Source organism: Schistocerca gregaria, chromosome 2, assembly GCF_023897955.1.
Source record: "Schistocerca gregaria isolate iqSchGreg1 chromosome 2, iqSchGreg1.2, whole genome shotgun sequence".
Taxonomy (NCBI): Eukaryota; Metazoa; Arthropoda; class Insecta; order Orthoptera; family Acrididae; genus Schistocerca; species Schistocerca gregaria.
The window spans coordinates 1,055,365,933-1,055,510,111 of record NC_064921.1 but is presented as its reverse complement, the minus strand read 5'-3'; the positions used below and the strand labels follow the sequence as shown (position 1 = coordinate 1,055,510,111).

Here is a 144,179-nt window from a genome sequence, read left to right as displayed (position 1 = left end):
ACGCCTTCCGCGCGTCCTTCCCTCCGCTGGCCGCGCCTACCGAGACATCGAGAAACGGTCCGATCGCGCCTGCCACGACACGATCGGTCACGCGCGCCTGCGCCATCAGCCGGCCGGGTGCGCGCACGCCTCTCATCACCCTTACCGTGCTCCACAGTACCGGCGGGGGCTCTGTAGCGGTTATCGACTGCATGAGTCGGCCGCCTCATCTTTGAGAACTGTTGATCTCAGTGTGTTCCGAACTCTGTATTCGAGCCGATGCGTTTCTACCGACATGTTCAAAGTAAAGTTAATTCATTATAAACGAGCGAATATTTAATGTTGGGTTCGATATTACCGTACATAACATCTCGATCCTCACTGGTGTATTACTCTCCATTGATACCATACAATTTTAGCAACAATTATCATTTTGAACAATGCACTACACAGGCTGCATTTCAATTACGCAAACATTTGTGTGTTCACTAGCTGCGTATGACACTTTTGTTTCCTCAGATGCTAACTTGAAAGCACCCAAGATGCTTGGACTTCAGGTATGCAAGACTTATATCACAATCGTTGAGTGCATCCACATTTCTAATGGAAGATAAATTGTTATATATTAAGTATGCAAAGCTTATTTCCACATCTCTCTCCATGAATCACTGCGTTACAGAATTGAATTTGTTTCACCCGATCTCCACACCCCACTTTGATATCAACCGAGTTAAAGTGCATGTGTGATATTTTCTAGAGGTGTGAAAGCTTAAACATGATTTGAACATGTACAATGGAACAGACAAACAAAGGGAAACATAAATTTGAAAGTGGTATAAAAATGACAAGAGGTGTTTTAGTACACCAATACAAAAAGTTAACTTGGACAAAGTTTATCCAATTGTTAAAAAGGAATATGCATTTAAACGTTGAAAGGAAAACGATTGATGAGAAGAAGAGGTCACAGAATACTTCCAAGAAATCCACAGGCTTTTCCATTTTGGGCCACTAAGCTGCCAAAACCATAAGTGCACTTTATCCAATAAATATGCTTTGACAATCCGTAATGTCAGGCTGCAACAAATTTAAGAGGGTTTAGTTACTATGACGACTGTAGAAGCTTTTAACTTTGGCACTGGAATAGTATACAGAATTTATGTGGGAACTACTTACAATTATTCAGCTGATACATGAAATAATATTGAGTGACTATCACCAATGTGTTAGAAGTGGTTTTGAAGAATTGGAACACCTGTTTCAATCAGAAATATTTACGTTTTGCAGAAGATACTCAGTTGTTTCCTACTTGGGTTTGGGACCTGTTATACGCTGGTAATATTAAGAATATTAAGAAGAGATCTACTTATAACCTTTTTCCTTTAATTGAAAAAGTTTCAGCCACTTGACAAATATAAATTTAGGAGAGAAACAGTGTTAACAGAATTGACCAGGTTGAAAAGTGGCGTAAATAACTTTAAATACATTGCCAAAAACTCTACAAGAAATTTCCATTTGATAATCATCAGTAAGGATTCTGAAAACACCATTAGCTTAGAAATGTAAGCAACTTCAAGTAGAATACCGGTACTCCTAAGACATATATAGCTTATTATGTGGATGTTGTATATTGATTTATATTTTGAATCGAAATTGGTAGCAATTTATATTTGTAATAACGTTTATGTTGACTGCATTGACAGCTGCACTTTTTCATTCAAGTTTGCTTATAATGGCTATTGCTTTGTTTTGCATGCAATTTGTATAGTACACTATTTCTAGCCATCCATCCTTATAGAAACGGTAAAAAAGTTGATGTACGAGGTGAAGAGAGACGAAGTGTGAGCTTATTACCCATGCTTTATGTATGTCATCTCTAAGAAGGCAGGCCAAATTATAGAATTTGTATGGGTCAAATCAATTCCGGCATTCTGTACAATGACAATGCATATGAACTAGTGAGAGATGCGATTAACAGTGGAAGGATCTGTGGACATTAAACTCCCATACACAGAATACCTACTAAAAGTAAAACAACAAGCGATTCTCTCCTGGCAGGAAGAATGGAATGAAAGCCAACAAACAAGAGGTAAAAGCTATGCACATACACAGACATTCATACCAAGTTTAAATGCAACTAGTATCTATCACACTAAACTTGTGAAGAAGTTTGATAAACTTCGTAAGAAAAAAGGCAAGTTGCTGAGTGCCCTCGCCTTTTTGCTGAGATGCCGTGATGGAAGAGTAATACCTAAGTTTGCTAGATTTGTGCATTTTATTGATACGAAAACGGCCAACAACATCAAGAAGCGTGCCAGTTTCGCCTTGGTCAAGGAGCGCATTCGCTTCACTCGAAGACAACTGGATCTCATATCCAAGGATTTACTTTTCTTGCACTTGGAGTTATCGTCGCTGCTGTCGGATGCATCTTGGGAATGGGTGGATAGTTCTTCTTGGGCACTATCAGATTGGACGCATAGGAGCGCCGTCAAGAAACAGTCTTCGAAGTTTCAACGGCTTTGTTCTCAACCCATGATATCTGATGACGACACCCGTCGACGGACAGTGATTAACCTCACGAGTAAAGAACTGGACGACGCCACGCTGTCAGTGTTGGAGAAAGACCTGAATTTTGCCCCTACACCGAGGAATGTGCCTATCACCGAATTCATCTGCGCAGTCGAACAAGCAGTGTCCAGCTTTTCGCAGGATCAAGCTGAAGAGATTAGGCAAGAGGTCTCACATATATTGCGGCGGGCGCCGCCTCCACGGAGTAACATCTCCTCTCTCGAAAGGGCAGCCGTCCGGTCCATTAGAGAAGACGAAGATCTGATAGTTCTACCAGCGGACAAAGGCAACGCAACTGTTCTTCTGTCACGTAATGACTATCTGGGAAAGATGGACCTCTTACTTGAAGACTTAGCATACAGAACATTGCAGGGCGACCCGACTGAACGGATAAAACGGAAGACGCTTTCACTGTTGAAGAAGAGTTCTTTACCTGACGACGTTCTCAAAAAACTTCGCCCTGGTGCTGCCGTGCCACCGAGATTATACGGCCTACCCAAGATTCATAAGAAAGGGGTCCCGCTTCGTCCGATCGTGAGTAATTTGGGTGCTCCTACCTACAATCTAGCCAAGTATTTAGCATCTGTTCTTGGCCCTCACGTCGGTAAATGCGAACATCACATTTCCAATTCTATGGTGTTTATTCAGAGATTGAAGTCCTTGTCTCTTAGTCCCTGGGATTTGCATGTGAGCTTTGATGTCGTGTCGCTTTTTACCCGGGTTCCTCTGGAAGAATCCTTGCAATTAATTGGTGAGAAACTGGATGAGGAAACAACCAGGCTTTGTCGCCACGTGTTAACGTCGACGTACTTTTTATTCAATGACAAATATTTTGAACAGACTGACGGAGTGGCTATGGGGAGCCCTTTGTCCCCAATAGTCGCCAATCGTTTTATGGAAGATTTTGAGGACATGGCGCTGAAGACGGCGTCCTTAAAACCAACCTGTTTCTGGAGGTACGTTGACGATACGTTTATGGTGTGGCCTCATGGGAGAGAAGCTCTGGACCGCCTCCTAGATCATTTCAATTCCTTGCATCCTAGCATCAAATTTACCATGGAGGTGGAAAATGATGGAAAGCTTCCGTTTCTGGATGTTCTGGTGTACAGAAAGGATGATGGGACACTGGGACACAGCGTTTATCGAAAGCCTACGCACACGGACCGTTACTTACATGCTTCTAGCTGTCATCCATCGTTCCAGCGTACGGGGGTCCTGCGGACGTTGGCGAGAAGAGCTTATGCCATTTCAGATGGAGAAAGCTTGACACAAGAATTGGACCATCTTAAGATTGTGTTCAAGCAGAATGGCTATACAGATAAACAGATCCGTCGTGCTTTCCAGTTTGGACCTTCGCCTGAACCACCAGAAGATACCTGCAAATCGGTAGCTTTTCTGCCTTTTGCTGGGAGCATTTCCTCGAAGATAGGAAGGATTCTGAAAAGATATCACATCAGAAGTATTTTACGCCCGCCAGCTAAGATTAGAGCGCTCCTTGGCTCTGTTAAGGATGACTTGGGTTTGAGGAAAGACTTGCCACTGTGGAAAGACTTATATTGGTCAGACAATCCGGACCATTCAGGAGCGATGTGTTGAGCATCAGCGGCACACAAGGCTGCTTCAACCTGAGAAGTCTGCAGTGGCGGAACACTGTCTCACCGAGGGACACAGAATACTATATGACGAGACACAAATGGTTGCCCCTGCATCTCGCTATTGGGACTGTATTTTAAAAGAATCCATAGAGATTCGGTTATCTGACAATCTTATTAATAGAGACAAGGGTTTTCTTTTAAGTAAGACTTGGGACCCAGTGTTGTCTGACATTAAAAAACAGCGGTCTGTGGTTCTATCGTCGGAATAACATTTTAATTTATTTTTATTATTTTTTAATTTCTGACAGCGATATCTCGATTTCGCCTCTTTCCATCACTGGCGGCGGGGTATGTCTACTGCTCTAGAGGGCGGTTACGGCACCTTCTCGCGCACGCGTTGTGGGTCTTCTGCGGCCTATATAGAGGCCGCCGCTTGCGCTGGGAAGTCAGTTCTGGCGAGATCGTGCACCAGCACTCTCACCTGAAGATGGCGGCCAGTTGGACCGCGGAAATATTGTGTCTTGAAGACGTTACGATCCGGCTGCATACCCGAGAAGAATATTATCAACACAGAAGACGACAGAAGGTGCGGGGAAATATTGACTGCTGTAATAAAATAATTCAATGTTGTGCAAATTGCTGAAGGAGGGATGGATGTCGAGTGGGGGAAGGCTCAAGTATCCGACCTCAAGGCATAATAAGTAAAATGCACACAATATTTCATTTATGATATGAATAAATGTATTTATTACACAAACGATTCTGCATTACCATGAACAATGCAAGGAAATACCATCTTTGCAAAAACTTAGAAGGTCATGGTCCACAGAAATGGAACTTAAGAGTTAAATGAAAAAAGGACTGTTCCAATTGTGGTATTTTATTTCAAAAGGTGCCAGGACGAAGAAGTAATTATAAAAGAATGAGAGAACATCTAGCAAACAGAGCATTTTACATCGGATTTTTTAATGAAAAAAGGAAGCATTAGAAATGAATTAAAGCTGCCATTCCTTTATATAGTCGAACTGCGGATTAATACATTAATACACATTACGCTATGATAATAAGTTGCAAAGTGACAGTATGTGAAGGATATTGTCAAACAGCAGTGCCAGGCAATGATTCACTGTTATGAAAAACAGAGTTTCATTTCATGTTTCCTTCCCCTCTATGATTACAATAGGAAACCAATGAACTGTACTGTAGAACCAGTCGAAATAAATTAAAAGTACCATCTGTAGAGACGAGAAAAACCAGAGTTTTCACGTTTATTAAGGAGCCGTAGCCTTCTACCAGAACCTGCTCTAATGGTTGGGCAACCCTGACAATTGCCCGGGACGCCAGAATTTAGGAGCACCAATTTGGCCGTGAGTATGAGAAAAATACTGATGTGTTAAATACCGGTATTCAATAACAGAAAAATAGTAATGCACGCAAACATAAAATGCAATGTGTGGATTGCGTCACGTCAATTGTCTACATTTAATGACTCCTCTCACTGTTACTGCGCAGTCAAGAACGCCTACCACTGCCTCTGTTCTATGACCTATTGTTACGTGACTCGTGGTATAGTGAGCGGCAGCTGTACGCCATTCGCGGTAGGGAACGCTCAAAGTGTGAGGTCTACTCGCATTTGCCCAGTTTGTTTAAAAATCAGTATGTCTATAATTAAGTTGGTGTTTAGTGTGATAGATACTAGTTTATTGTCAATCGATTATAACTCGAAACAGTGAAAGCGTTTTGAAATGAAAATAACCGTTTAATTTATCTAAATGGCAGTTTATTGGATAAATGAAATATTGGACCAGTTTTCAATGTGTTCTGTAGGTATAATTATATACAGCACTGTTTTATGAAAATAATTTCTGGATCAACAATAACGTAGCAAAAATGTAATTCACCTAAAAGCAAAGCATTTCAACTGATCGACGGTCGAATCCCGATGGTCTCGTGCCCACTGCAATTGTAATTGATGATGTCGTTACTCGTTGGTTCAACATGTCAACACTTAGTGATGGTTTGCTACAGAGCTCCATGTTCAACAATGTACAATGAACGGTATACTCTGGAATACATGTGGATGAACCAGCCTTGTACTCTTTCGGCAGAGATGCCACAGGTCACCATGTATCCTAATTTACAGAGCAGGCAAGCCTCCGAATCCCACGTTCTGTGAAGAGTCGTGGACGTCCAACAATTTAGCGCCCAGTGGTAATTTCACTGCCCTTTTACCTCTTTGGCCGGCCGCGGTGGTCTCGCGGTTCTAGGCCCGGAGTCCGGAACCGTGCGACTGCTACAGTCGCAGGTTCGAATCCTGCCTTGGGCATGGATGGATGTGTGTGATGTCCTTAGGTTAGTTAAGTTTAAGTAGTTCTAAGTTCTAGGGGACTAATGACCACAGCAGTTGAGTCCCAAAGTGCTCAGAGCCATTTTTCTACCTCTTTCCATAGATGTTCACGACAGTAGCACGTGACATTCGAGCTGCTTCACCGTTTTCGAGATACCAGTCTACAGATTCTGCATAATAATAATCTGTCTTGTGACAAAGTCGCTTATGTCAATGGATTTCCTCATATGCAACGCTTGTCCTCGCTTGGGTGATCCCCTGTCCATGTTAGCTCTGCTTTTGTACTTTTGTTATCGCGTCACGTACCCGCACCGCCACCAGATAGCATCCAATATCGCGGTGGGCAGTGGTCATAATGTTTTCGCTTTTCAGTGTTACCAGTGTATGGAAACTGGCAGTATGTGCACAAGATACATAAGAATGTAGTTTCACAAGCAACGTTTGTAACAAGAACTATTATACTCGAGTAGAAAATGAATGGGAACCCCTAATGTCGAGTAAAGTGTTTATAACAGGGTGTTAGATTATATTTACAGGAAACAAAGCATCAGAAGTGCTCTCTTAACGTATCTTTGAGTCGCAATTACTCATGTAAGAAAAGACAAGTAACACGCTATTGTCAAAAATAGAGACATATAATTAATGCTTCAGATGAAACATGTGGCGAAATAATCCGTAATATGACTTTCAAATGGGATAAGAGATACTTTAGAAAGGATTAGCAAACCAGACAATGTATTGATTCATATTATATTTCTTTCTTTTCTTGTATATAAACTACACTCCTGGAAATGGAAATAAGAACACCGTGAATTCATTGTCCCAGGAAGGGGAAACTTTATTGACACATTCCTGGGGTCAGATACATCACATGATCACACTGACAGAACCACAGGCGCATAGACACAGGCAACAGAGCATGCACAATGTCGGCTCTAGTACAGTTCAGGCTGCTATTCTCCCATGGAGACGATCGTAGAGATGCTGGATGTAGTCCTGTGGAACGGCTTGCCATGCCATTTCCACCTGGCGCCTCAGTTGGACCAGCGTTCGTGCTGGACGTGCAGACCGCGTGAGACGACGCCTCATCCAGTACCAAACATGCTCAATGGGGGACAGATCCGGAGATCTTGCTGGCCAGGGTACTTGAGTTACACCTTCTAGAGCACGTTGGGTGGCACGGGATACATGCGGACGTGCATTGTCCTGTTGGAACAGCAAGTTCCCTTGCCGGTCTAGGAATGGTAGAATGATGGGTTCGATGACGGTTTGGATGTACCGTGCACTATTCAGTGTCCCCTCAACGATCACCAGAGGTGTACGGCCAGTGTAGGAGATCTCTCCCCACACCATGATGCCGGGTGTTGGCCCTGTGTGCCTCGGTCGTATGCAGTCCTAATTGTGGCGCTCACCTGCACGGCGCCAAACACGCATACGACCATCATTGGCACCAAAGCAGAAGCGACTCTCATCGCTGAAGACGACACGTCTCCATTCGTCCCTCCATACACGCCTGTCGCGACACCACTGGAGGTGGGCTGCACGATGTTGGGGCACGAGCGGAAGACGGCCTAACAGTGTGCGGGACCGTAGCCCACCGTCATGGAGACGGTTGCGAATGGTCCTCGCCGATACCCCAGGACCAAGAGTGTCCCTAATTTGCTGGGAAGTGGCGGTGCGGTCCCCTACGGCACTGCGTAGGATCCTACGGTCTTGGCGTGCATCCGTGCGTCGCTGCGGTCCGGTCCCAGGTCGACGGGCACGTGCACCTTCCGCCGACAACTGGCGACAACATCGATGTACTGTGGAGACCTCACGCCCCACGTGTTGAGCAATTCGGCGGTACGCCCACCCGGCCTCCCGCATGCCCACTATACGCATCGCTCAAAGACCGTTAACTGCACATACGGTTCACGTCCACTCTGTCGCGGCATGCTACCAGTGTTAAAGACTGCGATGGAGCTCCGTATGCGACGGCAAACTGGCTCACACTGACGGCGGCGGTGCACAAATACTGCACAGCTAGCGCCATTCGACGGCCAACACCGCGGTTCCTGGTGTGTCCGCTCTGCCGTGCGTGTGATCATTGCTTGTACAGCCCTCTCGCAGTGTCCGGAGCAAGTATGGTGGGTCTGACACACCGGTGTCAATGTGTTCTTTTTTCCATTTCCAGGAGTGTATATGTAAACTGATTGAGCCATAAACCAAAGGGAAATTAACGAGTTGTTTTGTGACAAGGATAATGTTCTGATACACCGTTAAATATCTGTATGACACAGAGTAAGAAACACACTCTTCAATTTATTATTTCACATAACTTCACCCATTTGTTTTGGGACGTGGTAGCGTATGGACCTCCGCTTAGGTCCATCATACCAGCGTTGTTAAAAATGTGTATTTTAACCATTCATTAAAAGTATTATAAAGTGTTATTAGAAAAGGAAAATGTATTCACATGGTTACAAGGTCAAAACCTATCTTTTCATTACGTCACTTGCCGCCAAGATCCTGCATCAAAAGGTTCGGTGCAGAAGAGTAATTCACGTGGTATCTGGAGGAACATTCTTGCATCAATGCTGTCACACTCAAGACTAAACACAATGGAGTTAATGTGAAGGTAATGACTCAGACTTGATAGGCACCTATTGATCTTGGTTTATGTATACTAAAAATATTGTGCTTTGTGTGACATATCGACGATTTCAATGGTTGCCATAATTATTTGGTATCATACACTACTGGAAGCAGCAGTATGTAATGCAAATTATGTTTATTGAGCTTTAATGTAATTATATTAAAGGTCTGTTGATGATGGTATCAGATAAAGTTCACCCAAGATAGTGCTCAGATTCATAAATTACCATCATATTTCTTTTTAACTATTCTTTCCAATCAATTTTTCCAATTATTCAAGCAATTATTAATTAATTTCCATTTCCACATCTCTGTTCAACGGCGACCATTTAAAGGATTGCGCCGAACAAAATATGAACAGGCCTTTCAATTGCTGAGATAAATTTTTTTGAGAGAAACGATTCATATTATTGATAAAAGGAACTAATGAAACTTTCATTGTATTTGTTACATATCCACGAGATTGGGAACGATAAATCCACTGAAGGAGCAAATTAAAATTTAATTCTGACTACATAAGAGATGAGCTGGGAATGCTGACTTCAGTAGTAAAGGTAGGATGCTACTATGCTGTATGCTTATATGGCCACACTGGCGCCGTCTCTCAGGCAGTAGATAATCTCTTTTCCCTCCAACTGATATCCTTTAAAAAAGTGGATTTCTACATAAAAGACGAAATTTGTACAAAGTCATCATTAAGGTGCAAGATAAGTCATCTAAATGCTGCAAGACAGTGTTAGATAATAATCAGGTTCATTAATGAATGTGGAGCTAAACCTACCTTTATTGAAAAGTACCGATACAGACAAAATCTCGTTTTTGAAAAATTTTGTTCATAATTATATTAAAAACTATTCACAATGGACTCAAAGGAAATGGCCACTGTTGAAAATTCATTACAAAATGCAATATCACAAGATGTCGCAAATCCGAGCTTGGCAACAGTTGAAGGTAACGTGCCAACTCCTGAACTGGCTCATGGCAACCTAAACAATGAGGTCGGCGTCCGACTATCAATAAATGATGACAGTGGTAATATAACTAATCATATCACTTTTATGACGCTCGATGAGACAGTTTCTCAGTTCTCACCAGGAAACAATTTTTCAAATAGTGAAACAAGCGCACGACAGCGAAAAGTCCTTTGGTTACTTGCTCAAAACGTCACGTATGCAAGAACAAGTAATCGTAAAAACAATTTAAATACTAATGAGACACACAATTGGACACAACTCATGCAACAAATAACACAGCAGTTTACAAAAAAACAGGAATTTCAGGGAAGTGTAACACAACAACTGAAGGGTATGACACAAAAGTTCACAAAACATCAGGAAAATATAGGACAACAGTTTACACAACAAAATCAGGCATTTAACGATTTCAAGAATGGCATTAGTCAACAGTTCAGTGAGGTGAGCAATACTATATGCACTGAATTATCTGACGAACTATCTGAGAAGTTGACAGAGCCAGGTAAACAACTAAAACAGGAAATAATTAGTGACATATCCCACTATATAAATACGTTAATGGAAAGAATCATCTGCAGACGATAAACAGGAACAACTTGCAGGTGAGCTGCAAAAGCTTAGTGAAGCATATTCCCAAATTCAGTAGAGTCAAGCCCAAGTGGATATCTCAATAAAAAATGTGATGAACAAAGTCAGTGAGCCGCAAGACGTATGCAAAAGCTTACCCACAGAAGTACAAAACTTAAGTCTAAGAGTGGACCAGTTACGTTTAGATTCAAAATCTGCAAAAAAAAAAAAAAAAAAAAAAAAGCTGAAATAAGATATGTGCAGATGTAAAGGAGATAAGCGAAAAAGCTGAAGCCGGGATGCTAAATAAGACCAGCACCGTTGCTGAAAAGGTAATGTCAGAGTGCAATATCTATGTAGATACAGTAGAAGAAGCTCTAAAAGAGAAAGAAGGTCAATTTCTAGCTAAAATCGATTCAGGTTTAAAGGAAGCGAGGAAAGGTTACGAGGCAGTATTGCTAAAACTACTGACATTCCAGAACAACATTTGACAGAAAACTAAACCATACTTTTAGAGAAGTCAGATAATTTCACTGGTTACCCAGAATATGTGGCTAGCCCCTCGAAGGAAAATAGCGAAGATTGCAGAATGCAGCAACGCTTGCCAGCAGCTGTAAATGTCAGCAAGCGCAGTTGCCATGTGCTATCCACAAGAGAATATAAACATGCCTGTCACTGACAGGACGGTGTGTATGTCAACATTACTTGCAGATGAAGGATTACTTAGGCATCGACAATTTCCGGTATTTACCACTGAAGTGAAAAGAACAAACCCCATGGTTTCGAAATGTTTTAACTCATACTTGGACCGAAGCCTAAAAAATTAGATTTGTTGTTGGATACACACAGCTTGACGTTCTGCTATGGGCTACGGCCATGGTGGAACATTGCCAGTAATATGAACAGTTTGAGAGAGCCTTTATGGATAAATATTGGTCTGAGACCATAAAAGAGAGGTTCAGACGTGAAGCATTCAACCCAGCTCCTTTCAATAGCAAACATATAAGCTTAAGGGGCTATTGTGAAAAATATTTGAATGAAACCAGGTACTGGACGAAACTGTTATGTCAAGTAGACGTGCTGAACATTTTGAAGGGCTGTCTACCAGCCCAGATTAGCACTCATTACCATTCTGCAATACGACACCAAATACTTTCTATCTGTTCTGGACTCAATAGACTTGATGTATGAAGAGAGACCAGTACAACCCAAGCCCGTTAACACGTAGACAGTGCCACAGAGATTTACGGACCAACAAGGGAACAACAGATTCGTAGTACAACATGTATGGCAACCTAGCCACACACAAACCTATGGCAATGGCAGTGGTAAAGACAATGGCAATGGCAAAATCCGTAAATTCAAGGGCAGATATAAAAAAATGGGCAAAAATTTAACAAAAACAATTACAATGGGCACGTAGCATATGGCCACCCTGTACAATATGTACAGACACAAGCTACCAGCAATAATCAGCCGATTGATTGGCAAACACAGAACAATATCAGACAGCCAAATAACCCATAGACAGCAAAGTAACACACATATGCCAAATAACGCTCAAAGGCAAAGAGAATTTCAGTCAAGAGCCTCAAAGGATACTAACTGGTATAATCAAACATCAACAGTGCATATAATAGAAGTTACGCCTAACACAGACACTAAAACCACTGTGACACCAGAAAACTTGAACCGGTCATGGTAGAACGGAGTGGAGGCACAAGCTTGAGTGACTCTTGCTCCTTAAGATATGATGGTGGCTGCTTCATACGTCAGCTGTGCAATGTGATTCAGTCAGTAGTAGTAGTGTTTGTAAACGACTTCTCTTGTGGATGAATTGTAGCTCCTTAAGATTCTTCCCATGAGTCTCAGGCCGGAATTTTTCCCTACATACTGTTTTTCCTTAGTAACTCCACTTTTGGTCTCCTAGCACAGTATTTCTGTGTCTAGCAATAAGGCAGTAGAACAGTACTGTACTTTTTCTCATATGTATGCACAATATATTACGTTTATTTACAGCTCGTCTCTGTTCCAGTCTTATAGACTACCGCATAATTTATGACCAGCAGTTGTGTATTGTGATAAGAACCTGCATGCGTTTTGTATGCATACTGTTACTCTGATCCAAAACACCTATTTCAGCAGTAAATTTAGCGGTATATGTGTGTTGAAACCGTACTTGTATTGTAGTTTGAGAGCCGTATTGAATCACTGTGCAGTAAAGTGTTACATACTGCAAATACTCACTCTATTTGCAACATTTTCGATGACTGTGATCATGCACAGGTATCACTGATTGACTGTCAATATATACTGATGGCTTCTGGGAGAAGTATACCCCTACCAAATCCACATCTGCAATCCATATATTACACACATCAAAACAAGTTTCACATCTTCCCTGGTTCTCAGAACTCCTGAAGATAGACGTTGACTGTGGATATTGTATCAGAGACACAGTCCGTTTGACTGTCCAGACATGTCCGTAAATCCGCCCAAAGATGTAAACAACCATGCATGATCAGCGCCTATTAGATGGAGGGCATCCGACAGCTGATCAGTTCCAGTCATTCCGCCAGGAAGGAGGTACATGGCTTGTGTTGTCTGTAATTCAACCATGCCTAGACGGTCAATACCGCGGTTCGATCACGTCCACATTGTTACTTTGTGCAACGAAGGGCTCTCAACAAGGGAAGTGTCCAGGCTTCTCAGAGTGAACCAAAGCAATGTTGTTCGGACATGTCGACGACATGCCTCCTCAGGCCGCGCAAGGGCTACTACTGCATTGGATGACCGCTACCTACGGTTTATGGCCCGGAGGAACCCTGACAGCAACGCCACCATGTTGAATAATGCATTTCGTGCAGCCACGGGACTAATGTTATGACTCAAACTGTGCGCAATAGGCTGCATGATGCGCAACTTCACCCCCGACGTCCATGGCGACGTCAATCTTTGCAACCACGACACTATGCAGTGCGGTACGGATGGGCCCAAAAACATGCCGAATGGACCACTCAGAATTAGCATCACGTTCTCGTTACCAATGAGTGTCGCATATACCTTCAACCAGACAATAGTCGGAGACGGGTTCGGAGGTAACCCGGTCAGGCTGATCACCTTAGACACACTGTCCAGCGAATGCAACAGGCTGGAGGTTCCCTGCTCTTTGGGTTGGCATTATGTGGGGCCGTGGTACTCCGTTGGTGGTCATGGAAGGCGCTGTAATGGCTGTATGATATGTGAATGCCATCCTCCGACCGAAAGTGCAACCACATCGGCGGCATCTTGGCGAGCCATTCGTCTTCATGGACGACAATTCACATCTTGTGAATGACTTCCTTCATGATAGCACCATCGCTCGACTAGAGTGGCAAGCATGTTCTCCAGACATGAACCCTATCAAACATGCCTGGGATAGTTTGAAAAGGGCTGTTTATGTATGATGCGACCCCCTAACCACTCTGAGGGATCTGCACCGAATTGCCAATGAGTTGTGGGACAGTCTGGATCAACAGTACGTTGATGAAGTTAGGGACAGTATGCCACGACGAATACAGGCATGCATCAATGCAAGAGCTTGTGCTACTGGGTATTAGAGCTACCGGTATGTACAGCATTCTGGACCAAGGTCTCACTGTATTGTGGTACAACATGAAATGCGTGGTTTTCATGAGCAATAAAAAGGGCGGAAATGATGTTTATGTTGCTCTCTATTCCAGTTTTTTGTACAGGTTCTGGGACTCTTGGAACCGAGGTGACGCAAAACGTTTTTTTGATTTGTGTATTTACAGTAGATAATATAGTACGTGTGCTCCATAAAGCTCTTCGCAGATGATGCTAGTGTGTAAATCAGATGCCAGTACACGGTATGTGTTGGAGAGTACTCCCATAATTTAACCCCCATCATACTTGCATATTACAATAAGTACCTTGTGTGTGCTCAGCTCTTCATCTTCCACGTGTGTGTAGCAATGTTTTCCTCACTTCCATTGATGTGCAGATATGAGGCTGTCACCACAATGCAAATCGAGAGCGAGTGCTGCTGAAGGCTGCGAGTATACCTCTACCACTAGCGTGACAGCTGCTTCTGTAGCACATACCAGCTGATAAGCACAATGTATTTGCATTGAAATGTCGTGACCGTTATTCTGCGGAGCTGTAAGACAGTTCTACATTAGTTCTGTGGTGGCAGCATACAGATCAGATTGATTTGTAGCTATTAATAGCTTCCAGCTATAGCAGCTAGGAAGTGTTAGATAAGGATCAGAAAGACACAGTTTTTGATCGCACTTCAGTCGTAGGATTTGTATCTGTCACTTGTTTTAACTCTTTTAACGTTACTTTGTGTGGGGCTAAGCACTGTCATTATTAACTGTAGATTAACAATCTCTTCTCTTTTAGTCAGGGCAGTTCATAAATTTAGTAGTTGGCTAACGAACCGTAAATGGCGTTAGAGTCTGTGTGATCGGTTTCCGTATAGTTTATATGTAAGTTAACCACTTTAGCAAAACGAATGGTCGTTAAACATAACCATCGCACTTATTTTCAAAAAGCACTATCGTTGAAATACAATAAACTTTTTTTTCTATGTCAACCACCCTTAGATCAACATTTAATGTGATTATACTGTGGTCCTAATACTTTCTTCGAATAAACTGATGAACGTTAAGAGAATAGAATGTAGTTTCGTGCCGGCCGTTGTGGCTGAGCGGTTCTAGGCGCTTCAGTCTAGAAACGCGCGACCGCTACGGTCGCCAGTTCGAATCCTGCCTCGGGCATGGATGTGTGTGATGTCCTTAGGTTAGTTAGATTTAAGTAGTTCTAAGTTCTAGGGGACTGATGACCTCCACTGTTAAGTCCCATAGTGCTCAGAGCCATTTGAACCATTTTTTTTTTTTTTTGTAGTTTCGTGACTTCGAACTGTTGGACAAGAGTCTGTATAATACCACCGTTTGTCGGTATAGACATTCTTCTACGGGATTAGAAAATGCCATTTCATCCCTCCGGGGTGCTGTTGTTAATGCTGTATCACACAGTATCATCCATTAACAAGTGCTTTACAGTGTTCTCAATATCAGAATCCAATGAAAGCATGTCAGAGAAGGCTGACCCACACATACAAAATGCAGTGTTCACAGGACACAATAGAAATTTGCAATAGAACTTTGAGACTTTAATGTAAGCACAAAATATAAGATAGAGATGACACCACATATGTGAGCATTAATAGAGGAAAGGTGATACATCTTAGAGACGCAGTGTTGAGATGAAACTACTATATCTCCTACAGATACTAGTGTACTTGTATTTCAGGACTTTTTTTTGTAATAGCAGGGTGGTTTTACTTAGGAATTCAACACATCATATTGTTCCTCACTCTTTGGCTACGAAAGTTCATTTTTCAACATAATCTCCGTTGAACGTGACAGCCTTACGCCACGTTCGTAAGAGGGCTTGTATGCCCGCATAGTACCGCTCTGACGGTCGATGTCAGAGCCAACACCTTGCTGCATGAGTAACCTCCCCGGCATCCATATACTGGATCCTGTGGAGTGCGTCCCTCACTGGGGCAAATAGATGGAAGTGGGAAGGTCAATATCTTGAGGGTAGCACAATCCACTAGAGAGTTGTCGTTGCACCACGAGGGAGGACATCAAATAGAATACCGCCCCCCCCCCCCCCCCGTCCTCCCCACAGAAGATCCTCGCTAAGGGTTTACCAGCTGAGGGCGCGGCTTTGAACTTTTTCGTCAGAGGAGAGGTGGTGTGCCGCCACTCCATTGAATGCTGTTTAGTTTGCAGTTCGAAGTGGTGAACCCGTGTTTCATTACCCGCGACAATGTTCAGAAAAAGTTGCCACGATCAGCCTCTTAACATGCAAGCAACTCCACACAGATAGTCCTTCGTAGCTCTATGTGGTCTTCTATTAGGCCGTAAGGAAGACAGTGGGCTTACACCTTTGAACACCCCAACTGGTGGACGCGGGCATCTGCATTACCAACAGAGACGTCCAGTGGTGCAGTGAGGTGTTTGACTGTGATCTGTTGATCACCCCAGATGAGAGTGTCGGCACATTCCAACAAAGCAGAAGAGACAGCTGTGTGCGGCGGGCCGGCACACGGGAGATCTGACAGGTTTGCACGACCTTGTCACGGTGATGACGACACACGCCTTCCCCAACGACTCATCATGCTTTTTTTCACTGCGAGGTCTTCATAGACATTCCACAAGCGCCTCTGAATATCTACGTTGCTCTGGTTTTTCGCCAGAAGAAACTCAGCAACAGCTTTCTGCTTGAAATCTACGTCCATTATAGACGACTTTTTGAAGGCTGCATATAATGCCGCCACCTATTGGAACTTCATGGAACTGTGGGGGCTGAAGCGAGAATTTTCCACGTTATCTCTCAACAAATTTCGCATTTTTTCAGCTGAAATTGGGCGAGACAAAAATGTGGTGCATTACTTTTTGAACACTCCTCGTATGAGTAATAATGTGAGAGTAAGAGGCATACTGAAAAAAGTGGCATGGAAGCGCTGGAAACCATTTCGAGCAAATACAAAAATTATATTGCTATACGATCTAAATTGGACTTGGCGGATGTTAAAATGGACGCTCTCACTGTCCAGGTGCGTGGACTATTGCAACAGCTTCGTGTAGACGATTGATACGATATGGGTGTGTCAGACATGTCTGAAAGGACAAACGCCATAGATACACGTAATTCATTCGTGTAAGTGTGGATGCACGACTGCATCTGATCTCCTGTGGTAATCTCAAAGCATCGAGTATGGAGCGCGTAGACGGGGGGACTATGCGTAAGCGGCACTAGGTGGGAATGCGTGCAACAGAGAGACCTGCCGAGATGTCTGCGCAGCTGTGGTAAACACTGCGTCCAGATGGAGCAGTGGTGAGTGGAACCGCCTACTAAGCAGGAGGTCCCGGTTCAAAATCCCGGGACAGCACATACACTCCTGGAAATGGAAAAAAGAACACATTGACACCGGTGTGTCAGACCCACCATACTTGCTCCGGACACTGCGAGAGGGCTGTACAAGCAATGATCACACGCACGGCACAGCGGACACACCAGGAACCGCGGTGTTGGCCGTCGAATGGCCCTAGCTGCGCAGCATTTGTGCACCGCCGCCGTCAGTGTCAGCCAGTTTGCCGTGGCATACGGAGCTCCATCGCAGTCTTCAACACTGGTAGCATGCCGCGACACCGTGGACGTGAACCGTATGTGCAGTTGACGGACTTTTAGCGAGGGCGTATAGTGGGCATGCGGGAGGACGGGTGGACGTACCGCCGAATTGCTCAACACGTGGGGCGTGAGGTCTCCACAGTACATCGATGTTGTCGCCAGTGGTCGGCGGAAGATGCACGTGCCCGTCGACCTGGGACCGGACCGCAGCGACGTACGGATGCACGCCAAGACCGTAGGATCCCACGCAATGCCGTAGGGGACCGCACCGCCACTTCCCAGCAAATTAGGGACACTGTTGTTCCTGGGGTATCGGCGAGGACCATTCGGAACCGTCTCCATGAAGCTGGGCTACGGTCCCGCACACCGTTAGGCCGTCTTCCGCTCACGCCCCAACATCGTGCAGCCCGCCTCCAGTGGTGTCGCGACAGGCGTGAATGGAGGGACGAATGGAGACGTGTCGTCATCAGCGATGAGTGTCGCTTCTGCCTTGGTGCCAATGATGGTCGTATTCGTGTTTGGCGCCGTGCAGGTGAGCGCCACAATCAGGACTGCATACGACCGAGGCACACAGGGCCAACACCCGGCATCATGGTGTGGGGAGCGATCTCCTACATTGGCCGTACACCTCTGGTGATCGTCGAGGGGACACTGAATAGTGCACGGTACATCCAAACCGTCATCGCACCCATCGTTCTACCATTCCTAGACCGGCAAGCGAACTTGCTGTTCCAACAGGACAATGCACGTCCGCATGTATCCCGTGCCACCCAACGTGCTCTAGAAGGTGTAAGTCAACTACCCTGGCCAGCAAGATCTCCGGATCTGTCCCCCATTGAGCATGTTAGGGACTGGATGAAGCGTCGTCTCACGCGGTCTGCACGTCCAGCACGAACGCTGGTCCAACTGAGGCGCCAGGTGGAAATGGCATGGCAAGCCGTTCCACAGGACTACATCCAGCATCTCTACGATCGTCTCCATGGGAGAATAGTAGCCTGCATTGCTGCGAAAGGTGTATGTACACTGTACTAGTGCCGACATTGTGCATGCTCTGTTGCCTGTGTCTATGTGCCTGTGGTTCTGTCAGTGTGATCATGTGATGTATCTGACCCCAGGAATGTGTCAATAAAGTTTCCCCTCCCTGGGACAATGAATTCACGGTGTTCTTATTTCAATTTCCAGGAGTGTATTTTCATATATCGCCGCTAATTCCGCATGAAGTCCTGATGCAGCTGACGTCAGTTAGACCCTTCGCTTTCCTTTCTCTTCCCCCCACCTTCAGTTAACATAATATGCATCACAGCTGTGGACTCCATGTGGTGTCTGTTCTTTCGGACGTGTCCGGAAGAACAGGTACCGTGCACTCAAATAACTGATTCACCTCGATGGGCAATGAATCCGCAGATGCAGAGTTATGTAAAAGTAGCGAGCAAAGAGGACATGGGCGGGAACAACGGACAGGCGGCGCTAGGTGGGCTGGGCGAGAGGCTTCCAGAAACAGTGCGCGCAACTGCGATAAACGCTGCGTCCACGTGGCGACACTGCGTCCGGGTGACTTCGCTGCTCCGCGCGTCGACCGAGTAGGTTCTGCCCATTGCCGCCTCTATTGTAGCGCTGCGAGAGCTACCTTGTTTTCCCTCAGTGTCATGTATGCCCTTGGTACGTCGCATCGTTGTTTCTCTCTCAGCGTTTCGTGTTTGTGACTCAATTCGGACGTGGCGTTGTCTTGCGCCATGATGACGTCAGTGGCTCAAAAAAACATTCCACGTACATGTACTGGCAGTTTTATTTTTGACAAATCCACACGGCATGTGCAGCCAAGTCCGTTAGAAATTCATGCTTGTCTTGTAGACACGGTCAAGGCAACTTCAAAACAGGTTCACATGGCTTTTTTCGGTTCTGAATCGTCTGTGTTTTATGTTAAATTTCTAGACCAACTTCAGGTTGACAGGCTCCTTTTGCAGCACGGCCAACACATTCATCGCGATGGATCTAAGAGTATGGTTATTCTGGCGAACGCGGAGGGGAATATACGAATGTTAAGGTGTTTAATCTTGTGCCCGAAGCTGATGACAGCTTTCTCAAGACTGCCCTGCCTCTGTTTGGGGGCATACGGAATATGCGACGAGAACGCTGGTCCACTCAACACAGTTTACAAATTTGTAGGGGTGTTCGATCCGTCGACATGGTGGTCAAACGGAATATCTCATCTCATTTGCACGTATATGGATACTGGATACATACAATTTATGCACAACAAAACAGGATTTGCTTTATATGTAATGAGAGTGGACACCTCCGCATAAATTGCCCAGATCGTGTCGTGGACTTTAAATACAAAGTCTGTCATAGCGTCTGTGGCAAAGGGTCTTGTGAAGAATTGTTAAGAAAGTATGAACATATTTTTGGTAGGCAAGTGACAAGATACAAATTTAAGAGTATCTGACCAGTCAGCATCAAATATTCGGTGATGGGGACGAACAAATGGCAAAAATTCAAAGGCATCGTGCAATATGCCCTAGACAAGTATGTTCCGAGTAATGTCTTAAGGGATGGGAAAGACCCACCTTGGTTTAATAGCCGTGTAAACGAAGAGAACTTCATCCCAGATTCAAGAGCATTAAAAACCTAGCTGACAAACGAATGCTGAACAAAGCGAAAATGAGCGTAAGATGAGCAATGAGAGAAGCGTTCAATGATTTTGAAAATAAAACTTTGTTAAAAAATCATCTACTTATTGACTCATTGACCATACTCGAACCGAAACGGAAGGCAACAGCGAGAAGGCCGGAATACTGAATTCGGTTTTCCGAAACAGTTTCACGGCGGTGGGTCTTAACACGGTCCGTCCCCCCAACCGTCGTACGAACGTCGGAATAGGAGATACTCGTATAGAGATAACCGACTGCGGAACACAAGAACAACTACAATCGCTTAGTGGCGGAAAGACGTCAGGACCAGGTGAGATACTTATAAGATCCTACAAAGATTATGCTAAGGAATTCACTCCCTTTCTAGCACTAATTTATCGTACATCGCTTGAACAAAGAAGGGTACCTAGCGACTGGAAGGTCCATAGGACTGGAAGGTCCGTAGGACAGATTCGCACAGTTATAGGCCTATATCGTTGACGTCAATCTGTTGCAGAATTATGGAACATGTTCTAAGCTCAAGAATTATGACGTTTTTGGAGAATGAAAATCTCTATAAAAATCAACATGGATTCCGCAAACACTTATATCCTACAAATCTCAGCTCCCTCTTTTCCTCCATGAGATCCACAGTGCCGTACACGACGGAGCTCAAGCTGATGCCATCTTCCTTAACTTCAGGAAGGCATATGATACCGCAAAAAACTGCCGTTTTGTGAAACAAATACGAGCTTATCGAGTATCAGAGCAGATTTGCGACTGGATGCAAGACTTCTTACACAGGGAACTCACACGTCGGACATAACGGAACAAAATTGACAGATGTAAAGTTTTTAGCCACGTACTACTTATTACAATCTTCAGAAAGACTCACGAAGTAGTTAGGCTATAATTTTTTTTATTGCAACGAAAAGCTCATATTAACATTGAATCAATAACAACAGAACTATTATATATAATCAAAGAATAAACAATCTGTCCCTTGTGCGCGCCGCCACAGAATACTGCTATCCCTCACTGTGCGTCTACGGATGTTCTGCTGGCGACCCCCACACAGCCCCCCTCCGATAGAACTGAGCTCCGGGAATGTAGGGGTATTTATATTTCACCCAACGCCCAGCTCTTGTGTGTACTGAAGGCATTGGTTGAACTTCTTCAGCTTCCGTTGCTGGTAGTGACGGTACCGCTTCCTCTTGTTGTGGTGAGGTGGTGTCATCCTGGTCCAGAGGTGTGGAAGGCGGCGCTTGGTGCCTGACCTCTGTGTCCTCCTCAGACGGTAACATATGTGCAGGTTTGAGACGTTCCGATGATAACACTTGACTCTTTCCATTTAGACCTATGTGCATGGTATGATCATCCTGTGAGAGCACTCTGTAAGGTCCAGAATATGGAGGCTGCAGCAGTGACTTGACAGCGTCCGTCCGTGGCATCACATGTGTACATGAGCGCAGATCTTTGTGCACGAACGTATTTACCACTCCATGTCTCGAGACAGGAGATGGGCGTAGTATGGCATATGCTCGCGTACCATTTGCTATGTAAATGGCAATTCGGTCTGTCGTGCCCCTTCTTTATTGGTGAAGAATTCTGCAGGCAGTCGTAAGGGTTCACCATAAACCAATTCTGCGGTGGATGCCTCTAAATCCGTTTTCAATGCTGTGCGTAGGCCCAACAAAACTAGTGGTAACGCTGACGACCGAGATTATGCATGGCACATTAACGCAGCTTTTAATGTTCCATGCCAGCGTTCCACAATCCCATTGCTTGCTGGGTGGTACGCTGTGGTGCGATGATTTTGGAACCCGCAGACGTTGGCCAATTCTGAGAACAACGTCGATTCAGAATGACGTCCCCGGTCTGTGGTGACATGTAAAGGGCAGCCGGAACGTGCGATCCGAGATGAAAGAAATACGCGTGCCACCGTTTCTGCTGAAATATCCGACAACGGAATCGCCTCTCCCCATCTGGTGAAGCGGTCCACTGCAGTGAGGAGATAACGGTATCCTTCCGACGGCAAAACCGGTCCCACAATGTCCGGATGCACATGCCAGAAACGTTGTGTGGTAAGTGGGAAGTTTCCTACCGCTATGTGCACGTGTCATCCCACCTTGGTCATGTGACAGTCCAGGCACGTTTTTGCCCAATTACGGCAGTCTCTATTTATACCCGGCCACACGAATCTGTCTGTCATTAGTTTGACGCTGGCGTTTATTCCCGGATGAGCCAGTCCATGGATCCTATCAAAGAATTGTTCTCGCAATCTCTCAGGTACGAACGGTCTCGGTTTTCCATGCGATACGCCACACCAAACTCGGGAATGTTCACCCGTAGGTTGTATTTGTTGCAAGCGTAACCCGGACGTACTATCACGAGAGAATTTTGCAAGCTGCTGGTCTGTTTCGTGTGCTGCAGCTATTTCCTTGTAGTCAATAGTCTGAGAGATTGTTTCCAAACTAGACAGGAAATCTGCCACGACATTCTCAGCTCCTTTTGTGTGCTGCAGGTCTGTCGTAAACTGGGCGATAAACTCGAGTTGTCTAAATAGTCGTGGTGAGCAACCGTCCTTGTTCTTACTGAAGGCGAAGGTAATTGACTTGTGCTATGTGAAAACAGTGAATGGTTTGCCTTCTACTTGCGGTCGGAAATGTCTGATGGCTTCATAAATTGCCAGTAGCTCCCTGCCATAGGAACTCCATTTTACTTTTGATGATATAAGCTTTCGGGAGAAGAAACCTAGGGGCTGCCAATTGTTTCCTACCTTCTGGTGTAGAGCTGCACCTATTGCCTGCTGGCTCGCATCCACAACAATTGCTAGTCGAGCTTGAGGAACCGGATGTGCCAACATTACTGCCTGACATGGACAGGTTTTGATCTTGTTGAAAGCCACCTGCATCTCTGAACCGGATGTGCCACCATTACTGCCTGACATGGACAGGTTTTGATCTTGTTGAAAGCCACCTGCATCTCTGAACCGGATGTGCCACCATTACTGCCTGACATAGACAGGTTTTGATCTTGTTGAAAGCCAACTGCATGTCTGATGTCCACTGTAAAGGTCGTTTTCCTACTGCATCCTTGCCGACAAGTGCTGACGTCAAAGGTGCTTGAATGGCCGCCGCATTAGGCAGATGTTGTGTGTAGAATTTAACTGCTCCAAGTAACCGGCGTAGTTGGAGGTAGTCGATGGGGCGAGTCATCTCTTCAATAAGGACAAGTTTGTCATGCAGTGGGCTGATACCGGCTGCTGTCACTGAGTAGTCCAAGAATGGCACCTGACGTCGTCCAAGTAAACACTTTGATTCAGTGACCGAAATGCCATATGCCTCAATACGTTGGTAAAAAGTCCTTAGATGTAGTTCGTGCAATTCCTCAGACAACGAAAAAACCAAGATGTCGTCGAGGTACGCGAAGAAATATGGTAAACCTTTGAGGACTTCGTCAATGAAACGCTGCCAAGTTTGTGCCGCATTTTTTAACACGAATGGCATACGGAAGTATTCGAATAAACCGAATGGTGTCGTGACAGCCGCCGTCGCTATATCAGCAGGTGCGACCGGTATCTGGTGATGCGCTTTTTTGCAATCAATTACACTAACAATGGTCGCGCCTGCAAGTGCGTGCGTAAAATCCCTAATATGTGGTATCGGATAACGATCGGGGATGGTGCAAGTATTTAGTGCCCTGTAATCTTCGCATGGTCTCCAAGTCCCATCTTTCTTCTTTACGAGGTGAAGTGGCCATGACCACGGACTGTCGGATCTGCGGGCGATTCCCGAGCGTAATAATTCTTCGAACTCTGCCTTCGCTGCAGCAAAACGATCCGGAGCTGTGGTTGACTGGGTGTAGTCCTGATGTGATGTACCGTATTGTGCTTTATGGTCTGTCCACCAGACATGGATTCGCAGTTTGCTACTTGTCTGCAATCAGACGTGGACATAGGGCTTCGTCCTAGGGTGCCTCTAATGCACTGTGTCCCCCGTCGAATGCTCACTGAGCTCATAGACCCTTCAAGTGCATAATGAAACCAGAAATCTGCACCCAGTATTGCGTCTGACACATCGGCAATTACGAAAGTCCATGGTAAACTTTCGTGGAACCCGAAGTGTACCTCTATCTGACGTTTTCCATGAGTCGCTATCGACATCTGGTTTGCTGCTGTGAGTTTAGACTGAGATGGAGGGAGCTTCACATCACAGTTTCTAACATGCAATGCACTAACGTCCGAACCTGAGTCGACTAGAAAAGCACGGCCGGACTTAACGTCTGTAACAAAGAGCCGATGGGACAGTGAAGGTAAGGAAGAGGGGTTACTCACCCGTAGCTGCCCCTCGTCGATCTCACCTCGTAACAGTAGGCGCTGTGCTCGAACTCGAGACCAGCAGCGACCAACGCCGGCCGTTGTCGCCATTTGAGTGACTGCAGGGTGATGCGCAGCGCGTCGCCTCGCTTCCGAATCGTCGATGGTACCAGCAGATACGCTCGTTAGACACAATATCATCTTCCTTGCTCTTCTTGTTTGTGCCTGTCTTCCCTCCGAGCAACGTCGATATCTGCTGCTTTAATCCGTCAACTTGTTTTCGTAGGTCATCCAGTTTTTGAGGAACATCCGGCTGTTGGCGTCGTTGTTTCGCCGCCGTTTCCTGTGAGTCTGTACTGTTGTGTCCAACCGTCACCATCGACGTATGCGCTGCGTCTAACGAGGTGTAGACCTTGTCAGCTAATGAGATCAACGACGACATATCTTGTGTAAGTAGGCTGTTTAGGATCTCATATTGGTAACGCCGCCGCCACGAAGCGCTCTGTATGAAAGTCACTGGCTGTGCTGTGTGCAGTCAGTGGCTGGTTTGCATTGTTGTCTGCCATTGTAGTGTTGGGCAGTTGGCTGTTAACAGCACGTAGCGTTGCGCAGTTGGAGGTGAGCCGCCAGCAGTGTTGGATGTGGGGAGAGAGATGGCGGAGTTTTTAAATTTGTAAGACCGGATGTCATGAACTGCTATATACATTATGACTTTTGAGCACAATTGAAGTAAATACATTGTTCGTCCTCTATTAAAATCTTTCATTTGCCAACTGTGCCTATCAGTAGTTAGTGCCTTCAGTAGCTTGAATCTTTTATTTAGCTGGCAGTAGTGGCGCTGTCTGTATAGCAGTAGTTCGAGTAACGAAGATTTTTGTTAGGTAAGTGATTTGTGAAAGGTATAGGGCCATTCTTTTGTAGGGATTATTGAAAGTCAGATTGCGTTGGGCTAAAAAATATTGAGTTAGCTTAAGCATAGTCTTGCACAATTTTTGTAAGGGGACGTTTCATATGTCGATCCTTAGCTGAGGATACCTCACTGGAATCTTCTGATTTTTTCTTGTAGTTCGTGTAATTACTGTTGATTTTGTTTATTGCTAGCGCGTAAGTGCAGAGAGAATTTCCTTTGTAGTTGCAGTTTTTCATTATTGTACAGTAAAACAGGTGTGGCACACATGTAAATTTGCACCAAGTATTTCGCAGCTGCGCTTGCAATTACCTAGATATTATTTTCAGTGCTATGTTAATGTGTTCTCTTATTTTTGCTCTTCAAATTGTGTTTTTCTGTGTTGTCGTGTGAAATATTGTGACAATAATGGAGTGTGGAAAACGTAATACTAGGCTGCAAAGTAAACTGAGAAATGACAGTGAAGACGAAAGCAGTGTGTTAGCGCCACCATGTAATGAATTAACTAATGTTCAAAGTAGTAATTTGGTAATTGTGCATAGGCAAATGGAGCGGGCTGCAAATAATGGCGTAGGCGGTGAAACAATTAGTGAACAGGGAAGCATTATCGATCGATCGGTCGGAAACAGCTAGCCTCAGGATTCCGAAATGACAGGACACAATCTTGCAAATACTGTAGATTCAGATTTTGCGTCTTCACCGTTTTCTCAAATAAATCAAGACACATTTTCTGCATTTCAAAATGCGAATATTGCCGGTTCAAATGCACTGCCGAATAGCACTGAGGAACATGTTTCAGACACCAGTGCACTGTTATTACAGTTAATACAACAAATGGGACAAAGGCAACAAAAGTTAGACACAACGCTTGAACAAAATCAGATACAAATGGGACAAAAACTTCAAATTTAGATACAATGGATCAAAATCACAGACAAACACAGCAAAAGCTTCAAAAGTTAGACACAATGGAACAAAATCTTCAAAAGTTAAACACAATGGAACAAAATCTTCGGAAGTTAGACACCACGCTCGAACAAACACGTGAAGATTTAACTACTGAGTTACACAACATTGAATCGAAATGTCAAAAAGTCTGTAATGACATAAAAACACAAATTTGTGAGCATTTCCAACCTATTTTTTCGCGTCATGAAAATGCATTACAGAATCACGAAGCAGCCATAAAAGAACTGCAAACTACACTCCTGGAAACTGAAATAAGAACACCGTCAATTCATTGTCCCAGGAAGGGGAAACTTTATTGACACATTCCTGGGGTCAGATACATCACATGATCACACTGACAGAATCACAGGCACATAGACACAGGCAACAGAGCATGCACAATGTCGGCACTAGTACAGTGTATATCCACCTTTCGCAGCAATGCAGGCTGCTATTCTCCCATGGAGACGATCATAGAGATGCTGGATGTAGTCCTGTGGAACGGCTTGCCATGCCATTTCCACCTGGCGCCTCAGTTGGACCAGCGTTCGTGCTGGATGTGCAGACCGCGTGAGACGACGCTTCATCCAGTCCCTAACATGCTCAATGGGGGACAGATCCGGAGATCTTGCTGGCCAGGGTAGTTGACTTACACCTTCTAGAGCACGTTGGGTGGCACGGGATACATGCGGACGTGCATTGTCCTGTTGGAACAGGTCTAGGAATGGTAGAACGATGGGTTCGATGACGGTTTGGATGTACCGTGCACTATTCAGTCTCCCCTCGACGATCACCAGAGGTGTACGGCCAGTGTAGGAGATCGCTCCCCACACCATGATGCCGGGTGTTGGTCCTGTGTGCCTCGGTCGTATGCAGTCCTGATTGTGGCGCTCACCTGCACGGCGCCAAACACGCATACGACCATCATTGGCACCAAGGCAGAAGCGACTCTCATCGCTGAAGACGACACGTCTCCATTCGTCCCTCCATTCACGCCTGTCGCGACACCACTGGAGGCAGGCTGCACGATGTTGGGGCGTGAGCGGAAGACGGCCTAACGGTGTGCGGGACCGTAGCCCAGCTTCGTGGCCGGTTGCGAATGGTCCTCGCCGATACCCCAGGAGCAACAGTGTCCCTAATTTGCTGGGAAGTGGCCGTGCGGTCCCCTACGGCACTGTGTAGGATCCTACGGTCTTGGCGTGCATCCGTGCGTCGCTGCGGTCCGGTCCCAGGTCGACGGGCACGTGCACCTTCCGCCGACCACCGGCGACAACATCGATGTACTGTGGAGACCTCACGCCCCACGTGTTGAGCAATTCGGCGGTACGTCCACCCGTCCTCCCGCATGCCCACTATACACGCTCGCTCAAAGTCCGTCAACTGGTCGCGGCATGCTACCAGTGTTAAAGACTGTGATGGAGCTCCGTATGCCACGGCAAACTGGCTGACACTGACGGCGGCGGTGCACAAATGCTGCGCAGCTAGCGCCATTCGACGGCCAACACCGCGGTTCCTGGTGTGTCCGCTGTGCCGTGCGTGTGATCATTGCTTGTACAGCCCTCTCGCAGTGTCCGGAGCAAGTATGGTGGGTCTGACACACCGGTGTCAATGTGTTCTTTTTTCCATTTCCAGGAGTGTATTGTTCATGAAAATCATGAGACCTTGCGAGCTAAAAGTGACTCAGTTGCATCTACTGTTTCGGTTACGCAACTTGCAAAAACTCAGGAAAACTTAAAGGACAAAGTAGATACGATTTCAACACAAATAGACACTCTGAAACTTGGTTCAGAAAAACACACAGAGGAAATAATTTCACTCTCGGTTAAAGTAGCCGAACTTTCAGATCAGTTCACTAACGTATTTACAAAGGTAGATGATGATGCGAATGACCCAAGACCTGTAGCTTTCCCTGACACTGAAGAGTATGAATAAATTAGAAAATTCAAACAAAATCAAAATCAAATCAATACACAGTACAAAAGAGAAATCCGGTAAGTACAAGATCACTTGGCACAAGTAATACAAGAATTACATGTTTCAGAGGACACTCGAGCACCAGTACGGGAAGAGGGACATAGAAATACGGAACAACCACAAAATAAAAACACATGACACTTCGGAAATTTTGAAAGAAATTGGCAACGCGCATTGGCTATTGAGCTGTAACAGCCGAAACGAAGTAACAATGAGCGATGTGCGACTCGCCGACACGATGATTTTGACAAGCTGTTCATTACTACACGTAAATTCAAAACATTTAAGAATTCTGACAACGGCATTCATCCACAAGCATGGCTTCATCAATTCTCTCATTGTTTTCCTCCCAACCGGTCATTGGAGCACAGGTTAGAATTTATGTGTGGCTACTTGGAGAATGAACCAGCTGTAAGAATGCCATCGGTCATTCACGATTGTCACAGTGAAGGAGAATTTTCTCATGCCTTCCTCTCAGCGTATTGGTCTCAAGCTACACAAGACCGAGTAAAACATAGCATCATAATGATGAAACGTTTCGAACAATCAGAATTTCCCAGTCTTATGAAATATTTTGAAGACATGTTGCATAAGAATCAATACCTTTCAAACCCATACAGCCCTTCAGAACTCATCCGCATTTGCTTAATGAAATTGCCTGAACATTTACGACATATTATTTTGGCGGGACGTTGCAAAGACGACATTGAAGCTTTTCAGGGACTGTGATAAGAACTGGAAATTGACACAGACAGTAGCGGGATGCGAAAACAGGAAAACAATCATTACAGGTCACATCCGTCACAATTCCGTGACGACAGAAACAATAACTGGACACGACAAGTCTATTCTTACAACGAAAATCGTGACCAAAACAGACACCACCCATATGACAACCACTGGCAGAGAATTAATAGTTACAGAGAAAGATCACACCTCCGTAGTAATGAATATGACAGCGATTACTACAGAAACAGACAATATGGGAACGAAAACAATTATTATCAAGGGAGACAGAATAACTTGACACGCAACAGTTCAGAGCGCAGTTACGATTCCGGAAGAAATTCCCACCACGTGACCGGCAAGAAAGAAACTATGGAATCTACCGACATGACGACAGACGATATAATCATAACGACAGACCTGAATTGCATCAGAACTGGCGAGCTTCAAACAGGGCATGGCCTTCTCGACAAGGTGAATTTTTAGAAGTTAGGTCTCCAAATCCCAATAACGACGCACGCCACCAAAGAGGTAGCAGACAATGACTCACACCGCAGGCAGCCACGTGCGCCGGCTGGCTCAGAGAAAAATAACATAGACGCTAACCTTGAGCAAATTTTAGCATTCCTTACCGACGTATACAATATGATAATTGCTTCGAAGTTGAAACTCTGCGCACTAGGAAGAGTAAAGGTTTACACCACATTTCACATGTAAAACCGTTTATTGAAAGATAATCTGCTTTCTAACTTTGTCTTTGCCATATAACTTTTCATTTTACATTACTAGTATGCTTTGTCAGACTTAGAATCTGTTAACATTCAATAATGTTTGAAGTTAAATATCCAGTCAAGAACCAAGAGAACTTATTTAAACAGAAATTACGAATGCCTTGTTATTGTGAACAGCCGACACAGTGTTATTGTGTGTGTACATTCTTGCTTGTTAGTTGCACGATTACGTAACGACTATAAGGTCCATGTACTTAGAACATTTACCAGTACTACTAATGAGATTTTAATACAACATTTTGGTTTACTTGAAAATACATTATGGATTCAAAGTACTTTCAGTGAGATACCAGATGACACAGTGGTTAGTTTATGTGACAGCTACACGATTTTATCACGACGCTACTTATGAGTGACAGTTTGTAATGTTGCTTTTGTGGTGTATCTGTTTCATATCTGCACAGTTTTTATGTATTATTCTGGGAGGTAAACCATGTTTTAGTAGTAACTTTTGTGGTATAGCTACACTTAGACAGCCTTTTCCCCAGAACAACAATACGTTGCATTATAGTACTTTCTTGATCACAGTAAGGTACGTAATAACTACGATATCTATATGCATAGCAATTCACTTCGTATATTACGAGGTAAGTACATTGACTTCAGCAGAACTTTGCTTGCAGAGGACGATAACTACGACACTTCCACAGAATTATCTTACAACAAGACGCACATTTCGCGCTACAGGACACACATTTGAGTGATTAATTTTGCACTTGAACCATTTATTTTTCAAGATTTTTGAATTACAAAGAGAGTTTTCCGTGATACATTTCATTCCATTGCTGTAATCTGTAACACCTGAGGGTATAATTACATTAATCCTCAGGGGGTACACGCTTACTTTGGGTACCATGTGTATGGCTAGCACAAGGAGCCCTAGCTAATGTGGTATTTCCTTAAACAACTTTACACATCGGCACCATATTTCTCTAACACAGAATTACACAGCTATCTGGTTATTTAACTGAGAGAGTCCAACATTTATTTTACTACATCAGTGACAGATGTTTACGTAATTACACCGTTGGATAAATTCACACTCATGAAATTGTATTTGTCTGTACTTTGTGAACTGTTCATATTTTTTTCGGAACCATTGTGATACTATGAGAGCTTTGAATGATGTATTTGGTATGGGATCATGATTTTTTAAGTACGTTTAAGGTAGATGACACTATTTAAAAGAGGAGAGATTTTTTTTAGGTTTTGAAATTATTGCAGAAGGCTACAACGTTTTTGAGATTCGGCTGAGGTTTTATGATGTTATGATGACGATGTGTATTACGGTGTTGCGGTATGTTTATGATCAATAAGCTGATGCTACATGAGGAATTTGATTATGCTATTTCTTTATTATGATGAAATATTGAAGAAGTGTCTACGAATATGTATATGTGTAATAAAGCAAGGAATAATGAGTAGTGGTTAGGGACTCTGGTTTGTGAAAACGGTGGTTGGAAACCAAGAATCAAACTTTAAGAGTTATGAAATGTATGTAAATGCGTGAATGTATTACAATGCCGACGGAACTTTTTTGGACACTGTTATATCAATAGAATTTTGTTTCTACAGACTTGTAACGCAAATTCTTGACCTGTGAAATTTTTTTTATGAGACTGCCACTGTAGCGGAAACTGGTGTTGTAAATATTTCAGTAAGAAAGTTAAGTGACCATCAGCATGTAATGCGTCGTGGGCTGGGCGACAGCCACCTGGAAACAAGCCATTAGTGTGTGCCTTTCAGAGGCACAGGTAAAAAAAAAAAAGAGGCCATTATTCTCGCTATTGACATTCCTTTGTAGAAAGCATCGCAAATACGACACCTCAAACTTGAAAACATGATTACACTGTAGAGTTCTTAATTTATGAGATTTACTGAAATGAAATGATGAGAAACATTTCATGTCTATTGTCTTGCTAGTTGGAAGATTGTTTACTGCATTATGAAATGCATTATGGCTAGCAAATGACGTTTCACACCTTGCTTTGCCTATTTTGTTTAATATCTAGTTTCTAGCTGCACTGCAACATTGGTTAAAATAAAAATTAATATATGTACTAATATAGTTATTTTATGCCTACAGATCCAGTAAAAAAATAATTTTATGATCTACTTCCAAGAAAACGAGGGAACATGAATAGACATTTCCCTTCACAGGAACTGCATAAATAAGTTTTTTACAATTTGGTAACTTATCTGCTAGCGTAAGTTCTCGTGATGCATCACCCTAGTTTTAAGATGTGATATAGGTATTAAACATGGCCATTTTTACTGTAACATTTTTTCTGCTTGAACTTTGTCATGTTTAGACATAAGTTATTGCATTTGCTGCTGCTGTTTGCCAGGCATAGTGTTGCTGTGGCTAAGCCATGTCTCCACAGTATCCTTTCTTTCAGGAGTGCTAGTTCTGCATGTCTCGCAGAAGAGCTTCTGTAAAGTTTGGAAGGTAGGAGACGGATACTGGCAGAAGTAAAGCTGTGAGTACCGGGCGTGAGTCGTGCTTCGGTAGCTCAGTTGGTAGAGCACTTGCCCGCGAAAGGCAAAGGTCCCGAGTTCGAGTCTCGGTCGGGCACACAGTTTTAATCTGCCAGGAAGTTTCATATCAGCGCACACTCCGCTGCAGAGTGAAAATCTCATTCTGGAAACATCCCCCAGGCTGTGGCTAAGCCATGTCTCCACAGTATCCTTTCTTTCAGGAGTGCTAGTTCTGCATGTCTCGCAGAAGAGCTTCTGTAAAGTTTGGAAGGTAGGAGACGGATACTGGCAGAAGTAAAGGTGTGAGTACCGGGCGTGAGTCGTGCTTCGGTAGCTCAGTTGGTAGAGCACTTGCCCGCGAAAGGCAAAGGTCCCGAGTTCGAGTCTCGGTCGGGCACACAGTTTTAATCTGCCAGGAAGTTTCATATCAGCGCACACTCCGCTGCAGAGTGAAAATCTCATTCTGGAAACATCCCCCAGGCTGTGGCTAAGCCATGTCTCCACAGTATCCTTTCTTTCAGGAGTGCTAGTTCTGCATGTCTCGCAGAAGAGCTTCTGTAAAGTTTGGAAGGTAGGAGACGGATACTGGCAGAAGTAAAGGTGTGAGTACCGGGCGTGAGTCGTGCTTCGGTAGCTCAGTTGGTAGAGCACTTGCCCGCGAAAGGCAAAGGTCCCGAGTTCGAGTCTCGGTCGGGCACACAGTTTTAATCTGCCAGGAAGTTTCATATCAGCGCACACTCCACTGCAGAGTGAAAATCTCATTCTGGAAACATCCCCCAGGCTGTGGCTAAGCCATGTCTCCACAGTATCCTTTCTTTCAGGAGTGCTAGTTCTGCATGTCTCGCAGAAGAGCTTCTGTAAAGTTTGGAAGGTAGGAGACGGATACTGGCAGAAGTAAAGCTGTGAGTACCGGGCGTGAGTCGTGCTTCGGTAGCTCAGTTGGTGGAGCACTTGCCTGCGAAAGGCAAAGGTCCCAAGTTCGAGTCTCGGTCGGGCACATAGTTTTAATCTGCCAGGAAGTTTCATATCAGCGCACACTCCACTGCAGAGTGAAAATCTCATTCTGGAAACATCCCCCAGGCTGTGGCTAAGCCATGTCTCCACAGTATCCTTTCTTTCAGGAGTGCTAGTTCTGCATGTCTCGCAGAAAAGCTTCTGTAAAGTTTGGAAGGTAGGAGACGGATACTGGCAGAAGTAAAGCTGTGAGTACCGGGCGTGAGTCGTGCTTCGGTAGCTCAGTTGGTAGAGCACTTGCCCGAGAAAGGCAAAGGTCCCGAGTTCGAGTCTCGGTCGGGCACACAGTTTTAATCTGCCAGGAAGTTTCATATCAGCGCACACTCCGCTGCAGAGTGAAAATCTCATTCTGGAAACATCCCCCAGGCTGTGGCTAAGCCATGTCTCCACAGTATCCTTTCTTTCAGGAGTGCTAGTTCTGCATGTCTCGCAGAAGAGCTTCTGTAAAGTTTGGAAGGTAGGAGACGGATACTGGCAGAAGTAAAGCTGTGAGTACCGGGCGTGAGTCGTGCTTCGGTAGCTCAGTTGGTAGAGCACTTGCCCGCGAAAGGCAAAGGTCCCGAGTTCGAGTCTCGGTCGGACACACAGTTTTAATCTGCCAGGAAGTTTCATATTAGCGTACACTCCGCTGCAGAGTGAAAATCTCATTCTGGAATCATCATACTACTGTTCTCTGTCGAGAGGCCGTTACTTGATGGCGTAGAAAAATTCAACACAGCGTTTTCTTGTTTTTCAATGTTGCGTCGTAATTCCTCAATGTTCGTTAGCAAAACGTCCCGCCGATCCGTAACACTGTGTGTGCAGCGCGGACTCGCCGATTTCCTGTAGACGAAATTGAACTGGGTTGCACTTGTTCGTCTAAAACGAAATTCTTTATGTGGGGTCACCACTTCAGCCACGTACTACTTATTACAATCTTCAGCAAGACTCACGTAGTAGTTAGGCTATAATATTTTATTTTGTTATTGCAACGAAAAGCTCATATTGACATCGAATCAATAACAACAGAACTATTATATATAATCTGGAAATAAACAATCTGTCCCTTGTGCGCGCCGCCTCAAAATAATGCTATCCTTCACTGTGCGTCTACAGATGTTCTGCTGGCGACTCCCACAAGGTAATTTGCAGAGTACCCAAGAAAGTGTCATAGGGCTGTTACTATTTATAATATATATAAATGATCTATTAGAAAGCATCGGATGCTCCTTAAGGGTGTTCGCAGATGATGCGACTGTCTATAACAAAATAGCAACGGCATAAGGTAGTAACGATATGCGGAATGACCTCCCGAGAATTGATGAATGGTGCAGGCTCTGGCAGTTGACTCTGAACGCAAATAAATGTAACATATTGAGCGTACATACGGAAAGAAACCCACTACTGTACAGCTACACTATTGATAACAAACGACTGGAAACAGTATCTGCCGTAACTATCCTGAGCGACCTTAAATGGAATGACCACTGCCGGCCGTGGATAGTGGATACCCTACCCAAGGCATAGCCGGCCGGAGTGGCATAGCGGTTCCAGGTGCTTCAGTCTGGAACCGCGCGACCGCTACGGTCGCAGGTTCGAATCCTTCCTCGGGCATGGATGTGTGTGATGTCCTTAGGTTAGTTAGGTTTAAGTAGTTCTAAGTTCTGGAGGACTGATGACCTCAGATGTTAAGTCCCATAGTGCTCAGAGCCATTTGAACCATTATTTTTTGAATGACCACATTAAACAAATACCAGACTCAGATTCATCGGAAGAATCTTAAGGAAATGTAGCTTATCCACGAAGGAAGTGACTTAAAAGACGCTGTATCGACCGGTTCTTGGGTATTGTTCTTCTGTCTGGGATCCCTACCAAACAGGACTGATAGAAGAGATAGACCAGATCCAACGAAGAGCGGCGCGCTTCGTCATGGGATCGTTTAGCCGGCGCAAGAGCGTTATGGTGATGCTCAACAAACTCCACTGGCAGACGTTACAAGAGAGGCGTTGTGCACCACACAGAGACTTACTATTGAAATTGCGAGAGAGCGCTTTCCGGGAAGAATCCCGCCACATCTCGCGTATTGGACACGAGAAGAAAATTTGAGGAATTAGAGCCAATGCAGAAACTTACCGACAATCATTCTGCCCATGTGGTTCTGCGAATAGAACAGGATTCGAGGACCCATTACTGATACAAAAAGTTCTCTGTGCCACACACCATTAGGTGGCTTATGGAGTTTGATGTAGGTGTAGATGAACATCGTAAAAGGATAACTTCAGTGGACTGCCATTGTGCATAACCAAGTTTCTGAGGGGCAGCACGAGTCATTGCTTGATTGTCCCAGTACATTTATGCCGTTAAGCTCGCGTAGCGACTTCGCCACTGTAGCTTCCGCGCCGCCGCCACGTCCACTTAAAAACAAACGTGGATGGGCTCAGGACAACGAGGAGTGAGACGATTCCTCTTCCCATCTCCACTCTGCTGGAATCTTTTTAATTTTTTTATTTGTGGTAAGGTCTTATGGGACCAAATTGCTGAGGTCATCGGTCCCTAAGCTTACACACTACCTAATCTAACTTAGACTAACTTACGCTAAGGATGACACACACACCCATGCCGAAGGGAGGACTTGAACCTCCGACGGGGGAAGCCGCGCGGACCGCTTGGCCACCCCGCGTGGCGCTGAAAAGATTCCGTGGGAAGAGTCCTATCTCTTCGGCGAGTTCAGACCAGATGATAACATGTCAGCTGCTATTCAAGATTCGAAAGTGTCCAGCAACCCCTCTTCAGAATCACATGAGGACAGACCTTTTCCGGAGCTCTATACTGTATCGACGGACTTCCCGGACATCTCTGAGTCTGTAACGTGTTCCTACCCTTCTACTAACCCAAGCTTCGAGTCCAAACCTCTCGAACGATAAACTTGAGTGAAGATGTATTCCACATCCAGGGGAGGCGATGCAGTTCACTTTAAAGATGGTCTGCCTCATGTGTCATGATGTCCATATGGTTTTATAAATGTTAATCCACGTTTCACATTCAATGACGGTACCTTCAGAGTGCTGAAACCGGTCATCTAGTAAACGATATTGAAGCGATCGTGGCTTTTCAATTATTTTAAAAACAGAGTGATCGTCCACGATACACCATGTGTTCACTGCAAAACATTTTTTACTGGCTGAGGCACATGATCTAAGGTTACAGCTACGGCACAGTCATCACTGAAACAAGCGAGTATCACGTCCATCGCTGACAGTTGTCCACATAAAAATTCGGAAAGATAAAAACGATCGAGTTTGCTGCTGGAAGTAGCTGTAAATTGCGTATATCCGACGAGAGTGGAATAGTGACAAATCCATGCATAGCGTATTTGCGCAGAGCGCACCGAACCTCCTAGATTCGCACTGAAATACAGGACGCAAAACATTATTAAAATTGCCGCCTAACAGAAGTTTTGCGGAGTTTTACGAAATAAATAAAGTATATCCTCTTCAAAAAATGCGCGCGATTTTTGGAACAGCCAGATAAAGAATAATTGACCTAATGTCCCGAAAGTCCAGCCTATCCCTCGTCCGTTATCCATAACTTCTAAATCAGTCCCTTTCTGCAAACGTACGCAGTACCAATAGGTAGTTCAGGAGCCACATTAAGGAAAGTAGGAAAGGCGGGGATATTCAAGGTAAGAAAGGTACAGGCCTGCATCTAGTTATTACCAAAATAATTCAGCTGGTTACCTGCAAGTGACGTTTAAAGTCGTGTATCACAGTCCATGACTAGAGTCAAAGGATGAATCCTGTTGCAAAGAGGCGGCTCCTTCACTTCCACCCTCTTTCTGGTTGTTTCTTTTTTCACGATGCCGCACGCTCTGGTTGAAAACACTGCTTGTTGCAGCTTTGCAGGAAGGCGACTGTCGCATGGGGCAACGTGCAACGTGGGGCAGAGGGTGGGAGGGGCAGAGGGGGGGGGGGGGAGGATCTGCGGAAATTCAGTATCAGGTGAAGAGGACACACCCCCACTCTTCGACAGGTGGGCGGTGCGGCTCTGGAGAATCAACGGAAACGAAACTTGGCGGCATGTCTTTTACGGTTGCCACGTGTTCAACTGCCACATTTGTGCCGATCTGGTACCGATACGCAACGGTCTGTGGCATACTTTCCCTATCCGTGGGCGTGAATCCAGCACCAAACGGATTGAACCATCGGGCTTTTCTACTACCGTGAGGGAGTAGTTGTAGATGGAGGTTGTGGTTCAATAATGTCATCGCCTGGCATCCACTTGATCGCTAAGAAAAGTTTACGACAGTAGGTCAGGTGGATCTGGTAAGGTAGCACGAAGAGTTTTGTGCGCTCGTGCACTCGGATTGCATATTCAAAATTTTATATTCAGGACGATTGGTTAGCAATGGGGTCCAGTATTTCAGGAACTATGGCGGATATAAAATTTGTTATTAAACGTAAAAGAAGAAATAAAGCAATATTCTAAATGCACAAGATACTTTTAAAGAAATGAGATTTTTTAGCGGGTTTTTAGAATTATTTTAGGGCAGGTATGCGACTTTAAACTCGTAGCATGTCTCTGACGGAGTTGCGAGAGGCTAACGATGGCAGACCAATGCAATAAGGAAATCAGGCGTCCAATAGCATAGCGTTACCGTCAAGCACACGGCTGTAGCCACGCCACAACACCTAGGCACGTCAGTCCACAACAGCTCCGGAGCCGGCGCAATGCGACAGCATATTTGGTAGCTATGGGACGGCCATCGACTTGTGTCGACAACTTCAATGTAAGACGAGGATCCACAGTCCAATATACTTTTAATTCTGTTTTACTCTATGGACTTCCCAACTATTTGTGATGGTATTTTGTCTTTTGAGTCCGTTTAATTTTATGACATAGACTTTAGAACCTGATGATGAGAGCACTGTCTCGTGAAATGCGTTGTTAAAATATATGTATAAGAATCGCGGTTGAATGCTAACAGTGATAACGTATATGAAACTATATTTTCCCCTTCTTAGATTAATCCAGCCCAGTCGTGATTTATTGTTGGGGTCTGAGCACCACTTCAGGGTCTAACAATTAAGTCTTGAAAGCTGGGTTTAAAAAGTAGTTACATAGTTCAGTGATGAAACTCTTGCCAGCAATGTAAATTTTAGAGTAGTTTGGGACAAAGACTGACTTCAGATCAAAAGATGGACTTAATCCGCTTGTTTTAAGTTGTACCTTAAGAAGTATCATTCAAGAAAGGAGAAAATCACTGAACAAAGAAGAAGGAAACGCAATTCAGGTTCTATTAGGACCCAAAATCAGTGGACCTATGTTACCTGTCTGGCTTCTGCGGATGAGTTGGCCGTTTTAACAACATTACTTTAGCAATCCGGAAATAAATCATCTTAAAGGAAAAACAGAGAGAGAAAAACTAGAAATGTGTTTTGAAAAGGTGAATTACATGATGAACTCAGTGGTGGGCCAAAATTGATGGTAACTGACTATAGGAAGATTGGAAGAATACCTGGGACAAGCAGTCCAACAGAATGGGCTAAAACAAGAAGCGAGCAGTATACGTTTCTTGAAATTTGATCTGGTGTATCAACTGAATATAAAGTTTCTTACTGAAAGCACAAGTTTGTCGCTGGCACAAATCATTTTTGCAAGGCAGAGAACATGTTGATGATGAACCTCGCTCAGTGAAACCTTCAGCTTCAAAAACCGGGGAAATCGTCGGAGGTGTGCGTGCTCTCGTGAGATCTGGCCGACATTTAAAAATAAGGATGGGTGAGCTGTTAAACACTTTCACTGCACTTCAAATTTTTGACCCAAGATTTGCATATACGAATGGTTAAACCAAAACGGCATTAAGAAACCTCACAAATGAGCAGAAAGACAATCATAGAAAGGTCTGCTGTGCGTGAGATGATTGCCAATGAAGACAAATGATTCAGTCGTGTAATGCTGTTTTTTTTTTTTTTTTTTGTAGTGGATCCAAAGACCAAGCACACTGAGACATCCCCGTGACCAAGAAAACTCGAATGAGCAAATTAGAGATCGAAACAATGCTGATGTACTGTTTCGGCAGCAGGTGTATCGCGCATATAGAATTTGTTCCTCCAGGACAAACTGTGAACCAAGTGTTTTACAAAGATGCCCTTGAAAGGTGCACGAAGCTAATGAGACTGGACATTGCAGACACGTGGATACTGCTTCAAGACAACGCCACATGCCACACAGCCACTTCCATCACGAAATTTTTGACCACAAAAGGCATTTATGTTGATCCACACACGCCCTGTGCACCTGATCTGAGACCCTGTGACTGTTCTTTTCCTGAAAATGAAACATGTCTTAACAGGACGTCGTTCTGAGACTCTGAAGAACAGTCAAAAAATGTGAGCGACATGTTAAATGCTGTACCAGTTGATGCCTTTCAGTGCTGCTACCAAGACTAGGTACTACTTCGAAGGGGACAATATTGTTGTTTGAACAAAGAAAAGTTTAAATAAATAATCTGTCTCATTATTTTTCTCACACACCACATTTTTTGCTCGACCACCGCTAATTTTTCAAAATTTTTGTGGTTACTGTGATGATGTTCACACAGCACGTGGCAACAGTCCATACAGACATTCCCACACTCGAATATGGTTGTTGTCTTCTGTCCGAAGGCTGGTTTCATGGAGCTCACCACATCACTCAGTGCTGTGCAAGCCTCTTCATCTTTGAATAACTACTGCAAGCCACATATTTGAACTTGCTTACTGTTCTCGTCTCTTGGTCATCATCTATAATTTTTACCCACCACCCCCCAAATGCTAAATCGACGATTCCTTGATGTCTTAGAATGTGTCCTACCAACTTATCTCTTCCTTTAGTCAAGTTATGCCACAAATCTCTTTCTGTTCAGTCCCTCCTCATTAGGTCCTTTATGTGATTTACCCCCTTAATCTCCAACATTCCCCTGTAGTACCGCAATTCAAAAGCTTCTGTTCTCTTCTTATTTTCCAAGATTCATTTCTGTACAGGACACATACCAGTAAAATTCCTTCAGGACAGAATTCCGAAACCTGAAATTTATATTCAATGTCAACATAATTGCATTTTTCAGAAACGCTTTTCTTGCCGTCGCCAGTCTACATTAAATATCCTTACTTTGCCGGCCATAATAAATTATTTTACTACCAAAATAGCAAAACTCATGTATTACATTACTAATACTCATTCCCTAACCTAATTCCCTCAGACTCGCCTACTTCCCTCCTGTTTTGCTTCCCACCTTTCAAGATACACTACGTGATCAAAAGTGTCCGGTCACACCCGAAAACATACGTTTTTCATATTGGGTGCATTTTGCTGCCACCTATTGCCACGTACTCCACATCAGTGACCTCAGTAGTCATTAGATATTATGAGAGAGCCGAATGGGGCGCTCCGCGGGACTCCGGACTTCGGACGTGGTCAGGTGGTTGGGTGTCATTTGCGTCTTACGTCTGTACGCGTGATTGCCTCACTCCTAAACATCCCTAGGTCCACTGTTTCCGATGTGATAGTGAAGTGGAAACATGAAGGGACACTTACAGCACAAATGCATACAGGCCGACTTCGTCTATTTACTGACAGAGACCGCCGACAGTTGAAGAGAGCCGTAATGTGCGATGGGCGGACATCTATCCAGACCATCACAAAGAAATTCCAAACTGCATCAGGATCCATTGAAAGTACTATGACAGTTAAGCGGGAGGTGAGAAAACTTGGATTTCATGGTTGAGCGGCTGCTCGTAAGCCACATATCACGCCGGTAAATGCCAAACGACGCCTCGCTTGGTGTAAGGAGCGTAAACATTGGGCGTTTAAACAGTGGGAAAACGTTGTGTGAAGTGACTAATCACGGTACACAATGTGGCGACCCGATGGCAGGGTGTGGGTATGGCGAATGCCCGATGAACGTCATCTGCCAGCGTGTGTAGTGCCAGCAGTAAAATTCGGAGGCGGTGGTGTTATAGTGTGATCGTGTTTTTCATGGAGGGGGCTTGCACCCCTTGTTGTTTTGCGTGGCAGTAACACAGTACAGGCCTACACTGTTGTCTTAAGCACCTTCTTGCTTCCCACTGTTGAAAAGCAATTCGGGATTGGCGACTGCATGTTTCACCACGATCGAACCCCTGTTCATAATGAACGGCCTGTGGCGGAGTGGTCACACGACAGTTACATCCCTGTATTGGGCTGGCCTGCACAGAGTCCTGATCTGAATCCTACAGAACACCTCTTGGATGTTTTGAAATTCGGACTTCGTGCCAGGCCTCACTGACCGATATCGATACCTCTCCTCAGTGCAGCACTCTGTGAAGAATGAGCTGCCATTCGCCAAGAAACCTTCCAGCACCTGACTGAACGTATGCCTGAGAGAGTGGAAGCTGTCATCAAGGCTGTGGGTGGGTCAAAGCCATTCTTGCACTATTTAAACATTGAATAACATTAGGAATGTCTACAATTCTGTCTCATTTCCTTCTCAACAGCTGCTTCATTTTCACTCCCCTCGACTCTTATAACAGCCGTCTGGTTTCTGTAAAAGTTCTATAGACGACAACCTCTCGCTGCTATCTTCAGAATTTCAAAGAGAATGTTCCAGTCAACGTGGCCAAACCTTTCTGCAAGTCCACAAATGCTACAAATGCTGGTTTGCCTTTCTTTAACCTGTCTTCTAACATAAGTCGTAGGATCAGTATTGTCTCACGTGGTCAACATTTCTCCAGAAAGGAAACCGATCTTCCACGAGAGCAAGCTCCACCAGTTTTTCTATTCTTTTGTTAAGAGCTAGTGTTAGTATTTTGCAACCATGTATTATTGAACTGATAGTTCAGTAACATTCACACCTGTCAGCACTTGCATTTTTAGAATTGGAATTATTGCACTCTTCTTGAAAACACGTAGAATATTATAAATCTCGGAGACTCTTTTACCGGTCACAACGTTCTTTAATATTTTTGTAGCCGTTTCTGAATCAGGACTGATTTCTTTCCTGTTTACCTCATAATATTCGTAGTTGAATCACCGAATGGAAGTCACAGTATGTTTAGATCACTCCGTTCAGCTAAGACGGAGGACGAGTGCAAAGTGCGATTTTCAATCTGCGGTGCTACAAGAAGTAAGTTAAGGAGAGTCAGGGAGAATTACAAACACGCAGACCTGGCTTCCGGCTCCTTGTATAGTTGATGCCCCACAACTTTTATCGAAAACCATGTTTTATTACCATCAAATGTTATGATAGCGTTTATTACTCGTATTACTGTCCAGTAACTAATCATCTTCAGGTACAATAATTTTTGTTTGTTAATTACAATAGCGACGTGGAATGTGATGTTCCGTACTAATCTACATAACGTTAAAAACACGAACAGAATTAGTGCAATCGTAGCAGCCGACGACGGTACAGCATGAATTTCGACAAATACCTACAAGTTGTGGGGCAATATACTACTGAAAATGTCTTTTCAGTTATTATGGGCGCCATAAGATCTTGCTTCAACGATGGAACAGCGGAAAACCGTGGGTTAATCTGTGGTTTTTATGGAGAATAGCATGAATGTTGTGGGTTACATTGGCGTGATTTACGTCCAACTGCATCTCTTTATAATGACGTCAGTCGTCTCATCAGTCCGTACCGAAAACCAGAATAATGCTACAGGCTTGGAGAAGCATACGCCGCAGTGGGAATGATGGCTTGCCTCCCAAATTGCTGCTTGTCAACCCATCTAAACATTCCGGGATGTAAGTGACTGCCGACTGTTTCGTCACGAAACATATCATCGTAATAGGTAGAAACTGTGAGAGGTGTGTGCGTTAATGCCCGGCACTATCCACAAGTAACAAACCCAGTCCGCACTGTTAATGCGGGTGCTGAAACTAATATTCCCACTGGAAAACACCACGCCACATTCACCGAACGAACTCAATAGATTTAGGGCGATTTCCTTTCCTATACCCGTACAAAAGAGCAAATCTACCGTCTCTAAAGACTACGCCGTCGACACGATGTGAAATTCTCTGTTTTGACCCTCTTACACTGCTTTAGCTGTACTACGTCTTGTAAAAATTTTGTTACCGGGAAAGTGTCATGAGTCATATCGCACGTGACTTTCTCGAATGTCGTAACCTCTTTAGGTCATCAGCAACAGTGAGATCAAATGCGCTCGTCATGTTTACTAATGAGATGCTGATAGGCTTTTCTTCGTTACCAGCGGTTGTTTACAGCCTTCGGCCTTAGGCGTCAAACTTACTGAATTATCTGTCAACACAGTATTGAGTAAATACATTTAAGTTTTACTGTAAACAGGAAACAGCTTCTTCCAAGATCTTGAGATTTTCTGTATCAATACTTACTGCTGCAACGTCTGGGCTTTAGATTCAGTGATGTTGCTCATATCGCAGATATTAGCAGACGACTGTGATACTTCTATCAGATATTAAGAATACTGAGTGGAGAGCGGCATGTGAATTGTGTTGAGACACTCATAATAGATGTCGGCGCCTGTGTTTAAGCATTAAGGGACGGGCATGCTAAAAGGATTTGCAACTGATGTCAAACGTATTACGTTTCATTCTTTCTTTATCAAAACAACTGATTGCAGTAGTCACAGAAGCTATTCGTATCGTACGCGTTGTCGCATCGTCATGTTTAATGGTGCCAGATTTACGTGAAGCCCTTTAGTAAATGTCAACGATACAACGAATTTGTAGTTATTACTGAGGAAAATAATGCTACGTAGAGAGATAGCTGAAACTGAAACAGCAGAGAAAGTATTCGTGCAATGACTTCCTTATAAAGTACAGTGACTGATGCCCAGAGATAACATTTTTGTATGCATCCATTTCGTGTCAATTATTACTTTAAGACCTCTAACTGCTGACTGAGGAAATGTTTTGGTCTCATTTGACCTCACGTTGTGGTAGCGTTCTCGCTTCCCGCGCCCGCGTTCCCGGGTTCGATTCCCGTCGGGGTCAGGGATTTTCTCTGCCTCGTGATGACTGGATGTTGTGTGATGTCCTTAGGTTAGTTAGGTTTAAGTAGTTCTAAGTTCTAGGGGTCTGATGACCATAGATTTTAAGTCCCATAGTGCTCAGAGCCGTTTGAACCATTTTTTGACCTCACGTTTCTCGAGTCTATTTAAAAATAATCGTGTGGAGTCCATTACTGTGAGAAGTTTTTGAGATTTGTATACAGTGCAAAACATGAAAAATAATCTATGAAAAATTTAAGTGATTTGTTGCTCCCGTAAATATACTACATTAAAATAAGTTACAGCCGCCATAGGTGTAGCTGGGGCAACTTTGGGACATATAAATAAATACATTAAAATATTTATAATCATTAATGTCGAACAGCATGATGATATGAGACGTAGGCGCCAAAATATTTATTGAATGATACAAAATATCTAATATTTTTTATGGGTTCTACACAACTGTATCAAGAGAAAATCTGTTTAAGAGTTAAGAGTACAGACACTTCCATCTCACAGTACATTTAATCTCTGTGAATAATCATCTTGAGGTTGTAGCTCTTCTGTTTGTATTTGTTTCCAAAAAGATTTGCTTTTGTAGAGGGCCAACCTCAGCAAAACCCAATTATTATCTTTATCTTTATTTCTCAGACATGTTTCGCTGAAGTTTCAGCATCATCAATGAGTTTTTTATTATCTTCGTATAAAACAGGAAAAAATACTCTTTGCTACTTGTACACATACAAATTTAAGAGAGTACTTACATATTTGAGGAACCGACAAAGTTTTGTATATGTACCTTGTTACCACATGCTGCAGTTTTCCTGGATTTTTACGTTTTTATTGCAGTTGTTTTGTTTCACAGTTTGGCATTTGCAGCCATACAACTTAATGTAGAATAGTTATTTACTTCGAAATTTTACGACTGAGAATGTTATGGTTGTGTCTACCATTAACTAATTCTATTTTGAAGATTGTGAGTGTGTGTGTGTGTGTGTGTGTGTGTGTGTGTGTGTGTGTGTGTGTGTGTGTATGTGAATGTGTTTGTTTGCAATATGTTTCACTTACTTTTTCTGGTTTCTCCACTATCTTCAATGCGAAGACCTGCACTAAAAATTTTTTGCTGTTACTGTTTACAAACTGCAGAAACAAGATGGCGGAAATCTGAACAGTTGAATGTATTTTGGGTGGGAGTTTTGGATGTTTGTGAGCTGTATCTACCGTTTTGTGTGTGTTTATATGTATGTAGACGAATGGGCGTGAGCTTCATTTACTTAACTACTACTTTTTATTTATATTTATTTTTAACTTTTTTATTTTTGTTGTGGTGTGTGTGTGTGTGTGTGTGTGTGTGTGTGTGTGTGTGTGTGTGTGTATCGAGGGAGATTTGGGGTATACATGGGCTGGTGTTGTTTGATGGTTCTTTGAGTGCAATGGACAGAGTTACATTGCACAGAAGAGTGTATTAATTACTACTTTTTCACCTTCAATTATGACTTTTGTGTTTGATAGTCTTCTCTAGTTATTACTTTTTGTGGGAGACTGTTGCCGCATTTGAGAATTAGAAGTCATTGTTGATGGTTTTTGGGCTCTGTTTCATGTCCATAAGATGTAGAATGACAGATGTTACTTTTTAATGCTTTTCTGTGTTCTGTGTATCTGGTATTAAAGTTTCTGCATGCATGTTTGTTGTTGTGGTCTTCAGTCCAGAGACTGGTTTGATTCAGCTCTCCATGCTACTCTATTGCACAGATGCAAGCTTCTTCATCTCCCAGTACCAACTGCAACCTACATCCTTCTGAATCTCCTTAGTGTATTCATCTCTTGGTCTCCCTCTACGATTTTTACCCTCCAAACTCCCCTCCAATACTAAATTGGTGATCCCTTGATGCCTCAGAACATGTCCTACCAACCGATCCCTTCTTCTGGTCAAGTTGTGCCACAAACTTCTCTTCTCCCCAACCCTACTCAACACTTCCTCATTAGTTATGTGATCTACCCATCTAATCTTCAACATTCTTCTGTAGCGCCACATTTCGAAATCTTCTATTCTCTATTTATCGTCCATGTTTCACTTCCATACAAGGCCACACTCCATACAAATACTTTCAGAAATGACTCTTTGACACTTAAATCTATACTCGATGTTAACAAATTTCTCTTTTCAGAAACGCTTTCCTTGCCATTGGCAGTCTATATTTTATATCCTCTCTACTTCGACCATCATCAGTTATTTTCCTCCCCAAATAGCAAAACTCCTTTACTACTTTAAGTGTCTCATTTCCTAATCTAATTCCCTTGGCATCACCCGACTTAATTCGACTACATTCCATTATCCTCGTTTTGCTTTTGTTGATGTTCATCTTATATCCTCCTTTCAAGACACTGTCCATTCAATTAAACTGCTCTTCCAAGTCCTTTGCTGTCTCTGACAGAATTACAATGTCATCGGCGAACCTCAAAGTTTTTATTTCTTCTCCATGGATTTTAATACTACTCCGAATTTTTCTTCTGTTTCCTTTACTGCTGGCTCAATATACAGATTGAATAACCCTGTCTTACTCCCTTCCCAACCACTTCTTCTCTTTCATGTCCCTTGACTCTTATAACTGCCAGCTGATTTCTGTACAAATTGTAAATAGCCTTTCGCTCCATGTATTTCACCGCTGCCACCTTTAGAATTTGAAAGAGAGTATTCCAGTCAACAATGTCAAAAGCTTTCTCTAAGTCTACAAATGCTAGGAACGTAGGTTTGCCTTTCCTTAATCTTTCTTCTAAGATAAGTCGTAAGGTCAGTATTGCCTCAAGTGTTCCAGTATTTCTACGGAATCCGAACTGATCTTCCCCGAGGTTGGCTTCTACTATTTTTTCCATTCGTCTGTAAAGAATTCGTGTGAGTGTTTTGCAGCTGTGACTTATTAAACTGATAGTTCGGTAATTTTCACATCTGTCAACATGTGCTTTCTTTGGGATTGGAATTATTATATTCTTCTTGAAGTCTGAGGGTATTTCGCCTGTCTCATACATCTTGCTCACCAGATGGTAGAGTTTTGTCAGGACTGGCTCTCCCAAGGCTGTCAGTAGTTCTAATGGAATGTTGTCTACTCCTGGGGCCTTGTTTCGACTTATGCATGCATATCGTATGTGAATTGATTTGTAATCCTGGCATGTGAACTGGTAAGTACCAAATGTGTTGTGTTTGTCTGTGTTTGTAATGGTTGCTTTTAATTTTTTTCTGTATAGAGTTGTCTGTCGTGTGAGCTATTTTATATCTTATTTTTTTAGTATGTTTCCTATTCTATGTGCTGCTTTGTTGTTGTAAGGCAGAGTGCGCTGTTTGCTTGTTGTTATGTGTGTTTCTTGTTCATGTGTGTCTGTGTGTTTATATTCTGTGCCTTTGTGATCTGTGTGTTTATGTCCTGTGTGTCTCGTATTTGTAAGTTGAAGACAGGTTTTTATTTTTGTGTACTGTGTGTCCCCTTTATTTTCGTTTTATTTCGTGATTTAGCTTCCCTATAATGTTTATATCGTATCCATTCTCTATAACTATTTGTCTGATTGTCTGTAATACGTTTTTATATTTGTCATCACAGAGTGGAGTTTTGTTCAGACTGTGTAGCATACATTGCAAAATGGATAGTTCGTGCATAAAGAGAGATTGTGTATAGATGGTGGCCTTCCTGAATATGGAAAATTGGCGAATTTTATTTTTGGGTGAACTGCGTTCATATCATTGTGGAGTTGTTGGATGCGACTGGGTATTTCGTCTAGAACGCACATGATATCATCTACATAGCGATACCAATATACTATTTTTTTGTTTGGGTCTTGTTGTCTCAAATATTTTGTTTTCAATGTGATTGAGAAATATGTTAGCTAGGAGTCCACTGACTGGTGACCACACGGGAAACCTGTCCTGTTGTGAGTAGAGCTGGCTGAGTAGAACAGATTGTCAAAGAAAAAGAAAAATTGTGGTTTGCTCCAGGGGGACGCATTCCAAAACCGAATAAATCTATGTGAAATTAGTTCTTAACAATTCATGGAAAACTACTAGCAGGGAAATCTCTGTCTGTTACTTCGAAATGTGCGACATACATAGGTGAAACCCGTAGATGATCTACTAACAGAAATAAAATGCTTGAAAGACAGTAGTATTTACTTGGCAATACATTCTGTACAGAAGATGGATACTTGTATATAAACAAGTTGGAAGTTACCTATAAACAAACTTCACGTTTATGTAAATAGTACAACTTCTGTCTTGAGGATTATGTACAAAAATGTGTAATTAGTACAACTACAAATCAATAAAAGTACCACAACGATAATTTAAAAACTATTTATTGAATGTGACGACAATAAATTTGAGAGTTTACATTATCGTTGTTCAGGTGTTTCACTGAGATACACTCTAGCTGCATTTTCACAACACTACTTTTTATTTTGTTTTTAGATACGAATATCACGAGACAAGACGAGAACAAATGATTCCTTATACACTATACCTGCATCACAGCATAGTTAAAATGCTGACTGTAACACTCGAAAAGGTATAACTCAATTCACATATGATTGGTATCAGTTGATTGCGTCGTATCTCCTTCTCCAAAGCGTTTGCGAAGTATGAAACGAGTTCTGAGTCATCAAGTCACTTACTGGGAGTCATCTTAGTGTCTTAGTTTGAATAGCATCCAAAAACTACCGTTATGACTAAGTCCATTATTTGTTGTCAAAACTGTTCCACTTCAGCCTTTTTGCATCCGAACCATAACGTTTCCTATACTCAAGTGAATAACTGCACGTACAATAGCGGTTATCGCTTTTTTCCATGTGAACAGTGACGATGTCAGTGAGGAGGCATCTCTTGGTGCTCTGAATTACCAGCTGAACAATACTGTGAGAACTCCTTCGTTCTGCTGAAAGTAATGTACGTGTTAGGATCTCTGCCGAATGCCAAGCCACGCACCACCCTTTATCGAGAGCGACACACTATTGCCTGGATCGAGTTTTAACGGAATTGGTGTCTTGGAAACAACTTCTATATTAAACTGGGACGTGAGGTACAGCAGCACAGTCTTTGCCTCCATGATAGCGAATCTCTGGGCTGCAACAAGCAAACATTAACAACGTTATTCTCATATAACATACAATGAGAGGAATATGATGGAAAATTTGTTCATACACTATAGATTTATGGTCTGTGGATTTGCTGCATTTTTATCTGCTACCGGTGTGAAACTACAATTTTTGTCGGTGTGAAGTTGAAGTATTTGTAAACATGAGTCACAAGAAAGAGCACAGGACTAGCCACTTTACGCTGAGCAGGACTCAATGTAAAGTGGCTAGTCCTATCCTGTTTGTTGTGACTTATGTCTACAACACAGTTTAACTTCACACCTACAAAGATCCAAGCTGAAGCGAGTTTGAAGCATTGGTACATAAATAAACCAGTACATGAAGCAAGAATGATGACCAGAAATACACAAAACAGGAAAATAGGTTTTGTTAGTGTATAACAGCTTACGATACAGTCTCAAATTTTCCCTGAGTCTAATTACTGTTTTTTAGAAAAAGATAAGTAAATTTACTTTTGCGGCTACATCTGCGTCAGTCCTTGGGTGAAGTGAACGTTTAGTCGTTCAGACAGCTAAATGTATTTACGTTGCATTTTTTTTGCCAATAGTTCAAACACAGCCATGCACCAAATAAGATTGGTGGTGGCGTAACATTTCTGGTGTACAAAAGGTCATAATCAACTTTTTCTAGGAATAACAGCAAACAAACGTATCACCTTACGTACTCAACGTAGGTACAATACAGAGTGGAGTAGTTGCGAATTAACGCGGCGTACAAATCTGTTACAGGCGGATTTGAACTTCACTCATAAAGTTTCAGAAGTAGTTTAGAGCTGTTTTGCGAAGTAGAACCGTAACACTTTACGTAGTAAATTATTTGTTCTTAATTATCTGAATCTGGCCAACTCTGGGCCATGTAAAACAATATTTATGGTTCAAATTGCTCTGAGCACTATGGGACTCAACTTCGGAAATCGTCAGTCCCCTAGAACTTAGAACTACTTAAACCTAACTAACCTAAGGACATCACACACACCCATGCCCGAGACAGGATTCGAACCTGCAACCGTATCGGTCTCGCGGTTCCAGACTGCAGCGCCTATAATCGCACGGCCACTCAGGCCGGCAATATTTATGATTTAGTCTTTCGGTTGCTATTTATTTTCCTTTTTTTCTAGTTTTTTTCATTCTTTCGCTGTCATGGCTGATTATTTGCATTTTTTCTTCCTATTCTTTAAAATACTGACTGCTTTTCATGTTGTTGTTGTTGTTGTTGTCTTCAGTCCTGAGACTGGTTTGATGCAGCTCTCCATGCTACTCTATCCTGCGCAAGCTGCTTCATCTCCCAGTACCTACTGCAACCTACATCCTTCTGAATCTGCTTAGTGTACTCATCTCTCGGTCTCCCTCTACGATTTTTACCCTCCACGCTGCCCTCCAATGCTAAATTTGTGATCCCTTGATGCCTCAAAACATGTCCTACCAACCGATCCCTTCTTCTAGTCAAGTTGTGCCACAAACTTCTCTTCTCCCCAATCCTATTCAATACCTCCTCATTAGATACGTGATCTATCCACCTTATCTTCAGTATTCTTCTGTAGCACCACATTTCGAAAGCTTCTATTCTCTTCTTGTCCAAACTAGTTATCGTCCATGTTTCACTTCCATACATGGCTACACTCCAAACAAATACTTTCAGAAACGACTTCCTGATACATAAATCTATATTCGATGTTAACAAATTTCTCTTCTTCAGAAACGCTTTCCTTGCCATTGCCAGTCTACATTTTATATCCTCTCTACTTCGACCATCATCAGTTATTTTACTTCCTAAATAGCAAAACTCCTTTCCTACTTTAAGTGTCTCATTTCCTAATCTAATTTCCTCAGCATCACCCGATTTAATTTGACTACATTCCATTATCCTCGTTTTGCTTTTGTTAATGTTCATCTTATATCCTCCTTTCAAGACACTGTCCATTCCGTTCAACTGCTCTTCCAAGTCCTTTGCCGTCTCTGACAGAATTACAATGTCATCGGCGAACCTCAAAGTTTTTACTTCGTCTCCATGAATTTTAATACCTACTCCAAATTTTTCTTTTGTTTCCTTTACTGCTTGCTCAATATACAGATTGAATAACATCGGGGAGAGGCTACAACCCTGTCTCACTCCTTTCCCAACCACTGCTTCCCTTTCATGCCCCTCGACTCTTATGACTGCCATCTGGTTTCTGTACAAATTGTAAATAGCCTTTCGCTCCCTGTATTTTACCCCTGCCACCTTTAGAATTTGAAAAAGAGTATTCCAGTCAACATTGTCAAAAGCTTTCTCTAAGTCTACAAATGCTAGAAACGTAGGTTTGCCTTTTCTTAATCTTTCTTCTAAGATAAGTCGTAAGGTCAGTATTGCCTCACGTGTTCCAACATTTCGACGGAATCCAAACTGATCCTCCCCGAGGTCTGCATCTACCAGTTTTTCCATTCGTCTGTAAAGAATTCGCGTTAGTATTTTGCAGCCGTGGCTTATTAAACTGATAGTTCGGTAATTTTCACATCTGTCAGCACCTGCTTTCTTTGGGATTGGAATTATTATATTCTTCTTGAAGTCTGAGGGTATTTCGCCTGTCTGATACATCTTGCTCACCAGCTGGTAGAGTTTTGTCATGACTGGCTCTCCCAAGGCTGTCAGTAGTTCTAATGGAATGTTGTCTACTCCGGGGGCCTTGTTTCGACTCAGGTCTTTCAGTGCTCTGTCAAACTCTTCACGCAGTATCGTATCTCCCATTTCGTCTTCATCTACATCCTCTTCTATTTCCATAATATTGTCCTCAAGTACATCGCCCTTGTATAAACCTTCTATATACTCCTTCCACCTTTCTGCCTTCCCTTCTTTGCTTAGAACTGGGCTGCCATCTGAGCTCTTGATATTCATACACGTGGTTCTCTTCTCTCCAAAGGTCTCTTTAATTTTCCTGTAGGCAGTATCTATCTTACCCCTAGTGAGATAAGCTTCTACATCCTTACATTTGTCCTCTAGCCATCCCTGTTTAGCCATTTTGCACTTCCTGTCGATCTCATTTTTCAGACGTTTGTATTCCTTTTTGCCTGCTTCATTTACTGCATTTTTATATTTTCTCCTTTCATCAATTAAATTCAATATTTCTTCTGTTACCCAAGGATTTTTAGCAGCCCTCGTCTTTGTACCTACTTTATCCTCTGCTGCCTTCACTACTACATCCCTCAGAGCTACCCATTCTTCTTCTACTGTACTTCTTTCCCCTATTCCTGTCAATTGTTCCCTTATGCTCTCTCTGAAACTCTGTACAACCTCTGGTTCTTTCAGTTTATCCAGGTCCCATCTCCTTAATTTCCCACATTTTTGCAGTTTCTTCAGTTTTAATCTACAGGTCATAACCAATAGATTGTGGTCAGAGTCCACATCTGCCCCTGGAAATGTCTTACAACTTAAAACCTGGTTCCTAAATCTCTGTCTTACCATTATATAATCTATCTGATACCTTTTAGTATCTCCAGGGTTCTTCCACGTATACAACCTTCTTTCATGATTCTTAAACCAAGTGTTAGCTATGATTAAGTTGTGCTCCGTGCAAAATTCTACTAGGCGGCTTCCTCTTTCATTTCTTAGCCCCAATCCATATTCACCTACTATGTTTCCTTCTCTCCCTTTTCCTACACTCGAATTCCAGTCACCCATTACTATTAAATTTTCGTCTCCCTTCACTATCTGAATAATTTCTTTTATTTCATCGTACATTTCTTCAATTTCTTCATCATCTGCAGAGCTAGTTGGCATATAAACTTGTACTACTGTAGTAGGTGTGGGCTTCGTATCTATCTTGGCCACAATAATGCGTTCACTATGCTGTTTGTAGTAGCTTACCCGCATTCCTATTTTCCTATTCATTATTAAACCTACTCCTGCATTACCCCTATTTGATTTTGTGTTTATAACCCTGTAGTCACCTGACTCGAAGTCTTGTTCCTCCTGCCACCGAACTTCACTAATTCCCACTATATCTAACTTTAACCTATCCATTTCCCTTTTTAAATTTTCTAACCTACCTGCCCGATTAAGGGATCTGACATTCCACGCTCCGATCCGTAGAACGCCAGTTTTCTTTCTCCTGATAACGACATCCTCCTGAGTAGTCCCCGCCCGGAGATCCGAATGGGGGACTATTTTACCTCCGGAATATTTTACCCAAGAGGATGCCATCATCATTTAATCATACAGTAAAGCTGCATGTCCTCGGGAAAAATTACGGCTGTAGTTTCCCCTTGCTTTCAGCCGTTCGCAGTACCAGCACAGCAAGGCCGTTTTGGTTAATATTGCAAGGCCAGATCAGTCAATCATCCAGACTGTTGCCCCTGCAACTACTGAAAAGGCTGCTGCCCCTCTTCAGGAACCACACGTTTGTCTGGCCTCTCAACAGATACCCCTCCGTTGTGGTTGCACCTACGGTACGGCCATCTGTATCGCTGAGGCACGCAAGCCTCCCCACCAACGGCAAGGTCCAAGGTTCATTATGCTCTTAATATTTCTCTGTTTTGAAACTCTTAACCCGGTAGAGACATTTCTTCTAACTTTGGTCTTTTGACGGTTATTGACCCACATTTTTTTTTCTTTTTGTTACTGAAATAATTGTTTGCTTAATCAGTGTTATTCCGTTCCTTTTATGTAGACGAATACGCGGAGAAGTGTTTACTCTCCAACAAGATCGGCGGTGGTGGCTACTTTACTACCATCATCTACTTCGTAGACAGCAACATCCTCTGTGATAATGAGTATAGTCTCCTCGGCCTTTACATAACGCATCTACAGTGATCTCTATACCACCTGAACGTTCAACTTCCGCTGTCTGATCGTGCCAGCCATAGATGCCTATATTTCGTTTCTTGCCAAACTACAACATGGCTGCTAGGAAATGTCACTAGATCATGAAAAGGAAATACTTTCAGATTCCGCTCTCGTATCAACCTGTTATATCACAAATTGACATAAAGTTCAAAACAAGAAATCGGTCTGCAATTCTTTGTCACGCACAGACCGATCGATATTTCTTGCCAAACTGCAACATGGCGGACGATGCAAAGCACATGAATTTGCAGACTCGCTGCAGTTCTGTACTCAGAGACCGGACTTCTACATCCAGGTTGTATAGAGATCTCTGTATTCGACCCATATAATAGAAATATCTCTGGAGTGAGCATTCAAATGCGCAGAATTGATTTTCTATTATCAACATACTTTGCCACCATTGTCACGGGACGACGTAGATTTGTACGTAATGTATCCTATAAATTTCGAATAGCGTCATATCACTAGTATCGTTAGTACAGATTAACTTCTTAGGTGCCATGGACTTGGTATATGCGATTTGTAGACACCATAACAATATAAATTTGATGCCTGGAATAAGCTGGGCTCGTAGTTTTGATGAACAAAATGAATGGGAATCACGTCACGGTATCGTCACATCAGTTCGCTTAGCCCAGTACCGAAAGACGTAAATATACTTATGAGCCAACATCTGTGATACAAAAAGCCAAAGGAATTGAGGAACTAACAACGTCAAAGGTTATTACTGGCCTAAACAAAATTCATAACGTACGTCCTTGACCAGTTTTGTTCGGTAATGTGCTGAAAAGTGAAACAACATTTAAAAACATCGACATTTAATTGCTAGGGGAAATATACACATACAAACACGTCAAGCAATAGCTTTAAACGAAGAAATGGAACCTGTTAACTCATCCGTTTTGTTTTTTCTTATGTAACAAATAACGTCTTAAACACCTACGTTTTTCTCTTTCATTAGAGTAGACCTTTTCACTAAACATGTTAGGTAGTGGAAATTGCTTCGTTAACTTATGTTCTTATTTACACGCATGTCAGCTCTGTTCTTTATTGTAAAAACTGAATAATTTTTCGCTTTGAGATATCTGACATCGCTGGTGTAAGAACACTCAATATAAAAAATATCCGACTCGTCACGGAACATTTGCAACTTTCCACGAATGCAGAACAATAAGAAAATAAATATTACGATGACACAAAAACACAGCAGCGAAAATTGGATAACTTACGATGTTATCAGACGACGACACCGTCAAAACTTTCTTCGCGAGAAACCTTGTGCCGTGATATAACGGTCCGTTGACGAGCAGTGTGATTGCCTCTATTTGAAATGCATTGTGGAATGTTTTCGCGTGACGTGATGTGACGCCCAATGAGAAATGGCCTGAAGAAAATGGCATTGTCCCGAGAGATCACGTGACACTTCCAGCTTAATGCTGACAAGATGCTCTGAACGTAATGCTCATTCCAGAGATATGCTCATTCCAGAGATATTTCTACTGAACGATTCGACTGACTACATAAACAACGCTCCTGCAGCACGAATTACGACAGTCATTTCCCTTCGATGACGAAGGAGGAAATAACGGAAAACATCAGTTCTCATTTGAACTTGACACGACACAAAAACCGAGGGAATTTCATCAATGATATTGCACTACTCGCTTGCGAAATCTCTGTAGTGTCTCCTCCTACTTTTTGTTTTCCATCGTATGTTTAACGTGTCTTTAATGTAGTGATGCTGATCCTGCTTTTCTTTAAGAACTGACATAACTCAAAATAAAAAATAAAGTACAGCTTACCTATACAAACACGAGGTCCTGACCCGAAAGGAGAGTATGTGAACGGTGCGATGAGCTGCTTGTTCTCCGGAGTGAAGCGCTCAGGTCTGAAGCAATCAGGCTCTGCGAAGTATTTGGGATCGTTGTGGATTCCGTGAACGGGCACCCAGATCCCGTCTCCAGGTCGCAGTTCGACGCTCGGGCACGAATCCGTGGCTGGTAGGCGGTACGTGCGGACGCATTCTCGGTCCAAGAAAGGCGCAGGAGGGTACATGCGCAGAGTTTCTGCAATGTTCATTAAGAAAACCTTTTGCTATTGCAGCTGTTCCACAAGCAGGTCTTTTCAATAATGTGAAGCAACAGTCCCACTGGATTTACACATAGTAAGTAATAATATGCTAACAATAAGATCAGTTTGTAATTCGTTGTGTTTTCCCTGTGTTGTATTTGACTTTACAAGTATGCAGTGAAGTTACAGTGTCTTGCTGCTGTTTATATTTTATTTGTTGGAAACTGCATAATCTACGTACTTTATAACCCGTTGCAGCAGTGAATCGTAACATTCTATAAAGTTGGTAAGGCTCTTGTTTTCCAAATACATCATTTTGTTACGAAAAATATTGTTTGATAGATATCCGAGAAGTGTTTAGAAAGACAAAGAGAAGCAGTACCACGTAGGGCTAAAAAGATGTGGAGACCGTCCACTACGTCAGCCGTACCAAAATAAAACAAAAACGAAACAAAACATCATGTGACATTCCGGTGACGGATTACACTGCAATCATCATGTGGCACGCGAGATGTCATCTGATTACGAACATGACGAAAGTCGCCGAGAAAGTGAGCCTACAAGAGACTATCGCCAGTTGCACACCGAGGAATCATTTGAACAAGTTCCTGATGTTACTTGATAGTTGCTAGGAGTAATTCTTGCTCTAGGATCTCGAACAATCGAATTTTGTAACAGTGTCATTCGGGCCACCACAGATCCACTTGAAGTTTCGCATTAGGAGTTAAGGAGTCAGACTTCTTCACATTTAAGCGGCCTTGACAAGAAATACCTGTCGTTTAGCCAGATTCCTTCTTTTCACTCGGCAACAAACCAAATGTCATACTTCACGGACTATTTTCTCTGTTATACTTCGTGTTCTGTGATTGTAACTGGTTTAGTTGTTGCTCTGCTACACTGAGGTGGCAAAGGTCATGCGACATCTCCATCTGCGCGGCGTTGTGCTGCAGCTCGACGTGGCACGGACAAGTTGTTGGACGTCCCTGCCGAAATATTGAGCCATGCTGCCTCTATAGCCGTCCATAATTGCGGAAGTATTGCCGGTGCAGGATTTTGTTCAAGAACTGACCTCCTTATTATGTTCCGTATGTGTTCGATGTGGTTCATGTCGGGGTCTGGGTAGCCAGACCATTCGCTCGAATTGTCCAGAATGTTCTTCAAACCAACTGCCAACAATTGTGGCCCGATGACATGGCGCATTGTCATCCATAAAAATTCCATCGTTGTCTGGGAACATGTCGTCCATGGATGGCTGCAAATGGTCTCAACCGAACATCCCGAGGACCCAGTCGATTCCATGTAAACACAGCTCAAATCGTAATGCGTCTAGGTCTAAGTACCATTCCTCGTTCAAAGTCTATTAATTCCCATCATGCGTCCTTAATCACGTCGGAAACCTTTTCACACGAATCACCAGAGCACAAGTGACAGCTCCGCCATTGCACTGCCCTTTTTAATGTTGTGCACGCGATACGACCGCCACCTGTACATGTGCAGATCGCTATCCCACGACTTTTCTCACTTCAATGTGAAGCAGACGTTGTTGTTGTTGTTGTTGTTGTTGTTGAAGCAGACGTAGAATTTGTAAACTTGTCATTGGCCTATTGCTGAGGGATACTATTATAAAGATATCTATGAGGTTCCTGAAGTCACTCATACTGCGAGTGCTGAACAGTTCTTTGAGACAATGTACGTCAATGCTGAGAAATCCTTATAATTTAGATTGGCTTTGGTTGATAGTAGCTGATACTGTAATAGTTTTGTGTAGCCCATCCAAAAAAGTCATGTTTCATGGTTTATCAAGTGTCACAAGGGCTATGTTTATAACAGAAGCCTTACTTCAGAACACACAGATAGTCTTTGACTCTTCTAAACTGCTTAGAATTATTGCTAAGCAACAGAGATATTGTTGGGCAGGAATACACACAGGCAGTGAAACACAGTACATTCGTAGTAGAGATGGGGTGGTAGCCTATATTTACAACGAAAAATGGCACAAATCTTATGCCACTGAGAAACAGGGTAACAGACATAAATATCGTTCATGTCTGACACAGACTCTCGACATAAAGGTGTATATCGGACTCTCAGAAAGGAACATGCCCTCCTCGGGGACTAAAGAACATTTGGCACCTGTTATTAATGCTCGCTTCCAAACTGTCGAGGGGTTTCTGGGGGGGATACGGCCGCACACCTCTCTCAAGTCGGTTACCAGTCCTTGCACGGTTCGGGGAGGGGGTGTTAATCTCTAAATTGGTCCGTCAAGACCATTGCAGACATGCACCGAGGAAATACGAAGGCCATTACGTACGTTCGGTATCTTCACATTCCAATGTGTCGGACACTTCAGCGGTTCTGTATGGGTGGATATTGTGGCCCATAAACACAAGAGCTGGGACCTACAGCAGCTCGAAGGAAACGGATGTGATGCAGAATAATCTCCCAGTAATACCGCTTTGGTGTAACGGCACCTCACGCAAAGATATGCAACGGATTTCGCCCATCGTACATAAGGCCCGGCCACACCATAAAGCCTAAACTTCACACATCAAAAAAGGTTTTGCATCATCTCGGTTTCGAGACTTCCGGAAACTGTACAGAAAATTGGAATAGTGATCAACATAAACATCATTTCTGCCCTTTCTATTGCTCATGAAAACCGCACATTGCGTGTTGTACCACCGTTCAGCGAGACCTTCAGAGGTGGTGGTCCAGATTGCTATACACACCGGTACCTCTAATACCGAGTAGCACGTCCTCTTGCATTGATGCATGACTGTATTCGTCGTGGCATACTATCAACAACTTCATCAAGTCACTGTTGGTCCATATTGTCGCACTCGTCAACGGCGATGCGGCGTAGATCCCTCAGAGTGGTTGGTGTGTCGCGTCGTTCATACAAAGGCCTTTTCAATTTATCCCAGGCATTCTCGATAGGGTTTGTGCTGGGGAACATGCTCGCTACATTAGTCGAGCGATGTCGTTATCCTGAATTAAGTCATTCACAATATGTGCACCATGGGGACGTGAGTTGTCTTCCATAAAGACGAATGCCTCACCAATATGCTGCCGATATGGTTGCACAGTCGGTCGGAGGATGGCATTCACGTATCATACAGCCATTACAGCGCCTTCCATGACCACCAACGGAGTACCACGGCCCCATATTATGCCACCCCAAAACAGCAGGGAACCTGCACCTTGCTGCACTCGCTAGACAGTATGTCTACGGCGTTAAGCCTGACCGGGTTGCCTCCAAACACGTCTCCGATCATTGTCTGGTTGAAGGCACTTGTGACACTCATCGGTGAGAAGAACGTGATGCACATCCTGAGCGGTCTATTCGGCATGTTGTTGGGCCCATCTGAACCGCGCTGCATGGTGTTGTGGTTGCAAAGATGGACGTCTCCATGGACGTCGGGACTGAAGTTGCACATCATGCAGCCTATTGCACACAGTTTGACTCGTAACACTAGTCATGTGGCTGCACGAAAAGCATCATTCAACATGGTGGCGTTGCTGTCAGGGTTCCTCCGGTCCATAAACCGCAGGTAGCGGTCATCCACTGCAGTAGTAGTGCTTGGCCGGCCTCAGCGAGGTATGTCATTTACAGGTCCTGTCTTTCTGTATTTCCTCCATGTCCGAACAACATCGCTTTAGTTCACTCCGAGATGCCTGGACACTTCTCTTGTTGAGAGCCCTTCCTAGCACAAAGTAACAATGCGGACGCGATCGAACCGCGGTATTGACCTCTAGCAATGACAATGCGAGCCGTGTACCTCCTTCCTGGTGGGATGATTGGAACTGATCGGCTGTTCATGCATGGTTATTTACATCTTTGGGCGGATGCAGTGACATCTCTGAACAGTCGAAGGGACTGTGTCTCTGATACAATATCCACAGTCAACGTCTATCTTCAGGAGTTCTGGGAGCCGGGGTGATACAAAACTTTTTTTGATGTGTGTATGTCAGTAACGCCTATGAATATTCTGTGTTGTGTGAAGTGATCTTCCCTCTCTCTACACTGTCTGGTGGCCAGAATCACTTGCCACAGATGAGGCGAGATTCGTCGGAGAACATCACTCTGGACCACTGACTCTAAGCAATATGCTCCCTAAACCACCGAACTTTTTGCGACGATTGCACTGATGAAGTGGGGCTCTTTTTACAGGCTTCCGAGCATGCAAAACAGTTTAAAACTTTCGCGTACTCTTTGTCATTACTAAATTGTCATCTGAGGTCGTCGCCGAAAACCGAATCCAGAATTTTCCCTTTAGCAGCCAGAGGTTCTGTCTACTGTAACACGGAGGCCGTGGTATACGGCCAATAAAGTAAAGACTTGAAATAAGGATTTCGATACGTGTGGTGTCTACAGTCTGTATTCTGGATGTCCCATAGAGCCAGTAATTCCTCGTTCCTCTGACACTACGACCATTTACTGAGCGCTGAATAAAAGTCTTTCACTTGGTCAAAAACCCGGGATGTGCCCTGTCTGCCAACAAATATTTAGAAAAGATTGCTGTATGGTGTGGCAGGTGGCAGTTGACTCTAAATAACGAAAAGTGTGAGGTGATCCACATGAGTTCCAAAAGAAATCCGTTGGAATTCTATTACTCGATAAATAGTACAATTCTCAAGGCTGCCAATTCAACTAAGTACCTGGGTGTTAAAATCACGAACTACTTCAGTCGGAAAGACCACACAGATAATATTGTGGGGAAGGCGAGCCAAAGGTTGCGTTTCATTGGCAGGACACTTAGAAGATACAACAAGTCCACTAAAGAGACAACTTACACTACACTCGTTCGTGCTCTGTTAGAATATTGCTGAGCGGTGTGGGATCCTTACCAGGTGGGATTGACGGAGGACATCGGAAGGGTGCAGAAAAGGGCAATTCGTTTTGTATTATCACGTAATAGGGGAGAGAGTGTGGCAGATATGATACGCGAGTTAGGATGGAAGTCATTAAAGCAAAGACGTTTTTCGTCGCGGCGAGATCTATTTACGAAATTTCAGTCACCAACTTTCTCTTCCGAATACGAAAATATTTTGTTGAGCCCAACCTACATAGGTAGGAATGATCATCAAAATAAAATAAGAGAAATCAGAGATCGAACAGAAAGGTTTAGGTGTTCGTTTTTCCCGCGCGCTGTTCGGGAGTGGAATGGTAGAGAGATAGTATGATTGTGGTTCGATGAACCCTCTGCCAAGCACTTAAATGTGAATTGCAGAGTAGTCTTGTAGATGTACATGTAGATGTAGATGTTGTCAGATAGGGCACTACGTATGAATCAGCAACTTTCTCAGATGTGTAAGGGCTGTGAATAGCACAGGGAAGTAGAGACAGTTACTTAGTTTACTGTAAATGCAGCATTGGCCTTATCGATCATGAGCCTGCTCACTGAACCTATTTAAATTTCCTTCTGTCGAATGCGTTGGTTGTCCATTCTGAACTGACGTTCATCGTTGCTGTGCCGTCTCGAATACTGTTTCGCCGTCTAAGTCTGGGTCTTCGAGATTCTCTCGTTTATCTATACACACAAAATTTTTTTTACATCACCCCAGTTCCCAGAACACCTAAAGATAGTTTTTGACTGTGGATACTGTACCACAGACACAGTCCCGTTGACTGTTCAGAGGTGTCACTAAATCCGCCCAAAGGTGTAAACAACCATGCATGAGCAGAGCAAGGTCGTCTTTGCAACTACGACCTTGGGCAGCGCGGTTCAGATGGGCCCAACAACATGCCGAATGGACCGCTCAGGATTGGCATCACGCTCTCTTCGCCGATGAGTATCGTATATGCCTTCAACCAGACAATAGTCGGAGACGTGTTTGGAGGCAACCTGGTCAGGCTTAACGCCGTAGACATACTGTCTAGAGAGTGCAGCAAGGTGCAGGTTCCCTGCTGTTTTGGGGTGGCATAATGTGGGGCCGACGTACGCCGCTGGTGGTCATGGAAGGCGCCGTAACGGCTGTACGATAGTGCAACCATATCGGCAGCATATTGGCGAGGCATTCGTCTTCATGGACGACAATTTTCACCTCCTTCGTGCGCATTTTTTGAATGACTTAATCGAGGATAACGGCATCGCTCGACTAGAAGGGCCAGCAAGTTCTCCAGACATGAACCCTCACAAAGATGCCTGGGATAGATTGAAAAGGGCTGTTTATGGACAGAGAGACCCATCAACCACTCTGAGGTATTTACGCCGAATCGCTGTTGAGGAGTGGGACAATCTGGACCAGCCGTGCCTTGATGAACTTGTGGATAGTATGCCACGACGAATACAGGCAGGCATCAATGCAAGAGGACGTGCTACTCGGTATTAGAGGTACCGGTGTGTACAGCAATCTGGACCACCACCTATGAAGGTTTCGCTGTATGGTGGTACAGCGTACAATGTGTGGTTTTCATGAGCAATAAAACTGGCGGAAATGATGTTTATGTTGATGTCTATTCCAATTTACTGTACTGGTTCCGGAACTCTCGGAACCGAGGTGATGGGAAACCTTTTTTGACGTTTGCATTTACCTAGAGAATGTTGCTGATAGTCTGCTCTCTGACATTGCTGCTGTGTGATCAAACCAGGTCAACCTTCGCTTCTTTAGCACTTCTACGATATTACGGTGCTTGTACAACTACCGCAGTTGTTCTCTCTATCTTATTCTGCGTCCCATGTTATTTTCGTCGAATACTAGCCGATTTTTTAAAAATGTTTTCGTTTTGGATATTAATAGTTTTTGTTCATCTCAGTTTCATTTTCTTCTTGTCTTTGTTTACAAGACGAGACCTGTAGGAGGTTTTTGGATTTATTATTTTTTTAAACATTTTTTTGTCTGACGTCAGTTGTGATCAGTAGCCTCATAACTTCTTGTGTGGCCTGGGTAGCATCTTGCATGAAATGGGAATATGGCGACTTAGATGTGAGTCAGAAGCAGTTCCTTACAATTTTTCTTGTTCGCTGGCTAATTTTAAACCTAGCCGGTGGGTACTAATTTCAACTGCAGAGGTGTAACTTTGCGCCTATTTAAAAATCAACCAATCAATCAAAATCAAAATCAATCCTTCGAGAAAGTTCTGTAAGTTTTTTCTGTTAAGAAAGGACTTTAGTACAGTTTCTGGCGTGCTCTTCCTGAACCGTGACTGAGCTAGCAACTGACGCTGTTGTGTGTTGGCCTCTAGCCTCCCCCCCCTCCCCTCCCCCCCCTCCCCTCCCCCCCCCTCCAAAACATGTACAAGCAGAACTTTGCGTCAGGGAAGAAACGAACAAGAGATTCGGTGGTCACTCTTCTCTGAGTATCTGGAGAGTATAGACACTATGTTGTAGGGAGGAGACGTAACCTTAAGTCTGGTTTTGTCGCTTGAGTCAGCGCCTTAAGCAATAGGTTGTGAATGACAATTGTTAATTTATGTTTTGCCATGTAAAATTTGCTTTCTCGTGTGAAACTTGGTACCATGTACTCAATATGATGTAGAGACTTGCACCCACTCATTTGGACGCCCCTATCGTCTCTCGTAGTCAATCTTGTAATTATTTAGCAGCCACTGCTACTAGAGAGATTATACGCCCTCCACCGGTTAATCAATTTTATCGTCCGTATTCTACAAATCCTTCTACAAACCGACGTGCCCGCCAGTCACAATTTTCTCTTATTATCTTTCACTGTGCAAGTAGGCCTTCATAACGGGTGCGTGAGTTGTAATCCACCGGTACGTACATCTTGATCCCACGTGGAGAAGGAGGCACCTTGCTGCTGATTGTCACCCAATTTCTCATTATCCTCTCATCAAATGGAAAACTCGCGACTTAGTCAGCTATGTTTGGTGATAGGATTGCTGATTGTAACTACGAAGGCTTCCGCGGCCTGTGTCATAATGATTAACATACTTCTGGGTGTTGTACCGCTCCGTCGTATAAAATAATTTCATTACAAACTTAAAACCGACGTTTCGACTGCATTACAACGCCCTTCCCCAGGGCAAGACTGGTTTTTGTGGAGGAAAGATGGCTCTGTTTATTGCAGGCGGTCGGTGTCAGTATGGCTTATATTTGAAACTTTAATGGGTCGAGTGTATAATAGGCTAGTCATGACGGAAGGGGGAGCGTAGGAAAGAAGCTACTGATTGGCTAGTCTGCTTTTCAGTGATTGGCGACAGTCTGCAAATCAGTGCCTGGCTTCTGGTGAGCACGTTTTTTCCATGGTGTGCGCGTAAATGCCCTGACAGTTCCCCTGTAGCTGTTCGTGTAGGCTGTCCCGATGCATTACTTCAGATTTTTCTATTTGCATCCAGATATTCTGTCTTCTCTTCATTAAAACGTAGTATAGTTTTTTCAGCCATTTTTTATTATTTTGATTAATTATGTTTTGGAACTACTTATTAATGCTATAACATCTACATTGGCAAGTCTAATAATGCTTACACCCCGCAATTGGATCCATTATGGTCCCTTTCAGTAGATTATCCATAGATCTTCTGTAAGACGAGGTTAATATAAGTGAATGGCGATCCCTTGTCTCAGCCCAGTGTAGACTTTGAAGAGCCTCAATAAATCTGAATAAGGGCATGATTCCAACAAGCCTTATTTAAATTACTGTATTTGCACTACTAGTTTCAGACACTTTTCGTTTTCAAATGCATCTACATGTGCAGATATGGACACATCGTTATCAGTTCGTCAAAAACTCGCCCGTCATGCAGATTTGTGCTCAGCACGGTCGGCAACGATCATCTTATCACGTCACGCTTTATGCACTTGTGTGATCTGTAGTAAAATTTACAAGAAGATGACTGATGACGACCGTGCACAGATATGCATGGGATGAGGTTCTGTTTAACGAACTGATAACGATGTGTCCCTGTCTGAAAACGGAACAGTGTCGGAAACTAGCAGTTAAAGTAATTTAAAACACAGGCTGGAAGAATCATGCAGTTTTTCATCATCATCATCGTCATCGTCGTCATCATCATCTTCTTCATCTTATACTGCTTCTTACTCGTCTTCCTCCTAAAGCCTATTTCCTTCACTACTCCAGAGTCTACCCGACCGGTTGTCGATCCATCTTTTCCTTGGACGTCCAGTATTTCCTTTACCTATTGGTGATTTATTTCTTAAGATTTTCACAATCTTCCGTTTATCCATGCCATGATTTCTGTTATGCATCCACTCATTAAAGGAGCCCAATCTACGTTCTTTTCTAATGCTTTGTCTTCTCTCTCTGTTTCTCAGAGCCTTCCCTGTAATCCTTCGAAGAATGTTCATTTCTGTGGTTTCCAAAAGTCTTTTGGTCGATGTTTCAGGTCTTGTCTCAGCTGTGTATGTCATAACTGTCTCATTATTGTTTAATTTATTCCTGCCTTTACATCTTTCCATATATGCTTACCTTTCCAGTTTACATATTTAAGAGCCGGCCGAGCGGTTCTAGGCGCTTGAGTCCGGACCCGCGCTGCTGCTACGGTCGCAGATTGGAATCCTGCCTCGTGCATGGTTTTGTGTGATGTCTTTAGTTTAGACAGGTTTAAGTAGTTCTAAATCTAGGGGACTGATGACCTCAGATGTTAAGTCCCATAGAGCTTAGAGCCATTTGAACCATTTTTATATATTTAAGCACTCTGACACTATCTTTGCTTTTGTTACTTGTTCTCTAACTTCCTTCACGACATTTCCACTGTCGCTGGACAGTCTTTTTCTTCCATTAGCCTATTGTACAAGGCGGCAGCTTTGAAGGTCTGAGCTGACGAGAGAAAAAGAAAGACTCCCTCGGGCCCCAAAACCTAATGCCATTGTGGTCGAGAACATAAGAACTGATCAAGAGAGTCCGACAGGAAAGGCAACGGAAGGTGCTTGACGCCAGTAATTTCAAGTAACGTCAAACTCAGCTCGCGGACCAACGGTCGCTGACGAGTGTATTCCCTTAGTTGTTCTTCACATTTTTTTGAAATTTTCAGTTTCCCCTGCCGGTGTCTGTATGTGACAAAAAGTTTTGTCTCTAGCAATTTCAACGAATCTGGTTAATTTTGGGGATATTTGAAATTTACAAATCGTGCTTGGACGGTGTATGCTATCACAGGCCTTTTGAAATCTGGAAACTTTTTGCTCCCCGTGAATAAATGATCCAGTGTGGATTTTTTCTCCGGAAAACGCACTGATAGTCATCCCGACTCACCGGAGATGACCATGTCGAGGTACTGGCAGCCCGTGACCTGCTCGTAGCTGGGCTGCCCCCCACTCTTCTCCATCAGCTGATCCACCTCCCTCTGCAGCCGCCTCTGGACGTCCTCGTGCGTGGCCAGCAGGTAGCTGCAGAACGTCAGCAGTGTCGACACGGTGTCGAAGCCGGCGAAGAAGAATATCATCGCCTGGGCCGCTATGTCCTCGTCCGTGAGATCTGCCGCAATGAGAGGAACACTGTGGGCCAAGTAAGGAAAAAAAATGCTCTAATAAAGATTTCATTCTTTATTTATAGCTCTCTCTCGTAATCACTTTGCAGAAATAATGAAAGTGAGGTCCCCTCTTATCGTAGAATACCATTCTTTTTTCATCTATACGTGTTTCGGGACTTGTGGGACAAAAAATGATTCTTTATTTAAGTCTAAAAGAATAAAAGTAAATTAGAAAGACAGAAGTTACGTCTTCGCGTTTGCTATTGTCATCTTCTTATTTCGAGAAGATATTTTGCGTTGTTCAAGCCCTGTTCAAGTTTGCTCGGGCCTCAGAAAGTCTTTTGTTTATAACGGCGTTTTCGATTTAGTTAAACTGGTCTTTGCATGGTAAATAATTTCATAAAAGTACTGAGCCCCACATCTGTACAACAGCCAGTCTCAACTGTAATCCACGTCAGTCCGACACTAAATCTTTTAAGATTCTACGGAAAGACCAACATCACGACAAAAGACTGTCTCGTTTTAAATTTTTGTGATGTGGACCCCCGGGCCGCAACCTAGAAAGCTGTGCATAAATTCGTCTCTGCACTGTAGAACTATACTGTGCAAACCATTGTGACGTGCGCGGCAGAGGGCACGTCTCGTCGTATACGGCTAATCAGTGTAAACTCGCAGAAAGTTTTGCCTGACCAGTGCTGTTCTTAACATAACGTTTCCTGCCGCCGGCTACTTACGCCTGCGTTTGCCCTCGGCGGTGCCGTTCTTCTGCCCGTCCTCAGGTGCCAACTCGCCACGGCGCGCCTGCATGAGCAGGTGGATCATGTCGTGGCGGATGATTCCTTGCTTCTCTCGAGTCTGAATCGTCTCTACCACCAAAGACTTGAAGAAACTCACCGCCTTCTGACTGAAGAACGGAATACCCAGCATCTGAAATGAAATCATTCTTTTGTTATACTGTAACTAAAGTGCCTCTACATGCCTGCATAGTTTACAAACGGTGCATATTACGAACCTCCATCATCCTTGCCGATATAAAATAGCCGAAACTGACGAATGGGTTGATATTGGACAGATCTCGGCCCGTGGTGAAGAACTCGTTGCTAGGTTCGGACAATGAGTCCACTTTGACACCAAACGCCGTAGTCGCAATCACGTCATTAGTGACGCGTCTGAAGAAGTCCCTCAGCTCTAGTGTTAGGATCTTCTCCTCCTGGGAAGAAACTGCACCAGAAAGAGTAATGATTACATAGAAATAATTCTTACGAGTTGAAATCATAAAAATTCTTGTCAATAGTAATAACGAAACAAAAATAAAAAAAGTCCAATCGCGAATGAATAATGGGTAAGTAGGCTGTTTAGGTTTTTATGTTGGTAACGCCATGTAGCGCTCTGTATGAAAATCACAGGCTGTGCTGTATGCAGTCTGTGGCTGGTAATCATTGTTGGAATGTTCGGCATTGTAGTGTTGGGCAGTTGGATGTTAACAGCGCAGTTGGAGGTGAATCGCCAGTAGTGGTGGATGTGGGGAGAGAGATGGCGGAGTTTTGGGAGCGGACAATCTGGACGTGTGTCTATCAGAAACAGTAAATTTATAATATTGGATATCATTAAGGTAAATACATTGTTTGTTTTCTATCAAAATCTTTCTTTTGCTAACTATGCCTATCAGTAGTTAGTGCCTTCAGTAGTTTGAATCTTTTATTTAGCTGGCAGTAGTGGCTATCGCTGTATTGTAGTAGTTGGAGTAACGAAGATTTTTGTGAGGTAAGTGATTGGTGAAACGTATAGGTTATGTTAGTCAGGGCCATTCTCTTGTAGGGATTATTGAAAGTCAGATTCCGTTGCGCTAAAAATATTGTGTGTCAGTTTAAGCACAGTCATGTATAATTTTTCTAAGGGGACATTTCATATGTTGACCCTTAGCCGAGGACACCTCACTGGAATCTTCTGATTGTTTCTTGTAGTTTGTGTAATTAGTGTAACTATTGTTTATTGCTAGCGCATAATTATAGAGAGAATTTACTTTGTAGATGTAGTTTTTCATTGTTGTACAGTAAAACAGTTGTGGCATGCATGTAGATTTGCACCAAGTATTTCGCAGCTGCGCTTGCAATTAACGAGATATTATTTTCAATGCTATGTTAATGTGTTTTCTTATTTTGCTCTTCAAATTGTGCTTTTCTGTGTTATCGTGTGAAACATTGCGACAATAATGGCGTGTGAAAAACGTAATACTAGGCTCCAAAGTCAACTGAGAAATGATAGTGAAGACGAAAGCAGTGTGTTAGCGCCACCGTGTAATGAATTAATTAACGTTCAAAATAGTAATTTGGTAATTGTGCATGGGGAAATGGAGAGGGGTTCAAATAATGGTGTAGACAATGAAACAATTAGTGAACAGGGAAGCATTATCGATCGATCGGTCGGCAACAGCTCGCCTCAGGAATCCGAAATGACAGCACACAATCTCGCAAATACTGTAGATTCAGGTTTGGAGTCCTAACCGTTTTCTCAAATAATTCAAGACACATTTTCTGCTTGTCAAAATGTGAATGTTAGCTGTGCAAATTCACCGCCGAAAAGCACTGAGGAACATGTTTCAGACACCAGTGCATTGTTATTACAATTGATACATCAAATGGGACAAAAGCTTCAAAAGTTAGACATGATGGAACAACTTCAGAGACAAAGATAGCAAAAGCTTCAAAAGTTAGACACAAGGGAACAAAATCTTCAAAAGTTAGACACAATGAAACAAAATCTTCGAAAGTTAGACACCACGCTTGAACAAACACATGAAGATTTAACTACTGAGTTACATAACATCGAATCGAAATGTCAAAAAGTCTGTAATGACGTGATAACACAAATTTGTGACCATTTTCAACCTATTTGTTCGCGGCATAAAAATGCATTACAGAATCACGAAGCAGCCATAAAAGAACTGCAAAATGAAAATCACGAGGCCTTGCGGGCTAAAATTGACTCCGTTACATCTTCCGATTCAGTTACGCAACTTGCAAAAACACAGGAAAACTTAAAGGACACAATAGACACTCTGAAAATTGGTTCAGAAAGACACATGGAAGAAGTTAGTTCATTATCAGAGAAAGTAGTCGAACTTTCGGATCAGATAAATAATTTATCTACGAAGGTAGATGATAATCTGAATGACACAAGACCGGTAGGTTTCAATGATACAGAAGAGTACGAACGAATTAGGAAATTCAAACAAAATCAGAATCAAATTAATACACAACACCAAAGAGAAATCCGGGAAGTACAAGATCAGTTGACGCAGGTAATATAAGAATTACATATTTCAGAGGACACTCGCGCTCCAATACGGGAAGAGGGACATAGAAATGCGGAACAGCTACAAAATAATGACACAGGGCACTTCGGAAATTATGAAAGAAATTGGCAAGGTACACCGAATTTTGAGTTGGAACCGCCGAAACAATGTAACAATGACCGACATGCGACTCGCCGACATCATGATTTTAACTATAAGCTGTTTATTACGACACGTAAATTCAAAACATTTAAGAATTTCGGTAACGACATTCATCCACAAGCGTGGCTTCATCAATTCTCTCATTGATTTCCTCCCAACTGGTCATTAGAGCACAGATTTGAATTTATGTGTGGCTATTTAGAGAATGAACCAGCTGTAAGAATGCGATCGGTCATTCACGATTGCCACAGTGAAGGAGAATTTTACCATGCCTTCCTCTCAGCATATTGGTGTCAAGCTACTCAAGACCGAGTAAAACATAGCATCATAATGATGAAACATTTCGAAAAATCAGAATTTTCCAGTCTAGTGAAATATTTTGAAGACGTGTTGCACAATAATCAGTACCTGTCAAACCCATACAGCCCCTCAGAACTCATCCGTATTTGCTTAATCAGTTTGCCTGAACATTTACGACGTATTATTTTGGCAGGACGTTGCAAAGACGACATTGAAGCTTTTCAGGGACTGTGATAAGAACTGGAAATTGACACTGACAATCACGGAACGCGAAAACAGGAACACAACAATTACAGGTCACATCCGTCATAATTCCGCGATGGAAGAAATAATAACTGGACACGACAAGTCTATTCATACAACGTAAATAGTGACCAAAACAGACACCACCCGTATGACAACCGTTGGCAGAGTAGTAATAATTACAGGGAAAGGTCACCTCTCCACGGTAATGACTATCACAGAGACAATCAGAGAAACAGACAATATGGAAACCAAAATAATTATTATCAAGGGAGACAAAATAACGTCAGACGCAACGGCCCATCACGCAGATACGATTCCGGGAAAAATTCTCCACCACATGACCGACAAAAAAGAAACTATGTAAACTACCGTCAAAGCGACAGACCTGAATTTCATCAGAACTGGCGGGATTCAAACAGGGCAGGGCCCTCTAGACAAGGTGAATTTGTAGAACTTAGATCTCCAAATCCCAATAACGACGCGCGCCAACAAAGAGACAATAGGCAATGACTCATACCGCTGGCAGCAACAAAACGTGCTTATGAAGCTGATGACGTATCTGCCGTGGCTAGGAATTACGTAAAAATGGTAAAAATGGAAGACAGTGGGGACATCTTACTCCAGGAACACGACGTAAACATAACAACACTGCATATCCTGTGATTCACATTACAGTAAATGACGTAAAATTTACGGCAGTACTTGACCCTGGCAGTCTCATTTCCATAATTAGTGAAACAGCTTTTAGCAAATGCAACAAATCGAACGGTTGCCCCACACTTCCGTTACGTAAGATTAAATTACAAGGTGCAATCGTTGGAAAAAGTGTAGATGTACGCCAACAAACCAACTTGAATTCTTTTGTCAAAGCCACAGCTTCTCTATTAACTTTGTTGTTGTTCCATATTGAAGAATGGCTCTCAAACCATGACGAGGAAATTAATCGGCTTTACATTCTGTTCGACAACAGTTCGGAATTTTCGACGGAACTAGACACTAACAATCACTGTGCAATTACTGACAGGGATGATATCGACGGCATATTTGATACTAATGAGTTAATTCAGAATAAAATTCAAACAATTGAGAGCTGTAATGACACTGATAGGCAGGACCTTTTTGAGACTTTTCAAGCACATTCCACAGTTATTCGTCACAAAACAGGAACAATCAAGGGATTTCAATACTAATTTCGTGTTCGTGAGCGTACTAAATTTTGTGTTAGACCATACGTAATTCCAGCACATTATAGGGACCATGTTAGAACAGAAATACAATCTATGCTTGAGGAGGGCATTATTGAGCCTGCAGTAAGCTCATACAACAATCCATTACATGTTGTTGAGAAGAAAAGTGGATCGATCAGGCTTGTCTTAGATACGAGACAAATCAATACTATCATAATTCATGAAACAGGCCACAAACGATGGAAGAACTTCTTCTAAATTTTAATGGTGTAAAAGTGTTGTCTTCTATTGATCTCAGATACAGCTTTCATCAGATCGAACTTCATCCAGAATATGGAAAATACACAGCTTTTCTTTGTTTCGGCGTTTGTTATCAATTTCGGTAACTTCCTTTTGGTTTGAACATTTCTTTGGCAGCGTTCATTCGCGGGCTAAATTCCACATTACCTGATATCTTAAAACGTCACATTTCAGCTACGCACATTTTGGTCCAAGAAAATGTAATCATATTCTTCGGACGACTTCTTATTTTAACAATATGGAAAAGAGAATTCGAGTCCTGTCTATCTGTAAACTTTGACAAAAGGCTAAACCATCTACTATCTCACATCGTGCTCCGTTGTTTCCTGTCATTCCTTCTAAATTAAAAGAATTTGCTGCTGTTGATCTCTTGGGCCCCTTGTCAGAACATCGAATGGATTTCGGTACGTTCTAGTAGCTGTTGAACTTACTTCAAAATTTGTTCCTTTCACTCCGTTACGTAAAGCCAATGGGCGGTCTGCATCCAACACCTTTGTTAAAAATTTCTTACGTGATGTTTGACACGTTATTTAAGTCATTTCAGATAACGGACCACAATTCAGATCTGCTGTTTGGTCACGCATGCTTTGGAACCATAAATTCGAACCTGTTTTTATTTCATTGTACTCACCACATTGTAACCCATCTGAACGGATTATGAAAGAAATCAATAAGCTTTGCAGACTTTATTCTCACAGAAAGCAACAGCATTGGGACAGATGTTTACACTTATTTCAAAAAGTACTGAATGAAATGCCTCACGACTTCACTGCTTTACCACCTACTCTTGCACTGAAGAATGAAGAACCACAGAACAGAATCAGATAGCTTGTACCTTTCCCGAATACACGTAAACTTCGACACAAAGACATAATTGATTTGGCTATTAAAAATATAAAATCTGCAGCAGACAAAAGGAGAAAACTACACGGTAAAGCAAATGGAAAGAAATTATATATTGGTCAGAAAGTTCTCATTAAAGCTCATTCATTGTCACATAAGAAGAAGCACTTGAGTCACAAATTCTTTCTGATTTACAATGGACCTTACAGAAGCCGACGTATACCACATGATAATTGCATTGAAGTTCAAACTCTGCGTACTAGGAAGAGTAAGGGATTGCGCCCCCCGAAGTGGCCGAGTGGTTCTAGGCGCTACAGTCTGGAGCCGCGCGACCGCTACGGTCGCAGGTTCGAATCCTGCCTCGGGCATGGATGTGTGTGATGTCCTTAGGTTAGTTAGGTTTAAGTAGTTCTAAGCTCTAGGGGACTGATGATCTCAGATGTTAAGTCCCATAGTGCTCAGACCCATTTGAAGTAAAGGATTGCACCACATTTCACATGAAAAACCGTTTACTGAAAGATAATCTGCTTTTTAACTTAGTCTTTGCGTAAAAGTTTTCACTTCACGCTACTAGTACGCTTTGTCACACTTAGAAACTGTTATCGTGCAACAATGTTTTGAAGTTAGCTGTCCAGTCTAGAACCTAGGGAACATATTTAGACAGGTATTACCACTGCATTGTGATAGTGAACAAAGAACACAGTGTTTATGTGTGTGTACAATCTTGCTTTTTAGTTTCTCGATTACGTAACGACTATAAGGCTTGCATACTTAGAATATATACTGTTAATCAGATTTTAATGCAACATTTTGGTTTACTTGAAAAGGCATTCTTTATTTGAAGTACTTTCTGTGAGATTAAAGATGACATAGTATTTGGTTTCTTTGACAGCTACACAATTATATCATGATGCTACTAATGTGTTACACAATTTACGTTGTTGCTTTTGTGCTGTATCTGCTTTATATCTGCACAGTTTTTCTGAATTATTCTGGAAAGTAAAACATGTTTCAGTTGTAACTTTTGTGGTGTAGCTACAATGAGACAGCCTTTGTTGTAGCACAACAATACGTTATAGTGTAGTACTTTCTTGATGACGGTACTGTACATTATAACTACGATATCTATACGCATAGTATTTCGCTTTTGTTTATTACGAGGTAAGTACATTGACTTCCACAGAACGTTGCTTACAGACGACGATAATTACGGCACTTGGCACATTTTGTACCCTTAAGTAATGACAGAGATTATGTTACAACAAGACGCACAATTTAGCGCGGCGGTACACGTATTTAAGTGATTAATTTTGTACTTAAAACATTTATTTTTAAAGATTTTTGTATTACAAAGAAAGTTTTGCGTGATACATTTCATTCCATTGCTGTAATCTGTAACACCTGAGGGTATAATTACATTAATCATAAGGGGGTACACGCTTACTTTGTGTACCATGCAGCAAGCACAAGGAGCCCTAGCTAATATGGCATTTGCTTATACATTTTTTTACTACATCATTGACAGATGTTTGCGTAATTACACAGTTGGATAACTTCACACTCATGAAATTGTATTTTGTCCGTACTGTGTGAACTGTTCATATTTTTTCGGAACCATTGTGATACTATGAGAGCTTTGAATGATGTGTCTGGTATGAGATCATGATTTTTAAAGTACGTTTGAGGTGGATGACACTATTGAAATGCGCAGAGAATTTTTTTAGGTTTTGGAATTATTGCAGAAAGCTACGACGTTTTTGAGATTTGGCTGAGTTTTTGTGATGTTATTATTACGATGACAATGTGTATTACGCTGTGGAGGTATGTTTATGATCAATAAGCTGATGCTATATGATTTGTTATGATGAAATATTGAAGTGTTTACGAATATGTATATGTGTAATAAAGTAAGAAATAATGAGTAGTGGTTAGGGACACTGGTTTGTGGAAAAGGATGTTGGAAACCAAGAATCGTACTTTAAGAGCAATGAAATGTGTGTATATGTGTGAATGTATCACAATGCCGGCGAAAATTTTTTGGACACTGTTAAATTTACAGGATTTTGTTTCTACATACTGGTAACGCAAATTCTCGACCTGTGAAATTTCTTATATGAGACTGTCACTGTAGAGGAAATTGTTGTCGTAAATATTTCGGTAAGAAAGGTAAGTGACCTTGTCGTAGTGCGTTTTGGGCGCCCAGCTGAGAGATAGTCGTCTGAAAAAAGAAAGCCATTAGGTGGAGAAAAAAAGAGGCCATTATGCTCGCTATTGACATGACATTTCTTTCTAGAAAGCATTGCAAATACGACACGCTCAAACTTGAAAACATATGATTACACTGTGGAGTTCTTAATTTATGACATTTACTAAAATGCCTAATGAAATAATGAGAAACATTTTACGTTTCGTTTAACATCTAGTTTGTATCTTTCTAGAAAGCATTGCAAATACGACACGCTCAAACTTGAAAACATATGATTACACTGTGGAGTTCTTAATTTATGACATTTACTAAAGTGCCTAATGAAATAATGAGAAACATTTTACGTTTCGTTTAACATCTAGTTTGTAGCTGCACTGCAGCATTGGTTAAAATAAAATTTAACAGATGTACTAATATAGATATTTTATGCCTACAGATCCAGTAAATAATAATTTTATGATCGACTTCAAAAAAAAAAAAAAAAAAAAAAAAAAAAAAAACGAGGGAGCACAAAAAGACATTTCCGTTAACAGGAATTGCATAGATAATTTTTATCAATGACTGGGTAACTTGTTTTGTAGAGTAACTTATAGTGATGCATCACTCTAGTGTTAAGATGTGACATAGGTATTAGACATGGTCATGTTTACTGTAATATTTTTTCTGCTTGAGCTTTGTCATGATTAGATATAACTTATTGCATTTGCTGCTACTTTTTTCCAGGCATAGTGCTACTGAATTTCACTTTGTATTACTCTGTTAAGCCAGTTTTACTACTAATTTATTTTTCTTGTTTGCTGCACATTGCCTTATATTACTTGTAATATTGCATTTGCTTTGCTAATTTAGATTTACTGCTGCTAGCTTTGCCAATTTGCATTTTTTCATTGCTGTTTGTATTAATTGTTTTGTGCTGCTGCATTGCCTCGCCCCTTCGTTTATGCATCTGAGCTCAGTAGATATAAGTTAGCTTAAGAGGGGGTAGACTATTTAAGAGAATGAGTTGCGATGAATTGGAAGAAATGCATTGAGAAGTTATACGAAAAAACTACAGAAAGCAGGTATAGATAGAAGTTTTTGGAAATAATGAAGAACGAAGGAAGATCGCCAAGAAGTAAAGAAAGTTTTGTTTGCAAAATACTGCAGTAAAACAAACCCTGTCCTTTCCTTTTGTGTTATTCCGCTCTGTGTTTGTGTACGCTTGTGTATTTGTGTTCTTCCTGTATTTATGTGTTTATCTGATGAGAGTTATGTTGTAAAATTTTTCTAATAATATGTCATTTTCTTTGTAAAGATGTTTACACATTATTAATTCTGTTCTGTTTCAATTCTCATGTGAGAAATTAATGTTTCAAAAACTATTCTCATTTTTTTATTTATTTACTTATGTCATAATTCCTGTAACAGTGATGTATATGTCTATTTCTATTCTTTTGTAAAGCTCCTATTACTACAAATGTTATCTGTATTGTTATGTTCTTTAATGATGTATGTTGTACCTTTGTAATTGTATTCTTAGATTGTAAATGTATAGTTGTATAGACACCAGTTCTTCAAATTAAGTTTTCTTTCACTGAACACGTTTGTGTTGGTCATAGTATATGCACAATATGTGAAAAAAGTGAACTGTTAGTGTTTGGACGTGTGTTAATAATTCAGCAAGGGACTGATTAACAGCATTGCTGGTTCTAAGGACAATTCCATCAAAAAACTTAGTGAGTGCAGAAGTGGTGGTTTATGGACTTGCTATATTCTCCGCAAGACTCTTCGATGGTGATTGTGCACCTGCACAGTCGCAACGGATGGCTGCTAGCCATCTCTACAAGAACTACAGTGGGTCTGCATCTTTGATGGCCCACCAATACCGTTATTTCTACAAGGACTGCGATGGGTCTGCACCTCTGGTGGCCCACCAATACCGTAATCTCTAACAGGACTACAGTAGTCTGCTCTGTGATGACCTACCTACCAATATTCTTCAACTCTGACTGACTCTGCTGTGGGTTTGCTCTGTTGTGGACCATTACCTGTCTACATGTCAAGAGTCAGCACTGTCTTTCTGTTGGAAGGACTACACTACTTCTTCAGGACTGCATGGAAATCCAGTACTTCTGTGTGCATTTTCTTTTACTACTCAGACTTTGAGAAAAACACTGCAATTTTACTGTGATGAATGATCAGGACTGTCTTTATGCACTGTGAGAAAATTTTAGCTTTTGACCTACATTGTATCAATAAGTGTGCGCATTTGATTTCTTTGTTATTGTAATTAAGAAAAAATTTTCAAATCTGTGTTGGCCACAGCCCAAAACAATTCGTAAATTTTTTTGTGGGGAGCAAGGGAAGGTATGTAAGTAGGCTGTTTAGATTTTTATGTTGGTAACGCCATGTAGCGTTCTGTATGAAAATCACTGGCTGTGCTGTGTGCAGTCTGTGGCTGGTAGGCATTTTTGGAGTGTTCGCCATTGTAGTGTTGGGCAGTTGGATGTTAACAGCGTGTAGCGTTGCACAGTTGGAGGTGAGCCGCCAGCAGTGGTGGATGTCGGGAGAGAAATGGCGGAGTTTTGAGAGCGGATGATATGGACGTGTGTCCATCAGAGACAGTAAATTTATAAGACTGGATGTCATGAACTGCTATATATATTATGACTTTTGAACACTATTAAGGTAAATACATTGTTTGTTCTCTATCAAAATCTTTCATTTCCTAACTATGCCTATCAGTAGTTAGTGCCTTCAGTAGTTTGAATCTTTTATTTAGCTGGCAGAAGTGGCGCTCGCTGTATTGCAGTAGTTCGAGAAACGAAGATTTTTGTGAGGTAAGTGATTTGTGAAACGTATAGGTTAATGTTAGTCAGGGCCATTTTTTGTAGGGATTATTGAAAGTGAGATTGCGTTGCGCTAAAAATATTGTGTGTCAGTTTAGTGTTGATCAGAATAGGTAAAGAGCGAAATGTCTGAGTACGTTCAGTTCTTCTCAGCTGTTTGAAAATTAAATAATGTAAGAGTTTTATCAGCACAGTAATTCATTAATTTTTCTAAGGGGATGTTTGAAATGGCACAGTTTCAGAATGTCCAATTTCAATACTTCAATGCCACAGTTTACTGGGACAGTATTGACATGAAAGCCTCAACGTTTCACTTCAGGCTTTGAAGAGTGCACCAAACGAGGTAGTTAAGACAATGTACTCGTATTTTAGAGGAGGGAAGACCAAATAGCAAAATAGCTGTGTGCTAATCATGAACAAGATTTCTGGCGGTTCCCGCAGATCGTTTGAGGGGACTGCTGGGATGCTTCATTCATGGAGGTTATGGCAGACTTCCTTCCCACCTACCGGGCAAGGTAGCATGTGGTTAGCAAACTGGTCTCGCATTCGGGAGGAGTGGGTTTCAAATACCTGTGTTGGCCATTCAGATTTAGCTTTTTTGTGCTTTCCCTAAATAGTTGAAGACAGAAATCAGTTTTTATTTAAATAGCCGATACCAATTTCTTCCTCCAACCTTGTCGTACCAGAACAAGTGTTCCGTCTGTAATGACCTCATCGTTTACTTGACGTAAGGCTACGAGCTTCATGAATTTTAAAATTTTCCCTACGAAGGGAGCGTTCGGAGAAATTTCTGGTTTACAGGCGGTCATCGTCACATACACTCCACGATATTTGTACTTGGCACCAGACAGTAATCCACACGTGATCCATCGAAGACTGACAGAAACGTCTCCTTCGTTCCGCAGTATATGAGAGACTGTGAGTATTCCGCGCATGCGTCTGATTCACGTTGATAGACGGACCTCACTGCCCGCCGGCAGCGCCCTCCCTCGTGGAGCCGCACAGCTCACAGTCAGCTGTCCTGGCGTCGCCACTGTGTCGTCTTCGATTTGAGCAAATTGTGGAGGGGACGGGATTCCACGCGTTATCCAACCGGTAGCCGCTGCCGCGGTTCATCAGATTTTCCGGTATCCGTATTTTCAGTAATAGGATCTCAAACAGACGTTGCCGTGGCCAAAAATTGTTTTTTTTTATCATATTCCATCGAATCTATGTTAAATGCAACATTCTTCCACAGTGAGTGTGGTCTGACCTCTATAAACCGTAGCACACTGGTAACGTATTTTGTAAACTCCATTCTTCCACAATAACAAATGTCATTGCTGAGGACACTGGTCGCTAAATGCTTACATTTTATACGAAACTCTGCCTGTTTTGCCAACACAATGGGGATCATCTGTCTAAATAGTTCAAACCGTTTAGTTAACTTTGACATTATATCACTTTTTAGAAAGGTCCCTCTCGCAAATTCTTTCTACTAATTGGTAATAAGTTTCAGGAGAACGTCCAGGCTTTGTTCTTGTATGATTTTCCTCACTTTTGTTTTGTTTCCCTCAACTTTTGCTGTATGTTCAACCATGAATATTTTGATCAGACTGACGGCGTCGCTATGGGTAGCCCTGTGTCTTCCCTGGCGATCAAAATTTATGTGGAGATCATTGAGGAGAGAGCGCTTGAATCAGTAGATCTTAAACTAACTGTATTTTGTAGGTACACTATGTGATCAAAAGTATCCGGATATCCATAAAAACAAACGTTTCTCATATTAGGTGCATTGTACTGCCACTTACTCCTAGGTACTTCATATCAGCAACCAAAGTAGTCATTAGACATCGCGAGAGAGCAGAATAGAGCGCTCCGCGAAACTCACGGACTTCAATTGTGGTTAGGCGATTGGGTGTCACTTGTGTCGTACGTCTGTATGCGAGATTTTCACGCTCCCGAACATCTCCACTGTTTCCGATATGATAGTGAAGTGGAAACGTGAAGGGACACGTACATCACAAAAGTGTATAGGCCTATCTCGTCTCTTGGCTGACAGACACAACCGACAGTTGAAGAGGGTCGTAATGTGTAATAGGCAGTCATCTATCCAGACCATCACACAGGAATTCATAATTGCATCAGGATCAACTGCAAGTACTATGACAGTTAGGTGGGAAGTGAGATAACTTGGATTTCATGGTCGAGCGGCTGCTCGTAAGCCACATATCACGCCGGTAAATGCCAAACGACGCCTCGGTTGGTGTAAGGAACATAAACATTGGACGATTGAACGATTCACGGTACACAATGTGGTGACCAGATGGCAGGCTATGGGTATGGCGAATGCGTGGTGAACGTCATCTTCCAGCGTGTGTAGTGCCAATAGTAAAATTCGGAGACGGTGGTGTTGTGGTGTGGTCGTGTTTTTCATGTTAGGTTTTCTACCTCTTGTTGTTTTGCACGCCCGCCACTATCACAGCACAGGCCTACATTGATGCCTTAAGCACCTTCTTGCTTCTCACTATTGAAGAGCAATTCGGAGATGGCGATTGCCTCTTTCAGCACGATCGAGCACCTCTTCATAATGCGCGGCCTGTGTCGTAGTGGTTACACCACAATAACATTCGTGTAATGGACTGACCTGCACAGAATCCTGACCTCCTTTGGGATGTTTTGGAACGCCCATTTCTTGCCAGGCCTTACCGAGCGACAGCGATACTCTGCTCAGTGCAGCACTCCGTGTAGAATGAGCTGCTATTCCCTAAGAAAACTTCCAGCACCTGATTGAACGTATGCCTGCGAGAGTGGAAGCTGTCATCAAGGCTAAGTGTGGGCCAACACCATACTGAAGTCCAGCCTTACTGATGGTGAGCGCCACGAAATTCTTTCCAGCCAGGTTTCCGGATACGTTTGATCACATAGTGTATGTAGAAGATACTTTCATAGTGTGGCCTCATGAAGACCATGTATTAGTGGAGTTCTAACATCACCTCCTTTCATAAGAACATCTGGTTTACTACGGAATTAGAGAAAGGTGGTTGTTTACCTTTCCTAGAAATTTTCGTTAAACAGAAGAATGATAGCTCTCTGTGGCATTCAGTTTATCATCGAGTTGTCATCATCCATCGCAAACTATGAGCGTTCTTAAAACATTGTACACAGAGCTCAAGCAGTCTCAGATCCACATAGTTTGTTGAAAGTGCTCGCTCACCTAAAGACTGTTCAGGGGAGTTGGATATTCTACCCGGCAGATTAACAGGGCACTATCATTTAAAGCCAACAACCAGTAAGTGGATAAAGAGGAGAGCGCACCTGAAAAATCTGATATATTCTTCCCTTTGTTGGCAATATTTCGGGTAAAATAGTAAGAATCCTCCGTAATTTTCAGGGTAAATCGATTTTTCGTCCACTATTTAAGTTTGTCTCCCTGTTGCTACGAGGGTAATTTGTCATTGCGGAAAGTTAGAATTTACGAAATACGTTGCGAGTGTCATATGGCGTGTAGAGGTCAGACCGTATGCACGGTGAAAGAAAGTTGTATCAACGTTGCACTCGCCTTTTGCAACCGAGGACTCTGCTGTTGCTGAACATAGCATCTCCATCGGAAATTCAATGGCTTATGATAAATCATTAATTCTGGCCACAACAACATATTTTAGAGACCCATTATTGGAAATAGGCGCGACGGAAATTCTGATAAACCATGACAGCAGCTAAGAGCTGGATAATGCGTGGATTCCTGTAATGTCCTCGTTTTTCTCACAAGAGGAGGCCACAACGTTGTCATTAAGGATTTACTTCAAACTTCGCACACCTTTTATAGGCCATTAAAACAACATAATGTGCGAGTAGTCTGGTGCACTACTCTGTCGACTCCGAGGAAATCGCAAGAAAAGTTTTTAGCCTCTATTATGTGACTGATATGTCTATGCGAAAGAGCCGAATGTAAGAGGTCAGTGTGGCCAGGTGGTTAGCGTTGGCGCTTTGCGAGATGGGCGTGGGCGGAGCGACGGTTTGAATGTCACTAACACTTATATCTAATGATAATTATTTAATCTGAAGAAATGTATTACAATTTGTGCTACGGTCAGGGTTTTGAAACAAGGTCTCTTTGCTTTTTAGATAGGAGTGCTAAGCATTACACCAGCGCAGAACGATAGGTAGCATTGTTGCACCGACTACCCAAGTCCATGTCCCTCCTTAACATGAGGCATGTGGCATGAACGTCCATTTACAGAAGGTGTTCGAAGTGATGACTATTGGTATCACTTCTTATCATGGATTCAGTGGTATTCCTTGTCACATCGGCACTTATCGAAGCACATGCTCTAACAATTTTCTCTCGCATATCTCCTACATCTACATCTACATTTATATTCCGCAAGCCACCCAACGGTGTGGGTGGAGGGCACACTACGTGCCATTGTCATTACCTCCCTTTCATGGTCCCGTTGCGTATGGTTCGAGGGAAGATCGCCTGTCGGAAAGCCCCCGTGCGCTCTCGAATCTCTCTAATTTTATATTCGTGATCTCCTCGGCAGGTACAAGTAGGGGGAAGCAATATATTCAATACCTCATCCAGAAACGCACCCTCTCGAAACCTGGACAGAAAGGTACACCGCAATGCAGAGCGCCTCTCTTGAAGCTATCACGCTTACCAAATAACCCTGCGCCGAAAGGCGCCCCTCTTCTTTGGATCTTCTCTATGTCCTCCGTCAACCCGACCTGGTACGGATCCCACACTGACGAGCAATACTCAAGTATAGGCCGAACGAGTGTTTTTTAAGTCACCTCCATTGTTGATGGACTACATTTTCCAAGGACTCTCCCAATGGATCTAAACCTGGCACCCGACTTACCAACAATTAATTTTATATGATCATTCCACTTCAAATCGTCCCGTACGCATACTCCCAGATATTTTACAGAAGTAACTGCTACCAGTGTTTGTTCCGCTATCATATAATCATGCAATAAAGGATCCTTCATCCTATGTAGTCGCAACATATTACATATGTCTATGTTAAGCGTCAGTTGCAACTCCCTGCACCAAGTGCCTATCCACTGCACATCTTCCTGCATTTCGCTGCAATTTTGTAATGCTGCAATTTCTCTGTATACTACAGCATCATCGGCCAAAAGACGCATGGAACTTCCGACACTATCTACACTCCTGGAAATGGAAAAAAGAACACATTGACACCGGTGTGTCATACCCACCATACTTGCTCCGGACACTGCGAGAGGGCTGTACAAGCAATGATCACACGCACGGCACAGCGGACACACCAGGAACCGCGGTGTGGGCCGTCGAATGGCGCTAGCTGCGCAGCATTTGTGCACCGCTACCGTCAGTGTCAACCAGTTTGCCGTGGCATACGGAGCTCCATCGCAGTCTTCAACACTGGTAGCATGCCGCGACACCGTGGACGTGAACCGTATGTGCAGTTGACGGACTTTGAGCGAGGGCGTATAGTGGGCATGCGGGAGGCCGGGTGGACGTACCGCCGAACTGCTCAACACGTGGGGCGTGAGGTCTCCACAGTACATCGATGTTGTCGCCAGTGGTCGGCGGAAGGTGCACGTGCCCGTCGACCTGGGACCGGACCGCAGCGACGCACGGATGCACGCCAAGACTGTAGGATCCTACGCAGTGCCGTAGGGGACCGCACCGCCACTTCCCAGCAAATTAGGGACACTGTTGCTCCTGGGGTATCGGCGAGGACCATTCGCAACCGTCTCCATGAAGCTAGGCTACGGTCCCGCACACCGTTAGGCCGTCTTCCGCTCACGCCCCAACATCGTGCAGCCCGCCTCCAGTGGTGTCGCGACAGGCGTGAATGGAGGGACGAATGGAGACGTGTCGTCTTCAGCGATGAGAGTCGCTTCTGCCTTGGTGCCAATGATGGTCGTATGCGTGTTTGGCGCCGTGCAGGTGAGCGCCACAATCAGGACTGCATACGACCGAGGCACACAGGGCCAACACCCGGCATCATGGTGTGGGGAGCGATCTCCTACATTGGCCGTACACCTCTGGTGATCGTCGAGGGGACACTAAATAGTGCACGGTACATCCAAACCGTCATCGAACCCATCGTTCTACCATTCCTAGACCGGCAAGGGAACTTCCAACAGGACAATGCACGTCCGCATGTATCCCGTGCCACCCAACGTGCTCTAGAAGGTGTAAGTCAGCTACCCTGGCCAGCAAGATCTCCGGATCTGTCCCCCATTGAGCATGTTTGGGACTGGATGAAGCGTCGTCTCACGCGGTCTGCACGTCCAGCACGAAGGCTGGTCCAACTGAGGCGCCAGGTGGAAATGGCATGGCAAGCCGTTCCACAGGACTACATCCAGCATCTCTACGATCGTCTCCATGGGAGAATAGCAGCCTGCATTGCTGCGAAAGGTGGATATACACTGTACTAGTGCCGACATTGTGCATGCTCTGTTGCCTGTGTCTATGTGCCTGTGGTTCTGTCAGTGTGATCATGTGATGTATCTGACCCCAGGAATGTGTCAATAAAGTTTCCCCTTCCTGGGACAATGAATTCACGGTGTTCTTATTTCAATTTCCAGGAGTGTACTAGGTCATTTATATATATTGTGAAAAGCAATGGTCCCATAACACTCCCCTGTGGCACGCCAGAGGTTACTTTAAAGTCTGTAGACGTCTCTCTATTGAGGAGTTCCTACACAACAGAACGCAGCATGTCATTCCCAATGGAGAGAAGTCTTCCGAAGTAAGAGTGATTTCAGGTGTGCCGCAGGGGAGTGTCACAGGACCGTTGCTGTTCCCAATATACATAAATGACCTGGTGGATGTCGTCGGAAGTTCACTGAGGCTTTTTGCAGATGATGCTGCGGTGTATTGAGACGTTGTAACAATGGAAAATTGTACTGAAATGTAGGAAGATCTGCAGCGAATTGATGCTTGGTGGAAGGAATGGCAGTTGAATCTCAATGTAGACAAGTGTAATGTACTACGAATACATAGAAAGATACATCCCTTATCATTTAGATACAAAATAGCAGGTCGGAAACTGGAAGTAGTTAATTGCATACATTATCTGGGAGTACGCATTAGGAGTGATTTAAAATGGAATGATCATATAAAGTTTATCGTCGGTAAAGCAGATGCCAGACTGAGATTCATTGGAAGAATCCTAATGAAATACCATCCGAAAACAAAGGAAGTAGGTTACAGTACGTTTGTTCGCCCACTGCTTGAATACTGCTCAGCAGTGTGGGATCCGTACCAGATAGGGTTGATAGAAGAGATAGAGAAGATCCAACGGAGAGCAGCACGCTTCGTTACAGGAGAATTTAGTAATCGCGAAAGCGTAACGGAGATGATAGATAAACTCCAGTGGAAGACTCTGCAGGAGAGACGCTCAGTAGCTCGGTACGGGCTTTTGTTAAAGTTTCGAGAACATACCTTCACCGAAAAGTCAAGCACTATATTGCTCCCTCCAACGTCTATCTTGCGAAGAGACCATGAGGATAAAATAAGAGAGATTAGAGCCCACACAGAAGCATACCGACAATCCTTCTTTCCACGAACAATACGTGACTGGAATAGAAGGGAGAACCGATAGAGGTACTCAGGGTACCCTCCGCCACACACCGTCAGATTTGCTAAAAACTCTTCAGTGCAGCCACACAGCTGGTCTGATATTCCGTAGGCTCTTACTTTGTTTATCATGCGACAGTGCGGAACTGTATCGAACACCTTCCGGAAGTCAAGGAAAATAGCATCTACCTGGGAGCCTGTATCTAATATTTTCTGGGTCTCATGAACAAATAAAGCGAGTTGGGTCTCGCACGATCACTGTTTCCGGAATCCATGTTGATTTCTATAGAGTAGAATCTGGGCTTCCAGAAATGACATGATACGCGAGTAAAAAACATGTTCTAAAATTCTACAACAGATCGATGTCAGGGATATAAGCCTATAGTTTTGAGCATCTGCTCGACGACCCTTCTTGAAAACTGGAACTACGTGCGCTCTTTTCCAATCATTTGGAACATGCCGTTCCTCTAAGAAACTTGCGGTACACGGCTGTTAGAAGGGGGGCAAGTTCTTTCGAGTACTCTGTGTAGAGTCGAACTGGTATCCCGTCAGGTCCAGCGGACTCTCCTCTGTTGAGTGATTTCAGTTGCTTTTCTATTCCTTATGTAGATGTCAATCATTTTTTCGTTCGTGCGAGGATTTAGAGAAAGAACTGCAGTGCTGTCTTCCTCTATGAAACAGCTTTGGAAAAAGGTGTTTAGTATTTCAGCTTTAAGCGTGTCATCCTCCGTTTCAATGCCATTATCATCCCGGAGTGTATGTTTCGATCCACTTACTGATTTAAAGTAAGACCAGAACTTCCTAGGATTTTCAGTCAAGTCGGTACATAGAATTTTACTTTCGAATTCACCGAACGCTTCACGCATAGCCCTCCTTACGCTAATTTTGACATCGTTTAGCTTTTGTTTGTTTGAGTGGTTTTGGCTGCGTTTAAATTTGCAGTGAAGCTCTCTTTGCTTTTGCAGTAGTCTCCTAACTTCGTTGTTGAACCATGGTGGGTTTTTCCCGTCCCTCACAGTTTTACTCGGCACGTACCTGTCTTAAACCCATTTTACGATTGTCTTGAACTTTTTCCATAAACACTCAACATTGTCAGTGTCGGAACAGAAATTTTCATTTTGATCTGTTACGTAGTCTGAAACCTGCCTCCTATTACTCTTGCTAAACAGATAAACCTTCCTCCCGTTTGTTTTATATATATTTACTTCCATATTCAGGGATGCTGCAACGGCCTTATGATCACTGTTTCCCTGTTCTGCGCTTACAAAGTCGGAAAGTTCGGGTCTGTTTGTTATCAGTAGGTCCAAGATGTTGTCTCCACGAGTCGGTTCTCTGTTTAATTGATCGAGGTAATTTCCGGATAGTGCATTCAGTATAATGTCACTCGATGCTCTGTCCCTACCACCCATCGTAAACATCTGAGTGTCCCAGTCTATATCTGGTAAGTTGAAATCTCCACCTAAGACTAAAATATGCTGAGGAAATTTATGTGAAATGTATTCCGGATTCTCTCTCAGTTGTTCTGCCACTAATGCTGCTGAGTCGGGAGGTCGGTAAAAGGAGCCAATTATTAACCCAGCTCGGTTGTTGAGTATAACCTCCACCCATAATAATTCACAGGAACTATTCACTTCTATTTCACTACAGGATTAACTACTACTAACAGCGACGAACACGCCGGTTGCATGCACTCTATCCTTTCTAAACACCGTCTGTGCCTTTGTCAAAATTTCGGCAGAATTTATCTCTGGCTTCAGCCAGCTTTCCGTTCCTATAACGATTTCAGCTTCGGTGCTTTCTATCAGCGCTTGCATTTCCGGTACTTAAGCTTCGACAGTTTACAATTAAAATACCGATTGTTGCTGGCTCCCCACAGGTCCTGACTTTGCCCCACACCCTTTCAGGCTGTTCCCCGAGGCCATCTAAACTAAAAAAAAAAAAACAAAAAAAACGGCCAGTCCACTGCACGAAACTCCTGCCAACCGTGTAGGCGCCTGCTGTGTGTAGTGGACTCCTGACCTATCCAGCGGAACTCGAAATCCCACTATCTTCAGATGTAGTTGGAACGTTTTCATAAAAAAATGTATTTTACGAATATCCACAAGAAAAAAATCCAGAGACTTCAAGTCTGGTGAACGAGCTGGCTACGACACATCTCATCCGAGTCTACTCTAACGATTTGGGAATTATCTCTGCAACTCATTTTTAGCCATCAGCGCAAAATGTGCCGGACACCCATCGTTTTCATACGAAATTCTGTCCCTTGTTCCTAAAGGTATTTCTTCCATTAACAGACCTAATGTTTCTTGCAAGAATATGGTGTACTTCCTACCATTAAGATTTCCTTCGATGGGTCCTATAATTCCATCCACCAGAATTTCACACCATACATTCACTGACCACGGTTTTTGGTGTGCAACTTGCCGGAGCCAAGATGGATTTTCAGTTGCCCAATAACATAAAATTTCCATGGTTCGTGAATGTAGCCTCGTCAGTAACTAAAATCAAATTAATCTGAACTTCAGCCCATCGGCAGAATTCAATGCGACGCATACAATCCGGACCAGGTAATTCTTGGTGGAGACGATATGGTATGATATTTTTGGCGATGCGGAACACTAACAACACTACTCTGGCTAAGGCCAGATTCCCTTGCAATCTCATGCGAACTAACACAAGGATCTGGAACACAGTGGGAAGAGTACCAATTTTCGTTTCCGATGCGTTAAAGATTCAATTTCTCATACACATATTTAAATGTACGACGTTCATGGTGAGTACGTTGAGGATATCTTTCAGTGCACAAGTCTCTAGCTCTCACTGAATTTCTTTGGCATTCTCTGTATATGAGAAACATATAGACTTGTTCTTCGATGGAATACGTCATTCACATTCGCTTGATTCGACGATACTAGTCTAGTGTTGTATAGCGAAACAGTCGAATGGTGTTTACAAGTCAATGGCACGTTAGATGGATACACCGTATTCGGCGAATATCTACTATTTGCACGATATAGGAGAGAGAATTGTCAGAGCTTGTGCATCGATAAGTGCCCAAGTGATGAGGAATACCATGCAATCCATGATAAGAGGATTGCAGCACTGCATTGTCACCAATGGTCATCACTTCGAAGACCTTCTGTAAATGGACGTTCATGACAACTTTTTGACCTTTCTTGACCTTCAAAGACCTTACTATTACATATCATTGGGTATGTCTCAATAGCCGCTATCAGAAAATAAATACCAAACTATAGCATCCCTTAAAGAAACAACAAAGACGACCATATCTCTTATGCGACCCCACCTGGCAACAAAAAACCGGCGTCATATTATGACCCCCGTTGTCCCATGCAACATTTGTCCCACAAACGTTTCATCTACTATCATACTTCCGGAGTCATTCTAGATGGCAATAGTTAGTGGCTCTCCCTGTATATTGCGGAACGGAGGACGTCTTAGATGGTTTGCCTGGCGGTGATTGGCAGGTGATCAGTTGAAATATTATGGAATTTAGTTGACTACGACCGGCTGCAAACGTGAAATTTCTTCGAAAATGATCTTCCTTCCGTCCTTTAACCCATGTGTAACTCATTTAGCACTCTCTAATCACACTGGCGCCCATGGCAAACTTATTGTCTTGAATAGCAGTGCGATCAGCGATAACAGTTTCATAAAGTGGAATTTTTAATCTCGTTACATGGTTCAAATGGCTCTGAGCACTATGGGACTTAACATCTTAGGTCATCAGTCCCCTAGAACTTAGAACTACTTAAACCTAACTAACCTAAGGACAGCACACAGATCCATGCCCGAGGCAGGATTCGAACCTGCGACCGTAGCAGTCCCGCGGTTCCGGACTGCAGCGCTTAGAACCGCACGACCACCGCGGCCGGCCCGTTACATGAAAATTGACTCTCGTTTTATGCCACATACGGTCTTCGTTCATGGAAGCATCACCAGGTTATTATCTAAACGGCAAATTTCTTAACTCTTCGAGTGATTAGGAAAATGAATGCAATTTTGCGCTCCACAGGTACAGCAAGGAAGAAGGGATTTTTAGGGTCCGGGGGGGGGGGGGGGGGGGGGGGGAGAGGAGTGGTGGTAGTGGTCAAGAAATGAACCACACAGGCACCTTCGGGGCGGAGGTTCCTGCATCGTTCTCCTGCGGATATGGCACAGGATTAGGGGCCCTCATATATTGCCATGTCAAACCCCAGACACAAAAATATGTCCACCGCCCGCCTGAACAATGAGCTGTTGGAATTAATTCCTTCTGTTTGTTTCTGAGACTCTCGTATGCAATGGATGTGAACTAACTTATACATCAACTTGTTTGTCCGGACAAACTCGTCCAGTGGCAGTGTTCCTGCACCCCTGCTAATCACTGTGCTCTGTGACAGAGACAAAGGTGCAGAATAGTGGTGGCGTCGGCGTCCAGTAACGGGTATGTTTCTGGATGATGCGGCTGACTTTCGCTTGTTGATGATCGAGTGCCCAAATGACCCGTGGCTAAAACGATGATACCCATCGGCTAGACAGGCATACGTGTGTTCCTGTCGTCGTAGCGTAGCACAGCGAGAAGGGGCTGGGCTTTTGGCTGCATATAACACTTTTAGACCATTTGGGGAGTGGTGATCCTCATAAACTGTAGAAAGAGCGGAAGGCATATTTCTATTTCTTGAAATAATTATAGAAAAATTGTACAGCATATACTGAATAAGTTATATTCGAGACTCTTATGTGTTATTTCTTTGAATAATTTTCAAGATGAAATCGGTGTAGAAACTGAGCTACATCCCTCTGTTAGTGAAATTTTGTTCTTTGTATTCAAGAGAATCAGTATTTGATATGGATCGTAAAATGTTGCAGCGGCTTTCATCGTATCCGCATAAATTCTGTAAGGACCTCCATATGTACGTGGAACCGAAAGGCTGGGGATTAACAGTAGTTGTAAATTACCCTCCTCCAAGTGTTGCACACAGTGCAGTTACTTCCCGAGCGCATATCTTGTTTTAGATGTTGGAAGTGATAAACGATTAGTATCGTCAAGTAAATTTGATTTATGTGTAAGATCAAAAATATAGTGGCAAGTCTTTTCGAAAGCTGACAGTTGGATCAATGCAGTGTGGTCTCTTAAATCCAATGCAGAACGATGTCTTCGTCAACGATCGTATCTTCATTTGTTCAAAGTAAGCTGTAATTTTTTTTCTTACGTTGAGAAAACATATGTAGAACAATAAAGTGACGACAATAACATAAACAGTGCACACTATTGCAACAGGATAACAGTCTTGTTTTGCTGCTAAAAGACAGTGTTGCTGTCTGACTTACTCAGCGACACTGCGCTAGTAACAGAAGAGTCAACAGTTTAATATGACACATGCAATTACACTAAATACAACGTGTAAAGACTCACCTCTCAGCTCTGCCATTTCTTTCGTTAGGTGCCGGACCATCTGCTGCCCAATCTCTGATATAAGTACGAACATATTTTTCATCTTCATAGAGGTGAAGGCCGGGCTCAGAGTAGTCCTCATGTCGTGCCACTCCTTCCCTGCAGAAACGTATTGTGCACACCACTTCCGTTAAAAAACTGTTTATTTTAACACAAGTCGGAAGAACAGCTCAACATCGATTAACAATAACGTATTTGATGACAGATTGGACGTACAGAGTGCTCCTTACTTCATACTAAAGTACTTACCGGCTTGAATCATATTCAGAAAAGATTTAGCATACTGTTGCAATAAATTTAGCTGCACAGTTACAATGACAATAAGGGACGCTAATGCTTTTATTTATTAAATACTGTGCGAGATTTACTTAAAACCGAAGGAGGGGGGGGGGGGAGGATGGAGTGGGTAGTTGGTTCGAGCGATTTCAAGCATCGTACTGTAAAAATATTTTAGAAACGAACGAACTGTAGATTGTGCAGTCATGACAGACCCGTTCTACTCTTCACAAACACCTCCCCACATTTCCGTATCGTAAGTGCTTTTCATTATTGAGTACTACCCAGGTGACCAGATAGGCGATAGTTTGGCATTTGAGCTACTAATGATACAATTTTGAACAAAATTTTTGAAGGAGTGGAGACATCGCCGTTTGGGCGTTATTTTCGTTGATCAACGCGATTTTTGGACCACACAGGCAAATCCAAGAGTGATTTTATGGACTGATTTTAATTTAATGTTATTTTCAATAATGTTTACCGCTCCGCAACCTGCTGAAATACTGAAATATAACAACCCCAATGCTCTACTAGTCTCCAAATTACGATTCCAGCTGCTATAGGTAGGTAATTAGGCTATTACAGTAGTGCATACATATTTTTAATTTACCATTAAAATCGGTTTTCCTCTTATTGATTGTTACAAACTTATCTATAATTAGACAGTATCACAAAGGCAGACAGCACAGAAACAATAAACGGCAGCACATAACTTGAACTCAACTGCAAGTGTAAGTAGGCTGTTTAGGTTTTTTTTATTGGTAACGCCGCCGTCACGTACCGCTCTGCATAAAAATCACTGGCTTTGCTGTGAGCAGTCTCTGGCTAGTTTACATTGTTGTCTGCCATTGTAGTGTCGGGCAGCGGCAGCTGGATGCTAACATCGCGTAGCGTTGCGCAGTTGGAGGTGAGCTGCCAGCAGTGGTGGACGTGGGGAAAGAGATGGCGGGGTTTTGAAATTTGTAAGAATTGGTGTCATGAACTGATATATATATATATATATATATATATATATATATATATATATATTATAACTATAAAGGTAAATACATTGTTTGTTCTCTATTAAAATCTTTCATTTGCTAACTGTGCCTATCAGTAGTTAGTGACTTCAGTAGTTTGAATCTTTTAGTTAGCTGGCAGTAGTGGCGCTTGCTGTATTGCAGTAGTTCGAGTAACGAAGATTTTTGTGAGGTAAGTGATTTGTGAAATATATAGGTTAATGTTAGTCAGGGCCATTCTCTTGTAGGGATTATTGAAAGTCAGATTGCGTTGTGCTAAAAACTATTGTGTGTCAATTTAAGCCCAGTCTTGTATAATTTTTCTAAGGGGACGTTTCATATGGTGACCCTGCCAGGATACCTCACTGGAATCTTCTTATTTTTTCCTTGTAGCTTGTGTAATTAGTGTATCTTTTGTTTATTGCTAGCACTTAATCATAGAGAGAATTTCCTTTGTAGTTGCAGTCTTTCATTGTTGTACAGTAAAATAGTTGTGGCATGCATGTAGTTTTGCACGAAGTATTTCGCAGCTACGCTTGCAATTAACTAGATATTATTTTCAGTGCTATGTTAATGTGTTCTCTTATTTTTGCTCTTCAAATTGTGTTTTTCTGTGTTGTCGTGTGAAATATTGTGACAATAATGGCGTGTGAAAAATGTAACACTAGGCTCCAAAGTAAACTGAGAAATGACAGTGAAGACGAAAGCAGTGTGTTAGCGTCACCATGTAATGAATTCACTAACATTCAAAGTAGTAATTTGGTAATAGCGCATAGGGAAATGGAGCGGGCTGCAAATAATGGTGTAGGCAGTGAAACAATTAGTGAACAGGGAAGCATTATCGATCGATCGGTCGGCAACAGCTCGCCTCAGGATTCCGAAATGACAGGACACAATCTTGCAAATACTGTAGATTCAGATTTTGCGTCCTCACCGTTTTCTCAGATAAATCAAGACACATTTACTGCTTTTCAAAATGCGAATATTGCCGGTTCAAATGCACTGCCGAAAAGCACTGAGGAACATGTTTCAGACACCAGTGCACTGTTATTACAGTTAATGCAACAAATGGGACAAAGGCTACAAAAGTTAGACAAAGCGCTTGAACAAAATCGGAAACAAATGGGACAAAATCTTCAAAAGTTAGACACAATGGAACAAAATCTTCAAAAGTTAGACACAATGGAACAAAATATTCAAAAGTTGGACACAATGGAACAACACCAGAGACAAACACAGCAACAGTTAGACACAATGGAACAACACCAGAGACAAACACAGCAACAGTTAGACACAATGGAACAAAATCTTTGGAAGTTAGACAGCACACTTGAACAAACACGTGACAATTTAACTACTGAGTTACATAACATTGAATCGAAATGCCAAAAAATCTGTAATGACGTAAAAACACAAATTTGTGAGCATTTTCAACCTATATTTTCGCGGCATGAAAATGCATTACAGAATCATGAAGCAGCCATAAAAGAACTGCAAACTATTGATCGTGAAAATCACGATACCTTGCACGCTAAAATGGACTCAGTTGCATCCACCGATTCGGTTACACAACTTGCAAGAACTCAGGAAAACTGAAAGGTCACAGTAGATTTGATTTCAACACAAATGGACACTCTGAAACTTGGTTCAGAAAAACACATTGACGAAATGTGTTCACTATCGGAGAAAGTAGCCGAACTTTCAGATCAGTTCACTAACTTATCTACAAAGGTAGATGATGATCTGAACGATACAGAAGAGTGCGAACAAATTAGGAAATTCAAACAAAATCAGAATCAAATTGATACACAACACCAAAGAGAAATCCGGGAAGTGCAAGATCAGCTGACACAGGTAATACAAGAATTACGTATTTCAGAGGACACTCGCGCTCCAACATGGGAAGAGGGACTTAGAAATACGGAAAAGCCACAAAATAATAACACAGGGCATTTCGGAAATTGTGAAAGAAATTGGCAAGGTGCACCGAATTTTGAGATGGAACTGCCGACACGACGTAACAATGAACGATATGCTACCCGCCGAAACGATGATTTTGACTATAAGCTGTTCATTACTGCACGTAAATTCGAAACATTTAAGAATTCTGGCAACGACATTCATCCACAAGCGTGGCTCCATCAATTCTCTCACTGTTTTCCTCCCAACTGGTCATTAGAGCACAGATTAGAATTTATGTGTGGCTACTTGGAGAATGAACCAGCTGTAAGAATGCGATCGGTCATTCATGATTGTCATAGTGAAGGAGAATTTTATCATGCCTTCCTCTCAGCATATTGGTCTCAAGCTACACAAGACCGAGTAAAACATAGCATCATGATGGTGAAACATTTCGAACAATCTGAATTTTCTAGTCTTGTCAAATATTTTGAAGACATGTTACATAAGAATCAGTATCTTTCAAACCCATGCAGCCCTTCAGAACTCATCCGGATTTCCTTAATCAAATTACCTGAGCATTTACGACAGATTATTTTAGCAGGACGATGCAAAGACGACATTGAAGTTTTTCAGGGACTGTTACAAGAACTGGAAATTGACACTGACAATCGCGGAACGCGAAAACAGGAGCACAAAAATTACAGGTCACACCTATCATAATTAAGCGATGACAGAAATAATACACGACAAGGCTATTCGTACAACGTAAATCGTGACCAAAACAGACGCCACCCGTATGACAACCGTTGGCAGAGTAGTAATAATTACAGGGAAAGATCACCTCTCCACGGTAATGACTATCACAGAGACAATCAGAGAAACAGACAATATGGAAACCAAAATAATTATTATCAAGAGAGACGGAATAACTTAAGAACCAACGGTCCAGCGCGCAGTTACGATTCAGGGAGAAATTCTCCACCATGTGACCGACAAGAAAGAAACTATGGAATCTACCGACATGACGACACACGATATGATCGTAACGACAGACCTGAATTGCAGCAGAACTGGTGGGATTCAAACAGAGCAGGGCACTCTCGATAAGGTGAATTTTTAGAAGTTAGGTCTCCAAATCCCATTAACGACGCGCGCCAACAAAGAGACAGACAATGACTCGCACCACAGGCAGCCACGCGCGCCGGCTGGGTCCGCGAAAAATAACATAAACGCAAACCTTGAGAAAAATTTTAGCATTCTTTACCGAAGTATACAGCATGATAATTGCGTTCAAGTTGAAACTCTGCGTACTAGGAAGAGTAAAGGTTTACACCCTAATTCACATGTAAAACCGTTTATTGAAAGATAATCTGCTTTTTAACATAGTCTTTGACATAAAACTTTTCACTTCAAGCCACTAGTACAATTTGTCACACTGAGAAACTGTTAACATGCAACAATGATTTGAAGTTAACTATCCAGTCTAGAACCTAGGGAACATGTTTAAACAGAAATTACGAATGCATTGTTATTGTGAACAGACGACACAGTGTTAAAGTATGTGTGTACATTCTTGCTTCTTAGTGGCACGATTACCTAACGACTATAAGGCTTACATACTTAGAACATTTACCAGTACTGCTAATGAGATTTTAATGCAACATTTTGGTTTACTTGAAGAGACATTCCTTATTTGAAGTAGTTTCTGTGAGATTAAATATGACTTAGCATTTGGTTTCTTTGATAGCTACACGATTATATCACGACGCTACTAATGTGTGACACAATTTACATTGTGTTTTTGCGGTGTATCTGTTTTATATCTGCACAGTTTTCCTGAATTCTTCTGGAAAGGAAAACATGTTTTAGTAGTAACTTTGTGGTATAGCTACAATGAGACAGCCTTTTCTGTAGCACAACAATACGTTACGGTACAGTACTTACTTCATCACGGCAATAAGGTTAGTAACTACGATATCTATACGCAAGACATTTCACTTTTGTTTATCATGAGGTAAGTACATTGACTTCTGCAGAACTTAGCTTTCGGAGGACGATAACTACGACACTTCCACAGAGATTATCTTACAACAAGACGCACAGTTTAGCGCTACAGTACACGTATTTGAGTGATTAATTTTGTACTTAAAACATTTATTTTTAAGGATATTTGAAGTACAATGATACAAAGGTTTTCCGTAATACATTTCATTCCATTGCTGTAATCTGTAACTGTAATCTGTAACACCTGAGGATACAATTACACATCCTCAGGGGGGTATACGCTTACTTTGTGTATCATGTGTTTGGCAAGCACAAGGAGCCCTAGCTAATATGGTATTTGCTTATACAACTTTACACATCGATACCATATTTCTCTAACACATAAATTACACAGCTATCTGATCATTTAACTGACAGACAAACATTTTTTTTATTACGTCAGTGATACATGTTTACGCAATCACACAGTTGGATAATTGCACACTTATGAAATTCTATTTTGTCTGTACTTTGTGAAATGTTCATATTTTTTCAGAACCATTGTGATACTATGTGAGCTTTGAATGATGTGTTTGGTATGGGATCATGATTGTTAAAGTACGTTTGAGGTAGATGACACTTTTGACATGAGCAGAGAATTTTTTTTAGGTTTAAAATTATTGGAAGAAGCTACGACGATTTTGAGATTTGGGTGAGGTTTTATGAAGTTATGATGACGATGTGTATTACGCTGTTGCGGTATGTTTATGATCAATAAGCTGATGCTATATGAGTTATTTGATTATGCTACTTATCTGTTATGATGGAATATTGAAGAAGTGTCGATGAATAAGGTAAGAAATAATGAGTAGAGGTTAGGGACTCCGGTTTGTGAAAAAGGTGGTTGGAAACCAAGAATTGTACTTTAAGAGTTATGAAATGTATGTAACTGCGTGAATGTATTACAATGCCGACGAAAATTTTTGGACACTGTTATATTAATAGAATTTTGTTTCTACAGATGTGTAACGCAAATTCTTGACCTGTGAAATTTTTTATAAGAGACTGTCACTGTAGCGGAAACTGCTGTCGTAAATTTTTCAGTAAGAAAGGTAAGTGACCACCTGCAGGTAATGCGTCGTGGGCACCCAGCTGCGCGACAGGCGCCTGGAAGAAAAGCCATTAGTGTGTGCCTGTCAGAGGCCATTATCCTCGCTATTGACATTCCTTTGTAGAAAGCATCGTAAATACGACACCCTCAAACTTGAAAACATGATTACACTGTAGAGTTCTTAATCTATGATATTTACTGAAATGAAATGATGAGAAACATTTCATGTCTATTGTCTTGCTAGCTGGAAGATTGTTTACTGCATTATGGAATGCCTTATGGCTAGCGAATGACGTTTCACGCCTTGCTTTGCCTATTTTGTTTAATATCTAGTTTCTTGTTGCAACGCAGCATTGTTTAAATTAAAATGTAATACATGTACTAATATAACTACTTTCTGTCTACAGACCCAGTAAAGAATCATTTTATGATGTACTTCCTTAGAAAAGGGAGCACAAATAGACATTTCCCTTCACAGGACTTACAAAAATAATTTTTTTTTACGATTTGGTAACTTATCCGCTAACGTATGTTCTAGTGATGCATCACTCTAGTGTTATGATGTGACATAGGTATTACACATTTTTACTGTAATATTTTTTCTGCTTCAGCTTTGTCATGTTTAGGTATAAGTTATTACATCTATTGCTGCTCGCTTTGCTTACTTGCATTTTTCTATCATTGCTATTTGTATTAATTGTTTTGTGCTGCTGCATTGCCTCGTCCCTTAGTTAAGCATTTGAGCTCAGTAGATTTAAGTTAGCTTAAGAGGGGGTAGCCTGTATAAGAGAATGAGTTGCGATGGATTTGAAGAAATGCACTGAGAGGTTATATGAGAAAAGTGCAGAAAGCAGGTATAGATAGGACTTTTTGGAAATAATGAAGAACGAAGGGAGATCTCTGAGAAGTAAAGAAAGTTTTGTTTGCAAAGTACTGCAGTAAAACAAACCCTGTCCTGTCTTTGTGTTATCCCACTATGTGTTTGTGTACCCTTCTGTATTTGTTTTCTTCCTGTCTCTGTGTACTGTTTCATAGAATTTTTTCTCTTATGATACTAAGCTACATTCACTATGATGAGGAATACTGTTATCCTCAAATATAATTTGCATTAATAACATGTTATTTACTTTGTAAAGATGTTTACACATTATTTATTCTGATTTGTTCTAATGCTCATGTGTGAAGTTGATGTTTCAAAAGTTATTCTGATCTTTTATGTATGTACTTATGTCGTAATTTTTGTATCACTGATGTATTTGCTATTTCGATTCTTTTGTAAATCCTGTACTACTACAAATGTTATCTGTATTGTTATGTTCTTTAAAGATGTATTTTGTACCTTTGTTATTGTATTCTTATGTTATAAAATTGTAATTGACACCAGTTCATCAAATTAAGTAACTTGTAAATTACATTTCATTGCACACGTTTCTGTTGCTCATAGTATATGGACAATATGTGAGAAGTAGGAACTTATAGTGTTTGCACGTGTGTTAATAATTCAGTAAGGGACTGGATAACAGCATTGCTGGTTGTAAGGACATTTCAAAAACAATTTTTGTGAGTGCACAAGTGGTGGTTATGGGCTTGCTATATTATCCGCAAGACTCTTCAATGGTGATTGTGCTCCTGCACAGTCGCAACAGATGGATGCTGGCCATCTCTACAAGGACTACATTGGGTCTACACGTTTGATGACCCACCAATACCATTATTTCTAGAAGGACTGCAGTGGGTCTGCACCTCTGGTGGCCCACCAATACCGTAATCTCTACCAGGACTACAATGGGTCTGCTCTGTGACGACCTACCTACCAATATTCTTTAAAACTTCGACTGACTCTGCTGTGGGTTTGCTCTGTTGTGGCCCATTACCTGTCTGCATGTCTTTCCGTTGGAAGGACAACACTACTTCTTCAAGACTGCATGGAAATCCACTACTTCCGTGTGCATTTTCTTTTACTACTCAGACTTTGAGAAAAACACTGCAGTTTTACTTTGATGAATGATCAGGACTGTCTTTATGGACTGTGAGAAAATTTTAGGTTTTGACCAACATTGTATCGATAAGTGTGTGCATTTCATTTCTTTGTCATTGTAATTATGAAAAAAAATTTTCGAATCTGTATTGGCCACTGCCCAAAACAATTTGTAAATTTTTTTGTGGGGAGCATGGGGGCTATGTAAGTAGGCTGTTTAGGTTTTTTTTTTGGTAACGCCGCCGCCACGTAGCGATCTGTATAAAAATCACTGGTTGTGCTGTGCGCAGTCTGTGGCTAGTTTGCATTGTTGTCTGCCATTGTAGTGTCGGGCAGCGGCAGCTGGATGCTAACAGCGCGTAGCGTTGCGCAGTTGGAGGTGAGCCGTCAGCAGTGGTGGACGTGGGGAAAGAGATGGCGGAGTTTTGAAATTTGTAAGAATTGGTGTCATGAACTGATATATATATATATATATATATATATATATATATATATATATATATATATATATATATATATATATATATCATTTGTTCTCTATTAAAATCTTTCATTTGCTAACTGTGCCTATCAGTAGTTAGTGACTTCAGTAGTTTGAATCTTTTAGTTAGCTGGCAGTAGTGGCGCTCTCTGTATTGCAGTAGTTCGAGTAACGAAGATTTTTGTGAGGTAAGTGATTTGTGAAACGTATAGGTTAATGTTAGTCAGGGCCATTCTCTTGTAGGGATTATTGAAAGTCAGATTGCGTTGCGCTAAAAACTATTGTGTGTCAGTTGAAGCCCAGTCTTGTATAATTTTTCTAAGGGGACGTTTCACAAGTAAGAAGTGAACTGATTATCAAACCAACGGCTGAGCTCAAATAAACCCAAAAATGTACTATAGTTGGTCATAGATAAATTAGGAATGGGTAGCAGTTGATAGTGCTATCCATAGCTTAAATCTACTGATGGCCTATTGACTATCAATACTTGTATGACCGAAAATGAAAATATGTTTCAATTCAGAGCACGGCAACAGCAGTATACCAGTAGAGAAAACAGCTGAAACCACGCAAAATAACTTCTTTTTTGAGAAACTTAATTTAGTACTCTCACATAATTACTCCTCTTTCAACAGCAACATTTACAAGCATGGCCGCGCGATGCAGCCGGCGGGTTCGGGCGCCTTGTCACGGTCCACACGGCCCACCCCGTCGGAGGTTCGAGTCCTCCCTCCGGCGTGGGTGTGTGTGTGTGTGTGTGCTGTCCTTAGCGAAGGTTAGTTTCAGTTAGACTAAGTAGTGCGTAAGCTTAGGGACCGATGACCTCAGCGGTTTGGTCCCATAAGATCTTACCACAACTTTCCAATTTTACAAGCATGACCTAGGGCTAGCAATGCGACGCGTTCTTAGTGAACTGATAGCAGAAATATTATCAACCATATAGAGAATAAAATATTGAGACTGAAACATAGCATCACAAGTTAAGTTAAATCCTATAATGTTATGTGGTCTATTTGATAGTACAGATGATGACGTAACAATCCTTGTTAATACGAGGCAATAGTCTGCTTAAAAATATCTACATGACTACTCTGCAATTCACATTTAAGTGCTTGGCAGAGGGTTCATCGAACCACAATCATACTATCTCTCTACTATTCCACTCCCGAACAGCGAGCGGGAAAAACGAACACCTAAACCTTTCTGTTCGAGCTCTGATTTCTCTTATTTTATTTTGATGATCATTCCTACCTATGTAGGTTGGGCTCAACAAAATATTTTCGCAATCGGAAGAGAAAGTTGGTGACTGAAATTTCGTAAAAAGGTCTCGCCGCGTCGAAAAACGTCTATGCTGTAATGACTTCCATCCCAACTCGTGTATCATATCTGCCACACTCTCTCCCCTATAACGCGATAATACAAAACGAGCTGCCCTTTTTTGCACCCTTTCGATGTCCTCCGTCAATCCCACCTGGTAAGGATCCCACACCGCGCAGCAATATTCTAACAGAGGACGAACGAGTGTAGTGTAAGCTCTCTCTTTAGTGGACTTGTTGCATCTTCTAAGTGTCCTGCCAATGAAACGCAACCTTTGGCTCGCCTTCCCGACAATATTATCTATGTGGTCCTTCCAACTGAAGTTGTTCGTAATTTTAACACCCAGGTACTTAGTTGAATTGACAGCCTTGGGAATTGTACTATTTATCGAGTAATCGAATTCCAACGGATTTCTTTTGGAACTCATGTGGATCATCTCACACTTTTCGTTATTTAGCGTCAACTGCCACCTGACACACCATACAGCAATCTTTTCTAAATCGCTTTGCAGCTGATACTGGTCTTCGGACGACCTTACTAGACGGTAAATTACAGTATCATTTGCGAACAGTCTAAGAGAACTGCTCAGATTGTCACCCAGGTCATTTATATAGATCAGGAACAGTAGAGGTCCCAGGACGCTTCCCTGGGGAACACCTGATATCACTTCAGTTTTACTCGATGATTTGCCGTCTATTACTACGAACTGCGACCTTCCTGACAGGAAATCACGAATCCAGTCGCACAACTGAGACGATACCCCATAGCTCCGCAGCTTGATTAGAAGTTGCTTGTGAGGAACGGTGTCAAAAGCTTTCCGGAAATCTAGAAATACGGAATCAACTTGAGATCCCCTGTCGATAGCGGCCATTACTTCGTGCGAATAAAGAGCTAGCTGCGTTGCACAAGAGTGATGTTTTCTGAAGCCATGCTGATTACGTGTCAATAGATCGTTCCCTTCGAGGTGATTCATAATGTTTGAATACAGTATATGCAGCAAAACCCTACTGCAAACCGACGTCAATGATATAGGTCTGTAGTTAAATGGATTACTCCTACTACCCTTCTTGAACAATGGTGCGACCTGCGCAATTTTCCAATCTCTAGGTACAGATCTATCGTTGAGCGAGCGGTTGTATATGAGTGCTAAGTAGGGAGCTATAGTATCAGCGTAATCTGAAAGGAACCTAATCGGTATACAATCTGGACCTGAAGACTTGCCCGTATCAAGCGATTTGAGTTGCTTCGCAACCCCTAAGGTATCTACTTCTAAGAAACTCATGCTAGCAGATGTTGGTGTTTCAAATTCTGGAATATTCCATTCGTCTTCCCTGGTGAAGGAATTTCGGAAAACTGCGTTCAATAACTCCGCTTTAGCGGCACAGTCGTCGATAACAGTACCATCGGCACTGCGCAGCGAAGGTATTGACTGCGTCTTGTCGCTTGTGTACTTTACATAAGACCAGAATTTCTACGGATTTTCTACCAAATTTCGAGACAATGTTTCGTTGTGGAACCTATTAAAGGCATCTCGCATCGAAGTACGTGCCAAATTTCGCACGTCTGTAAATTTTAGCCCATCTTCGGGATTTCGCGTTCTTATGAACTTCGCATGCTTTTTCTGTTGCCTCTGCAACAGCGTTCGGACCTTTTTTGTGTACCACGGGGGATCCGTCCCATCTCTTACCAATTTATGAGGTATGAATCTCTCAATTGCTGTTGCTACTATATCTTTGAATTTGAGCCACATCTCGTCTACATTCGCATAGTCAGTTCGGAAGGAATGGAAATTGTCTTTTAGGAAGGCTTCTAGTGGCACTTTATCCGCTTTTTTAAATAAAATTATTTTGGGTTTGTTTCTGATGGATTTGGAAGAAATGGTATTGAGCCTAGCTACAATGACCTTGTGATCACTAATCCCTGTATCAGTCATGATGCTCTCTATCAGCTCTGTATTGTTTGTGGCCAAGAGGTCAAGTGTGTTTTCGCAACCATTTACAATTCGCGTGGGTTCGTGGACTAACTGCTCGAAATAATTTTCGGAGAATGCATTTAGGACAATCTGGGAAGACGTTTTCTGTCTACCACCGGTTTCGAACAAGTATTTTTGCCAACATACCGAGGGTAGGTTGAAGTCCCCACCAACTATAACCGTATGAGTGGGGTATTTATTTGTTACGAGACTCAAACTTTCTCTGAACTGTTCCGCAACTGTATCATCGGAGTCTGGGGGTCGGTAGAAGGAGCCAATTATTAACTTAATTCGGCTGTTAAGTATAACCTCCACCCACACCAATTTGCACGGAGTATCTACTTCGACTTCACTACAAGATAAACCACTACTGACAGACACAAACACTCCACCCCCAATTCTGCCTAATCTATCTTTCCTGAACACCGTCTGAGACTTCGTAAAAATTTCTGCAGAACTTATTTCAGGCTTTAGCCAGCTTTCTGTACCTATAACGATATCAGCTTCTGTGCTTTCTATTAGCGCTTGAAGCTCAGGGACTTTTCCAGCGCAACTACAACAATTTACAACTATAATTCCGACTGTTCCTTGATCCAAGCACGTCCTGCAATTGCCAAGCACCCTTTGACATTGCAGCCCATCCCGCACTTTCCCGAGGCCTTCTAACCTAAAAAACCGCCCAGTCCACGCCACACAGCCTCCGCTACCCGTGTAGCCGCCAGCTGAGTGTAGTGAACTCCTGACCTATTCAGCGGAACCCGAAACCCTACCACCCTATGGCGCAAGTCTAGGAATCTGCAGCCAATACGGTCGCAAAACCGTCTGAGCCTCTGATTCAGACCCTCCACCCGGCTCTGCACCAAAGGTCCGCAGTCGGTTCTGTCAACGATGCTGCAGATGGTGAGCTCTGCCTTCATCTCGTAAGCAAGACCGGCAGCCTTCACCAAATCAGATAGCCGCTGGAATCCAGAGAGAATTTCCTCAGATCCAAAGCGACACACGTCATTAGTGCCGACATTTGCCACCACCTGCAGCTGGCTGCACCCTGTGCTCTTCATGGCATCCGGAAGGACCCTTTCCACATCAGGAATGACTCCTCCCGGAATGCACACGGAGTGCACACTGGATTTCTTCCCCTCCTTAGCCGCCGTATCCCTAAGGGGCCCCATTACGCGCCTAACATTGGAGCTCCCAACTACCAGTAAGCCCACCCTCTGCGATTGCCCGGACCTTGAAGGCTGAGAATGATCCTCTGAAACAGGACAGGCGTCTGCATCTGGCTCAGCCAGAGACAGTGCCTGAAACCGGTTTGTCAGACGCACCGGGGAGGCTTTCTGATCAGCCTCCGGGGACGCCTTTCGCTGCCTGCCACGCCTTGGAACGACCTCCCAATCAACCACAGGCGAGGGCTCAGCCCCACTGCGGGCAGCAACCGGGGCAGCCACAGCGGCAGACCGATATCGTAATGTTACAAACAACTCCGCCAGTGTACTAAGGATTCAGAACAAAGCTCTAATACCTCAAAAATCATAAGTGAAGAACTGTCAGGTAAAAAAGTGTATCATACGATTTTCGCAACATAATAACTGAGGTAAGATTCTTTGCATCAAATACCGGCTGTGGTGTAGACAGCTCTATAGCATCAGAAAACATCACTGGACAGCAGTTTCTCGCCAACCATTGCCCCCCTCTCCCTCCAGTTATCCCAACAGCCACTCCAGCAGCGAACAGTAAACAACGTGTGCTACGTTAATTAAAGACAATTTGTTTTCAAGTAACAATTTTCTGTATACTTACAAGTCTGGAAATGGGCACAACGTGCTCGAAATCTATTACAATTTGTTAAATTAAATATAAAACAAATTAAAGTAACTTGTAGCAGAAAATACCAATAAATAATAACGAGCTAGTGTGTAATTTCATTAAGGCTCAGGGATGACCCTTCCTCCCGCTTTGACTACGACGCTACGTCGTTATGGTGCAGTATGGAGATTTGGAGCATTGGCTGAAATACGACTTTGGAGTTGTGAACCAAAAATTTTGAGAGTTTAAACTGCGAGTTACTTCTGTGTTGTTGTTGATCTGTTTTTATTAAGGCGAAATAACGACACTGAGCAACTAGGAGCAGTGATTTCCGAAATACGTCCGGCACTTCACTACCTTGTCAATTTTTTAGACTAGTAGTTATGATCCAGAGTAGAAGTAGTTGTGACATCGCCATGTGGAGTATCTCTACAAATATAGGATTACCTCGAAAACTATTGACTAACACAACCCAGAGCATTATTATCTTGATCATCTTGTGCTACACAGATGATTCACGTTAATATTAAAAGAGAACCACAAGACTTGTGGTAACTCTATGACGCTGTGACGGGACATCCTCCTCTAGCATTACTTTTCCACAATAGTAGTTGTCGGTAGCAGTATTATTTTTCAAACTTTGCAGAGCTCAGTACTATCTCAGTTGCTTTTCTGAAAACTTTCATACAATTTTATACACATTATGTTATATTTCAAGCTAAGATTTATGAAAAGGAATTACTTTATAAAATATTTTAGTTTAACTTTTATAATTGATAAGTACTAGTTCTGAATATACAGTTAATTCTTTCAGAAACATTTGAAATTAAGAATTATTTGCACGCTTAAAATTTCTGTTAATAATTACACAATCCTCTAGCGTTGACTATGTTTATTTGAGGTTTTATTTATGAAATAATAATCGAAATTAATTATGGAACGAAAACTAGTAGGAATTCATTTGTTAAGAAAAATTGTAAACCCTTTAAATATTGTTATTTCCGCAGGGTATAATCGGACGCATTTTTGTGTAATAGGCGGGAACAATGAAATTCCCGCTTTGTTAATGTGAAAAATCAAAGTACTGTATGATATACTAAAATGTGAGAAAATCAGTGGAAAATATATTTACATAAAAAATTCTGCAACGACAATCGTCCAATTTATTTAGGTCAAACCTACCAATGGTACATTTTCAGCTTCAAGAATCAAACACCTAGACAAGAAGAAATGGAGCCGTCTCGGCATGATAAACTAAGTAAACTTGAAAGTTTATTGTAATCTTCGCTCCTCGCGAATTTTCATAAAAGACTTTGCTTATTAATTAATTGTACTGGGCATTGTTTAATGCGTACAATAGATGGAAGAAGGGAGGAGGGGGGAGATTACAGCACCTAGGCTTTTTTGTGTCTGCAACGTATGCCGAATTGGGCGCGGGGTGTTGGTGAACCCTCTGGCATTAAAATAATCTACTGATAAAAGAATATAACTTCCAAGAGGTTTATGTATTATAACTAAGGCAGTAACTTATAAATATTGTTAATAGCTGTAAATGCTAGGCGAGTCAATAAAAATTGGCAAGTTACAATAGTAATACAAATGACTGTGCTGATATATTACACAAACTACTCCTCAGCTTCGTGACAGAAGACGCACTTCACAATTCTTTCTGAATGTGTGTTATATACGTGATTATGACTCGGTACACAGTACTGTTTCGGTTTTCTTAGATGTTGTATGTCTTCTTTTTTGTTTTAGCTTGGTATGCACAAAAAGGGTACCGGCCTTTCCCTAGAGGAGGCTGATCTGCAGGTGTTGTCGTTTCTTCGATTTTAGTTTGTGGAATACTTTCCACTGACTGAACGATTTGTTTAAAAACCTGCTTACATTGTCAAAATGAAACAATGGAAACTCCAGATTGGAATACGAACCCTGTAAGAAAAAGACAGTTACTGTTTACCATAAAGGTGACACGACGAGTCGCAGACAGGCACAACAAAAAGACACTACGTTAGCTTTCTGCCGAAGCCCTCTGCAGAAAAGGAAACGCACACGCACACACAACGTATTCATTCACAGAGGCAAACACATCTCACTCTCACATGACCGCCACCTCTGGCTGCTCCGACCGGAATACTTCTTCCTGCTACCTGTCGATACACTAGTTCCAACCTAGCACGCTGAAGAAAAAGTTTGTGATTGCTTTGATTATTCTCGTTCCAACTTGGATGTTGCTGGGTGAAATTTGTAGTTTGCACTGACAGCAAATATATCGATGAGAGAGTAAAACATTGACAGAGGCCATACATTTGTTCCCCTCTTGCAGGCGTACACAAGAGCCATTTGATCAATGGTATTAGTTCCACCTTTCGTGGAATTGTAATATGTATTTACGTGGGTTTTGTACCTCTTTCCTCTTTCAGTGCTTTAATCTTGATGCATTGTTGATAATATCAGCAATTTTTAACTTGGTTTTATTTTTACTCTGTAGGATACTAAAATAACAGGTGGACTACCAGTTGTTAGGTCTTGAACAATAACATTGATGAATATAGTCTCTCGATCTGATGCGTTCTTCATTATGCCTGGAATATGCTTCTTGTCTGGGTGCAGAGTTCCTGCTGTAGTAAATTTATAGACTTGGTGTAGCTCTTCCGTCAAGTCCACCGATGTGTAGTATCGATCTGTAGTGATATTTCGACCAGTATTTTTCACAGACACTGCCAGGCGTTTAACGACAGCTGTTGAAAATCGTTCTTTCAAGGACAAACTTTGTACTTTAACTGCATAGCGTTCAATATTAGTGACGTGTCTGTCTATTGCGTCTGACATCACTCGTACAGTGATGCCATACTTGCCCGGTTTCTCCTCGTTCCCTGAGGGATTAACGTCCTGTAAACCAGCCGAGCATCTCATCAATGCTGAGGTGCACTCCTGGTTTATACAGTAGTGGAAACCTGTCGTTCACTTCGTTGGAAATGGTTTACTATGAACTTGTCTGCTTGCTTGCTTTGCTGGTGGGTAGTTTTGTCATCAAACCTAATGATTCTAATAAGTTTCTTGAAACGTTATCTTGGTATAATATCCTTGTAAACAGGCCGACAGTTAGGTTTGATCGGAGATAGCGTAAAGTGACTGAATTGTCCTTATCTGCACCCTTTGTATCCGTATTCCTATAAACAAGTACAATTGTTTCTTATTAGTAGAAGTGACATTCAGCCTAACTACCTCTTCATTTGAATGTTTTACTATAACATTCAGCATGTTACGTGTAAACGCCAAGGCGTCTTCAAGAGAACGCCAAACAATTACTCCAAACTCCTCCCATACCACACACATCAAGAAAAGTTATGCATAACCCCGGTTCCCAGAACTCCTAAGAGATAGACGTTGACCGTGGATATTGTATCACACAATTCCTCTGACTATTCAGAGATGTCATTAAACCTGCCCAAAAATATAAACAACCATGAATGAGCAGCGCCTGTTAGACAGAGGAAGTTCCACAGCCGATCAGTTCCAGTCATTCCACCAGGAAGGAGGTACCACGTCTCGTGTTGTCTGTAGTTCAATTACCGCTAAACGGTCAATACCGCGGTTCGATCGGGTCCGTATTGTTACTTTATGCCAGGATGGGGTCTCAACAAGGGAAATGTCCAGGCGTCTCGGAGTGAACCAAAGCGATGTTGTTCGGACATGGAGGAGATACAGAGAGACAGGAACTGTTGATGACATGCCTCGCTCAGGCCGCCCAAATGTTACTACTGCAATAGATGACGGCTACCTAAGGATTATGGCTCGAAGGAACCCTGAACGCAACGCCACCATAATGAATAATGCTTTTCGTGCAGTCACAGGACGTCGTGTTACGACTCAAACTGTGCGCAATACGCTGCATGATGCACAACTTCACTCTCGACGTCTCTGGCGAGGTCCATCTTTGCAACCGTGACACCATGCAGCGCGGTACATATGGGCCAACAACAAGCCGAATAGACCGCTCGTGACTGGCATCTCGTTCTCTTTACCGATGAGTATCGCATATGCCTTCCACCAGACAATCGTCGGAGACGTGTCTGGAGGCACACCGGTCAGGCTCAACGCGTTAAGCACACTGTACAGCGAGTGCAGCGAGGTGGAATGCTGTTTCGGAATGGCATTATGTGGGGCCGAACGACGTATGCCGCTGGTGGTCATGGAAGACGCCGTAACGGCTGTACGATACGTGAATGCCATCCTCCGACCGATAGTGCAACCATATCGGCATCATATTGACGAGGCATTCGTCTTCATGGACGACAATTTTCGCCTCCTTCGTGCGCATTTTTTGAATGACTTACTCGAGGATAACGACATCGCTCGACTAGAAGGGCCAGCATTTTCTCCAGACATGAACCCTCACAAACATGCCTGGGATACATTGAAAAGGGCTGTTTATGAACGACGTGACCCACCAACCATCTGAGGGATCTACGCCGAATCGCCGTTGAGGAGTGGGACAATCTGGACCAACAGTGTCTTGACGAACTTGTGGATAGTATGCCACGACGAATACAGGCATTCATCAATGCAAGAGGACGGGCTTCTGGGTATTAGAGGTAGCGGTGTCTACAGCAATCCGGAGCACCACCTCTGAACGTCTCGTTGTATGGTGGTACAACATGCAATGTGCGGTTTTCATGAGCAATAAAAAGGGAGTAAATGATGTTTATGTTGATATCTATTCCAATTTTCTGTACAGCTTCCGGAACTTTCGGAACCGAGGTGATGCAAAACCTTTTTTTATATGTATATATTAGCAAGAGGAGTCCTATGTATTCTGGACTGTGTAATTATACACTTTATTCTGGGCTGTGTGATTACATACCTTCTTTCAAACTTGGTCACAGTTACATCCTGATGGTCACTACTTCACGCTGCGTTATCTTCATCGTCTTCATCATCTCTAATGTCCACATTACTTTCCCGATCTGAGTCATACTCCATAACATCATCCTTCACGTTCACTCCCCGAGTAAGAATTTTCATCTAAAATATCATTCAAAAATCTTTCCAAAGATGGTTCACGCATTCCTTTAAACATTTCTGAGTCTCGATGTGAACAGTAGGGAATTGAAGCAACTTACTGGAAATATACAAGATAAATACTGCTGAATGTCATCAACGATGACTTCCTCTGAAATGAAACTGATTGCGGAAATTATCAAGAATTCCAGCCAACAAGAAACATAGACTTGCATTGTTTCAGACATTCGACACAAAAAATTGTTCAAATGGCTCTGAGCACTATGGGACTTAAAATCAATGGTCATCAGTCCCCTAGAACTTAGAACTACTCAAACCTAACTAACCTAAGGACATCACACAACACCCAGTCATCACGAAGCAGAGAAAATCCCTGACCCCGCCGGGAATCGAACCCGGGAACACCGGCGTGGCAAGCGAGAACGCTACCACACGACCACGAGCTGCGGACGAACAAAAAATCTTACACAGAAAATTTTTCAGTGTCATGGAAACCTAATTGGTCGGGGAGGGTGGGGGTTGTTGAACGCATATTAAAAGTTTCATTTTTCTTCTTTCAAAGGTCGAGATTCCTGCAAAATTGGCCGGCCGGAGTGGCCGTGCGGTTCTAGGCGCTACAGTCTGGAGCCGAGCGACCGCTACGGTCGTCGGTTCAAATCCTTCCTCGGGCATGGGTGTGTGTGATGTCCTTAGGTTAGTTAGGTTTAATTAGTTCTAAGTTCTAGGCGACTGATGACCTCAGAAGTTAAGTATCATACTGCTCAGAGTCATTTGAACCGTTTTTGAACCTTTAAAATGGATGGCCAATTAACGTTTCGTACAGTATTCACTAAACAATAACTCAAAGGGAAAACTGTCTATGACTAACCCAGGCAAACACAAGCAGTAAGGAATATCCCCCCCCCCTCCCCCCCCAGCGTCCTAGGGTGAGGTAAGTTTACGGTCAAGACAAGTTTCATTCAGGGAACATCAGGTGACACTGCCTACTGTGAGAATCTGTTATGAAGGCTGTTGGTAGTATCATACCATGATGTTCACTTAGCAGTGTATCCTCTCGTAGCGACGGGATCGTGGTCTGTCGAGAGTGCGGTTTATCATTCATTGATATTGATGCTCCCGTTGATCGGGACCTCACCACTACCATGTGAGTAGGGAATCGATAGGTTCAGGAGGATCGTGGTCAACCCCATGCCGGTTCTCGAAAACTCCACACGTCCAGTGCTTGGGTTGACAGATGTATTGATCGGTTGGACATGCAGTATCGCACAGTCACGTCACGTTCCCTTTGTCAGGAAAGGGGCTTGGCTGTAGCTAGTCAAGTATGCACACTGACAGTCCGAGCTGGTCTGGAGCACCATGGAGTATCAGCGTGGCGATCGCTGTTGAGAGGAGAGAGAGGAGCGTGTACAGCGGTGCGACCAGCAACAGCTCTGGACACCAAAGTGGCCGTGCGTCTTCTTTTGATAAGTTCCAGTTCTGCATGCAGCGTCACGACGGTCGTGTCTGTGTGTGTATGCTCCCAAGAAATCGAACATTGTCATGTTTCTGTCGACATCGTCACTTCGGCTCAATACGTTGGCATGATGACACAGTATACAATGTGGTCACCTCAGGTTCATGCAAACAGTAATTTGGAGAGCATGCGATACGTTTTCGACTTTTTGAGGCCGGTGCCATGAGTTCCACTATTGACATCTCCGTGACATTATCTTGCAATAAGATATTGTTGTGCTGATCTACATCGCTACAAAGTGTTTTCGGGTGTTGCCCTGGGCACAGCTTTCTCTAGATCTTTCATCCACTACCCGAGAGACTGGCATGTCACCATTCACCAACCTCTACAACTGATGAACTCTGGCATCGGGATGAAGCAGCATGGAATCTATTATTCGAACAGTCCGGCTCGAAGCTAGCTGGGTTTAAGCCCTTTTTTCCTGCCGGAGGTTGCTCTGTGAAATTTTGCTTCCTATGTTCTTCCATATCACCTACAAATTTAATCATAACATACACCAGACAGGGAGACCATTCAAAGTAAGATATGAAAAGGACCTGGTCTAAACATTCATGGTGGTGTCTGTTTGTACTATATCGTGTCTCCCTACCACTTTCGCGCAACGACGCTCTCAGCGTGTGTTTAGGGAATTAACTAGTTTGAACCTGGGACCTGTTGCTGGTAAGGAGACGCCAGACCACACATGACATGTAGAATTCAGAAGAGTTCAGTGAGACTAGCGATGACATAACCAAATACTAAATGATCTCAGCGTCAGCTCCACTGCACTCCCTGTAAAAGAATCTTAATACTAACTAAATTTAGTGGAAAGGCTTCAAGGCTTTCCTATTTTTAGTTAGCTTGTATAATAACGTCGAAAAAGCAGTTAAGTTTACCATTGGAAGTTTTATTCTACTCACAAAACATCGTTTATAAATTGCACTATTGGTAAAAGGAAATGTTCTAATACAGGATGGTAAAAACCAACTGCGTTCAACAAAAATGTGAACGAATATTCCCTGAGTGGGTTTCCAAGTTCTACAATGGATCGAAGGATGACCTATGCCATATCACATCTATAATCTAGGTTTAAATTAAGTTTCACAAAAGAGAAAACTATCAAAATGGTCTACAGTGATCCTCAATTATCTTCAGTTACTTATCTAACTTGTCGTAGATTACAGTGGCTGATGTGGCTTCTCAATAACTATATAAAAGAAAAATCATCGCGTTTCAGATCTGTTCTTCAAGTGGCAAATGTGAACACCACGAGTTTTAATTAACGATCGACACTAGTATTACGCAAAAAAGGGGTGTAACAGATGAGACTTCTGCAGTTCTGAGTGAAGCCTTATGTGCTCAAAAATGCGGCATCGCGTGCGTTCATTACCTTGTCGGTGTTTAGGCAGCGTCAGGGCAGGGGCGGGCAGCACAGCTCCGCTCACCTCGCCATCTCGGAAGCAACTCTCCTCTAACTTCTCCTTACTTCAATTTACCGAAGTTAGTTTAAAAAAACTATCTGGCTATGTTTTCATCTGACCAATCAGGGTCTCAATGTTAACCTTAAGCTCCGCCTACAAAAATTCTGTCTATCCAATGAGAAACGTTATACTTTTCGTGGTGGGGCAATGTTTTTAAAGTTTCCAACGTAACACAGACACTAAAAAGTCTCACGCTAAAACCTGCGGCTGGTGTGGTCCTTTTAGCGTTATCGTAAGATCTATACTGTCCTTCTGGAGGGCTCTATCTTTTAACATGTGCTGGGCGGTGGTCCTTGACGTACCTGAGACACGAAAAAGTCTCACGCTAAAACTTGCGGGTGGTAGTGGCCCTTTTTGTGTTATCGTAAGATCTATACTGTTTTTCTGGAGGGCTCTAGCTTTTAACATGGGCTGGGGGGTGGTCCTTGACGTAACAGAGACGCGAAAAAGCCTCACGCTAAAACGTGCTGGTGGTAGACTTAGCGGTAGGCTAGCGACGTGGGTGTCCACTCCATCCGTTATCGTAGGGCCTTCTAGCTTAACACGGTTCTGCTCTCGGCTTCTGTCCTCGTTTCCCCCCGCGGAACTGCGTCGGTCTCACGGTGGGAAGGTACGACATGCATTTAGGCATTCTTGTGTTAGTCTGTGGTATTCAATTTGCTCACTCGTTACTTGTATTAGTTTGGTTAATTTAATGTCACGATTTATTCGGAGCTATGTGACAACTAGTAGATTTGCTTATTATGTCAGGGTTTTCATGGAAGGTGTTAGATTTACCTGACACCTTACACTGCTAAGGAACCGGGGGCAAATGTGCACAGTCCCACATGTGCTGAACCCATCCGCTTCTTTTCCCATGCACATCAAGGTGACTAGAAGACTTAGAACTTTTGTATAAAAGAAAATACAGGTCGCAGGATTGACCTGTTAGAAGAACGGGGAATTATTAAATATTTTGTTCACAAAGACGGGTCAGTTTCAAATGAATAGGTGTAATTGAACGACAGAAATTTTATAGATAGTTTCAGAGCCCTAATCTCATTAACATACCAGAGAGATTGCTGGATATTCCGGATGACTATGTATATGTAATTTTCCTCGTCTTTTAATGCTGGTGTTCTGCTTACTCTTTGTTACGCTGTTAATGCATTCCTTGAAGTTTTGATGTTCAGATATGTATATTTTTTAATTATATACTGTTTTATCATCTTCGTTCCTCCTCCCCACTCTTAGGAGCCTCCTTTTTCTCCCACTGGTTTTTGCTACCTACCCCTTTGATTTGTTTCCCCCCTTTTCTCCCCTTCCTCCTTTCCTCCCTTCCCCTTCAACTTCTTATTGTATTGTTTATTATTTATGATATCTTACAGTTTATATGCTTAGATTTTACCACAATAACTTTCCTTGAGGGTAACTTATTAATTATTTGTCATGTTGTAAATTTTACGTAAGTACGTAGCCAAACATGAACTGGTCTCAAATACCGTAATTTTAATTTTTAATGTTTTAAACTACTTTACAGTAATAACGGTCATCCACTACTGCAAACTGTCCTCGCCTGTAATGTCATAGAGCCGTTTCTAGCCAGAAGCTTTCCTTAGCTCAAGCGTTACGTAAATGAGGCTAGTGCATTAGCTGTACTTTGATGAAGTACTATTCAATGACGAGGACCGTGTTGTGCAAGTTTTTAATATTCTGGAGGTGAATTTTATATTTTACTGACACCGTTCAGCTATACAACGTACCTCCTCTACAACATCCAACACAATGAGGCTGAATAACATTTGTATTCGCAACGAGTCATTAGTGTAGTTAGTATAACTTAACATGTATTCAGTGTTAACCGGTTTAGGTAGTCACTGTTTTTCTTCTGAAGAAGATATTTTCATAAACCTTGAAACCATAGTGAAGGGATTTAAATAAAACTTTTCACTTGACAGGCTGTTTATTATTTCTTCACGAATATTTTATCCTACGGTTGCTGCATCAAACATGTGCAAAATTTTAAAATTTAATAATCTATTGTTCCTACTATATGGTAAACATACAAGGAAAGTTTTATTATTTGCTATTCGGTATTGCTGTTTTAATGGTTAATAGTGTATGTGAGCGTATTACCTTTCAAAGCGAAAAGCATTCTCGTTAGCAGGGGATTGGCCTTGTCAGTCGTAAAGAAGTCCATGTGGTCGGTGAAATGGTCGAAATTCTTGACGGTGACAGATCGGATCAGTTCGGGGTCTCTGACCATGACTGCCGGGATCGTGAAGGAGAAGACGCCACCGTACGGAAACGGGTCGAGCTTCTGGTACAGGTCTTGGACGACCTCGGTGAAGGACTTCCTGTAGAGTACCACGTCCAGCATGTTGCCGACGAGCGGCAGCGGCGGCACGGAGGGCAACCCGAGGCGGCCGAAGTGCTGGCTGTGGCGGCGCCACCAGAGGAGCAGCAGCAGCGCACCGCCGGCGGCCAGCGACGCGCACAGCGTGAGCCAGTCAGCCGTCATGTCCTGCAGGAGCCACCAGCGGTCAATCGTTTAGGCAAAAATTAAGATGCACATTGACTATAAATCAAATGATGATTTTAAAAGGATGTATTTCCGTCAATACTTAATATAAAACCACTACACTACCACTGTTACAAAGAGGGAAGTTTGTCTCGATGCTGCCTTTCGACTGTGTAGGTGGAGTTCTCATCAACTCACTTTCTATAATTGAATACCAGTAGCAAGAACGCAGTCTCCAGGGTTAAAACACGCACTGATCAGCCAGAACGTTGAGACCACCTACCGAACAGCCGACACGTCCACCTCTGGCACGGACAACAGCGGCGACGCGTCGTGGCCTGGAAGCAATGAGGCGTCGGTAGGTCGCCGGAGGGACTTGCCATCACATCTGCACACACAAGTAACCTAACGACGATCAGCTCTCACACCACGTTAAATCGCATCCCAGATGTGTTCAGTCGGGTACAGATCTGGCGAGTTGGGGGCGCAGTACATCGACGGGAACTCGCCACTGAGCCGCCAGCTTGTCTCCGTCTCGTAGTACAGTTGTCAAGGAGCCGCTGTCCTGGGAATCGACAGATTCGCGCCCTTCCACAGCAAGATGAAGAAGGTATCGGAAGTCTTCAGACTATGGAACGCTCTACCACTGCGCCAGCATCCCGTAAGGATGGTGACGTGTGCATTTCAGCAGCAGCTGCCGATGTTGTAGTATTAACATGGGCACATGTATGGGTTATCTGGTGCAGAGTCACATCGTTGGGAGTGTTCGGTGCACTATGTGTTTGAACACTCTTCTATTGTGCGCAGCAAAGTCTGGTGTTAGTTCCGGTGCAGTTCGCCCCCTGTCCTGTTTCACCATCAGAGTACATATATTCGCTAATGAAATTCGTTATAAATAATCCATCTCGATTCTCGAAGAACAGTGATTCTCATACGTAAAACACTAGAGGGAAAAATGACCTTTCCTATACGTTATTGAAGCTGTCAGTTGCTCAAAAAGGAGTACATTGTTCAGCAACAAAAAATATTTGATCATTTGCCCAACAACATAAAGTGTCTGGCAAGCAGCAGCTCAAGTTTTAAATGTAGTTTAAAATCATTTCTTTTGGACAACTACTTCTATTCTATGGATGATTTTCTGTTTCAGAACTGTTAAAAAAAGCGGTTCTAGCGCTGCAGTTCGGAACCGCGGGACTGCTACGGTCGCAGGTCGAATCCTGCCTCGGGCATGGATGTGTGTGATGTCCTTAGGTTAGTTAGGTTTAAGTAGTTCTAAGCTCTAGGGGACTGATGACCTAAGATGTTAAGTCCCACAGTGCTCTGAATGGTAAAAAAAAAAAGAATTTGTACCTCTAAATGTAGTTGCATGTGTAGAAGTAAAAATTTCAGTAACAGTATTAGCACTATTCATGTGGGTATATATATCTTCTAATCTGACTTGTTCCACATCGTGTCTCTAAAATAATCGTGAAAATGATCCACCACTCTGCCCAGCCGCACGCCATCCGGATGTGTTTCCACCCCGGTTTCCCCAGGCGCTGAAGACACTCACCTCAGCACTCCTCGAACACCCGACAAGACGTTCAGTTTCCAAAATGCTCGTGAAAAGCCTACAGGCCATCACAATCTGTTCTCGGTCAAACTCAGATAGGTCGCACGTCTTCCCAGTTCTACATGCGGACAACACGCTTACGTTATACTAAATGCAATGTATTTGTGTCTGACTGGCAGTCATTCCTCGCCAGGTGATGCTGTTATCGCCTGGACAGGTTTATATCGATAGTAGGTCGTTGGTCATTTTTTCTGGCTGATCAGTGTATGATAATAGAAACAAGTTGTTCCAGTAAATATGGGCCCGCAAACAAGCTCTATGCCAGATAATTATGAATATTGCAGTTATAAGAGTTGAGGGGCATGAAAGGGAAGCAGTGGTTAGGAAGGGAGTGAGACAGGGTTGTAGCCTCTCCCCGGTGTTATTCAATCTGTATATTGAACAAGCAGTGAAGGAAACAAAAGAAAAATTCGGAGTAGGTATTAAAATCCATGGAGAAGAAATAAAAACTTTGAGGTTCGCCGATGACATTGTAATTCTGTCAGAGACAGCAAAGGACTTGGAAGAGCAGTTGAATTGAATGGACAGTGTCTTGAAAGGAGGATATAAGATGAACATCAACAAAAGCAAAACGAGGATAATGGAATGTAGTCGAATTAAGTCGGGTGATGCCAAGGGAATTAGATTAGGAAATAAGACACTTAGAGTAGTGAAGCAGTTTTGCTATTTGGGGGGCAAAATAACTGAAGATGGTCGAAGTAGAGAGGTTATAAAATGTAGACTGGCAATGGGAAGGAAAGCGTTTCTGAGGAAGAGAAATTTGTTAACATCGAGTATTGATTTAAGTGTTAGGAAGTCGTTTCTGAAAGTATTTGTATGGAGTGTAGCCATGTATGGAAGTGAAACATGGTCGATAAATAGTTTAGACAAGAAGAGAATAGAAGCTTTCGAAATGTGGTGTTACAGAAGAATGCTAAAGATTAGATGGGTAGATCACATAACTAATGAGGAGGTGTTGAATAGGATTGGGGAGAAGAGAAGTTTGTGGCACAACTTGACTAGAAGAAGGGATCGGTTGGTAGGACATGTTCAGAGGCATCAAGGGATCACCAATTTAGTATTGGAGGGCAGCGTGGAGGGTAAAAATCGTAGAGGGAGACCAAGAGATGAATACACCAAGCGGATTCAGAAGGATGTAGGTTGCAGTAGGTACTGGGAGATGAAGAAGCTTGCACAGGATAGATTATTATGGAGAGCTGCATTGTAGCTATTAGGAGTAATATGTTTTCAGAATAATTAGTATCTCCAATTGCATGTGGCAAAAGTAAAACATAGTTGCTTATCTTCCCATAGGCAGCAGGTGAGGTGTTGAAGGGAGCAGGTCTGGACGCAAAATAGTTAGTCTATACTGACAGGTGTAGTCCAATTACAAGGGATACCCTTGACCTGCTTTCCCCCACAAGTGCCATTTTAATACAGAGAAAAAAAGTAAAAAGATATTAATACCATGGGAGGGAAACTATACTTATTTCAATGACGTCAGTATATCATTACATTTTCATTCAACAGAGCCACCAACCCTCTGCTTAAAGTAACTATAATACCGGGAAACACACATATCCTATGCACCTGTCAGTGCTTATATTAATACTCATAGCGCAGTTTCGTGTTTCCGTTGAAGTGGTTAAAATAATGTGGAAGAGAACACAGTGCACCTCTCATTAAAGCTACTATTTTACATTCAAAATCACTTTCGCATTAAGCATGAACCCACACTAATTAGATTTTCAAATGATGCGTGGGTATGTCAATGTCATAACCTGTCTTTCACCAAGTAGGATTCGTTATCAGTAGGAAGGTTTTAGAGAGCGTTACTGTGAACAGTTTAGTGATAGGGTTGTTCTCATCAGAAGAGACAGCAACATAACACAACACAGACGTATACTTCGGTCCACAAAATTGTTTATAAATCACACAGTGAAGTCTGATGATGATATAACAATCACGTTTCTTCACTTGCGGTGTGGCACATTGTAGCCTTACAGGATTAGCAGTCCTGATACAGAGCTTATATTACCGGAAGAAGTAAACATCGAGAAGTAGGCAAAATTTTGTTGTTTTCGGTGGCAATGTGTTCGGCATAACATCTTTATTTGCAAAACTTGAGTTTAGAAGAGTAGCATCGAGAAGGGTACGATCTATGTGACCTGACCAGAAATCACACAGCAAGAGTCACTTTTCCACTTGTTCTCGAAGGACTGAAGTTAGAAAATGTTTCATGCGTTCTTTAATCATTTTTCCATTTTTGCTTGCCTCCCCGTGAACGTTCCGTGGGCAGATTGTTTCAAGTTTGTTTAAAATATTTGGGCGGAAAGTGTCTCGTGCCTGTTGAAATCCGATGTACAACCTGTCATTGATGAGCCCGCATCAGTTGTGTAGCTGTGGATAGAACTATGCACAGACTTCAACACACTAGCTGTAGTTTTCTCTCTTCTGTGAGGCAGTGTTGGTGATGAAGACATAGAATTAACTCTGGTCGCTGTTACACACATTCTTTTTCGCCACACCCTGCTTTGTCAAAACCAGTTCACTTTCTCCACAAACCGTTGTGCGTGCTGACATATACTAGTCTCGTCCTCTACGTCCTTATGAGTGCCATATTCAGCCTTAACACTGTCGATAAATGAAACTGAAGATTTGAAATTGTCCACGTCAACCATTTTACATGTTCTAGTGTTCGTATTTGCAGGTACCAAAAGGAATTATAGATCTGTACGACCTTGCACAATCGAATTGCGATAATCGAATTAAGAAAAGTGTACAACTGAGACGTTAGTAACGTAGCTATATCATTCACGGAACTCGAGCAATTGTTAGTGCAGCTACGACATACGCTCTGATGGTGGTAGCAGGTAAGTGCGAAGTTTTGTATGGAAATCACACAGACCACTGTAGTTTTTATGATCGAGTTTTAGTCTAAGCATGGGTTCGTGCGGTTCCGAACTTTCGAGCTCCAGTGTGTCCCTTGTTAGGGGTGCTGTTACGATGGTGCAGAAAACACCAGGTAGTAAATTATGATCGTGATATCAACAGCAACAGAGAGTGGTATAACGAGAGTAGGATTCGCTATCAGTAGGAAGGTTTTAGAGAGCGTTACTGTCAACAGTTCAGACATAGGGTTGTTCTCATCATAAGCGACAGCAACCCAACACCGACAACATAGTGCAGGTACACTTGCCGACGTCGCAAGCAGAAGGTGGAAGAGATAGAAAGAATGTATGAGGATATTGATCGGGTAATTCAGAACGTAAAGGGAGACGAAAATCTAATAGTCATGGAGGATGAGAATGCGGTTATACGGGAAGAGGTAGAACAAAGTGTTACGGGAGAATATGGGCTTGGGACAAGGAATGAGAGAGGGGTTGTTGTTCCCTATGGAGCGGTGTGGCGGTGCGTGGCGTGTCGGACACCGAGCTGGACGGCTCAGCCTCATTACTCGGCGTTCAGCACGTTAACACCGTCGACCGGTGGGCTGCGGGGCCCGAGTTTTCCTGCAGCGTTGACCGTTGCTGCCAGCGACTTCAGTGGACAAGGAGCGGCTCTCGTCGCGTGCAACCTGGTTACGACGAGCACCAGTCTACTGTGGAGTGCTAATCTCGCCGGGATGTAGTGAACAACCTGTTAGCAGCCACGACCAGCAGGGCAGTATTATCCAGTGCCTGCCTACCTGGAGTTCTGAACCTGTTGGCATCCTTGGCATTTGTTTGAAATTATCTATGAGACTATTTAGTAAGTAATGTACTTAAAGATAGTTAATTCTGCCCGGTGTGAGGTGTCCAGGAATCCAGTTTCTTATGTCTTCCGCTGACCCCTTTGGCGCTGTGTGTCTCAATCTGCAGGTTTCTGTATGGGCCAAGCTAGTATTTTGTAATGTTACCTTGTATTTGAAGTCATGGTTTGTTATTATTGAGTATTTAATAATACTGATTGTAATTTCTGTCTGTTGTCGACCTCATGGCCCTTCCTGGGGCGAGTTATAGGATTTGGCCTGTAACTGAAGTTGTGTGTGCTCAGCGTAAAGGTCCGTATTTGTGGGTCATGTGCATGTGCATGCTTGTATTTGCACACTCTCTTTCTCCGTGTTGAGAATCCCTTCGGGTTATAGGTGTAGCCGGCCGCCTGCCATTCGGTGCGTATACCAGTTACAGCGTCTGTTACCCCTGAGAGGCCCCAGTAAAGGTATACCCTCATTTTTAAATCTTGTTTTAGTTATTATGTAATTATTATTTTAAATGACCTCGAGGTTAACTTGCAATGTTATGAGCGGGCCGCCCCCATACTGAAGTTTTAATAGTTGAACTATCAACTGTCCGTTTCAGTATTATTGTGTACGTTAATTTTCATCAGACTTGTTTTGCTGTTTGTTGTGCGGTATACGTTGACAGCCTTTCTGCATCGCTGTTCCGAGGCAGGGACGCATTTTCCTCCTGCTTCGGAGGCTTCCCCCTCGTCGCAAGGGGTCTGAGTGTTGGAAGGTCAGACGCAATTCTGCGGTTCTCCAGTTCCAGCCCCAATTTGAGTAGTTTGTTGTTATTCTTTTGATATCGTGCCACGGCGTGGGTGTCACCGGATTAGCAAGTAACTGACTCAGTAATTCTGTTACTGTAAGGCCCTGTTGAGAGTGTGTGAAAGTCTTTGTGCAAACTGAAAACTGAGTTTCTTGATTTCTTAAAAAAAAAAAAGCCTGAGGGTTTAATTTCAATTGTCATTTTAATTGCGTTTTAGAGGACTAGGAGTTTAATTAAGTACTTAACGTGATTTATGTGGAACAGGCTGGTGCCCAATCAGTGAAGCACTATAGTTGCTTCAGTTTAACATAAGGGTAGCCTCGGAGCACCTTTGCTGTATCTTGTCCATATGAGAGCAGAATAACCAGTGGAGATGTATGCATTTTAATGGTTTTTATGCTCAAGTCCTGTTATGGTTGGCTCTGAGCACTATGCGTCTTAACTTCTGAGGTCATCAGTAGCCTAGAACTTAGGACGACTTAAACCTAACTAACCGAAGGACATCACACACACCCGTGCCCGAGGCAGGATTAGAACCTGCGAACGTAGCGGCCGCTCGGCTCCAGACTATAGCGCCTAGAATCGCACAGCCACTCCACCCGGATCCTGTTATGGTATTATCCCACAGCTGTGATCTAGTTGTGGGGACAGAGTGCCGCCGCATGTTTATTTATTTAACTGTTTGTAGTTCTGTCGCCATTGTGTTGCACAGTTGACATTTTTTGAGTGCTATTTGTAATGTTATGCATAATGTAAAGTGACTTATACATTGTGAATTTGATTTAAGAATCGTAACTATTTCTATGTATCTCCCAAGACCCTTGGTAACTGTCAGTTGACTCATGATTGAATTGTTATTAAATAAAAATATTTGTTTAAGAATGATATTATGACGCATCGAGTTGGGCCACCCTGTTTTCCTTAAATTAATCCCGGGCCTTGTTCAGGATATCAGGATCGGTTAGAAAAGTTTATTGAAGACCACTATGAGGAGGAGGAATTCTGACTACGTGCTAGAAGAAGAAAGAGGAATCGACGGGGGAGAGACAGGGGACCCAGTACCAAAATCAGATTTTAAAAGAGTTTTGGAAGACTTAAGATCAAATAACGCAGAACCGAAACATCACATTCCAATGAAATTTCTAAAACGGAAAACAAAACGGTTATACACGTTGGTGTGTAGAATGTATTAGACTTTTGATGGATCGTGAGACATTCGGAAGAACATGATTAATACAGTTCGAAAGTAATTTTTTCTGTGCTCCGTCTTTCCCTTAGTTGCTTTAAATTCTTGTTTCTCCCTCTTCCCCCCTTCCCTCCCCTCTCCCACACCCACCCACCCACCCACCCACCATCCACACACACACACATACACACACGACAAATGGGAAAAATAATCAAACTACTGCACAAACGAAACAAAGAAAAACACACAACAGTTGGCAACACTACACGCAGAAAACACTTATATCTTGATTACAAAATGGAAAGTGCAAGTGCTATATGCGATGTGACAAATGTCAGTGACAGGACGCTAGAAATCGGCCAGCTGGAGTATGGAAACTAACGAATACATCTCCAGGACCGCATGCATGAGTTAACAGCTGTGGAAATCGTAAGTAAGACCGAACGATAAGTTCACATTACGGACTTTGAACTACAAAAGTTGATTTTAGCCTGAAAATCAAGGGAAAGACACAACGAGATGTAATATATCAGCATATTATGTCTACCACATACTACGTTTATTGTGTGCAAAAAAGGAAACATGTATTACAGGCCACTGATGATGCTTCCCAAATAAGTGTAGCGAAAACCGTATGGCAACAAACAAACTGCCTTCAATTGGTTGCCTAGACTTTACATACCTCCAACAATTCGAAAGATTACAAGAACTGAAAAGTGCGAGAATTATCACACAATCAGCTTAACAGCTCATGCATCAAAGTTGCTGTCATGAATAATATACAGATGAATGGAAAGGAAAATTAAGGCTCTGTTAGACGTTGCTCAGGAAAGGTAAAGGCACCAGGGAGGCAGTTCTGACGTTTTAGTTGATAATGGAAGCAAAACTGGAGAGAAATCAAGACACGTTCATAGGATCTGTCGACCTGGGAAAAGCGTTGGACAGTGTGTAATGGGGCAAGCCGTTCGAAATTCTGAGAAATATGTGAGTGATCTATCTATAGTGAAAGATGGGTAATAGGTAGAACCAGAAGGAGCAATAAGATTGGAAGATCAAGAACGAAATGCTCGAATTAAAAAGGGTGTAACAAGGGTGTAGTTTTTCGCTCCCACTCTTCAATTTATACATGAAAGAAGCAATGACGCAAATAAATGAAACGTTCAAGAGTGGTATTAAAATTCAGTGTGAAAGTATATCAGTGCTAAGATTCGCTGATGGCAGTGCTATATTCAGTAAAAATGAAGGAGAATTAGAGTATGTGTTGAATGGAATGAGTATTCTAATGAATACAGAATATGGAGTAAAAGCAAATCGAAGAAAGACGAAAGAAATGAGAAGTAATAGAAATGATAACAGTGATTATCTTAACATCACACTTGGTGGTCACGAAGCAGACGAAGTCAAGGAACTCTGCTATCTAGGCAGCAAAATAACCCACGACGGACGGAGCAAGGAGGACATAAAAGGTAGAGTGGCACTGGCAAAAAGGGCGTTCCTGGCGAATAGAAATCTACTTGTACCGAATTGACGACTGAATTTGAGGAAGGAATTTCTGAGAATGTACGTTTCTTCCTCGGCATTGTTTGGTAGTGAAACATGGACTGTGTGGAAATGCTACGAAACACAGTATTCAAATTAGAGAGCACCATCCACCTGCATCAGTAATTGATTTTAAAATTACGATTGATTGTTACCTGTAGTAGTATAAAATTGAATATGAGTGCAACTGGGAAGTAAGGGAACATTTGCAAGCACACTGGGCGACACGGCCAATGAACAGAGCGCCTGAACGGCCAGGTATCCCGTTAGTTAGTTACATGTTCCGTGGATTATTCGGCACGGCAGACGGTGCACTCCTTAACAGTTGGCGCCACAAGCAGTGGGTAGGAAGCGGCAGGCGTTCTCTGACGCCTTCTGGCGCCGCTGACAGCGAAAGCTTCCTGTGGCATCCACTCGCGAAAAAGTTTAATCAAGTTGTTTGAGGAGGAACCTCAGCAGAAAGCGCTGTTGCCGCTCGCACGTAGACACGGCGTTTGGGACGGACGGTGGAGGTTGCTATCGGACAGGTGAAACAGAGAGCCCGTAATCTGTCAAAAAATTGGGACGTCGCTGAATGGGCAGGACCTACACAAAACATCGGTTTAAGGACATAAGAACGATGGACGTTGTATATGAAACATTTCTCAGAGTGACTGAGAGCACGGCAGTGCTGAAAGGAAGCACCCCTATTGGCTGAGGATAGAGACAGAAACAGTGGGGAACGATGTTTTTGGCAGAAGACTGTTAGGAAGAATTTCACTGGTTAACCAAGGTAAACATTGTCCACGAATGGAGACTTGCCTGTTAGAGACCCCATTTTAGTGGTCGGAAATCGGAAAAAATAGAATCCAGTCAATCTGGGCTAGCTCGTAACGAAAAATGCGGTACAGCGAGGATTTATTGACAGAGTCCGTCGTACGGTACACGAAGCCCGCATGTGACTCTTCTCTCCGCCTGGTCGCCCCTTATGGCGCCAACTTAGAAGGTGAGGTTGCAGCATTTCTGCCATCAACAGATACAATATGGTGAGGCCGAGCCGCTGAAGCGGCGCAGTAAGGAAAGTCAAACAGTTACATCTTAGAGTTTACTTCCAAATTCCACAACGAGTGGTAGGAACTTTCTTCGATGATACTACGTGTTACCTTCAGCAATTCTGTCCTTTAGCAACTCATTACATGACGACCACTCAGTACATACGTTCTTTAATTTCAGTTTCCTCCCCGAGCCCACGTCGGATCAACAGATTTGCGTTCACACAAGTTGCGTTATCGAGATGTTACCATAGGATGCCTTTATGAAGTATTATTGAGAAATAAAGTTTTTGTCACAGTTGTGAATAAATAATAATTAATAATACAATGTCATTCATTTTCAAACAACCCACAAGAAACGGAACAGAAGGGAACTGAAGCATCTGACATGTGGTGCTACAGGAGAATGTTGAAAATTGGGTGGGATGATATGGTACGGAATGAGGTGGTTCTTCGCACAATCGAAGAGGAAAGTAATGTTTGGAAAACACTGATAAGAAGGGACATCTGTTAAGAATTCCATGGAGCTAGAGGGAGCTGTAGAGGGCAAAAATTTGCGGACGAAGACAGAGACTGGAATACATCCAGCAGATAATTGACTAAGGACGTAGGTTGCAATTGCTACTATGAGATGAAAATGTCGGCACAGGACAGGAATTTGTACGGGCCGCATCAGACCAATCACAAGACTGATGACTTGAAAAGTACAGTAAGTTATGTAACGTGTTTTCGGGAAGACTGACAGAGGGCAGAGAAAGAACAACTAACCCAATGAAGCAGGTATGTATGAAGGTGCCAATGATAACAATATCTGCACTTATACTCCTCACACCTTGTGCTCTTACGAACCACCATGGGCTTCAATATAAAATGTTGCTTCAGTCAGTATTTTAAATGTAAACTTTCTTGTGAAGTTCCAATCCAAGCGGGCTCAATTCCACTCATGCTGTATCTGAACAAGGAATACAGTACTGCTTCAGTGCGCCACGTGTCACAGTTTACCCGCAGCTGACGGAGGAGGAGTTGTGCACGTCGTCCTCACATTTGAGTGTGATGCTGCTCTTGTCTCTCCGTTGAGTGCCTCAGGATCATCTCGTAAATCTTGGCAAGACTGCACAGCTCGCTGCCTCCAGTTCTGCAACTATATCAACAGGAATGTTATAACAGCAGCGAAATGTGCGGTGCTCCACAGTGCATGTATCACATTCCCCAAAGATGGGTTAGTAGTGAAATTTGATTCTGATCAGGTGGGGATGAAATCGAAAAATTTTCGTTTATGATACATTTGTACTATCTTGGACAATTACTTTCATGAATAATGAAATGCCACTGCATATGAGGAATATTCTTTTCTACTATTAATCGCTAAATTACATAGCAAATTAGCCTCAGCATAAGATAATGATGTAGTAAGTATTAGCTGACGAATTTCTCATGTTGTCGTTGATATGTGCAGCCTCTATAAAGTACGATCTGTGACGTGATGAGCCACAGCTGCAAAATAACCTGCCTCAGCCGGAGTCAATATGTGAATATTGAAACACGATGTGTGCGGTGTATGTAACTAGAACAGTTGCGTAAGACAACTCTTAAACTGATAACACTTGTTTCAGTCTTGCTTATACAGACTGGCGCAGAGAAACTGGATAATTTTAAATAATTAGCAAACATAAACAATACTTACAAAACTGTATTTTATGCTGAAATGTATTTTGCACAAGAGTGGAAATTTTATTAAGTAACACGTTTAAAAATTACGTCATTAAGTGCTGCTTATTTCACCATAAACATCCAGAAGTCGGTTCTGGAGATTTCAAAGAATGTGACGCAATGGATTCTCTGCGATGTTGGCGATGTTTTCCTCAATATGAGTCTTGAGCAGAGTAAGGTTTTTTCCCTCCATAAAAAGCCATCACACCCAGAGAGGTCTGGAAATCATAGCGGACAAACGATGTTAGCATTTCCTGCAATTATGCGAGCCCCAAACAAAGTTTCACTGCGTACGTGAACAGTCTGTCACTGTGTGATGTGGCTCTATTCAGTTCAGACCACATGTGCTTAATATCAATATCTGGGAGAGAAAGGAGCCTTGGGCCAAAAATTTCTCTCTGATGTTCAGGTAACACGGAGACGTTACACTGACAGTGGGACCTTCTTCACCGTCAAAGAAGTAAAGAAGCATCACCCCACGACACGACACTGTATACAGTACAGTAACTTTAGCACCGCTTAACCGAAGCTTGTGTCCAGTAACGCATGTTCTTTTTTTTTCACTGATGTAGTTAGGTAAAAACGGCTTCATTTGACATACAAAAACTTTCGACCAAGATAGCATCCTCAATTACTTTAACAAAGAGAATTCCACAAAATTGTATGTGCAACAAATGCTCATTAGGATGCATCTGAAGATTGTGGAGTATACTTTGCAATCTCCGGCGTCAGAATCCCAATGACGAGGCAATTTTCACACCGAAAGACGACTGCTTACCATTGCATCCTGCGCAGCATCAATGAGTTCCGAGCTACGAACGGAAAATAAGAATTTCCTAGGCATTATTTTTCTTAGTCGATCCATTCTTTTCAGACAGGGATGTCAAATTAAAAATCTTTCAGCCGTCTAGTTTCCAAACTTATTTTATTTGGCTACCAACATCGGTGATGTACTACGCTATCTACAGGTCCGTGACCGACGTGTAGGAAGATTCACCTCGATTCTGATCAAAACAGGTGTAAGGTGTCAGGCAAATCCAACACCTTCCATGAAAGCCCTGACATGATAAGCAAAACCAGTAGTATGTCACATAGCTCCGAATAAATCGTGACATTAAATTAACCAAAGTAATACGAGTAACGAGTGAGCAAATGGAATACCACAGACTAACACAAGAATGCCTAAATGCATGTCCTACCTAACCACCATGATACAAACGCAGTTCCGAGGGGAGAAACGAGAACAGAAGCCGAGAGCGGAACCGTGTTAAGCTAGAAGGCCCTACGATAAGCGACGGACTGGACACCCACGTTGCCAGCTAACCACTAGGACAACGCCAGCTGCAAGTTTTAGTGTGAGACTTTTTCGCGTCTCTGTTACGTCAAGGACCCCCCCCCCCCCCCCCCGCACATGTTAAAAGCTAGAGCCCTCCAGAAAAACAATATAGATCTTACGATAACGCTAAAAGGACCACAGCAGCTGCAAGTTTTAGCGTGAGACTTTTTCGCGTCTCTGTTACGTTGCAAACTTTAAAAACATTGCCCCACCACGAAAAGTATAACGTTTCTCATTGGATAGACAGAATTTTTGTAGGCGGAGCTTAAGGTTAACATTGAGACCGCGATTGGTCAGATGAAAACACAGCCAGATAGTTTTTTTTTTAACCAACTTCGGTAAATGGTAGTAAGGAGAAGCGAAGAGAGGTTAGTTAGTTCCGAGACGGCGAGCTGGATGGCTGCTGCGACGGCCGCTGCCCCCCTGAAGCTGCCTAACCAACGACAAGGTAATGAACGCACGCGATGCCTTATAACAGCGCATAAAGCTTCACTCAGAACTGCAGAAGTCTCATCTGTTACACCCCCTTTTTGCGTAATACTAGTGTCGATCGTAAATTAAAGCTCATGGTGTTCACATTTGCCACTTGAAGTAAAAATCTGAAACGCGATGATTTCTATGTTATATAATTATTGAGAAGCTACATCAGCCAATGTAATTTACGACAAGTTAGATAAGTAATTAAAGATAATTGATGGTCACTGTAGACCATTTTGATAGTTTTCTCTCTTTTGAAACTTAATTTAAACCTAGATTATAGATGTGATATGGCGTAGGTCATCCTTCGATCCATTGTAGAACTTGGAAACCCACTCAGGGAATATTCGTTCACATTTTTGATGAACGCAGTTGGTTTTTACCATCCTGTATTAAAACATTTCCTTTTATCAATAGTGCAATCTATAAACAATGTTTTGTGAGTAGAATAAAATTTCCAATGGTAAACTTAACTGCTTATTCGACGTTATTTTACGAGCTAAGTAAAAATAGGAAAGCATTGAACCCTTTCCACTAAATGTAGTTAGTATTAAGATTCTTTTACAGTGACGCTGAAATCATTAAGTATTTGGTTATATCATCGCTAGTCTCACTGAACTCTTCTGAATTCTACATGTCATGTGTGGTCTGGCGTCTCCTTACCCGCAACAGGTCTCAGGTTCAAACTAGTCAATTCCCTAAAAAAACACGCGCAGAGCGTCGTTGCGCGATAGTGGTAGGGAGACACGACATAGAACAGACAGACACCACGCAGAATGTTAGACAGGGACGAGCAGCACTGATATTAGCAGATGTCTGCTCGCTATAGCGATACCTACAACCGCCATCTGCCTGCCGCTTGAACAGCCGCTATAGCGAGCAGAAATCTTCCTATCAACACCTGTGTTGCTGGCCCCTTGTTTTGATCACAACCAAGGTGGAATCTTGCTACGTCGGTCAGGGCCTGAAGATGGCGTAGTAAATCGCTGAAACTGGTAGCCAAACAAAATAAGTTTGGGAACTAGACGGCTGGAAGGTTTAATTTGACATCCTGTATCAAAAAGTAGAGTCCCGCAACCATCTCTGAAAGATGGATATACTGAGATTCTCTGTCAAGTTACGAACCCGCGTTTTGATTGTGTGTGCAGAAGAAACTTGCCCATAGGCCGAGATCTTATAGTGGCGACGAAACACGCTTTTTGCAGCTGTCACACTGTCACTCAAGACAATCGCACGGTCCGAGCTGCTCCAGTACCCGACTGCAATTAAATATCCATTATTATTTGGCAGTTTGGCATTTTAGCCCCATTTATTGAAATCTATGCTGCCGCCAGCATCGGCTTCAAATATTCCCATTTCTCTGAGCCACCCAATATTTCATGCAGTGTCAGTGGTAATGTCTGGCGTTGGTTCAAAGTGATGACAAAACCGGTATACATAAACTGAACTAAGTATTTAATTTACTCGTTAACTGTAAAAGGAAAGAAATCTCAGACATGTCTAGGACCCGAGGACCTGCAGCCGTAGACCTTTTTTTCGTTTCCTTGTTATCATATCATTGCCTCATCCCGGAAGGGCAAGTGTGAGCTGCCTGTGGAAAAATACTCCACTCTTCAGCCAAAGAAGTTTAAGAGACACAATAACGGAGAATTTTTTCAATATGGTGAGTTGGTTCAAATGGCTCTGAGCACTATGGGACTTAACTTCTTAGTTCATCAGTCCCCTAGAACTTAGAACTAATTAAACCTAACCAACCTAATGATATCACACACACAACCATGCCCGAGGCAGGATTCGAAACTGCGGCCGTAGCGTTCGCACGGTTCCAGACTGTAGCGCCTAGAATCTCTCAGCCATTCCGGCCGGCTATGGTGAGCTGTATACAGATCTTTAAAGTCAGTACCACCATTAGACTGTTGTTTATTTACAGTGTTACATGTACACTTACACAATCATGATTTCGGCTTCAAAGTGCCATTATCAAGTGTTTTAAGAGTTATAAATTGCCTAAGATGGCATACTGTCGTATTAAAATACGGCAGTATGCCATCTTAGGCAATTTATAACACTTAAAACACTTGATAATGGCACTTTGAAGCCGAAATCATGATTGTGTGAATGTCACCATGCAATGGCGGTACTGACTTTAAAGAAAAATATTATGACTGTGGCCCCACATTATGAGAAAAATTATTAAGTGTATACAGATGTTTTAAAAATATGTTAAAAGAACCTAAATCAGGATGGTCGGAGACGGGATTGAACCGTCGTCCTCCCGAATGCGAGTCCAGTGTGCTAACAGAACAGCAGGACTGGTAATGATTGAGGGAAGCAGCTGTAGACGAGACATTGACGCTGAATATCAAAACATAAGTATTCTCTCCACGAGAGTTATGGATCTAAGTTTCTCCTGTTTCCGTATACTGGCGCTCGCAAAACTTGTTAAAGAACTTACGTAAACCGCAGTCATAGAGCGCTGATTGCAGCTAGCGTGTTTCTGCATACGCACGATGAGGCATTGTTAAGTGCTGTTCTTAGGGAATCTGCACGGTGTACATTAAGAAATTTACGGAAGACGAATAGAAATGCGAAAGGAAATAGAAACCATTGCTAAAGTACTAAGATGAAGTACAAGGGCCGTCTTTTTTTCCAACCTCCGATCAGTCGGGAAACGGAAACCATAGTGAAAAACCAAAACTGTTTTATTTGCAATATTTAGCAACACTTCGAGCTATCTCTAAGTAGTCGCCTCTCCGACTTAGACACCTGTCGTAGAGTGGTACCAGCTTTCCTATACCCTCTTTATAGAAAGCAGCCGCCTGTGATTTGCACCAATTCTCTGTGTTGAACTGCAGCTCCTTGGTAGTGTCAAAATGTTTTTCTCATAGGCAGCGGTTCATGTGAGTGAGGAGATGAAGAACAGAGGTAACCAACTCCTGCCTGTTGGTGGATGATCAGCACATCCCTTCGAAAACCGTTGCAGGAGCATCTGTATTGAGCCTGCAGTATGTGACCGAGAAATGTGAAGAAGAAAACCCATGACAGGTACGTTATGTGGGCTGCTTGAAATCAGGCGAAAGCCCTTAGCAGGACTTCACACTTGGCAGGGGACACTATTTTCTAGGCATCTTTATGTGCTCACTGTGCACTCAGAACTGAAAAGTGTGATGTGACGCAATACATGGGCATACAAGAGACTCTTCACGACACATATGCACAAAGCTTCACCGGATTTTGCCCTCGTAGTAGCTGTAATCGAACGTGAGGAAGATTTTGAGTTGTTAACTGGAATGGACAATTTATGTAAAATAGTCTACCACTCCAACTGTTGTTATTATAGTTAAAATAAAAATATCAGTTACAGTGACAAATATATTGCGGAATATAAAGCTATCTTCAACCCAGGCAATACAAGATGTTTATGAAGGAAATGACAAAGCCATCGCAGCTACTATTTTTTGGAAATGCTGGCCAGACACTGAAATGAAATGAACGAATCAACTCATGGGTCGATTAAAACACTATAGTGCTTTAATATGAACGGTGCTGCTGTAGATGGTATGGAGTTGCCACTTTCCTGCGACCCTTCAGCTGCCAGCTGGTGGAGGAGCACATAGTTTAATTTGAATGTGTCTCCTCTTCTCTCAGCGTAATATCAATTTGTGTTGGCAATTGGAGAAAATGTTCTTCCAACAGCCACATTCAGCAGAGTTTTGACTTCAATGGAAAATAGACACATGACTACGAGTCATTTGCTAATTTCATCTAAGACTTGAACATCTCTAGCTTTTTCCGTGAGATTAGTAGAATTTCACTTTGTAACTCGTTAAGACATTTCTTATTGTTCTGTTTGGTTTATTTGGTTAACATGGCGTTTGCCTTTTGTAGCTATCTATCAATAAGTTTTTGGACCAAGAGTATTTCCCCACTTCACAAGTTTGTTAGTCATACACTGATTAACCAGGACATCATGACCACAGACCTACTATCGATATAAACACGTTCAGGCGATAGCAGCATCACCTGGGGAGGATTGATTGTTGGCCAGACACATGCAACATGCATACACCATCACTGAGCGTGCTTTCCGTGTGTAGAATGGGGGAGGTGCACGATCTATCTGACTTTGACCGAGGACAGATAGTGATGGCCCAGAGGCTCTGCACGAGAATTTCGGAAACTGAACGGCTTATCGGGCGTTAGAGAAGTGCTTTGGTGAGTGTCTTCAACAGGTTGGAGAATAAATTAGACTAGATTAGATTAGTACGTGTTCCATAGATCATGAATACGACACTTCGTGATGATGTGGAACGTGTCAGGTTAATAAAAGATGTCTATACAAGATATTACATAACACAAAATATTACATGACACTTAATATTTTTTGGGGGTGGGGAAATTACCCAGTTACTATATCCAAAAATTCATCTAATGAGTGGGTCAGGGATTTTCTCTGGCTCATGATGACTGGGTGTTGTGTGATGTCCTTAGGTTAGTTAGGTTTAAGTAGTTTTAAGTTCTAGGGGACCGATGACCATAGATGTTAAGTCCCATAGGGCTCAGAGCCATTTTTCATCTAATGAGTAGAAGGAGTTGCCATTCAGAAATTCTTTTAATTTCCTTTTAAATGCTTTATCGCTACATGTCAGACTTTTGATGCTATAAGGTGGGTGACCAAAGGCTTTTGTGGTAGCATAATTTACTCCCTTCTGAGCCAAAGTTAGATTTAACCTTGAGTAGTGAAGATCATCCTTTCTCCTAGTGTTGTAGCCATATACACTGCTATTACTTTTGAATTCATTCGGATTGTTAATAACAAATTTCACAAGTGAATATATATATATTGGGAGGCTACAGTGAAGATCCATAGCTCTTTAAATGTCTGCAGGATGATCTTGGATGAGCTCTAGCAATTATTCTGATCACACGCTTTTGTGCAATGAACACTCTTTTACTCAATGATGAGTTACCCCAGAATATGATGCCATACGAAAGCAGAGAATGAAAATAGGCTTGGTAAGCTAATTTACTGAGATGTATATCGCCAAAATTTGCAGTGATCCTAATAGAATAAGCAGCTGAACTCAAACATTTCAACAGATCTTCAGCGTGTTTTTCCAGTTCAACCCCTCATCAGTGCATACACCTAGAAATTTTGAATATAATACCTTAGCCAGCGAATTCTGATCGAAGTCTATATTTATCAATGGTGTCATTCCACTTACTGCGTGGAACTGTATATACTGTGTTTTGTCAAAGTTTAATGAGAGCCTATTCGCGGAGAACCATTTAATGATTTTCTGAAAAACATCGTTTACAATTTCATCAGTTAATTCTTGTCTGTTGGGTGTGATAACTATACTTGTAGCATCGGCAAAAAGTACCAGCTTTGCATCTTCGTGAATACAGAATGGCAAGTCATTAATATATATTAAGAACAGCAGAGGACCCAAGACCGAACCTTGGGGCAACCCATTCTTCACTGTTCCCCAGTTTGAGAAATCACCAGCTTTTTCAATATTATGTGAACTGCTTATTTCAACTTTCTGTACTCTTCCAGTTAGGTATGACTAAAACATTTGAGCGCTGTCCCATTCATACCACAGTACTTGAGTTTATATAGAAGTATTCCATGATTTACAAAATCAAAAGCCTTTGAGAGATCACAAAAAATCCCAATGGGTGCCTTCCGGTTACTCAGAGCATTTAATATTTTATTCGTGAAAGTGTATATCTCGCTTTCCGTTGAAAACCCTTTCTGGAAAGCAAACTGAAATTTTGTTAAAACTTTTTTTTCAAAGATGTGAAGCTACTATACAATACCTTACTTTTTCAAGAATTTTGGATAAGGCCGTCAGAAGAGAGATTGGGAGGTAGTTGTTGACATCAGACGTATCTCCTTTTTTATGCAGTGGTTTAACATTGGCATACTTCAGTGCGTCTGGAGAAATACCCTGCTTCAGAGAGCTGTTAAATATGTGGCTAAGAATCCCATTTATCTCTTGAGAACAAGCTTTTATTATCCTGATGGAAATTCCATCAATTCCACGTGAGCTTTCATTCTTGAGAGAGTTTATTATCTTCCTAATTTCAGAAGGAGAGGTGGGTGGAATTTCAATTGTATCAAATGGTGTGGATAAGGCCTCTTCCATTAACTGCCTTGATTCTTCTAATGAACATTTAGATCCTATTTTCTCTACAACATTTAAACAATTATTATTCAAAATGTTTTCGACTTCCGGTTTGTTGTTTGTCAAGTTTCCATTCGCTTTGATGGTAAAGCCGTCATTCTGCACTCTTGGTTGCCCTGTCTCCCTAGTAATAATATTCAAAATTGTTTTAATTTTGTTATCAGAGGTTTTAATCTCAGATATGATGCACATGCTTCTGGATTTTTTAATAACCTTTCATAATGTAGCACAGTAGTTTTTATAATATTTGGCTGTTTCTGGATCATTATTCTTTTTTGTTGTTAGATACAGCTCCCTTTTATGGTTACAAGATATTTTTATTCCTTTAATGAGCCAAGATTTTTTACATGGTTTCTTATAATTAGATTTAACTACTTTCTTTGGGAAACAGTTTTCAAATTTTCTTACAAGTGTCTCATGATATAAGTTATATTTTAAATTAGCGTCGAGTTCGTTGTACACCTCATCCCAGTCTAACTGCTGAAGATTTTCCCTGAAATTTCTAATTGTTGAGTCATTAACTGAACGCACAACTTTGGAGGGTAGTTTTGATTTACTGAATGGAGTTATGTCATATACTGTAACTAGCTGAGCATTATGATCAGAAAGCCCATTCTCAACAGGACAATGTTTTTAAACTTATCTTGGTCTATAAAAATGTTATCTATCAACACGTGGCGAGGCCAAGGCGCGACCACGCCCAGACGTCGTGGGGTTGGGCGGCCAACCCTCATTGCAGACATCGGACGTCGTAGGCTGGGCAGACTGGTCAAACAGAACACGCGCTCCAACTGTGGCGGAAGTAACATCAGGCTTCAATGCTGGGCCGAATACAAGTGTGCCTGAGCACCCAGTGCGCCGAACACTCCTAACAATTGGCCTCAGCAGCGGACGACCCATGCATGTAATGAGGGCGCAAACCCGTCGTCTTCTGGGGGAACGGCTCCTTGACACCTGTACTGAAGGTCGGAGACAAGCTGGCGGCGACTCCATTACGCTGTGGGGAACACTCACGTGGACATCCGTAGGTCGAGTGGAGCTCGTGCAAGGCGCCATGAGGACCAAGCACTATCGTACACTGTTAGCAGACCACAGTGGTGAGTTACAGTTGATTTGCTGCCCCCCCCCCCCCCCTGCAAATCGCCAGATCGGAACCCGATCGAACATATGTGGGATGTGATTGAACGTGGCGTCGGAGGTCAGCGTCCCCTCCTCGGAATTTACGGGAAGTAGGTGAGTCGTGTGTGCAGGTGTGGCGCCAACTCCCTCCAGCGAACTAGCAAGGCTTCGCTGCTTGCAAGCCACTACTCGTCGCCGCAGTTATCTGTGCCAAAGGTGGAAAAACACGGCTATTATGCAGGCGGTCATAATGTTCTGCCTGGTCAATGTATCTGCTACAAAGCGTGAGTGTAATTGCCTCTGCAACAATGAGACACGCTGTTGACGTAATTCGTCTAGAAGAAAAAGGCAGGAAGTAGCAAATGAAGTCTTATAAGACCATGTATCACTAATTTCAATTAGTTATAGGTTGAGATTAAAGTAGCGCTCTCAGTTCTTTTCACGTTTTTTCACACTGCATAATTCCCATTACGAGAGAGAAGTGATGTGGCGGTGATACATGTAAAATATTGTTCATCTTTATTTTTTACGATACTCGTGTGACCTGCAGGCAGTGCGTTTTTTATAAGCGACTGGAGTCGTGAAAAGGAAATTTGTAGTTTACATCAGCAATACCCTTTTTTTTTAATGGAATGCAACGTTAGTATCAATATTACACAGGTAGTAAAGTTGACTAACTGGAATGCTTTAGACAGGGACTACTGGTTGGAAACAAGTATATATATATATAGCAACTGATAACAGTAATGGTTACCAGTCTCGAAGAACCCATTACTATATAACATGTTTACAGAACTGAGTTATTGGTTCCAAATAATCTGGCCCAACCACGCGTTGCTTGTGACATGGGCGTAACGATGCTCCACCAGTGCTTTACATACTGTATTCGTCGATGAGTAAACTTCACGGGAAAGCTGATGGATACTGTTCAATCTTTTTGTTTACTTTTCGCTGCTTATTCATCCAGGTTTCCGGAAAATGCATGCAGCCGCACCGTACAATAAATGAATGTAAGCAAATTCGAATAACGAGTAATGTATCATCTTCAACAATCAGTCAGGAACAGTAAATAGTGGTAAATTCCAATATGGACGTGTTACAGACGATTGTGGATTGTTTTTCAAGTCAGCGCCATTAACGTTAATGAGGGACACAGCTGTTTGTTGTGAAACCTGTCTGGAAAGACGCGCTTCGCATGTATCACTTATTAAGGATCTCGTTCGGCCTGAAATTCGTGCAGAGGTTGGACAAATATGTGGAAACACAAGAAACACATCGCTCTGCAATACGTAATACAGCGGAGAAAACCTGTTTGCTTTCGAAACAGCTTCCAGTCGTCTAGGAGTGGATAAACACAAGTCTTGTATGGTTTTGAAGAGGACCGTGCACCGTTCTTCCTACGAAATGGTCGCAAGTTCAGGTCACGACGGTGGAGGTGGACGGCCTCGCGACAGTGGACCACGGGGGCTCAGCGATGTTGAGGTCTGGTGACAGCAGTGGCCAGGGGGACGCAGCAGTTTGTCCTCGTGCCCACGAAAGACAGGCAGGTTTTGTGGCTTCGGCACAACGTTTTCCTATCACTGTCATTTCGATAACTGAAGTGTGGGTTTGGAATTGCAGCCCGACCTGCATTTCCGAGTTTACGGAGCTCCCTTAGTGTTGTTTTACTCAGAGGATGCGAGAGTAAGACATTCAGTTCTGAAGTGACTTTTGCAATTCTCTTCAAAGACCGTCTTTTACGATCACTTACCAAACACCTTCTTCCATGTTGTTACTTAGGGGATGGTGTTTTTACACTTTCGCAGCATGCGGTATAAACCTTCCACACTGAGCCTCCTGTAACACTAAACACCTTCGGCTCCCTGGTAACGGAAGTAGCCACCAAACGATCACCAGTAATTTGCCCGTGTTTGAATTCACTCAACTCCGACATGGTGCACTCGCAACTACACAGAAGACGGCTGACACGTGAAACACACTGAGGACACTGTACGGCTGCCGCCCGTGCTCCAGTAAAACAGCGCAACATGTAGGCTTGGCTCGCATCTGCATTTACGTTGTTGTTGTGGTCTTCAGTCCTGAAACTGGTTTGATGCAGCTCTCCATGCTACTTTGTCCTGTGCAAGCTTCTTCATCTCCCAGTACCTACTACAACCTACATCCTTCTGAATCTGCTTAGTGTAGTCATCTCTTGGTCTCCCTCTACGATTTTTACCCTCCACGTTGCCCTCCAATACTAAATTGGTGATCCCTTGATACCTCAGAACATGTCCTACCAACCGATCCCTTCTTCTGGTCAAGTTGTGCCACAAACTTCTCTTCTCCCCAATCCGATTCAATACTTCCTCATTAATTATGTGATCTACCCATCTAATCTTCACCATTCATCTGCAGCACCACATTTCGAAAGCTTCTATTCTCTTCTTGTCCAAACTATTTATCGTCCATGATTCAGTTCCATACCTGGCTACACTCCACACAAATACTTTCAGAAATGATTTCCTGACACTTAAATCTATACTCGATGTTAACAAACTTCTCTTCTTCAGAAACGTTTTTCTTGGGATTGCCAGTCTACATTTTATATCCTCTCTACTTCGACCATCATCAGTTATTTTGCTCCCCAAATAGCAAAACTCTTTTACTACTTTAAGTGCCTCACTTCCTAATCTAATTCCCTCAGCATCACCCGACTTAATTCGACTACATTCCATTATCCTCGTTTTGCTTTTGTTGATGTTCATCTTATATCCTCCTTTCATTCCGTTCAACTGCTCTTCCAAATCCTTTGCTGTTTCTGACAGAATTACGAAGTCATCGGTGAACCTCAAAGTTTTTATTTCTTCTCCCTGCATTTTAATACCTACTCCGAATTTTTCTTTTGTTTCCTTCACTGCTTGCTCAATATACAGATTGAATAACATCGGGGATAGACTACAGCCCTGTCTCACACCCTTCCCCACCACTGCTTCCCTTTTAAGTCCCTCGACTCTTATAACTGCCATCTGGTTTCTGTACAAATTGTAAATAGCCTTTCGCTCCCTGTATTTTACCCCTGCCACCTTCAGAATTTGAAAGAGAGTATTCCAGTCAACATTGTCAAAAGCTTTCTCTAAGTCTACAATTGGTAGAAACGTAGGTTTGCCCTTCCTTAATCTAGCTTCTAAGATAAGTCGTAGGGTCAGTATTACCTCACGTGTTCCAGCATTTCTACGGAATCCAAACTGATCTTCCCCGAGGTCGGCTTCTACTAGTTTTTCCATTCGTCTGTAAAGAACTCGCGTTAGTATTTTGCAGCTGTGACTTATTAAACTGATAGTTCGGTAATTTTCACATCTGTCAACACCTGGGATTGGAATTATTATATTCTTCTTGAAGTCTGAGGGTATTTCGCCTGTCTCATACATCTTGCTCACTAGATGGTAGAGTTTTGTCAGGACTGGCTCTCCCAAGGCCGTCAGTGGTTACAATGGAATGTTGTCTACTCCAGGGGCCTTGTTTCGACTCAGGTCTTTCAGTACTCTGTCAAACTCTTCACGCAGTATCGTATCTCCCATTTCATCTTCATCTACATCCTCTTCCAATTTTACGTTAAAGCATGCATTTCTCGAGGTGTTCCCATAGTTTTGTTCAAATCCTGTGGTTTAACCGTTGGATCCTTATCTCAAAACTTTCAGTTTAGAATCTGTCTTCTGCATAATTTACACACTATAAAGATTTATACACCCTATGTAATGTAAATTTATACTTCTGCGTTTCTGCCTTTCGCTAGTGTTATGGTGAAACTTGGCTAAAAAACCAATGGCAACGTAAAGCTTTACTGCAATAAATGAATGACAATGGCCTGGGTTGACAGTTTATCTGCATTACCGTTGACTGAAAAAAACACCTCATCGATGTGATTGGAAATCCCCTTTCGATCATCAAATTTTGGATGTTGCAGCTTTTGTTACTTTTACGGTTTGCAAATGGAAAACGGAGAATTTCTATCCAGTTTTCCTATGGTTAACTATGATACAAAGCAATGATATAGCAGTACTGCCTTAAAAATCATGCTATTAGGGCATGGGATGTGATTGAGTCTGCCTGTAACACCATAACTCTAGTACTTTACTGATTTAGTTTGCTTGTGTTTTATTTAATGTTACACCATTGAGATTCTGTAAATGTGTTTGTTTGAATTGGTAACATAAAATTGTATACTCCTTTCTTTTAAGAACTTTGATGTCATGATATGATTCTATGCAATGTAGTGTATCTGTCATTTAAATTCTTTGTCCCATTTGTAGGGAACAAAACTTACTGTATATAATCGTAATTTTTGTGTGAATAATTTTTGGTAGAAATGTTAATATGTGCAAATGTTCTGTTTTATTTAATGTATTTGGTTACTGTTACGTAAACTGCTGATCCTCACTTAGGGTTCTTAGTTATTCTGTATGTAAAAGTTGTTGTGGTTCCTCTCGGGAACGGAACTGTGTAGCGCGCGCAAATTGTGGCTGGCCAGGTAGAAAAGGTGGAACAAGAGTCAGTCGGGGACGAGCCACCAGTCGGGGACGAGCTACGAGACTGTGCATTGCCACGTAAAAGATGCATATTGTGCTGGTTCCGGGAGAGGCTTTTTCTGCCACTTTCCAATGCCTCGGATGGATGGATAAATAGCTGGAACTAGTCTGGATCTATCATGTATCTATCATCGCCGCCAAGAAATGACAGAGTCCAGCAATTCTACCTGCAAATCCATCCACCAACATGCAATTGCCACCACATTGCGCAATCACTGTATCGGAATGCTATAATAATGTACAGTGAAGGATCAGCTCATCGGATGTTTTAGTGTGCACAAATATAAGGTAACTTATAACTGAATTTGTGTACCTACCTTGATTTTTACCGAGTGTCCCTACTGAAATATCATTAAAGAACAGTGTTTTTGCTAATTAATGCCTCTTGAACATAGTAAAAAGAAAGTTAAAGTTAATGATGCTTGATGAAAGTAATTTTCCTAATAAAACTGCTTATTAATGTATTGTTGCCAACTTCAAATTAAGAGTTCGTAAGACTGAGGCTTATAAAGTTTTGCTTAGTAAATGAACACATTACTGCCTGTTGTAAATCTAAGAAGTTGAGTCAGTGTCTTACATATATGTTAATTTTGTCTCTCAATGTAGTAAAAGTGGAAAACTGCAGTGTGAAACGTTATATACTCACGTTTGCTAAGTGTTTGTCTCTCCTGCGTATTAGAAGTGCTTATTAATAATATAAAAGGATCCACAGTTTGTCTATTGGGTTAATGCTCGGTAACAAGTAACAGAAAGACCACTAATTAGGAAAACCTTAATTTCTTTAATCAAATGATAGTGAGAAGCAACCTGTTAGTGGTTTCCAATTAACTTTCATTTTAAATAGTAAAGTATTTAACTGAGAGAGACGTAACCTATATCCAATTAATGATTCTGCAGTGAATAGTAATAATAAATGTTAATCATTGTCTTGCATAGTTAGGATGGCGACCGTTTTCTTTATCCGTTGAACAGTGCAGATAGGCAAAATTTTGTTTGTTACTGTTCAAATGTTTACGTAATTCTGACTTTCATTTCCGATAAGCCACCTCCGTTAGGTACAACACGGTCAACATAACAAAATTCCTCTCAGAGGGTAACACTGCTCTGTTTCTTTATACCATAATTGCTTTAACAACATAGTTTTATTTCACGACCTGCTTCCAACTTTAATATTATGGTATAGCTGAAGCGGACAGGAGTGTTATATGCCTCATTTTGTAATTTTCTTACTCGCTCGGATTTCTGTGATTTCGAACTCTCTCCGTTTTTTTTTTATATTTTTGCCATGTGATAAAAGTACACGTCGCGTGCCGGGTAAACAGGTGTGTAACTTGGTAGTGTAGCTTAGACGGAACAAATTGATTGCGTTCGTCGATAAAAGCTGTATCATAGAACCTGATGTCCACCTGGCCTCTCTGTAAATCCTCTACCACCAGGAAACTGCTATCGTAGATCGAAGGGTAGAGAAAACGGCACAAATATATACGGTAAGAACCAAGAACACTGGCTCAGCTCGCAATATTACAATTTTTGTGTCAATCATTTTCGCTACTCCCAACATAACATCTTTAGATCAGAATTCATGCCACTTGGGAACAAGCATGTAATTCACAGCTTCAGCTCACCGCACTGTCGACAACTGAATTAAGTACTAATTGACTTAAAAACTATAAACTGACTTGTCCCATTCCATTATGATATATCACACGGGTTAATTAGCTTATCACATTTGCGAAGACAGACGTATAAAAATCGTTGACGATTGTTCATTTGCATAACGTTTTTGTTAGAACTGTGCATTTAGTCATTTATGAAACGCTTTTTTATTGTACAAAATTGTTCGACATGGAAGGATTTTCAGCGTTGTATCAAGCTCGAAGACAATACGAGATTACGCATTCTGTGCGAAATATGCGTTGCCCCTGTGCCCCTGTGCAGCTACCAAGGGCAAGAATTATTCAGCGTTGGAATTGGATTAAATTGTGAAATAGTGAAAAAGCTAATCGTTATTGAATAATAATTTTCTGCTTCCTTTTTCTCAGTGGTTACTGAACGTGTCTTGTAGCATAACCGTACACTTACAATAGAGTTTTTCGAAACTTGGTACTACAGGTGTTGGAATATGACCCTTAATACGACACTCATTGCTGACTCAGCCGACATAAAACATATTGCCATATCTCAAAGGTTCTGCTTTAACAAGTTCATCGTTGTATTAAAAGTACGAATAACGTGTTGTTACGGACTTTCAGATCCGGCATTGTAAAGGATTTAGATGTTTAACGGTTCGTTCTACAACTGTACTTCACTACACCGACGATCAAGAAATGGTTCGTTGCGAACAGTATCGGTGATAGCAGAAGCTTACGAGGTTAGCACTCACCAGCGTGGGTGTAGCAACAGCAGAGGGCTGATAGCGCTTTCCTGAGAGGCAGTTCTGTCAGCAGTGAGCGCCGAGACTGGCTGTTTACATGAAGCGATGCTCTACGGTTGGGTGACAGGGAAGGGGGGGGGGGGGGGAAGGGGAGTAATGGCCTGAGGAAAATCCGGGGGAGGGGAGGGGGGCGGCCACCAGAGCAGTAAACGCTACTCAGGGTCGACCTCCTACGCTCCCATAAAAAGTGACGCACTATCTCCTCTGATAAGCGGCGTAACCTAAAAAAACAACTTGTTCGAATGAAATGAGACTGCAGTAAACTGTAGTCCTTGCGTTTGCAAAGAGCAGGATTTGGACCCTCGTCATGTGATCTAACATCTACCTTACATGTTTTCGGAAATTCGTGTTTGGAGAAAGCTTATCAGTCCAGTGACAGAGCAGTCCTTATCGCAACGTTCCAGCGAGTTTCCTGTTCGTTATCTTATCAACAAATCTTTTGGTTTCATGCGACAGTGCAATGATTTTTTTCTAAACGAATAGATTTTCTGAGAAACAGCCATCACAGCAAGCTTTGTGCGCCTGAAACACAGCGTACGTTCATGTTTCACCTGGAAGTATCCCATTTTGAAATGATACCTCGATAATATTACTGCGACACCGCTATTCATATTACTTCGTTCGTTAGATGAGGGAGGTGCTACAACAACAGTTTCCTAAACTGCTGAACACAATTGAATCCTGGTGGTTTTGGTGGTTGCTGAAAAATCTAAGTGTACTGTGTCG

At 42.5% G+C, this 144,179-nt stretch overlaps 1 protein-coding gene and 2 non-coding genes across 7 annotated transcripts; 2 read left to right on the top strand and 1 right to left on the bottom strand.

The window, feature by feature from the left end:
* Window positions 1-33,862: 33,862 nt before the first annotated feature.
* On the top strand, window positions 33,863-33,937 carry Trnas-aga (transfer RNA serine (anticodon AGA)). The gene has a single exon. It is a non-coding gene; the product is annotated as a tRNA-Ser (tRNA).
* Window positions 33,938-34,163: 226 nt separating this feature from the next.
* Window positions 34,164-34,238, top strand: Trnas-cga (transfer RNA serine (anticodon CGA)). Its single transcript has one exon. It is a non-coding gene; the product is annotated as a tRNA-Ser (tRNA).
* A 14,715-nt stretch (window positions 34,239-48,953) lies between these two features.
* LOC126335595 (cytochrome P450 9e2-like) lies at window positions 48,954-143,492 on the bottom strand. Of its 5 annotated transcripts, none has more exons than XM_049999042.1 (9): window positions 143,403-143,492; window positions 126,624-126,762; window positions 115,361-115,748; window positions 91,385-91,522; window positions 68,053-68,261; window positions 67,775-67,967; window positions 66,824-67,045; window positions 56,386-56,649; window positions 48,954-49,733 (listed from the first exon to the last, which is right to left on the bottom strand). In XM_049999042.1, the coding sequence occupies exons 3-9, from the start codon at window positions 115,743-115,745 to the stop codon at window positions 49,564-49,566; spliced, it is 1,581 nt and encodes a 526-aa protein (XP_049854999.1). In that variant the 5' UTR covers window positions 115,746-115,748; window positions 126,624-126,762; window positions 143,403-143,492; the 3' UTR covers window positions 48,954-49,563. The 5 variants fall into 5 exon arrangements, 4 of the variants coding, with proteins under 4 accessions (XP_049854999.1, XP_049854998.1, XP_049855001.1 ...); XR_007564896.1 differs by lacking the exon at window positions 48,954-49,733 and adding an exon at window positions 50,867-50,961 and having other exon boundaries at window positions 54,251-56,649; window positions 143,403-143,477; XM_049999041.1 differs by lacking the exon at window positions 126,624-126,762 and having other exon boundaries at window positions 143,403-143,490.
* Window positions 143,493-144,179: the final 687 nt, after the last annotated feature.

Bases quoted from the DNA above. Each gene is read 5' to 3' on its own strand.
- LOC126335595 (XM_049999042.1), bottom strand. From the start codon at position 115,745: ATGACGGCTGACTGGCTCACGCTGTGCGCGTCGCTGGCCGCCGGCGGT. The intron at 68,262-91,384 runs GTGAGTCTTTAC...TTTCTGGTGCAG, and splicing joins AGAAATGGCAGAGCTGAGAG to TTTCTTCCCAGGAGGAGAAG. The intron at 56,650-66,823 runs GTGAGTCGGGAT...TGAACATTGCAG, and splicing joins CCTCGACATGGTCATCTCCG to AAACTCTGCGCATGTACCCT.